The sequence below is a fragment of the Carassius auratus genome, chromosome 27 (genome assembly GCF_003368295.1).
Source record: "Carassius auratus strain Wakin chromosome 27, ASM336829v1, whole genome shotgun sequence".
In the NCBI taxonomy this organism is placed as follows: Eukaryota; Metazoa; Chordata; class Actinopteri; order Cypriniformes; family Cyprinidae; genus Carassius; species Carassius auratus.
Window position 1 is genome coordinate 12,261,605 of NC_039269.1, and position 132,667 is coordinate 12,394,271.

General features: G+C 36.2%; 8 protein-coding genes and 2 pseudogenes across 16 annotated transcripts in view; 3 read left to right on the forward strand and 7 right to left on the reverse strand.

Annotated features, from left to right (window-relative positions):
• The window catches only part of LOC113045517 (M-protein, striated muscle-like), a 23,029-nt gene extending 15,365 nt beyond the window's left edge, over positions 1-7,664 (reverse strand). The window contains exons 1-12 of one of the 2 annotated variants that reach the window (XM_026205925.1): positions 7,505-7,664; positions 6,606-6,804; positions 4,004-4,126; positions 3,698-3,875; positions 3,347-3,504; positions 3,170-3,262; positions 2,873-2,961; positions 2,291-2,326; positions 1,950-2,111; positions 1,639-1,800; positions 308-449; positions 35-234 (exon numbers count right to left, since the gene is read on the reverse strand). In XM_026205925.1, coding sequence (XP_026061710.1) covers positions 35-234; positions 308-449; positions 1,639-1,800; positions 1,950-2,111; positions 2,291-2,326; positions 2,873-2,961; positions 3,170-3,262; positions 3,347-3,504; positions 3,698-3,875; positions 4,004-4,126; positions 6,606-6,751 — 1,489 coding nt within the window. In that variant the 5' untranslated portion in view covers positions 6,752-6,804; positions 7,505-7,664. The remainder of the gene's footprint in view (positions 1-34; positions 235-307; positions 450-1,638; positions 1,801-1,949; positions 2,112-2,290; positions 2,327-2,872; positions 2,962-3,169; positions 3,263-3,346; positions 3,505-3,697; positions 3,876-4,003; positions 4,127-6,605; positions 6,805-7,504) is intronic. The other variant, XM_026205926.1, reaches the window with a different exon arrangement.
• Positions 7,665-8,427: 763 nt separating this feature from the next.
• LOC113045521 (myosin regulatory light chain 2, smooth muscle minor isoform-like) lies at positions 8,428-10,727 on the forward strand. Its single transcript, XM_026205928.1, has 4 exons — positions 8,428-8,561; positions 9,153-9,360; positions 9,942-10,103; positions 10,228-10,727. Exons 2-4 carry the CDS (start codon positions 9,177-9,179, stop codon positions 10,398-10,400), a joined length of 519 nt encoding a protein of 172 aa, XP_026061713.1. The 5' UTR covers positions 8,428-8,561; positions 9,153-9,176; the 3' UTR covers positions 10,401-10,727.
• A 196-nt stretch (positions 10,728-10,923) lies between these two features.
• Positions 10,924-13,935, reverse strand: LOC113045519 (BAG family molecular chaperone regulator 1-like). The gene is made up of 7 exons (XM_026205927.1): positions 13,812-13,935; positions 13,355-13,480; positions 13,036-13,118; positions 12,843-12,956; positions 12,630-12,737; positions 12,383-12,445; positions 10,924-11,584 (listed from the first exon to the last, which is right to left on the reverse strand). The coding sequence occupies exons 1-7, from the start codon at positions 13,846-13,848 to the stop codon at positions 11,495-11,497; spliced, it is 621 nt and encodes a 206-aa protein (XP_026061712.1). The 5' UTR covers positions 13,849-13,935; the 3' UTR covers positions 10,924-11,494.
• A 1,035-nt stretch (positions 13,936-14,970) lies between these two features.
• LOC113045522 (charged multivesicular body protein 5-like) lies at positions 14,971-19,721 on the reverse strand. Its single transcript, XM_026205929.1, has 8 exons — positions 19,563-19,721; positions 19,339-19,443; positions 17,923-17,969; positions 17,718-17,811; positions 16,381-16,452; positions 16,166-16,274; positions 15,966-16,081; positions 14,971-15,854 (listed from the first exon to the last, which is right to left on the reverse strand). Exons 1-8 carry the CDS (start codon positions 19,626-19,628, stop codon positions 15,804-15,806), a joined length of 660 nt encoding a protein of 219 aa, XP_026061714.1. The 5' UTR covers positions 19,629-19,721; the 3' UTR covers positions 14,971-15,803.
• Positions 19,722-23,091: 3,370 nt separating this feature from the next.
• Positions 23,092-28,121, reverse strand: LOC113045523 (kappa-type opioid receptor-like; annotated as a pseudogene).
• A 10,513-nt stretch (positions 28,122-38,634) lies between these two features.
• LOC113045524 (V-type proton ATPase subunit H-like) lies at positions 38,635-83,994 on the reverse strand. 3 transcript variants are annotated; one of them, XM_026205932.1, is made up of 14 exons: positions 83,847-83,994; positions 81,725-81,858; positions 74,540-74,639; positions 74,259-74,348; positions 73,303-73,416; positions 68,798-68,902; positions 62,896-62,949; positions 61,786-61,883; positions 60,307-60,499; positions 49,468-49,646; positions 49,256-49,381; positions 46,914-47,015; positions 45,263-45,376; positions 38,635-39,674 (listed from the first exon to the last, which is right to left on the reverse strand). In XM_026205932.1, exons 2-14 carry the CDS (start codon positions 81,826-81,828, stop codon positions 39,608-39,610), a joined length of 1,446 nt encoding a protein of 481 aa, XP_026061717.1. In that variant the 5' UTR covers positions 81,829-81,858; positions 83,847-83,994; the 3' UTR covers positions 38,635-39,607. The 3 variants fall into 3 exon arrangements, with proteins under 3 accessions (XP_026061717.1, XP_026061716.1, XP_026061718.1); XM_026205931.1 differs by lacking the exon at positions 83,847-83,994 and adding an exon at positions 82,437-82,534; XM_026205933.1 differs by lacking the exons at positions 62,896-62,949; positions 83,847-83,994 and adding an exon at positions 82,437-82,534.
• A 709-nt stretch (positions 83,995-84,703) lies between these two features.
• Positions 84,704-93,699, forward strand: LOC113045525 (regulator of G-protein signaling 20-like). Of its 4 annotated transcripts, none has more exons than XM_026205937.1 (5): positions 84,704-85,091; positions 90,827-90,990; positions 91,399-91,488; positions 92,662-92,896; positions 92,992-93,699. In XM_026205937.1, exons 1-5 carry the CDS (start codon positions 84,885-84,887, stop codon positions 93,178-93,180), a joined length of 885 nt encoding a protein of 294 aa, XP_026061722.1. In that variant the 5' UTR covers positions 84,704-84,884; the 3' UTR covers positions 93,181-93,699. The 4 variants fall into 4 exon arrangements, with proteins under 4 accessions (XP_026061722.1, XP_026061721.1, XP_026061719.1 ...); XM_026205936.1 differs by lacking the exon at positions 84,704-85,091 and adding an exon at positions 89,212-89,360; XM_026205934.1 differs by lacking the exon at positions 84,704-85,091 and adding an exon at positions 89,279-89,360 and having other exon boundaries at positions 90,787-90,990.
• Positions 93,700-96,926: 3,227 nt separating this feature from the next.
• Positions 96,927-101,528, reverse strand: LOC113045526 (transcription elongation factor A protein 1-like). Its single transcript, XM_026205938.1, has 10 exons — positions 101,328-101,528; positions 100,742-100,804; positions 100,544-100,649; positions 98,667-98,766; positions 98,379-98,524; positions 98,060-98,116; positions 97,791-97,945; positions 97,565-97,711; positions 97,411-97,482; positions 96,927-97,310 (listed from the first exon to the last, which is right to left on the reverse strand). Exons 1-10 carry the CDS (start codon positions 101,400-101,402, stop codon positions 97,302-97,304), a joined length of 930 nt encoding a protein of 309 aa, XP_026061723.1. The 5' UTR covers positions 101,403-101,528; the 3' UTR covers positions 96,927-97,301.
• A 1,558-nt stretch (positions 101,529-103,086) lies between these two features.
• LOC113045527 (oxygen-regulated protein 1-like) lies at positions 103,087-112,741 on the forward strand (annotated as a pseudogene).
• A 1,868-nt stretch (positions 112,742-114,609) lies between these two features.
• LOC113045529 (retinol dehydrogenase 12) lies at positions 114,610-121,152 on the reverse strand. 3 transcript variants are annotated; one of them, XM_026205940.1, is made up of 9 exons: positions 120,353-121,152; positions 118,805-118,948; positions 117,203-117,289; positions 116,700-116,815; positions 116,386-116,541; positions 116,143-116,247; positions 115,735-115,944; positions 115,450-115,642; positions 114,610-115,333 (listed from the first exon to the last, which is right to left on the reverse strand). In XM_026205940.1, the coding sequence occupies exons 3-9, from the start codon at positions 117,223-117,225 to the stop codon at positions 115,231-115,233; spliced, it is 906 nt and encodes a 301-aa protein (XP_026061725.1). In that variant the 5' UTR covers positions 117,226-117,289; positions 118,805-118,948; positions 120,353-121,152; the 3' UTR covers positions 114,610-115,230. The 3 variants fall into 3 exon arrangements, with proteins under 3 accessions (XP_026061725.1, XP_026061724.1, XP_026061726.1); XM_026205939.1 differs by having other exon boundaries at positions 117,203-117,294; XM_026205941.1 differs by lacking the exons at positions 118,805-118,948; positions 120,353-121,152 and having other exon boundaries at positions 116,386-116,552; positions 117,203-117,220.
• Positions 121,153-132,667: the final 11,515 nt, after the last annotated feature.

The following is a 132,667-nucleotide window of genomic DNA, read 5'->3' on the forward strand; positions in this document are numbered from 1 at the left end:
TTTGTTCTTTAGTCTTTACTCATATATCCTTCACCTCTAAGGCGGGCACGGTCCGATGGATCCATGGCAACTACAGGGTCAGATGCCCGGGACGGGCGGCTCACACCAGAGTTGTTGAGGGCTCGGACCCTAAAGGTGTAGGAGCGGCCCTCATTAAGCCCAGTGACAGGAAAACGGGCATACTTCACTGGAGTGTCATTACACTGGGTCCAATGATGAGTGCCCACCTCCAACCTGTACAGAAATATTTAAACGATGAGCACTGATGCGAGCTCTATGGTCTCATTGCTGATGGCATATGACTCACCTGTCAATGAAGTAGCCAATGATGGAACTGCTGCCCTCCACTGCTGGCTGCTTCCAGGTAACAACCACATAGTCTTTATTAGCATCATGACAACGCACATCAAGAGGAGCTACAGGAACCCCCTCCTCCTCCACATCAGCATCTGATACACACAAATCAGCTCGATTTGCACCCTGCTGTCACATCTAATTATGGCAAAGTAAGATACACGACAACGTCTCCGCTCTGGGAACGCAGCTAGCTAATTTCAGCTCTCTTAACATAGAAAGTGTTTTAACGAACTCATCATGTAAGCCTCAAGGGTTTATAAGATGATGTCAAAAAGAAATACTTTCTAAAACCATTTATTTTGTACCATTCACGATTCCTACAACAAGCCAAAAATCTAATAAAATGAATCAAAGTTGATTTCAATAAACTTAGACTAAATCCAGAAGAACCGTGGCAACGTCTCCAAGATGTTTCAAGGAACCTCCATGCAAAGCTACAGTACTGTTAAAAGTTTCAGGTACTTGTGTATAAAAGCTGTAAAATTAGGATGCTGTCAAAAATAATGTCATAAATAGATTTTATTTATCAATGAACTTCTATTAATATCATCCTTTGCGTTTAAAGCAGTTTTCCCAGGTAGCTTTGCACTGTATAAATAAATAAAACTCTGAAATATTAACATCTTATTAAAATGTAGACAATGAAATTGTAGACTTTTGGGGTCAGTACAATTTGTACTGTTTGAAAAAAAAGTTGCTAAAAATTATGCTAATTTATTGCATTTATTTGATGAAAAATACAATAAAACAATAATATTATGAAATATTATTAAATACAATTATATATTACTTCCTTTTTTTATATTCCTGTGATAGCAAAGCTGAATTTTCAGCACTCACTACTTCAGTCTTTTAGTGTCACATGGTCCTTCAGTAATCATTATAATAATGCTGATTTGATTTCATCTTAATATTGTTTTTGTGGAAACCAGGATACTTTTTCCATATATAAAGCACAAAAACAGCAATTATTTGAAATAGAAATCTTTTAAATTGTCTTTAATGTCACTTTTGATCAATCTGATGCAACCCTGCTGAATAAATGTATTAATTTCTTTCAAAAAAAGTTCCTGACCCCAAACTTTTAAATGGTAGTGTAACTTGTACTTCACGCTTGCTGTCTTTAGTGCCGTCAACCAAAGATAGAAGCAGCATTCCCAGAGAGAAACCTAATACATGTGGTAACTCTTAAAGATACAGCACACACAGCTTGTGCAAGGACAATATGACATTTTCCTTCGAATTATAAGTACTCAGTAGAAGCATACAGACAGGTCTCACCTCTGACAAACACATAGGCAGAGTGGGTGTCGAAGCCTGACTTGGTGTTGACACGCAGAGTGTAGAGACCCTCATCTTCTTTGTTCAGATGCACAAGAGTTAAAGTGGCTCGCTCACCACTCCAGTGCATTTGCACCCACTTAGAAGGTGACAAGGCGACACCTGATAAAAAAAGGGATCATTATAGACTGTAAACTGTGCTTTAATTAATAGCTCCTGCATATTAAGAGCACATAGGAGGACAATGGTTAGGAGATGGTGACTTCTAATTGCAAGTAACATTTTAAAATGCACTTAGCATTCATACATACCATTTCTGTACCACACTATCTCTGGCTGGTAGCGCTTCACAGTGGGGTAGACAATGACTGTACAGCCCAAACTCATGGTCTCTCCCTCACGGCCAAAAGAAACGTCAAACTTGTCAATGATGGTAGTGTTGAAGGTCACACCATATTCAGGGCTGAAACCATCTGAGCAAATATGAATAGAAACAACTTAAAGGTCAAATTATTTATATTACACACATTCAAATGATTATAAATGAGGTGTAGAATCTAAAGACCAAAACATTTCATTTGTACTTATATAAACAGTTTATAGGAGTGCAGATTTTATCATAAAAGAAAATTATATGGTATAGAAAACTTACGGGGCCTTTCAGTCACTTCTTCACCTTCTTTGAATCCTTCAGAGTGAAAATGCAAAGTAATTCTTTAGTGCACTTTGAGTGAAAAATGTATAATGAAACTATATAACTGCATGGTGCAATGCCAACAGAACCAACGGCTTCTCTTGAAATATTCTGGTTGACCTTGATGTATGTGATTGATACAGCAAACAACATTAAATAATAAAGACCCAGTCAAGACATAGCATTAGCCAGTGGAAAGATGCTCTAGAATAACACAGGGCAAACTGAAGTGCTGTAAGAGCCTTAAAATAGAACGTCAAGAGGACAGCAGCTGAAAACCAGAGCAGAGTGACTTACACTCAAGCATAAGCACAGGGTCTACATTCAGAGGAATACGAGTACAACTTGTGCCTGTGCTGCAGATGACTTCATTAACTAAAAATATATAGTATTCAGGTTAATAAAATGTGTTCAATCCAATCTTCATGATTTGCTTTTTATTTCTGAAGGCCAGATCTGAGCCATCATCAATACACAGTTTGATTTTGAGCACATGTAAAACATTATTCAAAAATCCATTGAAATAAGTGAAATACTCACTTTTAATAATGACAGGGGCAAACGCAGAACTTTCTCCCTTCACGTTAAGTGCAGAGATTCGGTACTCAGCAGTGTCGCTAAAACTACAACTGCAACCAACAAGAATTATTTAAATATCATTTCAATATAATATAATATATAATTCTAAGAGAATCAAAAATAACAGTTATGCCATTAATGTTGATCTTTTTCATGCGTCTGATATTACTATGAAATGAAATCATCCCATGCATTAAGTGCAATATAATAAAGAATCACTTGCGCAAAAATGATTAAACAAATAAAAATGTTTTTTACTTCTTGATTTCCAGAGAATGCATGTTGTATTGGCTTTCTGTGACGTATTTCTCAGGGTGAGACTTAGCATCAATCAAAACATTGTTTTTGTACCTGAAAAGTTAGGGAAACAGAATATAGTTAATGGGTTTAATGGTTATTTCTATCCAGTTCTGCTGGAATTGGAGTGTTTCTGACCAGGCCACGCGGGGTTTGGGCCATCCAGCCACCGTGCAGTGCAGGGTCACACTCTTCCCCTCCCACACAGTCTGGCCTCGTGGTTTCACGACGAACTCCGGGGGGTGAGTCAAACTGTCCGGATTCATCTTCTTTTGGAATTCTTCTTTCTCATGCATCTTGTTTAAAAAAAAACAACATAAATTAGGACCCCAAGATAAAATAATCATACAAATACGGACACTGCTGGAATAGTTAGTCTGACTAACTTCTACAGTAAGCCTCAAGATACAGTTTTAGGATACAAAAAGTCTTTTAACAGTTAAAAAGACACAATGTTTTATATAAGCATCTTGTCATTTTAGGTCAAACCTTCCTGCTCAGAGCCAGGCGTTCAGCAGACTCTCTCAAACTGGTCTCTCTGGACTTCTTCACAGTTCTCATCTTGAAGTCGGTCTCCCTGGAGAACAGGTTCCTCATGACGACATACCCCACACCCTCCTCCTTCACCTCCTCCTGAGTCTCCATCAGATCCTGGGTAGCCAAATGACTAATGGAAAAGATTAATTAAAGTAAATGAACAGCCTGACCCAATATTGACTAATACTGTTTGACATATGAGATCCATGTTAGCCCAGACGTACAGTTTTACAAAAAACTTGCAAACCATGCAATCACCTGCTTCTGAAGACTGGCACAACGTATCCTATGACCTCTTCTTCTTTGTCCACAGCCAGGTACGAGCGCTTTTCTTTCTTAGAGAGAGTGCTCAGTTTCTTCTCCTTCTTTGAGATCTTGTGTCTAAACGACAGTGAACATCGACAACACCAACAAACACAAAGCTGGATTAGGCAAAATGCATCAAAGATTTTGTACATGACTGAAAATACTTTATTCCATCATAAAATGTCAGTTGCATTTATTATTATTTTTTCCCATAAATCCTCCTAATGCTAATGGAACAAAAGGTTCTAGATTTCAGTGGGGTTAATGGAATAGGATGTAACGGAGTCACTTGAAAGTCAGTCTTAGTGTGTTAGTGGAAAGTAATATTAGCAGAGGCATCCACTATATTAAGCATTTATTAAAAAAAATAAATGAAAAAGCCTCAAATAAGCAGCACTTTAGAAAAAGCAATTAAATCAATATCCACTACTCCAGGATATTATTACTGTGAGCGCGCACATCATCCTTGTTACAATGTTCCTCATTAGCACACCAAAAAATATTCAACTAATAGTATTACATATTTTTTTTCTTTTAATGCACATTTAGCTAATTGCGATCAAGAAAGATCATGACCAGCTGGAAACAAACATTACTTGAAATGCCAGAGATAAACCATTTAGTATGCATACGATCCTGACAGTCACTCACAACCGCCACCGGCATTATGGGCTTTGGAATGATTTATAGATAAAACATAGAGCTCTGTCTGCTGTTTGAGAGGCTGATCCTTTTATCTCTGACACTGTTACAAAATATTTTAGGATTACAGCAGCTTCCAAGCCATCTGTGAATTGTTTCATAAGAAATACAATAATACAAAGTGTAAATTTTGCAATTTGTTCTCTTGAACAACTACAGGCTATAACAGATTATAATAATTAATGCCAGAAATATTTAAATACTTTCAGAAGCATTAAAAATTGCTGTCAGGAACCTATTTTACAACTATAAAAATTTAAATGGACCATTTAAGTGTTTGGTTTGCTATATTCAAAGCATGCATGTGGCAATTTCTGCATAAATAACAACTATTTGAAACACTAATAAACTGTCATGAATGGCAAATAATTTGACTTTTTTTCTGATTCTTCTGAGAGCTCAAATACTGTTCTACTTTAAAAAAAATCTGTCATTAATTCCTCACCCTCATGTTGTTCCAGACCCATAAGACCTTCATTCATCTTCAGAACACAAATGAAAACATTTCAGTGGAAATCCAAGAGCTTTCTTACGTCGTTAAAGTAGTTAATATGTCATCATTGGTTCAAGCTGAATTTTATGAAGCTACGAGAATATTTTGTGTGTGCAAAGAAAATTTTTTATTTTTTATTTTCCATGTCCGCCTTGAACAGGCATGCATGTGGGGCTGCTGACACAGCCGGCATTCTAAAGTGTTCTGACTATTTTAACAATGTCCTTACTTTGTGGGCCTTGAAAGTTTAAGTTGAGTTGCTGTATAGATAGAGTTAAAAAGCTCCCGGATTTCATCAAAAATTAATTTGGTGTTCCAAAGATGAACTAAGGTCTTAGTAACAACATGAAGGGGAGTTATAATGATAGAATTTTCATTTTTGGGTGAACTAACCCTTTAAACAAATAGCTTAAAAAAAAAATGGTTTCATCATTTTGCATTATCATTAAAATCCTGTATAACTTACTTTCTTCTGTGAAACACAAAAGAAAACATTTTAAAGATGGTTGGGAACCAAACTCAAAATGTCTTCTTTTATGCCACAAAAAAAAGAAAAATCATACAGGCTTGTAACGAAACAAGGGTGAGTAAATGACAGAATTTTCCTTTTTGCATGAATTATCCCATTAAGCCACCTCAAGCAGCAAAGTTATATACAGTTCATGTACAGTTACAGCCCAGCTCAACTGCTGTGATTTCAAGTTTCAGTGACCATAAATAATCTCTAAGACCATTAATAACTTTGGCTCACTCCCACAGAGGCTCAAATTCTTCCAGCCACAGGGTAGTGGCATCATGGAATCCTCAACAGCACATATGTTCCTCTATAACAAAAGATTCTGAGCTATACATTTATAAATATAGTTCCAATGACTATGAGCATCAAGAAAGCACAACAGCCACAGCACACTCAGCTGGATTATAATTTTTTTTTTCAAGTATTTGTTTCCATGCATGTTCTCCATGAGGATTAAAAAAAAAAAAAAGTGATAAGCTGTGAACCAAACCGACTAGCGAAGAGATAAAATCACATTATTACAAACTATTTATAGTGTAAACAAAATGAGCTGAGAGTGTAGGGAAAATCTATATAGCTGCATGTAATTTCCAACACAAGAACGACAGATTTTTAGAGGTATGTTGCTGGTTTGTTTCAAAGCAAACAAACATTGTAAGGTTATAATGAAAGGGTTATGATGTAGGCACTTCATATGATGCACACATTTTCAAGTAAGCAGCATGGAATGTGTTATAAAAGCACTGGGAGCTAAAAAGCAGTGCTTGTGAGGGAGTTGCTGTACAGGGGCCATTCTTCAGGGCAGCATGAGCACAGGGAGAATGTCCCCTATGTCCTCTTACCCATGGCTGCTGCTGCTGCTGCTCACATATGCAGCATAAGACTGGCGGTTAACAGATGATAGGGAGCCTTGGTGGTAGCTGCTCTCATAGCGTGTCTCAAGGTCCCGTTGCTGCTGTTCCTTTTGTAGTTTTAAGGATTTTGACATCCTGAGGTGCTTTTTAGATCGGCCCAAGGACCCTTTCGCTCTCTGCTTGCAGTCTCAAGTACAATTCCCAATGAATGTTAATTCAAATGCACAAAAAAAAAAAAAAACACCTGACTCCAAACACAATTTTACTCATCAATCACTGTCAGACAAAAAAAGCCTTAGAGGGTATAGCAGCTTGTCACTGCATGGGGCAGTAACCTTAAAGGGAGATCTTTGTACCTTAGTTTAGTAATACCCTTAAGGTACTACTCTGCATCTTTAGTGGTAAAAAGGTATATTGATGTTCCTTTAAGGGTACTGTCCCAACCAAAAGATGTACACCTAAATAGCTACATACTTTGTATGAACAAGTTTTTTTTTTTTTTTTTTTTTTTTTGAGATAGTTAAATCCACTATTATTTTTCAGAAACACTGTATGGGCCAACACACATAAGCTATCCAAGACATTTGTCTATGTCTCTTTGTTTACAGTTCCAAAAATAGCAGCAGACACATTCTTGTTCAAATTAAAATCGACTTAATATCAAAAAAGCAAAAATAAAAAAAGTCCTACAAAAACGTTCCTAGTATTTCAAGTATAATGTCAGACACCATACAATCATATGACCAACTATTTTTGTCTGTTGTGGTGATAACTAATTCATAAATTTAGATTAAGTTGTTACAGACGATTGGATGACTTTAACACATTAGCCTACTTCCTATATTTGGGCCAGGCCTATGGACAATTAGAAAACCAAATTCACTTACCAAGTCAAAGTTGCTTTTGCAAAAAGAAGAAGGGGCAAACTCCAAAAAACGAGAAGCCAGTGAAAATCCAGGCACAGCGGCGGGTATGGGGCAGCCGACAGGACGGGACTTCACTGAACAAAAATAATGCTGCCACTCTGCAGATTGTAGCGTCAAGCCACGACCTTGTATGGCCACTAGGTCTGTTAAATATAGACCCTGACTAGGGGGCAGGGAGTTTTAACATGTTAACTCTGGGAACGCGCGTAATTCAATTTATAAACACAATTAGACCAGGAAAGCAAAGTAACATTTACCACAAGACTGCTTTTATAGGCCTCGCGTCGCAAGTAGTCATTAAATCTAGTAGAACATAAGTGATTGAGTATGATATAGTTTTTTTTTTATCTTAAACATTTTATCAAACAATTTTAATTTGCTGTTTTACCACAATATCATATTTTCCCAGCAAACGAAAGTCCCAAAATAATCACAATTAAAATTACAGGCTCGAAACTAAAGTTAACTGTCGTATAATTTATAACAACTATATTGATATCTAAGATATATATGGTATTGATTATGACACGTTTTCAAACTGTTTGCTGTCCCTTTCGGTGTTTCTTACTTGAACGTTCTGCTTTCCTAATAAAAGCATAGCCTATGAATATTTTATTTAACGCATGTATTATATTAGCCTAATATAAAATCTATTTTAGAAAACTTAAATTCTTCTTAATTTTATCTTAAATCTTCTTAAAATATTCAACAAACATATTTTCAAATGAGCTTTATGTAATAAAAAATCCATTATTTTAATGACATCGACACGTTACCTTTTTGTAACAATTGACTAATTTAACTGTCATTCGGGCATTCTTCCTAATTTTGATCATTTGAACCTGCCCCTGCAGTATAAGACATGGGCTATTCCAGTCGTTGATGTAATGATCTGTAGACGGGACTTTACCATTGCACTAATCTACAGAGGGGTGCGGTGAGTCGTCAGTAACCAGCGTGGCAGTCGTTGTTTAGGTGTCCTCCTGTCTTTTTCTGTTTTGTTTTATTACCGGAATAGGTATGTGACATTTTACTCGATTTACTTCATCAGGGTCTAAATCTAGATAGAGATATTTTTATTTGATGTTAGAGTTTTAGAATGTGTATTACAAACGACAGACTGAAGTCAAACAGCTCCGTTGCTAGCTAAGTTATCTTATTTGTAATTATGTGTTATGCCGCGTCCTGTCAGCACAACAAGCTTTATCATTGACCACAAGTACTCTTGTGACTATATTAAGACTATATTTGAATGTGGACGAAGGAACTAAAATAACCTATCAAAATAAACATAACGTCAGCTATAAAAATTTTAAGTAACGTGACGTTACTCCGTTGTTGTTGATAGTTAGCTTGTGGGCTGCTCAGCTAATGTTAACACAGTTAGCAAAACAAACTCATAACCACAGTTTTATATACACAGTAATTTGTTTGTCTTAAAAGTAAGTTGATAAAAAAAATAAACCAAAAGTCACTGTAGTTTATATTGACATGGGTGCGGAATGACTTCTCGTCCTTCTTTTTTGATAACTCATACATTCGTATAATGTTTGCTGAACGTTTTTCACTCAGGGAGAAGCCTAACAAGCATACGTCTCTTCTATTTCAGTTTTCATATTACAGATTTGGCAAAATGTCTAGCAAAAGGGCTAAGGGAAAAACCACCAAAAAGCGCCCCCAGCGGGCCACGTCGAACGTGTTTGCCATGTTCGACCAGTCCCAGATCCAGGAGTTCAAAGAAGCCTTCAACATGATCGACCAGAACCGCGATGGCTTCATTGATAAGGAGGATCTGCATGACATGCTGGCTTCATTAGGTGAGGACCCAATAGAGTTGGCGAGGCAGAAAGGTTAAATCTTTTATCCTTGGCCCTTAATGACCCAGCTTCTTTCTAATGGACTACACTTTTTCTTCACCTTCTTTACATAAATGCTATAAAAAATTAGCATAAACTGAGCTCTTAATAAACAAATTTTATATATATATATATATATATATATATATATATATATATATATATATATATATATATATATACACTAATAAGGTAGAAACTATCTTTAGAAAATCAATATATTGCAAGTCATTTAGAGTTTTATTTGCATTCCTTTTTTTCACCTCTATGAGTGTGTCACCTCTAGGAGTGTGTTTGTGTATATACACATAAAATATACACCGTACACACATTATGTAAACAAACTCTTTTATTTTGAATGCGATTAATCGTTTGACAGCACTAAAATATTTAGTTAACAACATTCTTCAAAATGTCTTCTTTTGTGCTCAGCAGAATAAAGAATTTTATTCTGGAATTTATTTCGGGGTGAAATATCACTTTAAAAGATACATTTAATCAAATACAAACTGCTTTTGACTGATAAGTTATTTCGTTGTTAGGTAAGAACCCCACAGACGAATACCTGGAGGCAATGATGAATGAAGCCCCTGGTCCCATTAACTTCACCATGTTCCTCACAATGTTTGGAGAGAAGCTTAATGGCACAGATCCTGAAGATGTTATCAAAAACGCATTTGGTTGTTTTGATGAGGAGGGGACGGGTAAGCATGAACAGTAACACTGGCGATATGTATTAGTCTGAAGTATCAAAATTAAAGGATTATATGCTGTATTTGATAAACATTTGTTAGGTTATTATTAAATGGGTTGCCTCCTTTTTCCTAGGTTTTATTCAGGAGGACTACCTGAGGGAGCTCTTGACCACTATGGGAGACAGGTTCACAGACGAAGAAGTGGACGAGCTGTTTAGAGAGGCCCCTATTGACAAGAAAGGAAACTTCAACTACGTAGAATTTACGCGCATCCTGAAACACGGTGCTAAAGATAAGGATGATTAGGAAAAGGGCAAACACTACTGAAACTAATGAAAATTACACTGTAACACTATTACATGTATAATGGTCTTCTTTCCCCCCACATTCATGGGCTAGTGCAAAGGGGATATATTCATCAGCAAGGCAAAATCATTGGACTCTACTGGACCTTCTCATAAACAGTAGACTTGTACATATCTATGAAATAAACAGACATGTAATCTGTGGTAAACCTCAAAATGAATGAATGCTGTTCTGGTATGTAAATGTTGAGAAATAAATTCTGGAATTATTCCTTGTAGCCTGGAGTTGCTGGATATTTACACCTTTGTAATAAACAATTTGAAATAAGTCAACTCATCAGATTTTCATTAAAGAATGTGGGGTATTTTATGAAAAAAATAGTTTAAAGTTTCTCCCAACATTTTTTTTACCATTAAAAAATGGTATTTTAACATTTTAATTCATAATATAATTAAAACCTAGTAGAGATAGGATTTTACAGAACAGGACAAATTGAAAAAAATGTACAGAGATGACACAAAAGTTGTCTTCAAATGTTTAATTTCTCTCAATAACTACACAACAGCATTTTAGACAGAAATTGATGGGGAAAACCACCAGTGGTTTGAAGCACCCTGAGATTTAATCATGATAAAAACAAAACAAGGACTATCCATTCTGAAACATTTTGCTTAGTATATTTTTTTTATCCAAAAGTTTTACTGCATGAAACATATTGAATTCGATCATTTATTTATTTTAGATCCTTTAAAAGGATATTCTTCCAGCACCAGTTGTTTCTCTTTGATCAAAATAAGATTATAAATCCAACATCTGTCAGGCTAGATAACAGAGTTTCAAGAGAGAACAGTGTAGTCCAGATGTTCAAAACTCCTTAAACCTAGCCAGAAGTATTTCCAAATATTAACATGAAAAATCTTAACTCATAAGAAATGATATCAAATAGTTTCGAATGCTGCCTGTTCTTCTCTGCGTGACAGGTGCGTGTGTAGGTTGTGGGCGAACTGCAGGACCACCTCCAGTGCCAAAGCTTTCAGTGAGGTTCTTCATTTACAGCACCAGTAACTACTGATGTCTGGAGTCTTTCTTCATGATCATTCTGCTAAGGCTAAGTTTTTTGTCTGAATCTTAGCCAAGTGATCTGATATTCCAGCTTCAATTTTGTCACACTGAGCTAAGAACCCCTGAGCACGAGGAAAATAAAGAAAACAATATTTAAGAAATTATATCAAATAATGGTCATGGGTATGGTAAAGTCTAACGTGCTTAATTAAAATGCAATATTAAAGGAATAGTTCACCCATTAATATTTATATCCAATAACATAAATGGGTTTGTTTCTTCATCGGCACAGATTTGGAGAAATTTAGCATTACATCACATGCTCGCCAATAGATCCTATGTAGTGTATGGGTGCCGTCAGGATGGGAGTGCAAACATCTGATAAAAACATCACAATCATTCACACAACTCCAGTCCATCAATTAGCATTTTTTAACATTTTCAACTTCATACCGTTGCTTTCTGCTAACATTCTCCAGTGGAAAAATTAATCTAGTCTTAATCAGAAAAGAAATATTCACAGATCAAGCATTGCATACAAGTGAAAACGGTTATAAACAAATATGCTGGTTGATTTTGATATGAGAGGACAAATGGGGATGGACTTTTTTACTGGATGGATTATGGACTGGTATTTTGTCCAAAGTGTCAGTTGAAAGTTAAAACATCTGAAGGACTGATTTGTTTCTTACAGACATACACCTTAACACTTAACAAGATATCAATTGATGGACTGGAGTCGTGTGGATTACTTGTGGATTTTTGTGATGTTTTTATCAGCTGTTTGGATGCACATTCAATGCAGATGATCTGTTGCAAGTGAACAAACTCATCTCCATCTCAAATGGCCTTAGGGTCAGTACATTTTGAGCAAATTTAAATTGTGTGTGAACTATTCCTTTAATAAGTTATAATCGTACCTGAACAGTTTTCACGAGTCCTTTTTTCTTCATCCTGCAATCACTAAAACTCTCAGGAAAGCTCTGTAAATAATCAATATAAAGAGGCACAAATTAGTTTTCCTGATCAATGGAAGCAATCAAATATTTTCTTCCTTGTTGTGTCATACATCCAAGTGTAATAAAATGCATTTACAAAATAGGTAAGGAGAATTTTCCTTTCATGCCTACTTTAAAAAACAATATAACAACAACAAAAAACAATTACCATTCCATCGATTTCCTCTAGGATTTTCATGAACTGCTCAGAGGCAACTTTCACCCTGTGGTCCAGTTTGTTAAGAGCCTCAGCTTGCAATTCTTTTGCAAGGAAACCCTGTAAATAATCCATTAAATTATGAAATTACCATATTGCCAAATATATAACAAGTACAGTGTTCGATAAGAGGAATAAATGGATTTTTGTCCATGTCACACATACATTCTTCAGTCCCGTGAGTTCACCATCCACCTTCTCAAGTTTCTTGGCGGTTTGTTCCACTGACTTTTCAATGTCTTTGAGCTTTTTAAGTTCAGTTTCCTCCTCTGGGCTGTTCTGTAAAAATAAAGCAGCTTGTCAGATTCAGAAATAATTACAGCTCTATCTGTATGATTTGACGAATGGCACATTTTACCCTCTTTCCAATCATCATCAGTTTACAACCCTGCTTTATTCCAAAGCTGGACAGCGGCTCCTCCATCTCTTTCAGTGATTTCCCTACAACCGGAACAACATAATGTTACAATTCCTGTCATCCAGATTTTATTGCATTCAACAACACAATGTCACTGTTGCACTGGCACAGACTAACCATGCTTTTATTTCAAACACTGCATCATTCTGTTGAGTTCAACAAATGATCATTTCCGTAGTTTATACCCAAAACACAGGTGGCCATTTGCAGTTGAGTAAATGTAACGCATGAAGCACATGAAGAGTGTATACTGTGTTACCTTTAAATATGACTTTCTGGGATGGTACTGGCACTCCCGTGGCTTCTGTCAGCGCTTCACACAGATCCTTTAACAGAGGTTCATGTCCATCCTGTGCTGTTAAAGTGATGTTGTGTTTGGTTGTGACTGAGACAAGGAGAACAAGAAGACAGGTTTGATACTCAAAATGATTCAGAGAGCTAACTGGCACCGTTATCTGCAAATACAGCATTGACATTTAAACAATAGCTAAACGAAATTCGATTACAATTAACCTGGAGATTCAAAATATACATTTCTAGCCTCAAAATGCAACTAATATTGGAATAAACGTCTGTGGTTTAGAGGGATGTACAAATACTGGTAGCTAGCTTCAACACTGTCGTACCGTATAAAGCCTCTATATAAATATCGACTACATTTATTTTCGATATATCTTAATGTTTTAAAATATAAAAAGGTAGTCAGGTATCTTTACCATAAGCAACTGTCACTGTCATAGTGTTCTCCGCCATATCGGCACACTATTAGCTAACGAGTCACAACTTTACAATGTATACACATGCAACCGGAAGTGACGCATGTGTGTACGTCACGCCCGCTTTCTGAGCCTGATCCATCTGTCCTTCTGTAGGGAAATTTTTTAATAGATAAGAATAATTGGAAGAAAACATGGCTCTTACCTTATAAATTCTGTGTCCCCAAAAAAGGAAAATAACTACATTTAAAGTCCATAATTTATACCCCACTAAAGAGATTACATCCACATTTGGTAATGCTCATTTGAATTGTAATGTCTGTAATTTCTTTTACTGTCTATGGTAATTTCAGTATTGAGTCTATTGATCATCTTTTTTTTGCTCCCTTGTTAAGGAAATTTGGTCTGACGTGTCAAAATAATTTTATTCTAAATTATTAGTTTTGTATTGTAAACATAGCATAGATATATAGGAAATGTTTTTGTTTTTTATTTAATTGGGAAAATATTATATTCATAAATGTACATTTCCTTCAACATTCCCAAAACGACATAATTATTTTCTTGCCGACTATGCAGAATTAACTAATTATAACACTAGAAAATATTAATGCTAAAACAAAATTGTCACATTTCTGAAACTGTATAAACTGTACAATAATTTTGATTTACTACCTCTGCATTTGAGTCATCCAATGTTGTATTTATTTGTTAAAGTTAATGGTTTATATTTGCAATAAAATAAAATAAAAAACAAGATGAACAAGACACCACTGATTCTTAAAGTACAATTTATTTTCTTACACAGGTAATTATTTTACTTTGAAATGGGCTAAAGCTAATAGATAACTGAGCTGTTTTTTTTTTGTTTTTTTTTTTGTTTTTTGAGAATGTCATTTTAGAATGTAAAAAAAAACAATACATTATGCAATTATTATTCAATTAGGAAAATACCATATACGCAGGAAAAGTTTTTTTTTGGTAAATCAAACTACACAAACATTTTGATCAAACTTTTGTAAATGCAAAAAAATATTTTTGTAATTAATGTGACTGTAATACCTCTTGTTCAGTCTATCCTCTTGTTCTGTTTGTTTTTCTTCTAAAATGTGTTATTGCTGCATTAATAGCCTAACTAATAGCCACAAAAATGCTCAGCTGTGTTCAAATACCACCATTTATTGCATCTCTTACAGACTCCAGTGATGCATTTCACATTTCAAAATATTTCAGATCTTGATGCATAACTAACAATGAAGTTTGTTATTAATAAAACCAGGTCATTTTAATAATCCAAGCAATATTTCGAATAGCTGATGGCTGCTCCGTGCAGATTCTTCATTCATGCTTCCCAGAACTGTGAACTTGAAATACTTGATCAGTGTCAACAATTCAAGCTTCAGAGTCTAGCGTGAAGCAAGACACACTCCATCTTAACAAGAGCATACAGACAATAATATTAATTGGAAAATGTGAAATTACTATTAAGAATAATATTTTTATATGTAATTAATATAATTAATAAGTTAATATGTAATGAGTTATTTTAATGTAATGTTTTTGGAGAAAAAAAAAATCTCCATGCTCTAAAAATATATTTCTTCAATAACTTGACTATCCCCAAACTGTTTGTATCTAATTTTCGTTTGGACATGCATTACTATAAAGGTATGTTTAGATAATGGAAAATTAATAATCCAACACTCTGATTAATGAATGGATATTCCAGGAGTTTTACTTGGATATCTACTGTAAAAACTGTAATCTCATCAGAATTCACTGGGTTATGAAAATCAGTTGTTAACATGACCAAATTCTAAATAAACCTGGAAAACCACACTTCATGTGATCATGTTAAACATTAAACTGAAGTAACAATACTATGTGCTAGACTGGGCAATGAATAAAACATGTTCAATACCACCAGCACAAGAAAAACTTCCTCCTCCAGCTGTAAACAACAAAAAAAAACACTTTTCAGAGAACAGATTCTTATGTGGCAGGGATCTGTGGTAGACCAAACTCATCCACCAGAACGCCATCCTGAGAGATACAAATACATATATGCACTGAGTAAATCACAAAGACAAATAATGACGAATTATAATGAATATGAAGATTTTGTCATTGAAAATGTATTAATTCAATCTATACCTTATTGGTTTTAGTGTCGCTAGGCATTCCCTCAGGAATGGAGGGTGCAGACGAGGCTTCATCTAAGTAAGAGCTGTCATCATCCAGCAGTAACTCATCTCCCAGAGCATCCAGCTCTGTAGAGGAGAAAAAAGTGAAGCTCTAAGCTCCACACACACACACACACACACACACACACACACAGAGACAGACAGAAGTACCTGCTTCTAGTTCATCCTCATCGATCTCTGGTGTGCCATAGCTGCGACTGAGAGCTTCCTGCACCTCGTTGGCCTCTTCCATCATGTCTTCCAGTTGATCCTGCAGGTCCTATCAGTCATAAAGAAGAGTAATGAAAGTGTACTTTATTACCACTGATCATCAATCAAAAACACTGCTTTAAAACAGCCAATATCAAAATGATTAGTGTATATACTTCAATCTGATCCATTTTCACTTGTTTATATGCTTTCTTCATTTCTTTTGCTCCAATCTTCATTGCCTCCACCTACAAAACAATAAAACATATGTAGAATCTAACAGTTAAAATGAATAAGGATGAATGAATAAATTAAATAAAAAATTAAATAATAATAATTTCATATTTTAGTACTGATAATATGGACACAAAATGAATTAGCAAAATAGAAAAGTTCAAGTTCTTTAAAGTATGTTCATTTCTGCACTCAAAACTTGGTCGGGGCTCCTTTAGCACAAGCTCCAGCATCAGTGAGGTGTGGCATGGAAGTGATCAGACTGTGGACTGCTGAGGCACTATTGAGCCTTCAGATTGTCTGTATTGTTGGAGAGATTGTTTCTCATCTTTCTCATGAAAATAGATTCCATATGGGGTTCAGGTCAGGTGAGTTTGCAGGCCAATCAAACACAGTAATATCATGATCAGCAAACTACTTGGAAGTGTTTTGGCACTGTGGACAGGTGCTAAGTCCTGCTGGAAAAAGGAAATCAGCATCTCCATAAAGCTTGTCAGCAAATTAACACATTAAACACAATAAACCATCACAAGCAGATGTCACAGCATCCCAAATCATCACTGGCTTTGGAAATTTCACACTCGACTTCAATTAGCTTGGTTTCTGTGCCTCTCCAGTCTTCCTCCAGCCTCCAAACCTTGATATTTTATTTATTTATTTTATCTGAAAAGAGGACTTTGGACAACTGAGCAACATTCCAATTATTTTTCTTCTTAGGTAAGATTCTTCTGATGTGCTGGCTTGGTAGCCTTTTTCCTGAAGACATCTGAGCGTGGAGACTCTTGATGTACTGACCGCAGCTTCAGTCCACTCCTTGGGAATCTCTCTCAAGTGTTTGAATCGGCTTTGATTGATAGTATTCTCAAGCTTGTGGTCATCCCTGTTGCTTTTGCACCTTTTCCTACCCAAATTCAACTTTGCATTTAATATGCTTTGATGCAGCACTCTGTGAACAGCCAGCCCTTTCAGTAATGACATTCTGTGACTTACTATCTTTGTGGAAGGTGTCAATAATTGTCTTCTGGACAACCATTATTGTGGTTTCAAAGAACAAAAAATACCCAGAATTTATAATGAAGGGATGATAATTTAATGAAACGCAAATGTAAATATTCTAATATTTTGAGATACTGGATTTTTGACTTTCATGAGCTGTTCTCATGAATATATTAGGAAAATACCACATTAGAAAAAATTGGATCTTAAATAATAAATAAACAAACAAAAATTTTATGCATTAACATTGCTTGGAATAATTTGGATAATAATACAAATTTACTGTTGTTTTTGTGTCCCTTAAAGACTGGATTGTATAGTTGGCTTGTTCCATATTAAATGACTGCTGGGAAAGCTGATCTCTTTGACCCTCATACCTGCATAAGATAGTGAAAATAATTTAACATTATTATTATAAAACATAAACTTAGATACTGAAATAGACATTTCACAATTACAAATGAATATTAGTACAGGGAAAAACTCACATTCTCTTTTGTTTCAGCACTCTCATTGCCTTCTGTTTCACTGTATTCTGTAAAGAGATTATTAATTTCAGAACTCTGAATGTTTTATAGTGGGGTCCAAATATCTGAGACCACATATAATAAAGTAAATTTGTGAACTTGAAAACTTCTAAAGATAATATAATGTATAATAGTAGTAATGTATTATACGTTACTTCAATAACAAAGTAAAATTAAAAAAGAAAAAGACAAAAACTCAACAAAATGACTTAAGCCTTAAAGGGATAGTTCACCCAAAAATGAAAATGTGATGTTTATCTGCTTACCCCTATGGCATCCAAGATGTAGGGGACTTTGTTTCTTTAGTATAACACAAACCAAGTTTTTTCACTCAAACCGTTGTAGTCTTATTATGTAAGTGGATGGGAATAACAGCTTAAACATACAATAAAACGAATAAAAACATACACAAACAGAACCAAATGAAACCCTGCGGTTCATGATACACTGCTGTATTAAGAGAAAAATGATCGGTCTGTGCAAGAAACTGAACAATATTTATATTGATTTTTAACTCTGATTCATTACCGCCACCTATCTCTCAAGTGGACCATTGACACTCCTAATTGAGATTGTGGATAGAGTGTCAATGGTCCACTTGAGAGATAGGTGCCGGTAATGCACTTATTTGTCTGCGATCCACCATAAAACAAGAAGAAAAAGAAGACACCTCACACGCCTGCTTCTCAGAACGCGCATAGGAGAACGCACTCTAGTGATGGGAAGTCTGGTTCTTTTCCATGAACCGGTTCTTTGGTCTGTTCGTTTTAATGAACTGTTGATCAACTGTAATGAACTGTTTCAAAAATAATTGGTTCTTTTACGCCCTGACATAATGACATCATTCGCAATGACGTAATGATATCAAGTTTATTGTCCCAAGCCGGGATAAAAAAAATACATATTCAAATATATAAAGTCAGTTATCATAACTTATCATAACTCAAGCTCTCAAACCGGTCATGTCCGAAAGAAATGGTGAACCGAAAAAAACGATGCAACAGGTTCTTGACTCGAGAAACAAAGTCATCTACATCTTGGATGCCCTGGGGGTAAGCAGATAGACATTACATTTTCATTTTTGGGTGAACTATCCCTTTAAATAAAAAAAAAGTAAAAAAAAAAAAACGAATTCAAAATATGAATAAAAATTATTAAAGTATCTCAATGATAGAAAATTTATAATGGCTCGAGTTCTGCTATCATAGCAGGACATACAAAACTAAGACATTCATTATTATTTTTCAATTAAAAATTTCAATTAATTAATAGGTTGTTTTGTTGATAATAACGTATTGAAAAATTGGATCTCAACTGCATGTATACTGTTGTTAGAATAGGTGCATCATTGCATGAACTCGAGTTTTTGATGCTTACTTTTGAGGGTCCATCCCTCATCTTTTTCATCTGGTCCTTATACTTCATTAGCTCTGCGTCGATTCTCGCTATTTTCTTATCGATCGACTCGATCCTAGTATCCACCTATAATGGGAACAGCACACAGCATCCACAGTAACGTTACATCCATGTCTGACATGCAAACACCAATCAGGATGCTGCACTCGTGTTCTGGGAGACAGTCACAGCAATACACTACTTACATTGCCTATGGAGTCAGAAAGGTTAGGAATAGGCGTTTGTTTGCTCCGTCCGAAAATTCGGTTCATTTTAACGGGACTGACACTTATTTACTTTGTTAACGTATCTGAATGCTGATCACAGCGGGCTTGTTCCGGTTGGTCGTAGAATACAGTACACACCATAATAAAAGTCACGGTTGAAGATTATCATCCGCTGTTTTTCTGTTGGTTCCCAATGGTAAAGCTTTAGAAATTCCCTAAATTCAGGTCTTCTTAGGTTATTGAAGTATATGTTTCTCTTTCGTCTCATTTTCCCCTTGAAATTGTATCGTCACATATCTTTTTAAACCAGCCAATATAAGGAGACGAACGAATAAATAAATGGTTAACTTACCTCATTAAACATTGCAACCATTGGTTTATTATTATCAGGTTGATAGCCTATATTTCATAACTGATTTGATAAGATCATCACTTATAATTGAATTGGGCTATTATTATAATTTGTAAATAATAGGCCTAATAATAATTATTTTTGTTTTTATGCGTAATTAAACTTTGAACATCAAATATATTGAGTTTTTAATTTCAGTTATCTATAAATTAATGAATTTGATTAATTACATTAGACAATCTGAGACATGTGACTCCTGCATTAAAAAAAAAACATTTTTTTAATGTTATTTTTTAGCAACATTCAGGTACATATTACCTATCATGTTTATTTAACCACCATGATCTGATGATGTAAATTCACTCCATTCCAGTCAGGAAACATAGACTAGCATTTCAATTGAAAAAAAAAAAAAAAAACATTATGGAGGGTGTAAGTACAGATAAGTAATTTTCTCTCACAATATATTTGTAATTACACACAGATTCTATGGAAATGAATTGTAGGCTACATGTTCGTTCTCTGGGGCTGTTCTGATAAACAGATGTTTCACAGTTTCACAGCGTGACCTTGAAGCGCTATGTTTATCCATTAATGTCTACCATGGCAACGTTAACACTTCATCAGACTTACCAAGAACTAGATTTAACTGGGTACTGACAGAACCGTCTCTGAAAACTGTTAATGTGCACATAATCTGACAAGGTTCTGGACAACTCTGTAAATAGAACCCCTCATTTTCTGTTCCTTGAAGCCTTCCATCATTTTAACTTTCAAAGCATGTTGTATGAAAAAATATTTAATGCATGTTTACAAGGACTGTAAATTCTGTAAGTTTACATTCCAAAAAGAGTGAGAAATTTAGCAGAATGGTTCGTATCCACTTGTATTTGGACTATTAAATATCTCCTTTGATGTTCACTGAAAGAAAGAAAGTCACAGTATCTTTTGATAAACTGAACATTTATGTAATCTTAACCAGATGTTTTATATTAATTCCATAATATTTCATAAAAAATATCACCAGTTTACAGAGAGTAAATCTTCTTCCTTTTTTTTTTCTGAATTAAGGCTATAGACAGTGTCCATTGATTATCATGTCTTCCTTTTTGACATATCTGAGATGTTCTCATAATGCTGACAAGCATCAAAGGTGTGGAAAAAAGAATGTGTCTCTTGCTGTTTGAAATAGACTATAAGATGCACAATAAGTTGCCATGGGGATACTGGCTTTGTTACGTGGTTGCGCCTCTTTCATCTGGCTTTGTTGTCTTAAATGATTTTTCGGATGCATCATTCAGTCGTGATGGATGACAACCCCATGACTGACATCTCTGAACAGCACATGACTGATCTCAACACTGATTCTTACAGTTCAATTTATTGACAATATAGTTTTCAAATACAGGTAATATTATACAAGCAAGGTACAACTGATGGCATAGCAAAGTTCATCTCATTTCAAATTATTATTTTTTTCTTCAAAAATTGCACATATTGAAACACCAGCTGAGAAACAAAACTTGCTAACACATTTAAAATCTGCTGTGATATAATAGTGCACATTAATGAAAGTACAGTGGAACTAACAGAAACTTCTCTCGTTCTGCACTTCATTGTCTTACAACACCATAAAGCATCTTAGATGACCAAATATTAGCAAAAATGTCATATATATTGATTTATGAAAAACCAAAGGCACAAAGGGCATTACATTTTTCAAAAGAATTGAGCAATTCCTATACTGTTGTGGCAAGAGCACTGATGATGTCACAATAAAGGAACAGAACTACAGTAAAAGATTGCATTTTTACAAATGTCAAGGCGTATTGCCTTTACAACCTAAAGGTTACATTACAAATACTTACAAAAATCAACTGTTACATCAATAATGTCAAAAACAATGTACATTTGAACTGTTTTCTACCACGGAACTGATTTTGTATTTCCTTTTCATCATAAATTGCATTTACATAAACATTACTCAGAAATCACTACATTTTCATTGTCAAACATGCAATTGAGATGTACATCTTTTTTGTAGGTCTATAGAAAAGATAATACATTGTATTAAGCATGAACAAGAAGTAGATTCAGTCCTTTTGTTGGTTGTTTTAAAGCCCTATTCCCTAAAAACAACAACATATAAATCTGTAGACTCCCTCTAAGGCAACTTAGATCTACTTAAAATACATAATCCTTCATACATAATCATTCATAATCCTTTTCAGATATAATCCTTCAATCTAAATCAAATACGGATAATATAAAGCACTTGTCAAACAGTAAGCAGTTCTGAAAACACTACATTCACTTTACTTAAACTGCTGTAGACTAAATCGTTTTACCCTTACCATTACAGATATATAGTTTCCTGAGTGATAATTATGTGACACTGTTGATTAATATACATTGATTTATACATTGAGATACATACATACAGTGCCCTCCACTATTTGGCACCCTTGTTAAATATGAGCAAAGGTGGCTGTAAAAATAAATCTCCATTGTTTATCCTTTTGATCTTTCATTCACACAATTAACATATCTTTGAAGTAAAACAATTGAAAGTGGGGCGAAAATCTAAAGATGAAATAATTGTAGTTCTCCAATGCATGTTGGCCACAATTATTGGCACCCCTATAAATTATTTTGAGTAAAAAAATCTCTGTAATATATTAACATTGATATTTACATGTTTTAGCACACCAGGGTGACTATAAGCATGAAATGGTCCAACCATGGTTTCCTGTTCCACAGGATTATAAATATGAGGACACAAAGGCCAAATCCAATAAGATTGTTGAGCTTCACAAAATAGAAAGAGGCAGTAAGAAAAAAACTAAAGCAATGAAAATCCCCATTTTATCATCAGGGAAGAGGACGTCTATATCATCCTAAAGCACGGTGAGAAGGAGATTTTCATTGGTCAAACACTCTTTAAAGATCACAGCTGGAGAATTGCAGAGATAAGTTAAGACTTGGGGTCTGAAAGCCTAAACAATCAAAGAGCCCCTACATCACCACATGTTGTGTGGGAGGGTTTCAAGAAAAATTATCCTCGCTCTTCCAGAAACAAACTCCAGCTTATTCAATTGTCAGACACGACTGGAACTGCAAATGAAACTGGATTCTATGGTCAGACAAAAAAAAAAAAAAAAAAAAGAGCTTTTGAGCAGCAAACCCACCAGATGGGTTTAGTTCAAACAGGGATAAAAAGTCCCCCATGTCCAGGGTTAAATATACTGCTGGATCTTTAATGTTGTGGGCCTGTTTTACTGCCAGAGGTCCTGGACGTCTTGTTCAGATGCATGGCATAATGTATTCAATCAGATACAAAAAGATAAAAAAAAATGAAACCTGACTATCTCCGTTAGAAACCTTATAATGGGCTGTGGTTGGATCTTCCAACAGGACAATGATCCAAAAACAAACATCAAAATTAACCTCAAAAATGGGTCACTGAGCACAAAATGAAGCTTCTGTCATGGCCGTCCCAATCTTCTGACCTGAACCCTGTAGAAAATGAGTGGGGTGAACTGAAGAGAAGTAGCACCAACATGGAGCTGTGAATCTGAAGGATCTGGAGAGATTCTGCATGAAGGAGTGGTCTCTGATCTTTATCAGGTGTTCTCAAAACTCTTCGGGCATTATAGAAGAAAACTTAGAGCTGTTATCTTGGGAAATGGACTCTAGTTGTTTTATTTCAATAATAGGTAAGCATTATGCTAATTTTTTTGAATGAAAGATCAAAAGAATAAACAATGCAGATTTATTTTCACAGCAGCATTTTCTCATATATTTGCCCAATATTAGTGGAGGGCACTGTGTAAATGTATGTATTTACAGATCAAAAACAGACACATACATACAGTTTGCAGTTTTTGGCTACACAATTTTTTTTTAATATCTACTCAAGTGAAACTAAAAGTTAGAATTGAAATATAGTGCCTAATATATCCCAAAGGACATATTACGCAAAAGGATCTTTGAGCATGAGGTTTGATTGTGAGGGACCAGATTTTAATCACATACTTGGTCAATGGACATTCAAAAAAAAAACCAATAAACTAGATCTGAATGAGGTGATACACTATAAAACATTATCATATTTTAACGGGAAAAGACCTGGTGATTTCTTAAGGGTAATTCCCTTACTATATATCAGGAGCAATTAATAATGGGACAGTTGATAAATTTACAGTTTGCGGAAGTAAAAAAAATAAAACACAAATGATCCTATCATTAACAGTTAAAAAAAAGTAAATTGACATTCCCGTGTGATACTTCACATTTGATGGCTTAGTTCTTTTCTTATAAGTTATGTACATTAGGGTTTTATGTCAGTAAAACAATGTTTACTGCATTATTTTAGAGTCATGTAAGTCTTCTGTATATTCATATTAATATTAACCCCTTGTGGAAAAGCTGTGATAAGCTTTGATTCATCATGTGGTATTCTAATTACCATCTTGTGCTTTTGGTGGTTGTCAGCATATTATAAAAGCATAAAACATATTTTAAAATTTCAGTAGGTTGGTGTTTTCACATTATATCATTTTCCAGTAAAGCACCATTCACACATTGGTTTCAAATTCCAAAACTGGAAATTAATGGCAAAATTAAATGTAAATGTGCCTCCCGGTGTTGTGTTTGTAAACATGGAGGGGAAAACGAGAAAATGTTTTAATTTTTGTGTCAAACGTTCACATTCATGCAGCTTCGTTTGGCCCAGAGACATCATATTAGACGACTTCAAACTGAAATACACAGTATGGACTAAATGCGCCATCTGTGTCAGAATATTATGACTGATCTTACATCCATTAAAGTTTGAATTTAATCGGCTCTGGATTGGCCAGGAGTAGACGTCTCTCTCTAACTCGTTTTCATTCTGCGTTCACACACAGCATCATTCCGGCAATTTACTGGTAATGTTACAACTTCTCATACCAGTAAATTGCTGGAACGATTTTTTTTTTAAAGGGTCTGCGCACACATGATCTCTTTACAGCAATTTGCCGGTAATTTTCCAGTCAAGTCTGTATGCCTGAAAGGGGTAAATGATTTTGATAAAAGATCCCTTTTTCCTCTAGAAATAGTTAGCCCATTTCTTCTAAAGACAAAGGGCAGAATCTCTTCCTCAGATGGCGGTGGTGATCTGTGTCAGTCCCAGGTCATTTGAGTCCTCTTGACCATGAAATGACGACAGCTCCACGGCTAGTCATACGGGCCGACCTTTGCCTCTGTCCCCTTTGGCCTCTGCTGGGCACGTGTGCTCACGAAGAGTGCTTCTGACCCGACTGACGCCGTGCCCATCCCCTGTGGTCCGACCTGGGCAGCAGAAGTCCCTGAAGCAGCGTTTGAAGTTCTCATCAAGGAAAGCATACAGGATGGGGTTCAGGCTGCTGTTGGTGTATCCCAGCGCCACACAGAAGAAATATGCCCCCATGACCGCAGTGGTCTCCGGCACTCCAGGCGAAAGAGCTTTGACTAGAATGAAGATGTGTATGGGCGTCCAGCACACCACAAACACAGCCACCACAACCAGCACTAGACGAGTGATGCGTCTCAGGTTGCGGTCTTTCTTCCGGGAGCCAGACAGCAGACGTACGCTCTTGAGACGCAGGACCATGAGCGTGTAGCACACCGTGATGATGAGGAGAGGAGCCACAAAACCAAAGATGAAAACGCAGATCTTCATCAATGTGTCCCAGTAGAGATACGGGTCTGGAAACTGCAGAGCACATTCTGTAGTGCCTGCAGAAGAAATATAACAACGGCGGTTAATTATTAATCAGAAGTGAGGACAGCTTGATCATCTGTGCCGTAATGAAGCCTGTGGGAAGGAACAATAAATATATTAGGATGGAGTAGAGAACTCACAGTGCCATCATTTACCGTAAGATATTTTGGATTTCTTCCTAAATGATAATTAGATGCCACTACTGATTATAACACACTGATTTATAGATAGACAGTCAGACATACAGATAAACAGATAGAAAGACAGATAGACAGCTAGATAGATAGTGTTTTTACACACCCAATAAACATATTAAAATGATTTCTGAAGGACCGTGTGAAACTGTAGACTGGAGTAATGACTGCTGAAAATTTAGATGTGCCAACACAGGAATGAATAACATTTTAAAAGACAGTAAAATAGAAACAGTTATTTATAACTGAGCATAAGATATTTCTTTAAAAAAATCGTTTTAAAAAGCTTACCAATGCCACATTTTTGAATTGTAGTGTATACAGTATATATCATTCATCCCTACCATTATTTGTTTGAGTGCTGCCAAGAACCATTGCAGGGATCCCAGCAGCCGAGGACAGCACCCAGATGAGGATGTTGATGAGCTTAGCTTTCATCGGTGTCCGGAAATCAAGGGCCTTGACAGGGTGGCAGACGGCCACATAACGGTCCACACTCATCATGGTCAAGGTCAAAATACTAGTAAACATGTTATAGTAGTCGATGGAGATGAACACCTTACACACCACCTCTCCAAATGGCCAGGAGTTCATCAGATAATCTGTGCTTTGAAAGGGCATTGTGGTGGTTACCAAGGCATCTGCAGCAGCCAAGTTAAAGATGTAGATGTTTGTGGCGGTTTTCATTTTAGTGTATCTGTTGGGAAAAATCGAGTGAGCCACAGAGTGGCAAAATAATTGAAAAACAACCCATCAGTGCGATTTGCAGCATGACAGCTTGTGCTGAGATACATTATTTAACAAGCACAAACTTTTTTATCCCAAATGTTTTAAAATACAAATAATACCACCTTTACACAGCACATAAATTGTGCGATATTAAAGTGCCATATACATGACTGCCCTGTTTTAGAATGATTTTTATTCGTCTATACACAGAATGTGAGCAGATACAGTCTTTGCTCAAAGCAGTAAGCTGTATGTCAAGGTAATTTTGACTGCATTGTGCCTTCATATTTCAATCCACTGAGGGGAGCCAAACTGCCAATGAGGACTTGACTAAATGTTTTTCGTAAAACAGGTATTTCGTCGAACTATCCCATCAAAAACGTCTCATATGACTGTTTATAAACGAATAAGTCTATTAAAAAGTGAGATACATATTTTCTAAATTATATTTAAAGTCACTTGTATAATCAATGCAGGGCAGTATATTTTAGTACAATGCTGTTTCTTACCTGATAATGACATACATCACCAGACAGTTTCCCACTAGTGCTACAACAAACACCACGGAATACACGGCAGTGATGATCGGAATAATAGGAGACATAGTTTCCTGCTCGTTCGTCCAGCTTTCATTCAGTGAATAGTTATAAATGTCCGAGACAGCAGACTGCCATGTGAAGTTGGGTAAACAATTCTCGAGGTGCGATGAGGGGCATTTGTCCTCCTTAAAAATCTGCACCACGTTGCTGTCCATCGTCTGTTTATTTGCAAAATGAGAGCAAATGTCTAACCAAGTCATTGGAAAAGTTCAGTCGCTTTAGAATACAGATTGCATAAAAATGGTAAAATAATCATAAAAAAAATACATAGCTAAACGAAGGGAATATATACTGACAGTTTAACCAACATAATTATTCAGTATGCATCTGTTTTAAAAAAAAAAAAATAGATACAGTGCATATATGCTGATATCTGATTCTGTATTGCACTTTTCTCCAAAACATTTATGTTTACACAGTTGGTAAAACATAAAATATAAAAGACTTACCTTATTATAAACTGCAAACTCCAAATTTAAATTGAAAATCCCAAGGTTTTTAAACAACAATGATGTCTGTGCGCAATGCGTTGATTTCTTTGGCCCGCTCCAATTCAACTGATGACTGACTGACTGCCACCTCACGAGAGCAGCTGCCTCCGCCGCGCGAGCGTCCCGTATGACATCAGATCTCATGTGACGGTCTCCATCTGAAACGGTCCGTTAAGCACCTGTAGTGTCTTACTGAGACTCTTCGCCTATATCGGCGGCAATGAAGTTGTCTTCTAAATTTGATAAATGTCTTGAAAACATACGCCACTTCTGTCGGTTAAATAGTTTTAATGTTTCATAAGATAGCGCGCCAAACTTCATCTCTGGAGACATTTCACGCGCGCACGGTCGCGAGAGAACTTCAAATAAAGATAGCAGTTTCAATAAAGATAGCAGCAGGTGAAGTTCTTCAGAGTGAGTCGTCTTTATGTTTTCTTCAAAGAGACGAAGAGGGCAAAATCGCATTAGTACTATTGTAAGAAAAGGATGTGCGTAATTCTATGGGCAAGTGACGTATTAGGGTAAAGGATTGACAAGAAGAGGCAAAGTCCATCTCGTAGTAGCCATAAGTATAAATTCATGCTCATGTTCCATTTGACGTTCAAACGGTTTCTGGGAAGGGGAACAGCAATTAATAATTATAAAAACTATATTTGGCTATATATATATATATATATATATATATATATATATATATATATATATATATATATATATATATATATATATATAGGCTAACTCTTATTTTATATGTACTTCATGTATTAACACTAAGTGGTGTTCAGCTATTAGGCCTATTATGAAAAATCAACTTATTTCCTGATAGCCTAATTAAATTCCTCAACTGCCTAATTAAGGCAGCAGGTGTTGTAGTTCAGTAATATTCAAATATCCAAATTCTCATACTGAATATGGCTAAGTGGGGCCTACTTCTTTTGAATATTTACAAACTGTGAATTTGGACTTACTACTCTTTCACATTCACTCTTTCAAGTCAGGTCACCTTTATTAAGCCTATATAGCACTTTTAACAATACAGATTGTGTCAAAGCAACTGTACCGCAATATATAGGAATATAGTGTGTAAATAATGCAAAATGACAATAGTAAACACTCAATTTTCAGTTAAAGGGAGTTAATCATTGAATTCAGTTTGTATGACACCATCCAGCTCAGTTCAGTTTAAATAGTATCTGTCCAATCAAGTCGAAGATATCGCTGGAAATTAAGCGTCCCCAACTAAGGAAGCCAGAGGTTACAGCAGCAAGGAACTGTTGTTTGAACTATTGCTTACAGTATATAGTAGCGATGCAGATGCAGTCTTGATGTTTGAGTGGGTGTATTAGTTGATTTTCATTATTTTCATTAATTTCAGTGTGAACCTGTTATGGACATCATCTGCGCCAAACAGCATGTTCAGCCAATCACAGTTTCTTGGAGGCACCACCTCCTCTCATGTGAGTTTTTTTCACCTCCCTTTACTCCCCCTCACATTCACAGAGAAGAGGCAAGAGAGATGCTGCCTACCTTGTTACTACTGAACAGTGTCACTTTACAGCAGTAGGTACTTTATAGACTATGTGATCTCATGCTTCATAATATTAGTTTTAAAAGGGGGCAAAAAAATCCATAAAATGGTGGTCAGCTTATCAAGTTAAGTACAGTAGTAGCCTACTTTTTAATTTTCCAAAATATGCCACTTTATTAACGCTATAAAATGCTCTTTAAGTAAGGTTGAGAAGCAGAAGACTAATGCAGGCTTAATATGCGATTTCACCTTATTATTCTGTTGCTAATAAATAGTTGCCCATTCTAGATTGCAATATTAGAAACGTAAATGGAATGAAAAAAGTAGGTTCAGCAAAACCGAAATGTGTTCCTTCATGAAAGCACTAATGCTAGTTTTTCCTCCTGACAACTTTGAAAACAAAATACATGACTAAGGGTCGACCACAGCAAGAGCTCTAATGGCCCTCTTTAATGTTACTATTTACTATTCTGTATTGATTTTACTCATCTAAACACGGTCTTGTCATGCCAGTAATGGACACAATAAACATCTAGTTCATCAGCATGACATTCTGTGAATGCAGATTCTTGTTCATTTCATTCTTTCTAGGCAAAAGTAGGAGTACTTCACATGTTGCTAAGAGACATAGGTAGATGTTGTTTGTGTGGAATGCTTTTCCCCCAGTACTTGTGCATCGTAACCTCAGGAAAAGGGGGCTTATAGGGGTAGATAATTACAGCTCCATCAGACATCACAAAATCCCACTCAAGGACACAGCTGTGTGGAGGGAAAATGGATTTTAATCAGTTATTTCATTTAGTCTTTGTATTTCTCTCATGCAAGTTTTTTTTTTTCTACATAGACATATACAGTACATATTACACAGCAGAGTATAAGTTGATTGGATGTATTCCACATATTCTGTCACATTCTGCATACTGTTTTTAGTATTCTGCCTACATTAATTACTAATATATCATAAATTATAAAATTATTAACCTATAAAACCACATATAAGACAAATTAAATGGTTAGTTTACCTAACTATGACTATTCTGCTGTTTTTTTGTTTGTTTGTTTTTTTTTACAAAATATTATACGTATATTATACAATATTAATTTAACCACATCATTAATTGATGACTTTTGGCAATAAAAAAATAAAAAACTGAAGATAAAAAAAAAAAATCACTACATGTAAACACAGTAAACAAAGTCACAAAACAGTAAGATTTTAAGAATCGTTAAAACCAAAATACAACAGTTGTGACCATAAGCCGTCAAGACAAAAAAAAAAAAAAAAAAAAAAAAAAACACTTCCTGAAAGCTGTCATTAACTCCGCATTCCACATCTTCTGAAGTCATAATGACATATGTGAGGTATAGAGCAAAATATGAGTCATAATCTTCCTCTCTGCTGCAGCTCTCAGGTCAGAATATGGCATGATGGGAGATTCATAGATGTGTATTTAGAGCCACATTCGACTGCTCCGGATACACCAATGTGTCCGCCATCTTGGAACAGTCAATGTAAGAATCAGTTCCTCTTCTGAGATTTAAATTCTTTAAATACTTTAATCTTTCAGAGGTGAGAATGCATCAGTTTTTTGTTTTGTTTTTATGTGTTAATTCAATATTACAGATTTTGTAAGTATGGTAACAAGTTTTAAGTTTGTTTTTTTTAAGTAAGCTAACACCTTTATCTTGTTGTATTGTGTTAGTTTATCGAACTCATCAGCTAAAGACTATTGCAGATATACTTATATTCATATGTGCATATAACTATGATTGCAAACACAGTCAGTTTGCTCTTAGGTATTCACAGTCCGTCCCGGATGGGGTTACATATAAACGCTCATGGAAATAGCCACTGGTGAGGCATCTATGTATATTTATACAGTACAGACCAAAATTTTAGACTCACCTTCTCATTCAAAGAGTTTTCTTTATTTTCATGACTATGAAAATTGTAGAGTCACACTGAAGGCATCAAGGGCTATTTGACCAAGAAGGAGAGTGATGGGGTGCTTCGCCAGATGACCTGTCCTCCACAGTCACCGGACCTGAACCCAATCGAGATGGTTTAGGGGTGAGCTGGACCACAACAGAAGGCAAAAGGGCCAACAAGTATTTAAAAAATATTAAATCATATCTATAAATATTTTCAGTTGTTTCACACTTTTTTGTTATGTATATCACCCTGCCACACCTGCACCTCATTCATCAGCCAATTTCCTTGCCACACCTGCACCTCATTTACACAAACATAAAAGCAGCACACTCACTCTCACTCACTGCAAAGTCTTGTTTAGTCTGTCTAACATTTCCGAGCGTTTCTCCCTGTGTTTGTCATTCCTGTGTTTGATCTTTGGACTGATAACTCCGACTCTGATTCTCTGCTTCCTGCCCCGATCTCTGCTTGTTTCTGGTTTCGACTCTGGTTATCCCTGACACACCTGATGCCATTCCTGATTTCTGCCTGTTTGACCATTCTTTAATAAAGCGCTGCATTTGGATCCGAACGTCTCTGGCTCATCATTGCAATATATATATATATATATATATATATATATATATATATATATATATATATATATATATACACACACACACACATACATAGATGCCTCACCAGTATGAAAGGTCATCATGACTTTTTACAAGACTGAAAAACCAATGGCAGTGTCCAACCTGCCCTGTGTGCAGGTTTGTACATGATGACATAATTACTATTTAACAGACACACAAATTCCATTTAGACAAATTTTCCAATGATAAAAAAGCACAAATCGTTCAGAAATGAAAAGGGTAGAGAATAATTCTGAAATCCCATTATTTGTGTGTTTTTTTAAATGCTAATGTACAAACAAAACTAGCACATTACAATTTTTTACATAAAATATAAAAAGAATATTTTGAACATTTACCAATGATGAATTCAAGCACAGATGGAAGAGTAAACTATTATTTGTTATAAAGAACCAAAAGGGAAAAATGTAACTGTAAGCAATTCTTTCTCAAGGTAAATCAAGTCAAGGACAAGATGAAAAAAAAAAAAAACACTTTATGAGACTCTATTTCATGATATGGTCTTTTAAATCCAAGTTTAGCAGTTGAACAGGACTGTCGAAGAGGAAACTGTACAATCTGTTCAAATCTAAATAAATATATTAACATGCCAATATGTGCCCAAATTGTAAGTCGCTTTGGATAATTGCGTCTGCTAAATGAATTAATGTAAGTGTAAATATGCTGTGCTTTACACTTATAAGGTATCATTTCTTAAATGTGTGACATTTGTAGCTTAAGTGGAGCGAGAAATAACCTGTTGAAATTGACCAAAAATAAAAAGCATGGAAAGGACGGTTTATGGATATGTTGGGGTTTTTTCTCTTTTGCATTTGAAGAAGAGAGAAAGCATGAGAGAGGTAGAAAGAGAGAAATAGTGGGATTATTCTTTCTATTTTTCAGTGCCCTTGAAGAATGAAATGAGTTTACTCCGTGAAGGCATCAGTTTGTTTAGAAACAGTTTCCATGGGAACCAAAGTTTCTTTTTTATATATATTCACCAAGGTGCAACAGTTCTGAGTGTGCATGATTTCATGCCAAACATCAGACCTTCCAGCCATGAAATGATTATTTGTGCCCTCACAAATACAAATGAAGTGTTACAATGACGACTCAAGAATGCTGGCTGCAAGGAAATCAGAGACAGTCCTTAAGCAAGCTGAATACCACTGTACCATCGAAAAATAATAAGAAACAACATCAACAGCCAATCATGTAAGCTACTATAACAGACAGGTTATCAGCACTTCCTCTCACAGTTACATAAAGGGATGCTTCTAAGAAGAACAATATATTTAATGGCAGTCCTTATAGATCTGTCAGGTAGTTATAAACCAAGTCAAGTGGTTATTAGACATGCAGATATAGCCCAAAATTTACAACAAAATAGTCATTCTGTCCTTTATCAAATGTCACAATGATAAGTGAGTCAGAATGGAAGTAATCTATGGGAAAGAATGACATTTTTCCAAGATTAATTGTTTCCATATACAGTAGTATACTCAGTAATGTTGACGTTCACATCACTTTATACTGCTGCATATGGACTGCACACAGGATGAAAACATTTCCGCTGTATGTGCACTTATGTATGTGCATTTATTGTTGTGAATCCCAAACACATTGACCATGTTTGTTTGGAAATGGGCGATTGTTTATCATGCACACAAGGATAAAAAGGAATACAAACTTCAGATTTTGTTCCATTCCAGCCCGCCTGGACATTGTAAAAAGGCTCTCCAAATAAAGGCTAGCCACAGATGGTTCAGCTGATGGTGCCTAAGCTTGATCAAAGTCCGTGTCATCCTAGCACAGGCCTGAAGATTGAGCACTCTTAAACAGCCATTAGTGCTGATGGTGGAATATTGGAGGAGAAATTTATGGTGGAGCTCTATTCTCTGCGGTTCTGCATTTTACGATTTCAACCAGTAATAAATAGCAACCTGCCTAAAAGCAAGTAAAAGTCAGTTTTAAGACTGCTGGCTTTAGACATTCACTGAGCCACATCATTTTATTGATGATTATCTGTAATTACTGTAAGTCCAATAAAAAAAAAATAAATAAAAAAACACAAAAAAACCTAAATCAACGTTACAAAAAAAATAAAAAAAATAAATAATAATAAATTAAAATAAACAAAACAAAAACATTGGGAAAAAATGGCAGCATACACAGAAACAAAATACAAAACACAAAAGTAAAAAAAAAAAAAAAACACAATAAAAAAACAACAAATTAACTACAAAAAAAATATTGAAATACAAAAACCAAACAAAAAAATAAACAGGATTAAAACAAAAATAAAATACAAAAAACAAGAAAATAGATAATTAAAAGAAAAAAGCTAATAAAAAAACATAAGAAAAAATAAAATAAGTAAAATACACAAATTAAGAGGGAAAAAAGACAAAGCATTTACACAAATTACAAAGAAAAAAAAACGAACAAAAACCACAAAACAAACCCCCCCCCCCCCCCCAAAAAAAATAAATAAATTGAAACAAACAGCACAGGATGAAACCAAATAAAAATAAAACAAAGAAAAGAAAAATAAATTGAAACCCAAACCAAACAAAATAGGATAAAATAGCAAAAGGAACAGTCAACATATTAAATCATAGCATACCAGATACATGCAAGTCCATTTATAGTATACTAACAATCAATGAATGTCTAGACAAAATCATCCTAGTAGTCCTTGTGACTTCTAAAGAAATATCAATATATTAAATCAATATCTTTAAGCCATTTACTGATCCCCATGATTATCTTCTCAGTTCGAGATATTTTTGAGACATCAGAAGATGACTAATTGCACACTGTCTACAGTCAATAACAAATATCAGAGAAATGTGTCCTGCATGTGTCTGATTTCCATAACAGCATGATTCAATGAATGAGCTTATTGGCTGATGCTGCAGGGTTAAAGGCAGTTTCACTACCGACATGCCATGAAATGGCCCTGATCTCAGCAATCAGGAGCTGAATAGGAACTCCTGTTGTTAGTGAAAGGTTCATCGGAGAAGGAGAGGCTATGGCTGCAAAATGTCAAATGGACTCAATCGCAGACTGACTGTAACAAAGCATCTAAATGTGATCCAATATCCAAAGACAGTGCAGCCCATATGTGTGAAATAAGATTGTACACAAAAATGATTAAGCATAATGAAAGTACTTCATTGATATTTCCATCACAGTGATTGGATTAGATTTTTGACACACACAAAAGGTAGATCTGCCAACTTTAAAACAACAAATACCACAATAAATCTTTGTGTCAGAGTCAGAGTCCATCAGCTATCAGGATGAGAGGGGAAATCACTCTTAACTGCTGTTGCTACTGTTTTAATTGTAACCATGGGAACAGGCAATCTGTGACCCATGTCAACAAGAGCGGACAAATCTGGTCAATATGACTAGTCGATAATATTCCACCTGTATTACAAAGCCACATCTTCAACAGACAGCCTCAGTGAGTGGCTCGGTAAGCCAATGCTGCCAACATGCAGCTGAACGCAAGCACTGGGGATTGTTGTTGAAACAACAATTTGCTGTCAGTCGATTAACATTTTTAATCCAATTGATTAAATGGTGCAGCAATTAATTTAATTAATTGCTAATTAAATGTGGCTGTGAAAATACCCACAAAAGATTATTTAGCAATTATTGTGTTAACTGAGAAAGTATCAAGTAGGCATTACAATTAGTAGCTTAAGAAAGAAATATTTTATTTGATACATTTATTATACATAAACGTTACGTTTACAATGGCCTAACATAAACTATGGAACATAAAAGATAATTTGAGAAACATACCAGTATTTTTTGTTCATGCAATGAAAGTCACTGGTAACCAGAACAACTTTTTTTTTTTTTTTACCAATACCGTATTTTGTGTTACACAAAAGCAAACAATTCATTCAGATTTGAAACAACATGAGGGTGAGTAATTAATACTTTTTTTTTTTTGGTGAGCTATACTTGTAAATGTTTGACATGAACAGCACTTGTGTGATATTGCTTTTGCTGCTGGTGTGATAGAACTTATCATGCGATATATATATGAGATAAAAACTAATACAGGGCATTTTTGCCATAGTTGAAACATATGTAGTCTAAGCGAAATCTGAGCCACTTCACAAAAAATTGCCCTCCTTTGTTACTGCTGCTGCTATCATCCCTTCCTTACTAGTAATAACTTAAAATAAACACGAAGGAACGTATCTTGCTAATACACACCATTTTTCAAGTTTAACTCCACTAAAATTAGTCTAATCTAAACCTGTCAGATTCATTTGTCAGACAAAACTGGCAGATGCAGAGTTGTGATTGGTCAGATCGCCTAACAATAAAACTCCCTGCGAAGGGTCAATTAGAAGTTTTTTTTTTTTGTCCTAGCTAAATTAATGTCCCTAAAAGAGGCCGTTTATAAAAACAGCCCTTAAGAATGCAGCATGAAAAAGACTTCACAAAAGCCATCAGCAAAGAGTTCTCAAAAGCGACATGCCTCCGAGAGCCCTTACACAAATTCATCATTGATTATGGCAAAAGGATGTTTGCGTCGCACATTACATAAAGCAGCCACTCAGTGTGGGAAGTGTCACTCAAGCACTGGCATGCCATACAGCGCCGCTGAGATGTGGGAACGTAGACGTGAGTCAATTCATTCTTGACACAAAAGCAGCATCTGAATAGGACGGAGGTGTGAAAGAAAAAAACAAGTTTCCCAATAAGGTCGAATAAGACATCTGATAATGCCACTAACAACCTTGTTTCACGAGGCCTAAGATGACCCTATTAGAATTCGAATGAGCCCTTACACATCCGAACTAGTTGATAACCACATATGATGTGGATCTGTCAGATAGTGTGGTGGTAATAGGTTTTGAAGGTTATCTCTATCTGGACATCCACAAAGCACACAGAGTACCGGACTATTTGCTAACTGATAGTACTACAGCTATAGCTTGTTTTCCATTTAGACAGAGAGAGAGAGAAGAGAGGGCGACTGAACACAAATTACCCAGTGGCTGCATCTGCTCTCGTCTGATGCTCTGCCCAGTCGTGTATGGAAAAGGTTTTGGGAGGTTATTTAAAAAATGGGATGCACAAGGAATGCAGCAAATTGGCAAATGGGTTTGTGTTTACAAATGACACAGGTGTGTCACCTTATCATAAAAGGTGTAAAAAAGGCCCACAGTGACATGAAATAAAATGCATGAATCTGATCGGAAATATTTGAGAAGCTCACAACATGAGGAATTAAAATTTCTGTAATGTTTCGGGCCATTCACGCAAATATGTTTTTGCCTTTAAAATGAAAGAAGCAGGGCAGTGGAATGGAAGAAGAAGAAAAAACACCTACATATTTACCTTGAACAGTTTTAGAACTGTGCGTAATGTAAGAGACCCTGAAAAACACAGGAGAACTTTTGAAAAACTTTCACAAAAAAAAAAAAAATTCTGTACATCGAGCATAACGGTTATCCATAAAGAAAATATGTATGGTGGAGACTTGGTTCTGTGCAATGGTTGTTGACTGGATCTTGATTGTGGGCATTGCACTTAAAAATGGAGGCAGATCAATATAAGCAGTCATAAGAAGTCTGGCATACGTCACCAGAAAGAGGATGGGAAATACGAAAAATGCGAAGTTCTTTAACATTAAATTATTAAATCATATTTTTTCCGATTTGAGGCTCACAGTGTTGATACAAGACTCTTCAGATTCTTGTTTATGAAGACACATTCATCATTTCAAAAGAGCAAAGCTCTCCTAAAGGTTAATAACATATTCCCTTAGAGCAAAGTATATGATCTATAAAAATCAATATCCGCCCCCAGTATATGCCGGCAGATTTAACCAGACCACTTGCATTATGTATAAAATGTATTAAAAATGGAGAATTTCTTGAATTTTCAAAAAAAAAGGCAAATTTTAGGGTAAAAAATTTAGTGTAATAAAATCACCAAAACAAGTCTTCATGCTGAGAATAGTGAATAGTGCACAAACACAGTAAAACATTGTAAAATGTTATTTAAAAATAAAGTGTTCATTAATTATTTTATGATAAACATATTACTCTTATGTGCCCTCATTTATAAAAGAATAATAATAATAATTATTATTATTATTGTTGTCGTTGTTACTACTGCTGCTACTACTATTATTATCAGGCTACCATTGTTATTATTACATTTACATATGCATTTAGAAAAATATTTTAACCAAAATGACTTTAAAAACAGTAACAAAAGAGTGAAAATCAGTCGTAATACACAATTTGTGGCTATAGTTTATTAATCTGTACACGCAATTTATTAAACAGAGGGGACAGTTTGAGAATTTGTGAGTACGGTTTATAAACTGAGCGGTTGAATTGCAAAACCGTTGCCATGGATTAATTTATTTTATTTCCTACAGAGACTTCCCAGGCTCTTTCAAAATCAAAACGTTGTGAAACAGTAAAATAAAATTATGACCTGAAGGTGGTTGTACACTGAAAGGAATGATATGGTCCAAGGACTTCTGATATTGAAGGATTATCATATGAATCTGATATTTGAGCAAGATCACAGAAAATCAATCTGTGTTTCTATAAGCTCCTGGGGTGAAGTGCAAATAGCGTAACTTCAGATGATTTTTCAATCTATTCTGAGAAAAACTAATTTGAGATAATCAGACATATGATTCTGTCTGCCAGTCAGTTTATCTATCAGAAAGAACCACACAGATTGGTTCGATCTATGTACTGTATCTACAGACAGACTTAACCACAAAGACTTGAGATTTCAATTGAAAAAAATTTTATGTAAAACATAAGATATAAAACAAACAAACAAACAAACTTCAATGGAAACATTTGTTATGGTAGAATTTATTTAATGCATACTCATATTGTTTTACATCAAAGACATAAATAACATATTATAAAACAGTTCTGGTCCTTGACTCTGATTGGTTGAGCTGTTGTAAATAACATCTCTGAAACACCTCTTGGGCATCAAAGTGCAACTCCTATCTCATTGAATGGGGAAACATCAAATTCTCCAAAATTGTTCACTAAGCTTACGATTAAATGTCATATTTAAATCAAAAAAGAAATCTGACAACAACTGTCATAAATGTTGTTACTTTTCCTCAAATAGCGTTATAAAAAACTTATTTCTCAAGGTAGATCAGTATGTGCGCATGCGCAGTCCAAAGAGCATCAGAGTGCTTACAGTTTCTATAGCAACCAGGACTTCTAACGGCAGCTGCAGTGATGCGCTGACTTTACTGATCAGCGATTGGCTCTTTCATTCAGAAGGCGGGGCTTCCTGCAATTAAGCGGCAATATTCCCCTTCAAAACTATACGAGTGACATGTCTTGGGTATTCTATAGTCTTTTCCACAGCTGTTTCTGAAGAACTACATCGTTTGGTGGACGAATACTGTTTTTATTTATACGGTTACATTTTATTTGCCGTTTTATTCCGTGCAACCTTACTACATATATGGAATAACTGTTTTATCAAAGCAATAAGCCTGGTGAAGCAGTGGTTTTAAGGCTAACAACGCCCCTTAGCTGTTATAAATTCACTGTAAACCACGGCTTCTTGGTGCTTATTGCTTTATAATATAACTCTGTGAACTGTTCCAATCTCTTAATGTGATTTTTTTGTAATGACGCACAACTTTACACAAAGACATAGAGCACAACAAAGAAGTATTAAATCATAAATTTATGGTTCAGTACATCAACTCCTCTTTTGATTCTCTATAGCACAGATTTACATTCAGACCAAGAACACAGGATCAGACAGACTGGCTCACACACAAGCACAGGAGCAGTTCAGCTTCGGGCAGCTACAGCTGGAGTCGACTGCTCGCTGGACTGCAACTGCTTCCCCAGATACTCCCTGCAAAACAAAACATAAAGAGCACAGAATGATTATGCCTGTTTATCTTTATGATATGCACCTCTTTGTATTTCCGGATATTCCTAAAGCCTTTATGGAAGTAAAATAGCAGGTTTTTAAGCCGCCACTTTAAGCTCGGTGAGAGAAAAAAAGAAATAAAATGTCACACGTGCAGAAGGAGAGAAGGTTTGTTCAGAGCATTTTCCTACAGCTCCACCACAGCTCTTTCTCCAATCTAACTATATTCAATTGCACCTGCCTTCCTGAATAATCTTCACAAGATTCGATTCCTTCTTCTTTGATGACTGAAAATGCCATTTCACCAGAGAGAGTTCATTCTGAATGGCACCTGTGGTTTCTCAGCTGTTGGGAAATGCTATCTGTCATTTAAATCCTTTCAAAGTGTCCACCATCTTGATGTCGAGCCAAAGCCGTCAGCGTTTCCTGTCTCTATGTCAAACCTCATAACTGTTTCTCCTTAACTGTGACCTTTTTTAAACGTTGTGCTTTCCTTCAGGCCTCAGGTGCTTCAGAAAAGATTGCAGAGCTTTTTAAGGGGTATACAATTCAGATACGAGACACAATAGATGCCTCATATCTCGCATCATTCATGCCAGAATAAACAGCATCCAAGAAAGCAATTACCAGATCTGCTGAAAATCTAACATGTATGATGCACGGAGGGTCGAGAAGTTCATCTAGCAGGCTCAGAAGTCATCCGAGTTCAGAGACAACTATGGGAGTTGGGGTCTTCTTTTTCTTTATGGGCAAATTGACTACATTAGCGCACACCTGTCATTCAATTATTGTCATTTCTGGCAGCTTGTCAAACAGCTACTGGGAAATAAAGCAGATAAGTGACGTGTTATTGTACTTCAGCGGCAAGATGGAGTGAGAGAATCACAGAGGGCTGATTCATTGGAGATCCAGCAGAGGAGATATAAAACGCATTCAATATGAGGATTAATAACAGCTTGACTGCCAATTAGTATATTAATTGAGCTGATATGTTCACAGCTAGCTTGCAAAAACAAGATTGCTATGGAGATATGGAGTATTAAGTAACTGCAGAGCAGGGTTTCCCAAGTGGAACTGCAGGGGGTTTGTGAGTTGATGAAATGCTAAAAATAAATAATTAAGCCATAAAATTTAAAAATTTAAATAAATAAATAGGGTTGCATAATTAATTAAAAATGAAACTGAAATTTCAAAAGTCTGATGCACTGCTGCTTCATATAAACTCCATCTCTGCAGGTTGCTTCTAATACATTTGGGAACACAGCACTCAGCACTTTATTTTTCACCGTACACATATTTCTAATATTTTTGTGGCTCTACATTTTCAGCATTGTATCAGATGGGTACAATAATTCTCACTATTAACTCGCATGCTTATTATTAACATAGTGGCTGTTTATTAGTAATTATAAAGCACATATTCTGCATGACCATATTCAACATCTCTTAACCTATCCAATACCTTACTGACTACTAATAAGCATTCATTCGACCATTAACTGGCATAAAAGAACCATAAGAATGAATGCTAGTTAAATTATCAAAATTAAATTTAGAATCTCAGGGGTACTTCAAAAACATTTTGGCTGATAAAAAGAAAAGTGCCTGAAAACTGATTGTACTTAATGTTGAATATAGGCACTTTAAGTTCATAAAATGCTATGGACAGAAGACGAGCTAATAGTTTACACACCATAAGGTCTGTCTGTGGAACATAGTTAATTGAATATTAATGTCAGATTAGTTGCACTGCTTTGTGCTAATTGAAGTAAAGCTTCAAGCTAATATAAAGATCAGCAGTAGATGACATTCATATATTAAAAATGCCCTATGAAAACTTTTATAAAGGTCTTCATTTTAAAGGGTAAAATGGCCCCTCACCTTTTGAATAAAAAATAAAATAAAAATGTAGAAGTTTTAGTGCAGTCTAAAACGGTTATGCAGAAAAACACATTACCTCACAAATGACTCATTATACTGAAATCTTTTTTCATTTCCTACCAAAAAGCACTACGAGGCATAATTTAGTTAAGTTCTACCAGATTTAAAATAGACTTTGTATCTTACATTTTCATTATGGTCGCAGACATTTAGACTGAATGGCATCGAACAAAAATCACACAAAGACGGTCCTCCAGAACAAACAGGAAGCAGACAACAATCAGACTGAAGCGAAGTCTCCACTGGGCTCAATCAGCTGCACTTTGCATTCAATTTTCTGCCAAACCTGCAATCGACCCAAACCCCAAGAAGTATGTGAGGGTCATGGTGTCAGCGTGATGTCTTCAAGAGACTCAACTTTTTCTTCACTGACACCTTGAACTGATTCCTTCATTTTTTCAATGTCAAGGTCTTACAACGAACAGCAAAAAAAGTTATCAAACCTGCCAAAGGCAAGTTTTTTGATCCTCATTCATCCCGAATATACAGCAACAGCCAGTAGACTCATAGACGGAGTGTGGCCTTACTCATTCAACCTGTGGTAAATACGACTATGACCCATGGCGCCCTTGTGTTGGAAGAGCTGCGGCTGATTTTGAAATCTGAAACGAAAGAGACGACTCGGCTTTTCTACCAGACATCAACAACACTGCATTTTTACTAAATAAAATACATAACTGAAGAAGCGATTAACAATCTACCTGCGTCCTCAGGTGTCTGAGACTTTAATGACTAAGAGGATTCAAATGAATGCTCTATTACTCTGTGGACTGAAGCTTTTTATAATTATTCAATTGAAGAGTTCCTGAGTTCAAGAAACGGTTATACTGAATTCTCAAGGCAAGGCACCACCATCTCATGCTGAAAATGAAAGAATATTATAAAGCCTTTAGAAACATAACATGGAGTTATAGGGCCACATTATTAAACATTGCTGTAAATGTGCCAGTTTAATTATTATTACAGCAAATTTGCTAATGTACTCTGTATTAAGTTTTCAGATTTTAACAGAATTTTTCAATCATGATTTTAAGGTTACACTAAACATTTAAATTTTTCTCTCATGCACCTTTGTTATACTGACTGTACAAATTATGGACAAGATGCCTGAGCCCAGCTGGATAAACAATATGTAAAGTATATTTAATAGAAATAATAATAAAGTGTTGATGCCTGTGTATTCTTGAGGCTTTAAAATATAACATAAATTATAAAGCAATTGGTATAATTAAATATTCTATATTCATTTATTTTACCATTCTAACTTTTTTTTAAAGAAATTAAAACATGTTTTCAGCATGTATGGATTAATTGATAAAAAGTAACAGTAAAGACATGTATCTAAATAGATAGATAGTATGCGTTATAAATATTATAATGTCTTAAACCTGGATGTCTATGCAGTTTTTCTTAAATTTTTCCACATTCACTGTATAAATTATTTCTAAATGATAAAGATATGAAGCACATAACATAGCAAAGGTGTAATGATCTTTGATCTTGTCTTGCAGTGAACTCTTGCTTAATCATTTTTCTGTTATTCTGATCAGGACTTTCATTTCCGAATAAAATTAAGTTTCATAACAGCGAAGCACCTCTGAGAGATGTCATGCTAAGCTGCATCAGACAGACTGCAGATGAAGTCCTTAAGTGCGCAAAGGCTTGAGCAAAACAAACAAGAAAAAAAAATATTGATTAAACACTGTGTCATCCAACATCTCAAGACTGCGGAGCCGCTGGCTGAATTTCTACACACGCACAGCGGCACAACTCCAGGGGTTAGCCCAGATGGTACAGATACAATAAGCTAACAGCGTGCAAAGTCGGCCATCTAGAACTGTGCCAACTAAAACATCTTCTCCTCCGGCTGTTGCCATGACACCAAACAGTCTCTATGGAGTGCGAATGGGAAAAAGCGACAGCCATAGTGTGGTGGCAGCACCACATCTCTCAAGGGGAAAATAAACTGGACGCACACATGCTAAGTAAAAAAAAAAGCTCTAAATCTAAAACAACAACAGCAACCACAGAGGAAAATAACCTTTTAGTATCTTTACTAGAACATCTAAACTGGATGTTCCTCTATGGAGGAACATCTCAAAACCATGCTAGATAACAGAAGACATCCCTCACCAATAGAAAACTCTCTTGAGAAGAGTACAGCAAAAGGAAATGGCAGTCGTGAATGCAACTGGATTGCAAAGACGGCATTTGAAGAGAGGCTGTGAAAGGCCAATCTTGTATGGCTCTTCTTAAGAGCACCTTGGAAACCACGTTCACCAAATCTTAACTCAATCATCCAGTTATTACATCCCCTGTAATTTCCTCCTCCAATTAAGAATACAAATAAGAGTTGGCCTTCCCTCCCTTCAGATTTTCATATAATGCATGCACTCTCTGCCTCTTCAGCCCAATTGCCATTTTTAATAGTTCCCTTTTAACTCTAGGTCTGTATCTGAGAGCCTTGAACCGAGATCCAACCATTACATTATTCCCGAGGACAATCAAAACTTACTGCACCTCTTGCTTTTTATCCTTCTTTTTGGTGGTGACATGCTAAGCCTTACGTCAAACCGCTTCAAATTTATGCACAATTAATCCTGAAAATTGCATGTGAGCCATTTAGCTAATGGCTAATAATTGCCATGATCCACTGAGTCAGAGTTAGCAGACGGAAGAGTTTCTAAGCAAGGAAATTAAAGAGCTGTTGAAATGGTCTCGTATGAGTATATATACATAAATAGCCACATAAAACCCTCTGTCTGGGGTCACATGTAAATACCAAACATATAAATTCTTCCCTGAGCATCTTCCTCCATAAATTTCTATCTCCTGCAGTACAGCCGATGATAAAGATGAATTATTCGGAGATACTTTATGGAGCACATTCTCCCTTTGCAGGTGTGATCTATAACACTCAGGCGGCATTTAAAGTGACTTGTATTCTGCTCGATTTGGCGCTAAACTTTCAATTTGAAGGCTGATTTAAAGCCACTGTAATGAAACGCTGACAGCGGACAATTACTGTTCATGACGCCACTGAATGTACACCAGTAGATGTCTATTGTGCTCTAAATACACATGCTGTGTGTCGGGTCTTTGAGGTTTATCATCCTGAAGCTCCTGAGGATGAAAGCAGACACAATAATGAGCTACTAGTGTTAGGCTGGGTTTGTTATTCCTGAACCTGAGCCAGTGCCTCGTCAGTCTTGATTCAACAGTTTGTCGCTCTGACAAACACATCGAACACGCTTGGAGAAGTTAATCATGTTTTTTTCTGCTTATTCTGTGCCCTGGGTTTTAATCAAAGATCAAATAACGCTGAAAAGACACAGTGGTCCACTGAATAATTCAATATATTATGCAATACTGAAGTAAGAAAGATTACTTCTGTGTGGCAAAGAGAGATTAGGATAAAGCTCTATTCCAGGTCACTATTGAGGGCAGTGTTGCATCAGGCACAAACACTGGAGCTGTTTCGCTTGAGGAATAAATACAATAATCAGAACTGCTGTGAAGATGTTAGGATAAAGAGATCACAATTTTGTGCAAATATCCTGTAAATAAATAAAGAAATAATGGCAACATGTAATAAATAAATTCATGAATGCATACGCAGTTAAACGTACCAGTTATGCACCATGAGCTTCTGAACAGCCAGCAGGGCATTATAGCGGACAAGCTGGTCTTCATGATGCATGTGGTTCATCACTAGTTGTTTACCACCCAGCTGTTCGATCACCCTAAAGGACAGAGAAGCAGAGAGATGCAGTTCCAGATTATTATGTTCTGCAAGATGGGAAATAACACAGGGCCTCTATGCCTTTCAATTGAACTCTGGGAATGACAGAGAACAACAGTGGCATTATTTTTGGCAATTCCAATCATTCAAATGAAAAGGCATTTCAGTGCAAGACCAACAAAATCACAAAACTCAAAAAGCAGTCATCAGCTCAAACAGTCCTTATCTCTAAATAAGTAATTTTCCAAAGAAAATGTGACAAAAATGTGAATGTGGCATTTTCAAAAAAAAAGAAAGAAAAGAAAATGAAAACATCTTGCAAAACTTGCCACTACCATGCTAGAATGTCATTTTAATAAAGTCTTATGCATGTACATAAATACATACATAACAATTAACAATTCATAAATTAATATTTTCGGCCACTTTATATTTGATAAAATGTCATTTGAAAAAAAAAGAAACGTTAAAATCATATTTGTTACACCACAATGTGTTCAATTTTACACAGTCAATTTCGACTTGATTCGTTGATGCAGCTAGAAATATTCAGAGGGAAAGTGTCAACAAATTAATCCTTTTAAAATAAAACAAAATTATTAGAGCTGTTATTAAAGCATCCACAAATACCGAGCTGCATAATCAGGCTCTTGTTGATGCTTTATGAAAGATTCCAAAAGAGAAGCTTATCTAACACTGTGCTTTCTAAGAACTGCTAGATGGCACTTACAATTTTCCATTTGTCGTTTCCAAGTCATTTTGAACTTGATCTGAAATGCTCATGGTAGAAAAATGCTACCTTCTGTAAGAAATATTATTGACAAAACCATTATGCTCCCACTTGAGGACTGTCTTTGGGATGTGTACTACAGATACAGACAGACAGATAAAATTATAGAATGAAGAATGGATATCTCGGTACTTGTCGGAACTGAATGTAATTCTTTTGCTCACCTGCAGAAGCTAATTTGTTCTGGAGTGGTCTAATTACAGGGTTAGCAGGGTTGATGAAACCAATGAGTCCCTATAGATTCAGCGCGGTTTCTTTGAACGATGGGGGCGTTTTGAAGAGGAAAGCGAGAGTGTGCGTTGTGAGTGGCTGACCTCAGGGGGAGGACGGTCTGGTTTAGAGAGGATATTAGCCACTCACAGCGGAGCTGGACACGATTGGCAGATCTCTCTACTTTTAGAGGAAAACTATATATAGCGTTCTTAATTTTAAAATTGATTGGCTGATCATGAATGCTACGTGCCGACAATATAAATGACAAGCTTATGCAATATCTTGCAATAGGTCAGCCTGGACGAGTTCGTATGCTGCTCTCTTTGAAGTGATGTAAGTGTAAATTGATAACTGACATCATCGCATGCAAGCAGTTGCCACAGATGCTAATAATTCTAACCTGGGCGATTTTCAGCACTGTAATCGTACAGAGCTACAGGATATTTGGGTACTGGGAAACATGTCATAAAACTGCAGAGCCGCAGAGTCGGAGAAACGGTCACTTATGGGTGAAGGATGAAGGACACTCGCTCACCTCTTGCCGCGAGGGTAATGTCTCACGTATTCCCCCACATCGTGAGCTGCAACGGCAATAACCTGAGGGTCGTCAGACACTTCCAACAACCTGGTCAGTATCCTGGCAGGAAGCACAAACACACAATCAGTTCAGGTCCCCAAAAGCAATCAGTAACACCTCCAGGGCAACACTAAACCCACGCTGAGCAAATATATCCCAGGGTCCTGTACAGCTGGAGATGTGGTGTCTACCAACAGTCCAGGAAAACATTAGAGGTTCTGTTAGCTCAGTAAGAAACATTATGGGGAAACTGCAAAACAAGTTTCCTTTAAACAGTGTTTCTGTCCTTTTCTTCCAATAAAAAGATCTAAACATCATCCAGATACATTTAATAGAAAAGAATAATGAAAAAAAAAAAAGTCTGATTTTTTATTGTTTTCGAAAGAAGTGAATTGATCAGTAAAAACATAATATTTTGAAAAATTACAATTTTAAATATCGGTTTTCTTTTTTAATATATTTTAAAATGTAATTTATTCCTGTGATGCACAGCTGAATTTAGAGCAGATATATTTCAGTCTTTAGTGTCAGAAATAATTCTTCATGGATATATTAGTAGCAATAGCCAAATATAGCAGTAGATTTTTTTTCTAATGCCAAAAATCATTAGGATATTAGGTAAAGATCATGTTCCTGAAGATATTTTGTAAATTTCCTACCATAAATATATAAAAACTTAATTTTTGATTAGTAATACGCGTTGCAAGGACTTCATTTGGAGAACTTTAAACAATACAAACCATCAAAGGAAAGCTCATTTATTCATCTTTCAGATTATGTACAAATCTCAATTTCAGAAAATTAACCCTTATGACTGGTTTTGTTGTCCAGGGTCACATATGCTTATTCTAATGAATCCTTGCTGAATAGAAATATACATTCTGTGAGATTTACGCTTTGTAATTCATCATATATTATTGAAAATACATCTTATGAAGTATTTTTTATGGATGATTTTTTTATTGAGATATTTTCAACAAAAACACTGCTTAAGAAAATTATTTTTTAGAGAGACGAGAGACTTGCTCTGGGGAATATAGTTTCAATCTATTTCTGCTCAAAAACAATGTCAAGTATGAGACGTTGCATGAAAGCGTGAAATTATAATAATGGTGCAGAACTGAGAGAGGGGGTTTCAACACTACAAATCACCTGCACACTGAGAGCAAGAGAGGGAAGGAAAAGAAGAGAGACGATCTAAAGTGAAACAAATAGCTGAGGGCTGAAATGGAGCCTGTGCTGATTGTGGAGAGGGTGGTGATGAGAGGAATGAGATGAGTAGATTAGGATTTAAACGGAGCTGTCAAAAGGGTCGAGCTGACGCTTGATTAAACTACTGAGAGACAATGAATATGAGAGTTTCAACTGATACTCGGCTTCGGTTTCCACTTGTGCAACCTTCACCAGAGGGGAAGGAGAGGAACACGCACAATGTGATTCAGACAGTAAAAACAACTTATTTAAAAACAGTACAGTAGGTTCAAAACAGTAATTGAACCATTTGCTCAATATTGCAAAAATAATTTCAGTCCCTCTCTGAACACTTGACCCCTGCTAACATCTTTTTATACTAAAAGCAGGGAGAACTGAAAACACTCATTATGACTGTTCACACGTGTGAACAATATCAATTCACATAGCATGTATGTTTCAAAGCAGCCACTTTCACATTACAGTATTCTTAATCATCTTTATTTTTTATGGCCTTTGTTGCTGTTTTTAAAGAGGAGAGTAAAGAGAACATTAGAAATAATGGGGGGAACAGAGAGGGAAATAGAGAAAACACAAGCAATCATATTTTTTTTTTTTGCAGCCACAGTATGTTGAATTAAGTTTTCTTCTCTAAATTGGCAAACAGATTTTTCTGTCAACCATAAATTCACAACATTTTTGAAAACAAGACTTAATATCTTATACAAGTTTTTGCTTCAATTCAACATGCTTCTTTATTTTACAAGACCTCTAAAAAAAAAAAAAAACTATCAGCAAATGATTGGCCACAATCTTCACACAACCGGTAAATAACTATCAGCTCGAGTGGAAGTCAAGGACAAAAAATATTTATTTTTGATCAAATTTCAGCTTCAATCTCAAATTCTGTTCAGACAATAAATCTGATTTTCTATGACATTCTAAGATTAAGCGTGACAGAACTCTATAGATGCCAAATGGCAAGTGATCTTTCCCTCTTTATAACTAGTTATAGCGCATTTGAGAATAATATTGCATCTTAAATGCCAGTGGTTGACACTGCAGAAAGTTATACAACACCCCTACTCCTAACACCAGATGCTTCTTACTTCAGCAGCTCGTAGTTCTTCTCATTCAGACGAACTGCGTTTTCCCTCCAGAACTTCTCTGATTTGTGCACTGGACTCCACTCCAGACGGCCAGACTTCAGCTCAGAGCTGTACTCATCAAAAGAACTGCAAGAGGAAGAAGGTAAAAGCAGTATAAACATGAGGAAAAATCAACCTGTTGAAAACATCTTGAGAGAGCATGTAGGCTCTACCTGAGGTCCTGAACGCTCTCTCCCAGTCTTTCCAGGAGGAACTTAATGTCATCAGTGATGTCCTCATCATCATATTTCTGCTGGTCCAGGTTCTCCAGCTGTTTGAGCACTTTGCACTGGATCATGGCAAGAGCGTACTCCTGACGGGTCTCTCTCTCAGCGGACTTCTCCAGCAGATTCTTCAGCAATGACCAAACATCAAACATGTTAATGGTGTTACTGGAGAAAACTTCAGGTGGATAACAAGTACTAAGATTACTGAAATCAATCCAAGCAAATTTAATCGGATGCCTATAATGAAATCAATCATATTTAAACATTCCTTCATTTCAAATAAACTTTGATGAGTGCAGTAATTCAGAAATGGATATGTCACAATATTTAAATTATAACCACCATTTTCTTTTATCAGATTTCATTTGAAGGTGGATACCATGTCACCATGGAGTTAAGTAATAAAGATGATATATTTTCCAATATATCTTTGAAGAACTTTTTAATTTTAGATCCACAGTGGTTGAATAGCTAACTTGAATCTTAAAGAAATTCAGTAAATTCAAGACTATTTCCTAGCAAGAAAGATACTTCACAGCATTGGGGAAAAAAATTACTATTTGAATTGTTCAGACTCTTGTAAAGAGAAAGTCAGTGCTCTAAATTTTAAATATGCATTCACCATTTCTTTTCAAACTTCTACTCTTATGGAAAGCTTTGTGCGTAGTGTGAGGAAAGATGTTTTACCTGCACCCATTTGACACGGCCCTTTCAACAACCAAAAAATGAATGCCTTCACTGAACACTTGATGAGAAAATTAACATGCCATATCTGAATAAGAGTGCTTTTATTTCTCAGAATTCATTACAGTCTAAATGGACATGGCTCATTTGACAGAAAATGCTAAAATAAAATTTGACTTCATTTTTAAACCTTTTGGTCTTAGCCATACTAAATTAGGTGTTGTTCTTTGAAAACTGTCCTACAGAGCCTTGAAAACATGCCCCTTCTGGCCTTACTTGAAAAATTCCTCTTAAGTTGTTCTTCCAGATGCTACCGGTAGTCATCAAGTTAAATTGCTTAGATCAAATTGGGTGAAATATCAAATCAACTCATGCTGCTACTCTAACAAATATCATCAGTTAATGGACATGATGACGAATTATTAAAATCTCAGAAGTATTAAAAAAGAAAAGAAAAGGAAATTAATAAATGAATCATATTTTCCGTTAATGTCTGCTGGTTTAGTAAAGTCTAGCTTTAGGTTTTATGATAGACTCAAGGTGGTACATATAAATTTCATTCCACTCAAGCAGCCTAAGACGACGACCTCTCAAACAGGTGAAGTATTGATTACTGATGAAACAGAAGAACCAGATTTCATTTCGAATGGGCCTGAATCACATTTAATGAGACAATTTCAATTTGAAGCTAGTGAGGTAGAAACCAAGTAATAATTAGGCATCTGATTGCCTTCAAGCAGCTTTTAATCACCAGAATTGTGACATTATTATACAATAAAGCCCCTGGCGAAATTGAACAATTAGAGTGAGTGAACACTCAGCTGTCCAGCAGGAAGGATGTCATGCTGTTGAATATATGACGGACAGCAAAGATGTAAAAGATGAGTAGGTAAGCTTGCAAAGGAAGGGTTTATATTAAGTGGCAGTGACAGACTCCTAATAGAGTGATAGCTGCAGTGTTGAATTACAATAGTAATGCATTCTAAAGAGGCGATGAACAGTGCTGGCATTTTAATTTGCAGCAGCCTAACGTTTTGTTTCATTGCGGACTGCTCTAAGGCAGTCTGACAGGTCTTGGTATTGGTAGTCCTGCAGCAAGCTAACATTCATTTTTTATGCAGGCCGGACACTCCAAACAAAAGCTTCATAGCTATTGTCATTCTCTTTCTCATTACAATGTTCAGCAAGTCACATCCTTAATCAAATCCAATTCCAGATGCACCCAATACCATGTGACTTTTCTTTGACACAAAAGAGGAAGTCTCCTTCATACATCTGTAACACAATTTCTCTCCTTTTAATGCTAGTTTTGCAACACATAATAAATCATGGTGAACAGGTCAGAAATCTGATTAGCCCAATGTACAGCTGCGGTAAACAAGATGATGAATTGTTAGCACAGTGTTGTCCTACACCTTCCTCTGTGACATTCTGCATCTATGAATGCTTACACACTGCCACTTCTATGGAAATAAGACATTGATGAATGAGCAGTAAGTGAGGTTCGTTGGCATGAGAGTAAATTAACTTGTTAAAAAAGACACTCACATTGAGAATTGGAAAATGATAGAGCGTTAGATTGTTAGATACTGTAGATAGAACGACAGACAGCAAAATAGAATGCTAGATAGAATGTCAGATAGAATGACAAAGACAGAAAAATAGATGGACAGAGAGATAGATTGATACATAGAGAAGACAGTCAGAGAGACACTAGGACAGACGGATGGACAGACAGACAGATAGAGACAGACCAACGGACCGATAGATAGATAGATGGACGGACAGACAGACAGAGAGAGTGAGAGAGACGGATGGAGAGACAGACAGCCATATAGAGACAGACCGACAGACAGACAGACAGACAGACAGACGGATGGATGGATGGACGGACGGACAGACAAAGAGAGAAGGACAGACAGATAGATATAGAGAGGGATAGACAGACCGATAGATAGATGGATGGATGGACAGACAGACAAAGAGAGAAGGACAGACAGACAGACAGGGAGATGGACGGACAGACAGAGAGAGAGAGAGAGAGAGAGAGAGAGAGAGATGGATGCACAGACAGACAGATACATAGATAGAGATGGACAGACAGATAGATAGATAGAGACGAAAGGACAGACGGATGGATGGACGGACGACAGATACAGACAGACAGATAGATAGAGAGAGACCGACAGATGGATGGATGGACGGACGGACAGATAGATAGATAGATAGATAGATAGACAGACAGACAGACAGACAGACAGACAGACAGACAGACAGACAGACAGAGAGAGAGAGAGAGAGAGAGAGAGAGAGAGAGAGAGAGGAGGGGGGTGGACAAACAGACATATAGACAGATAGATAGATAGATATACAGATGGAGATGGACAGACAAACCGATAGATAGATAGATAGATAGATAGATAGATAGATAGATAGATAGATAGATAGATAGATAGATAGATAGATAGATAGTAGGGATGTCAAATTTCGATTATTTCCATGATCGATCGGCGTTTAAATTAACGATCAATTAATCGATTAATCGTTAACCATAATACTGCAAAATGCGTCTATTGCAGGCACGCAGTCAGCGGTATGACAGGATGTGCAAAAGCCACACACACACACAAAACGCTTTCTCACTTGAATTAAAGAGGTTTTAGTCTGAATAAAATGCTAGTAGCAGGATTATAAAATGAATAGATGCGATTATGATCATTTGATAAAATGAAGAGAGCGCGCCATACTTTTGAGGTCATTTTACTTTGTTGACAGTTTCCAATCCCGCACGGAGAACGCTGAACGCGCATCTTTAAATGGTTTTGTGGTGCTCGTTGTTGTATTTTAAAGCACAATTGCAATGTTTTCAACTGACATTATTGTATAAAATTATCCGAAATGTGGAGCGCGTGTGACTGCGCTGCACATTAAGTGAACTACATCGGCGCTGCTGCACCAAAACACAGTTGCTCACATTAATTTGATCCTGCTGGAGTGGATTCTGTCCTAGAAAATGTCAGATTTTTAAAAATCCGGCATACAGCGCATTAGATCGTGACAGTGCATGCCTGCAGACGAGGATGAGCGAGCGCGGCTTTGGCTAGATTTATTTGGAGGTTATTGCTCATGTCTCATTCGGCACAAATCGAAATGTTTCCATATTCGCAATGTATTTGAATGTTAAACTATTATTTATAATGTAAACTAGGCTTGTACTTAACACGCATTCGCATATAGACGGAAAAGATGAACCTCTTCATATGAGCAAAAACGTCCTTGGCATAACAGCAGAGTGGACCGGTATACTACGGTCTATTTAAACTGACCAGTGTAACCTTTTAATGTTTAGTTGACATTTTATTTTGATAATGAACAGACTGCGATGTAAGTTTGAATCGCTAGAATATACGTGTGCAGCAGGCTCCGGCACGATCGAAACAGCTGAGACATTAAAAAAATATATATTTTCCGCAAAAGTGTTTACTTTCATTTGTGCACACTCACAATAAAAACAGAAGATTTGTGCTCTTGTAAAATAAAGCAAACAAACAGAATGCGTTGTCATCCTTTTTTTTTTTTTTGTGAACTTATGGAGCGCCCACACTTCTGTTTTAAATCCGTTAATCTTAATTAGCCTATTTAAGTCGGATATATTTCGCATAGCCTATTTAAAAAAAAAAAAAAAAAAAACATGAAAACAAATTGTTATTTTTATGTTGGGCCTATTACTTAGTAGGCTATAAATTTTCCTTAAAGCATCCCATTTTGTCCCAGGGCTTAGAACCTGTGCCCTAGTCAGGTCCATGCAGAAACTTGTGAACGATGCTCGGCGTCATCGTTTAGTGACAGCAGTGATAGCTCCAGGAATGTGTCGGTCACAGCGCCTATTAATCGCTGTTTTGAATCCAGCAATTATTTATTTAGAAATGATAAGATCTGATTATGACAAGTGTGGTATAAAAGCTTTGTTTATTAGAGGAATAATAGGTTAACTGGAAAATGTTAGATCGCGACCATGCTTTTGGACCCCATAGTCTTCATTTACGCAGCTTTGTTCTGGTTTGCCGGTTGGTCACGAATTTCCACAAATTCAGTATATTTAGGCATTGTTTCTTTTCCTAAATCTTCATAGTCTAACCCTCTAATTTCCCAGGTTTATTTTATTATCTTTCGCTTTTAATAACTGTTTTCGCATCTCTTACTGTGGTCAGGGATGTACTGGGACTGAAATTCAGCCCGGGACTTTAAGACGGAGAGGCCTTTTACGCGAGTGCCCTTGGAGCACGAGCAGGATTTTTTGCAGTTATTTTCATTCTAATAGTGTTTTTATGGTATAAAGACAATCAGATTACGCTGAAGACCTTCAAGAAACTTTAGGATAACACCTGCCTCCTCAGGTTGTATAAGCAAGTCCACTGCACTGAACACAACCAGGTCAGCAAAACCTAATCTCAGACACATAAGTCACACAGTATACTGCGAACTACCAGCATGTCATGTGTACAGTCAGTCGGAGTGATAAAATAGTTACAAATACTCACACCCAATCATACTCAAAAACTACAATGCAGTCCCATACAATAGAGATTGTGTGTGTGTGTGTGTGTGTGTGTGTGTACTCACTTTCAACTCTCCCTGCCTCAGCTTCCCCTGTGCTGGACCCTGTCTCTGCTTACTGACTGTACAGCTACATAACATATGCATGAGAAGAATATGAGTAATAAATATGACAAAGAATAATACATTTTCTAATTCAATCTGTGCTTCAGTCAGGTTATTATCTAGTATGTGGAACTATTGGCATTTTATCCTTTATGTAAATATGTAACATTGTGCTGTATTTTTCTATTTTTGTGTGCGTGTTCTTAATAAAGCTTTGATTGATTGATTGATTGATTGATATGCCTAATATGATTGCCTACCCAGCCCTGCACACTGCCCCTCTACCTGTCTGTTTCCTGCTCTTCTCCTCCTGCTGCTCCTTCTCCTCCTCTCTCCTGCTTCTATTCCTCTCTTCTCCTCCTCCTCTCTCTTCCTGCTGCTGCTGCTCCTCCTCGGGGTATAAGTCTTTGTCCTTTATTTAAGTCTGGGGCTTTATTGTGTCATGCATCCCTGACTATTTATGTATTTTTAATGTATGACAAGCGTGTTGGAAGCGTTTCCAGCCAAAATAGAATAGGAAAAGATGTTTATGTCATTTTGACACGAATAAATATTAATAAATTACATTTTGATATTTAAGAGTCTCTAGGTTTTGACATAAATGAAGATATAAATGTAATTTAAACAAATGTATCACCAGAGGCTTATTTTTATTTAATTTTTTTTACCAGAGTCTTGTCTTATATTATGTCACCTAGGAGCAGCGCTGCGTCAGACACGTTTCTGGTGTGCAAAGACCAGGCAAAGACATGGAAAACGCTACGCAAACACCACGCAGCTTACACTCAACAGAAACGCCACGCTCACGCACAGTCAGCCAGCCAGTGTGTCGCCGCCGCTCGCCGGCTTAATCGTGCACCTGTCCTATCCATGCTGCTGGGTCCTTCCTCATCTGCACTTCCTGCCACAGCACCCTTTTCAGTGCGGAAAAGGTCCGTTAATTTGGCACATTTAGCTGCCTCTTGTGCCAACATTTTTTTCTTTTTCATTCTTATTTTTTCGGCCCCACCCATTTCTTTCTCTTCTTTCCTTCGTTTCACCATTTTTACCTTCTGTCTCTGTTGCATTCACACAAACTCAAACCTAACCAAGTAAACTCCTTTGATCGGCGCCTTTGAGCCAATCGGATGTCAGGAAATACGAGGATCAGTCCAAGTTGGGAGGGGCCGCTCGTATCCCCCTTAAGATTGGAAGTATTGGTTTGGCCCAGTTTGAAACACACACACACACACACACACACACACACACACACACACACACACACACAGACAGACACACAGCTGCGTTCCGCTGCAGCTGAGCGGCCGGCCACAGGCCGGTACGGTAGCGTATCATATAAAATAAATAATAATAATAAAAAATAATAATAAAAAATTTGACCACCGGCCGATTCGGCCTTAAATGGACCGGCCGTTCGGGATTGTTCCCGGTATTCCCGATTGCCAATCCGTCCCTGACTGTGGTAAACATGGGAAGGGAAATTAAAGATTTCATGAATTAATAATTCGTTCGATTTATTAATTTGTTCCCTTATTTCACTTAAATCATGGGTTATTTAGGGAACAAAATTAATGAAACATGGACAATTGCCACATTAATAATTCGTAGGAATGAATTAACAAGTTGTAGGAATGAATAGACTACCTGTCCTGTCACTGTGTCCCGCAGCCCTGCAAAGCGCACGATATAAAACAGTTATCTGATGAAATGATTAGTAACTACATTTCTATTGCATTTAATGTTGAAGAACTTTTATGTTGTTTCTATTTTAATGTACTTTAAAGTTTAAATCACATTAAAAGCTTAATTTGTACATTGTGAATGAATGATGATGCTTTTATATATCGTCACCGTCACTCACAGCCGCTCGCACGTGTTGAGTGCGCATGAGCCGCACGCAGCCCAACATTGAATCGGTTAACCGACCATCGATAGCCTTAATCGATTGCATCTCTTATCGACAATTAATCGATCATCGATTATTTGTTGACATCCCTAATAGATAGATAGATAGATAGATAGATAGATAGACAGACAGACAGACAAAGAGAGAAGGACAGATAGATAGATATATAGATGGATGGACAGACCAATAGATAGATGGACAGACAAAGAGAGAAGGACAGACAGACAGATAGATGGACGGACAGACAGACAGATAGATAGATGGGCGGACAGACAGAGAGAGAGAGAGACGGATGGACAGACCGATAGATAGATAGATAGATAGATAGATAGATAGATAGATAGATAGATAGATAGATAGATAGATAGATAGATAGATAGATAGATAGATAGATAGATAGATAGATAGATAGATAGAGGGACAGACAGACAAAGAAAGATGGATGGATGGATGGACGAAAAGATAGATAGATAGATAGATAGATAGATAGATAGATAGATAGATAGATAGATAGATAGATAGATAGATAGATAGATAGACAGACAGACAGAGAGAGAGAGGGATGGACAAACAGACGTATAGATAGATAGATAGATAGATAGATAGATAGATAGATAGATAGAGATGGATAGACAAACCGATAGACTGATACAAAGAGAGAAGGACAGACAGACAGGTAGATAGATATAGAGACGGATGGACAGACTGATAGATAGATGGATGGACGGACGAACAGACAGACAGATAGATAGATAGACAGAGACAGACAGACATATATATATAGAGAGAGAGAGAGAGAGAGAGAGAGACAGACAGATGGATGGATGGACGGTTGGAAGGACAGACAGAGAGAGAGAGAGAGAGGGGGATGGACAAACAGACGTATAGACAAGTAGGAAGGACGGACGGACGGACGGACAGACAGACAGACAGACAGATAGAGACAGACAGACATATATATATAGAGAGAGAGAGAGAGAGAGAGACAGATGGATGGATGGATGGATGGACGGACAGATAGATAGATAGAAGAACTGACACAGACCAAGTGACTTCATTCCTGTACATCTCTATTCCATGAACAGAAAGACAGAGCTGTGCAGCTGATTACATAATAAGAATATAGAATATTTTCTGTATAAGAATAAAAAGAGACCTATGATCAGCTACAATAAAGAATCACAACAAGGCTAAAATACAGACCAATATCTTCAATCCTGAGTGTTTCAAGTATTGCTTTAGGTAATACTATATATAACGGTGGGGAAGAGTGTACAAATGTGGAACATAAATAATGGCAAAAGTGCAGAGGCAGATCCATTGATAGCTGCAAAATGGAAGCCATGTAATCATGGACAGACACAGAGAGAGAATACCTGGTCAGGACAACTTAATAAGCTCTTCAGCAGGTGAGATGAATGAAGCGCTGCACTCTAATTCAATACTGTCAGCGACATGGACAATGAATTCATTACACAACTCCAATGACAACAACAGAGCCCAGCTTTCAGGGCTAATTTGAACATTAAATGTAGCCAGCACTATGAACGACATGTGCAGGAAAATGAAATGCAGAATAAGAGTAACAAGCAGCCTGTTTTTGTGCCTCGGCTATGTATTAAACAAATATGTGCCAGCAGTGGAAAAGTAATAAGCCTGACAGAAGATAAAATGCCTTGGGACCACATTTGGTCTAGCACTATATCCTAATTCAAATGATCAACACTAGCAGGAAGGGCAATGTGGGGGTGACGAGTTTTTTTTTATTTTATTTTTGTTCCATTTATAGTCTCTAAGAACCAAGCACTGAATAGGCGATGACGCTAGAGTGTGGAAGAGATTAAAACGAGCGCTTTTGTCAATCTGCAACCTTAATAAGGTAATAATGGGGTTCTTAGTACATTCTGGGCAAATTAAATCCTTTCAGAATAAAAGAGTGAGTGATCCGCTAATGGACTTTGAAGAGGACACCTTCTGCTGAGCAATGCCCTGATCTAAAAAAAAGTGAGAAAACAGAAACACCCATCCATCTGTAATGGATTCAGCACACACACTTTTTCATTCATTATTTGTGCACCAAAAAACAACAACAACAGTCAGTTAAACAGTCTGGCATCAGACTTAATGATCACTCATTAAGTACTTTTAGAGATATGTTTACATGGTCCCTTTACTTATCTTCATTTAACAGATGCTTTGCAATCCATTTCCTTAAAAGACTCTAATTGCAGCAATGGTGCCTTGTACTGTACATGATTGGGGTTAAGTGTCTTTCAAGTGTATTAATATGTTGTGGCTCTGATAATGTTTCTCTTTTTAAGTGCCTGAGGTCATAATGGTTCAAATTATACTCTAATGACCAGTTTTTAAAAATAAACCAATTAAAACTGCATTGTTCATTGGTAGATGTTCAGTGGGGTTGACAAGTCTGAGAGCACACTGAAAAATATGGAATTCAAAATCTACTTTCGACCTGTACATAAATAAAGAATTTGGATACATTTAGAAAAAAGATAATAATAATTGAAAGTGTAATTTAAAAAAAGGCCTTTCTAGGTCACCAATTAAATAAGCAAATGTGGGGAAAACAAAATGAAATGCTAAGAAATGAAAACAACAAAATGCTAAGAAAACAAACCAGTATATTAAAGGAATAGTTCACCCCAAAATATACTCGCCCTCAGGCCATCCAAGATGCAGATGAGTTTGTTTCTTCAACAGAATAGATTAGGAGAAATTTTGGATGCCATCAAAAATCCACATGCCAGTCCTTGAATTAATGTCTTGTGAAGTGAAAAGCTGTGTGTTTGTTAAAAAAAACCTGAAACAAATCTTGATATCTGCATATTTTTCTCTTGATTTAGCAGAGATGACTTTTTTTCAGTGAAGTGATATTATGGATAGAGGAATCATATTTTAGTTGGAAAAAAAGGTTTAAAAATGTCTTGATGTATTTCTTAAAAATATGTAGCTTGTGGGTTTCTTACAGTACATTACTTGTGGACTTTTGTGATATTTTTATTAGCCATTTAAATTCCCGATCTGACAGCACCCATTCACTTGCAGAGGATCCATTAGGTGAACTATTCCTTTAAGAATGTATTACAAAAGAATAAATGTGTATTCATTTAAAAAATGCATAATGTAAGCATTTCAGCTGGTGTTCTCAGATTTTTGGAACTAGTAACAGTGGCATATTTGATTGCAAATTATTCTGTGATTACACTGTAATAGAAAGCATCCGGCTGAGTGATGGAGTAGGAGTGTGTATCTGAAAGGATTCAGGGGTGGCTTCAGTATGAAATTACCTATTAGTTTACTGCAGCTGAGTCAATCACAGATTTTTAGGGGGGCTGAAATAAAAGCCCTACTAAAGAGGGTCCTACAATTGCTTAATGCTTTGTTTTTTGGAAATAGAACAGGCATGAGGCTGATTTTAAAAAGAACATTTGACACTACTGCATTCACAAAGTCAGGAAAGGAGACTGGATGGCTAATGATTGCGGCTTGAAGAAGCATTTCATGACACGTACCCTGAAAGCAGCCAGGATTATGCGAGTGACCTTCTCTTTGACAGACTCTTGGAGGATGTCGGAGAGTGCCGGTACCACGTTATAGCGCCGCAGCTGTTCGCAGAGTTGCGGACTGAATGCCAGAAGCCACACGCAGAAGATCATCTGATACTGCAGCTGGAAGCCACACTTATTGCTCAACACTGCTGTGATGCTAAGAGATGGACAGACAGAACAGTCGAAGTTAGTAAACAGTAGGGCATCTCGCCCCTAATGGTGTGCTGAGAGGATGCTCTTCATAAACTTAGCCCTGATGGTTTGATGAGGGGGAAAATGAAAGCCCACATTTTTGTGATGTATAATGAGACCATTACATGAAAGAAATTTTACTTGAGAGGCAAGAAAAAGAAAATTATCTTCAGAGAAGCCTCATTATCCTGTCTTTTACGCTGTCTGTACTCTAGAAAACAAAAGAACTTTTATGATCACAGGGCTAAAACCTGCTAGGACAATGAGAGATGCTTTCTTGTTCTACAAGATTTGTTTCTTCGATACGGCAGGGGATGGGCAGCATGAAAGGGGCGTGAGTAGAGCACACTGTTAACTGCGTGCTGCAACCTTAAAAATAGAAAAATAAATGTGTCACAGGGTTTGACCAATCAATTTTCATGCCTAGTCTATGACTCTTCCAGACTACTGGTTACAGATTTTAAAAACAGTCCAAGCCAACCAAATATTTTAATGAATATTTAATTAAATAATTAAATGATAAATAAAAACTAATTAAAAAAAATATATATATTTATAATTTACATATCATTTACACTTGATTTATAATACATAATTTACATATATATCTCAATAAGATTTTTTTTTTAAGATATCAATACGTTTATTAGCACGGATGCGTTAAATTCATCAAAAGTGGCAGTGAAGACATTTATAATATTTTAAAAGATTTATTTTCAAATAAATGCGGTTCTTTTGAATGCTTTTAACATTGATAATAAAAATATTTTTTTCTTAAGGACCAAATCAGCATATTATATTTTTATGATTTTTTAAGGACCATGTGACACTGAAGAAATTCAGCTTTGCCAGCACAGGAATAAATTACATTTTAAAATGTATTACAATAGAAATGTATTACAATAGATGTATTACAATAGATGTATTACAATAGAGTTATTTTAAAATTGAAAAAATATTTTACCATATTACGGTTTTTACTGTATTTTTAATCAAACAAATACAGCCTCGGTGAACTAAGAAACTTCTTTCAAAAACATAAAAAAAACTCTTACTCCAAACTGAAACTAAAGCTTTACATTTAATATTAAATATTATTTAATACAATTTTGTTACAAATACGATTAATTCCAGGTCGGTCCAGGTAATACTTACTAGATAACCATAACACAATAAGAGCTTAGGCATTGTTTACTATGTGCAATATTACCCAAAACATGACCTAAATATTAGTGCGGAAGTGAGAATTACCAGTTCACTCCGTCGGCCTCCACCCAGGCGAATCTGTATTCATTCACTTTCAGCATGAGCTGCAGGCAACCAGCGACGCACTGAACGTACTGGGAGCTCTGTGAGGGTCAGAAGGAAAAATACACGTACACGACACACACACACACACACACACAAATTAACATGCACACAAACACAAAAGGACAACACCATCAGAACACGGAGAACGGAACAGTTCAGATAAGCAGGGAAATGGATGCATGAAATAAGCCCGTCCTTTTCAGGAACTAGCAAAGGAACACAATGAAACTAGGCTGCTCAAGCAGCATTTACACTCTCTGTAATTCTGCATTCACTTATGCACGTGCAGGACGCTCTGACTTTTAAAAAACGCCTTTTGGGTAACATGCTGGATCAAAGAGACAATCCCACAATGCAGCAGAGAGAAAGCAGCAGACTTGAAACCAGGACAGAGTGAGTGAATCATAGAGAGATGTTAGAGGATATGCGGCTGAGAGAAGAGAACAGACTCAGTCATTAACTGGGAAAGATGATACTGTAGATCAGCACTATATGCATAAAAGCAGAGTGGTCCAGAGAATAGAAGAGACAGGGAGACAGGTCATGAAGAATAGCAAAGTGGAGGGAGACATCATAAGAGCCATGAGAGAAAATTGAATGAAAATTTGTGGCTGCTTGCTATGCGCCAGCAGATTTTGACTCACGACATATGATAAAAAAACAACAACTTTCTTTTCAAATGAACTCTAAAAAGCGCAAAAAGAAATGAAAGAGGAAGATTGCTATAGTGCAAGACAAAAGCCTTCTGGTGATCCTTTCAATCTATCAAGTCTAGTATCTTTAAAAAACAGCAGAAATATTGGATTATGAGCACAGCCACTGGAAAGAGAGGAAAGAATCTTTATAAGAATGCTTACAGGCGAAAAAGGTGTTGCATTAGAGAAGTGCAGCTGTAGGAAAAAGTGAAAAGATTCACAGTGGATATGAATGTGGGGGGGGGGCATTGGACAAGAAACAGCGTGTGCCGAATCCCGAAAAAGAGAGGGGTGAAGATCTCGTCCTCTGAAAGGTGAGGCACACCCCCACCTCCTTCATCTGTGACATACTCACTTCACTGGGGGAGATGGTCCCTGTTCCAGGTTCAGCACCTGTACCATGTAGTTTCTACCAAAAAAAAAAAAAAAAAGATAGAAAGAAAAAAATCTGTGATTTAGGGCCTCTTGTTGCAGCGAACTAGAGCGGTATTCTTGGACAATGACAGGAGGCATGACTCCTGTGTGAGTGAGATGGCTTGTTCATGACAGGCAATCGTCTAAAATTCTGTGGGAGAGTGGCCCTGAATTTATTTCAGTCTCAGCTGCACTGCAAAATGAAATGTTTAAGCCTGGTACAAGAGCTAAATCACAATTTGGATGTTAAAGACACTTTTGCATCAGTATTTAAAAAATACCCCCAACATAATCAAACTGGTATTTATATTCATTTCCAGCACAGAATAACAGACGGGATTTTTTCCAGATTCATTGAAAACATTTATTCACAGCCAGCACAGCTTAGCTACAATGAAACAAATTTATGGAGTGCACTCTGAGAGGTCTAATAAACATGAAATGCTTTGAGAGGTTTTCTATTTATGATTTTCAACGTTCATTAATTCAGAGGTCCCTAGGGCTAAAATATGCAATTGCATGCAAAATCCAACATTCTATTACTATAAGGTGATTTGTAGGGGAAGTGAAAATGAATACATACATATGTAGTGTTCTCATTTAGCAGAGGACCAAAACACTGCTTCTATCTGATAGCCATAATAAAAGAACTAGTATGAAATAGAAACTTAATAAATAATAAATTGAATAGTTTTTGTAAAACATCAAGCGTTCTTTCATTCATTTTGACGGCATTTCATTAGATGCCATTCATTCATTATTAATTTATTTCACAAGCTCAAAAGAAGAATATAATTTTACTGTTTTTCATCTAATAAAAAATGAAATGTAAACAATGGTATCTATCAAATGTATTGGAGAATAACAGACTATTTATAGAGTATTTTTAATACAAAACTTTTTTTTTTTTTTTTATCCATACAAAGTGTACCCAGTTATGCTTTTATTCACTCCTTTCATGTCACCATTAAATAAACCCATCGAATGCAGTACTCTATCTCAAGGTTATATGTTAGTGTATCACTGGGTCTTTCCATTAAGCTCAAGAATGTTCTCTAAAGCCTTTCTCTAATGAAAGCAATTGGAAAACGAATGTGTTAGTACACAAAAGAGGGATGTTTTCAGTAATTAATGGGATACTCCACTCCAAAATGAAGATTTTAGCATTAATCACTTACCCCATGTCATTCTGACCCTTAAAAGTTTTGTTGTCTTTGGAACACAATTTAAGATATTTTGGATGAAAACCAGGAGGCTTGTGACTGTCCCATTGACTGACAAGTAAATCGCACCGTCAGTTTGCATTCTGTGGATGTTCTACAAATGATGCCACGGTGATGCAGAGAGACACAGAGGAGATGAATTATTGAATAAAGTCGTTACTTTAGATTTCTTCATGTACAAAAACTATTCTCGTCGCTTCATAAAATTCAGATCGAACCACTAATGGCAGATGGACTATTCTGACGATGTCTTTCATACTTTTCTGGACCTTGACAGTGCAATTTATTTGGCAGTCAATGGGACAGTCACACAAGCCTCCTGGTTTTCATGCAACATATCTTAAATTGTGTTCTTAAGACGAACAAAGCTTTTACAGATTTGGAACAACATGGGGTAAGTGATTAATGACAAAATGTTCATTTTGGGGTGGAGTAACCCTTTAAATTACAAATATGGCTTTGATTTCTTGTGAACCCCCCAGAAATTCACTGTATACACACTTTATTTTGTTAAACCCAAATGACATCTGTACTTTAGTTAATCTTTATTATTGTTCAAAAGTTTGGGGTCATTGAGACTTTAAAACACTTTAACTGATCACACGCCATGTCGTAATTCCCACAATTCTGAGTGTGACATTCTACTTGGAGTTACCAATCTTTTTAAAGCCTTCCTTTTTATCATGTAGAATTATTTATAGTGATGATCCAATCAAGATTTGTAGACATTTATTCAGGGCCTGAATTTCATTTTTGTATTTTATTTGTTTCATTTGAGGGGTGGAGTGGGCCATTAAAATAAACAAACAAACTGTAATTTGTCTCTGCTATGCTGCAATAAACATCTTCATCAAGATCTTCAACGTCCTCATCACTTTTTCTTACAAGGCTGAATAATTAACTGAATAATTCTTAATTGAATACCTATCTGTGTCATTAATGTTGACCAACAAAAGAAGTTAAATAAATGTAAACTTGAGAACATTAAAATGAGTTTAATTTGTATCTCTACCAAAAAATTTAAATTGCCATAATTTATTCCAGTTTTTCCAAATTCAATCCTTTATTCAAATTTCTAATTTGCTTAATTGATTTGGCCTAAAGAGAGAAGAATGGCTATTTTTGTTTGAGAAATACATATAAGATAGCTGATATAAATGCATTTTGGTTCAGGCTTGTGAAACGACACAAAATATGTTTGAAGGTCATCTAAAATGATTACGATTAAGAATACATTCAAATCCAACAAAATACACAAAAACTCATACTGTGTTCTAAGGTGTGACAAAACGAAAAGCAATATTTCTGTCCAGTAGGTTCTCTAAACACACTACTGTTATGTGACACAACCACAGCCAATTATTAGATATTTGAGGTTTAATGTACAGCTGTTAAGAGCAGAATTTTAGACCAGTTAGATTTCACTGTAGGATCCATTATTGTAAATACAGGAACTTAGCAACTGACAAAACATCCTGCCCTTTGCTGCGACTGATTAGGACAAAACTCAGATACACATGGAAAACAGCTTTTATCTTTTGCTACTTTATAACTTCCTGCCTAGTACACAGACAGGCTTGGCTTGACATAAATATATGTACATATCTACACCAAAAACGTTTTGTTGGGCATGAAACAAAAACGTAATTCAAGGTGCTTTTTCACCAGTTCTGTCAAGCAGGTAAACACAAACCAAACTTTTAGAAATCCATGCTGAACTGGCACATCACTTTTTTTCTTTTTAAAGCAAAAAAGTCAGTACCACCACAAGTAAGGTCGACCCCTGGTTCCCATGTGCTGGTGGTAAATGACTCAACCCAGTGCACTTAGCACCAGTACGCCCTGAGTGAATCTCTTAATCTGTATCTGTGACTGGACTGCTGCAGCCGAGCTCACAGCTCACAGCTCATTCTGAGTCAGGAGGATCCAGGATCAAATCGTGCTCTAGGCACTTCTCGGTTTATTCTTCTTGTTGTGCACTTTATATAAAGCACTCTGCTGCAGTAGTGGCCTGACACGGCTGCCTCTGCAGATCTTGACCCCCTACTGTGTACGTGTAGGATACGAGGAGTGGCACAGTACATACAAATTCACTCGTTCCTGTGCAGGTGCTGCAAAGTGTTTGACACACAAGCTGGGCTCAGAAAGTCTGATGCTGTCTTCCTGTTTTGTAAGCTATTTACCATGACATTTCAATGACCTTTCCTATTTTGTTTTATATATGATATTATACAATCACTCAAATCAGTTTGGTTATGAATCATCCAGAAAGAAATCTGTGAATTAATTCAAATGAAGTAAAAAAATAAAATAATAATAAATAATAAATAATAATAATAATAATCGACACAAAAGATTCTTGGGTTGCAATTTTGATATTACTATGGCTTTCAAGAATATGTACTCTAAACAAATCTAATAATTGGGTGATATTTTATTGTAAAACAAAGTATATAAATTATATAAATATTCACCACTTCATCAAGCCTTTGATATGTCCAGATTTTACATTCAACCAATTAAAAAAAAGTGTTCAATCAAAAATTGGTTTATTTATTTGATGTTAGTTTCTGTGCTCTACATTTGCCAAATAAATCTTTGTTTCAGATATAAATTAGACTTTGAATCTTAAATTTTCAAAGTGGACTCAGCAATATAACAAACATTACTTTAACTGCTCTTGATAGTAACTAAAGTAAAAAACTGACACAAATAACCTCCTTCGATATGAAGGCTACCTATTTAAATCCCCAAAAACCTAAAGGCAATTTTTTTAAAGGAACACAGCGCATGGCCAGTGCTTTGGCACATCACAAATTCTTTTATGTCTGAGCTTGCCTTTCACACTCCAGTGAAAGGAGGAGGATTGAAAACAAGAAGAAAGCGATGGCATCTTTTGAAGTTTCATTGTATAGAAAAATTTACATCATAAGGCACAGAGGCAACACTGAACCAGACACAGTAGGTTATGTTCTGTGACTGACACGAAGAAGCAGATGTGTTTTAGACATGGTGAAGAGCTTTTCAAGAAATAAAAGCCTGCTGAGAAATGAGAGTTTCAGTGCAGCATGAGCTTTTTTGTTTTGTTTTGTTTTTATAGATTTTTCTCTTTAAATCTCATGTATAAAATATAACTGAATAGGCCAAATACAAGTCTTCATGATCTCTCTCTAACACACACACACACACACACACACACGTTTACTGTACATGCAGAAAATGTTACTGTTTGCATTTCTAATAAAACCCTCTTTCCTTAGCTCAAGCACGCAAATATCTTAACCACATGCACTGTAATCTGTATTACACTGAAAGTTAAATTTCCAAATGAAAATGGCGATGATGCGTTCATATGTGCTTAATTTTCACTCGAGGAAACAGCTGTGGTGTGACGAGAGTTGAACGCAGCGTAAACTTAGTCTAAAGTAGATGGGAAACCAAATGCTCCCGTGATATTTTGTAAACTGTATTTATGAAGAATAAAAGAACTGCACAGATGCAGATATTATAACAATCTATCGATAAACACACACCTTGTCCCCTGTTTCTTGCTCTGCGGATTGAATAACACGCTGATAGATGGGGAAGAGCTGACCGAAGTGTGCTGCTGTTTTCATATGAAAAATATGGCGTAACGAAACCCATGGTGGTGGTCAAAATTATTAAAACACCAGAATTTTCACCAGCTAATAAATGGTTTTAAGTCAGTTATTTTTCTATCTTTAGCTATAGTGTGTCAGTAGGAAATATCGGTTTACATTTCCAAACATTCAAGCTGTGCAAATCCAAGCTGATAATGAACGTGGATTTGCGCAGCTTGTCAATTAATAACAGTTCCATTTAGCAACAGCTGCTCTATGTGAAATCACGCACCTGATGGAATTTACCGCTGATTAGATATCTGGCTTTACTGACGAGATGCGCATTAATCATCGGCCAATATATATTGTGCACCCCTAAAATAAAGTGCTCTTGCTTTCACCTAGATACACACAGCATCTCTCAGACATTGCTGCTTCAACGCTAAATGTGGTTACTGAAACCATGCCTTCTTTCTTTGTTTGAACATTTGGGTGGCATAACACAAATATTTCCACATAATGACATAGACATGTGGGGTGTGTTTGAATGAGCTGTTTTAGGGGGGCGTGGCAGAGTTTTAACTTTGAAAAAGAATATCTCCTTTGGATTTGCAACTGTACACATCTTTTTTATGCACCAAGAGCTTGTAACACTCCAAAGAGAAAGGAAACATTTAAAATTGCATCATATGACCCCTTTAAATTTTTTTTTTTAGTTGTTGAAATTACTAGTGTTCTTAAAACTTCGGCCACCACCGTATATACTGTATATTTTTCCTTCCGTAAAAAGAAAAAGTTAGATAGTAAGCAAAACAGCATCAGCAGTTTCCATTCAGTTTCATTGTATGAAACGGATGCAGTGAAACAGACAGTGAGACTCAGTCATTAATATTCTTTTAAACAGCATCTCCTTTTGCGTTTCAACAACAAACAAAAAATGTGTCGTTCAGGTCTGGAATTACATGATTTTAATCATGACATTTTAATCGGTTAGAGTGAAGGTCTGCTGATTTTTGGATCGAATCTCTTTGTTTTCTACCTGAGAGCTGAGCTGGGTCTTAATCCAGTTGAAGTAGTAGTTCAGGTCACTGCCCTCCATCAGGTCACGTCCCCAGGCAGCCAGCTTGGCTATGATGCGTCCAGCCTGAGGCAAAGAAGAGAAATGTCGCATCAGTGATTGGAAAATGCATTTCTGTTACACGTGGCTTTCATACAGATGCTTGAAAATGGGAATATATAAAATGTCTTGATGGGGCTGTGGCCTAGTGCACCTTGTTTGGGCTCAATAAGCTGGAATAAAGTTTGTATAGAGCTCATAGATATTCCCAGTCCTGCTCTCAGTCTCTCTCGAAATAATTTCCTGTCCTCTCTCTGTTTTCCTCTGAATAAAAGTGGCAAAAGGCCAAAGGATAATTAACACCATTAATTGAGATAAGTAATGGCAACTGTTGCGCTGCATCCATCTGAAACATTCAACCTAAAATTAAACATCCTAAATTAACATTTCAGACTAATGAATATGCAACCACTGCAGAATAGGCTTGAATTATTGGTCAGATGAAGTGATTCACTGAGAGCTGTATCACTCCCAGTATCTGTGTGTGCTATGGTAATGAAGGCATTGAGAGCTATTCTGATGTTTCCAGAAGACATGACATTTACGCTGCTTGCCATGCAAAAGAGAAACTTCAGAGTGTTTCATTAAGAGCTGAGGTGAGGATGGCAAGGGGAATCAATACAATCCTCATGCAGTTCAGCACCCTGCGCCCGCCGGCTGGCTGAAGGGTAATTAAACTGTGACGACTGACTTCACGCTGTGCTGTGTGTGAAGTATGTATCCCTAAAATGTAAGTATCCTGAGAAAAAAATTTTCTTTTGAGTGAATGTTCGAAACTAAGCATGGATATCTCTTTGATGGATTATTGATAGACCCCATACTAACTATGGGCACTCAAACAAAAGGTTTAGAACTAGCTCTGAAAGTAAACTTAATAATCTAGCTCGGTTGAATAAAAAAAATTATTTATTACTTTTAAGAACAAAACACAATGCTCTTTTATATTAAGCAGAATAGTGTGTGGAAGAATGTGGACAACTCCGGAAACTTGCAATATTTCTGTTTAGGAACTGACATCATTCCAAAGTAATTATAGAGAGAGGGGAGGAAAAGCTAACTTTGTTCAGTAATTACTTGGAAACATTTTTCATACAGGAGAAAAGGGTTGTGAGATATTGGTCCATATTTCACGCTGACTGTGTTTTGTAAATGCAGCTGAACCATCAGTAAACACCACCTGCACACTCCTGAAATTTAATTGCGAAATTTAAGCTTTTATGCGTGTAGCTGAAATTACTTTTCTTTAGAAAAGAAAATAGGTCAAATGAGCCTCTTAAAAACATGAAATTAAATTCACTGCTATAACAAATAATTTAGGGAATATTGTGATCATTTAGCTCATAATTGTAATAAACCACTTTCTGCCTACTATGGCTGTTGTCAGTTTAGTATGAAAATATGTAATATTATATTATTACAATTGAAACCAACTGTTTCCTATTTGACCCTCTGGGGTTGAATTCAACATTAGTGTGGTTGGTCTCACAACAAAGGGTATACTTTTATCTATGTATAGTCATAATAACAACAAAACAACGTTCTTTTGTAAAATAACTAAAATAAACAGGGGGTTTTCTTTTTCGTCTCGGTCTCTGTCACCTCTCTTCACAGACACGAAAATAAAACAACCTGAATCTCAGCGAATACTTGCCTCAAAGACAAATATACAAACTGTATATATATATATATATATATATATATATATATATATATATATATATATATATATAGAAAGCTTGAAATGTCTACTCTTAAATTAAAGGGGGAGTGAAATGCTCATTTTCACTCAATATCCTGTTAATCTTGAGTACCTATAGAGTAGTACTGCATCCTTCATAACTCCAAAAAGTCTTTAGTTTTATTATATTTATAAGAGAAAAATATTCTGTGCCGATTTTTTCCAGAAAAACACGACCATCTGGAGGCGTGACGTGTGGGCGGAGGTAAAGAATCACCAGTAGCACCAGTAGGCTTTTGCGTTGAGAGCGTTTGGAAGTTGTGTCATTACCGTGAGGAAAAAAAAAAACATCATCCAAAACAAACCATGGCTAACAGTCAGATTCAACCGTTTATTTATGATCCAGAATCAGATCCCGAGGCTGAAACTGAACGAGAGCAGCAGCAGCAATGACTACAGCAGGACGTCTCTATGTGGTATGTACTGAAACTGTATATATTTGCTTAGCGGTTTTGGAAAATGACTAAGTTCCACTTTATGTCATCTTTTGTGCAGTTTGATGACAACATCGCATGTTGTTTACTTGATGTGCTTACGCGCCGATAGCTAAGTTAACAACACAGAGATATTTGGAGCAGTTTTACTCACCGCCTGCGGTTCCAACACACGATCGTGACCCTTTTTCGTTGGGACTGCATTATCCTTAAGAAATAAACGATGTGCAAATCCGGCATCAAACTGGGCCTTGTTTGTAAAACAGGCATCTTCGAAATGCAGGGAACAAACACAAACACTTGCACAACTCCGTTGATGCTCTGTAAAAATAAACTCCATCCACTGGTCCCTTAATGTTTTAAGCTTTTTTTTGGTAATCTGTGCAGGGTTGTCTTGCCCTCGTAACCAAAAACACACTTCTTTTGTGACATTTCGCGACGCTCTCTCTCTGATCAGTGAAGTCTGTTGTGCTCTCTCTCAGTGCTCTGCTATACGGGAGCGCGCGCTCTTCCGGCAGACGTGCCCTTAGGACCCATATAAGGAAATTCCGCTCCATTTAACGTCACACAAAGCTATACTCGAAAAAAACTTTCCGAAACTTGTGACAAACCGGAAGGAGTATATTTGGAACAAAAATAGTCCTTCAAACGTACAACTTAATTTTTGAAACTTTGTCCATGTTTAGCATGGGAATCCAACTCTTTAACAGTGTAAAAAACTCAGTATTCATGAAATAGCATTTCACCCCCCCTTTAAGTTCAAAACAAATATTCTCTGTTATTCTCAGTAATTTGTAGGGTTGGGAAAATAAATCGATGTATCATGAATAGAGAAATGATTCAGCATCGATTCTGGTATTTTCCAAATACATCGCGATTCTTTCTTGAATTTAGTTTTGAACAGCAGATGGTACTGCATGCTTTAGAAACACCCGTATTCTGCTCGTTTCCAAATCATTACAGACACTTGAAACTAAAATAATCATTCAAAAAATTTGAAAAGGTTGAAGTGAATTACAAAGGCGTTCACAGTGGGCTGTGTTTACATTAATCTTGCATCATAAAAGCATTCTAAGATGCTCTAAGAAATGAAATTATATGACTCAGCCGAACGCACAAGCGCTCTTTAGCACTCTTCTTCATGAGCAGTTGAGTGTGCAGATAAAAACTAGATTAGAGCGCCAGCTGCTGTTAAAATCTAACCTCAGAATCGATTCCAGAGGAATCGTGATGCATTCTGAAAATCTAAGAATCAATCCACAAAATCGATTCTTCATCGATTTATTGTCCCAGCCCTAGTAATTTGTATGAAACCAACGTGAGCTCCACAAATGCCCACTTCATCAGTAAACAAATGTGAAGAGTTCATCCTGGCTACTTTTTGTTTATTGGCGGAAGACACGCTGAAAGGAAAAACCCAGAATTTACCTCCTCTTTCAAAGAAGAACACAACGCGATGAGTCGCGCAGCTAGATCAAGTGGACGATAGCTAGAATGAAATTTTGTCCATCTTCTTCTCACCCTCGAAGTATCATAGGAAGCTTAGAGGGTGAGTAGAAGATAGGCGAATTTACATTCTTGGGTGAAATAACCCTTTAAGATTACTCGCATCTGTTGTTATTGTGTTATTGTGATATAACTTGTACACATTTTACTAGTTAGACTTTTCCCAAACTATAACTCCTGACTCCAAATATGCAATCAAGTGAAAGATTTTGAAATATGTGTCGTTTCATTGTCTAAATGTCTCACAACTCCAGGATGTTTGAGAGCCACAAGGTATAAAAGTAGTGTGAGTGTTAACACTATGAATAAATGTTTGGCACAAAGGTGTGTTGCTGTTCAAATCTCAGTGTTCAGATCAGTATATTCAATAATGTTTCCTTGACCTTCACTGTGTATATTTTTTATTATACTATATTGCAAATAAAATAATAAAAAAGCCCACATTATTTTACTCTCCTCACACTCTCTTATCTGCCTCAGTCACATTCATGGCCCATTATGGGAGGCCCTCTGTCTCTCAGGTGTGAATCACTAAATATTCATGGTAACTCCTTCGCACAAGGGCATTCTATCACAAAACATTTTTCACAAATGTTAAAATCACTATATTGTTTTTTTGTGAACATGATCCTTTTAACATCATTTTATAGGATTACTGCGGAATAAAATTATACATTTCTTTAAAAAACTTTTGAACAGTAGTGTATATTATAAAAAGTGTATTTATTTTTTGCCTGATAGCAACTTACCATATGAACAGTAAAGAGGTCTTGACGGTTCAGCATTGGGAGGAAATAAGACCAGGCTGAATTCTTAGTCTTCTTGGCATAATCAAAGAAGATATTCACTCTCTGGTGATTTTCCTGCATAGTAGAGCAGAAGACCCATTTATTGCAACATAAAATAGACTGATCTCAGACACATTTTCTGATATATAGTTAAAAGCTTTCCACAAATGGACATTAAAAAAGTCAGTGACTACATCTGCAGGGGTGAAGTACTTCCATTTCACCGCCACAACAAAATGAGCTATACTTAGTAGCATTGTTGTGTCCTTGAAAAATACTTAATACACCCTACATCATGCACATGATACTCCCCCAGAGACACATTTATAAAATGAATTGATTTTTAAAATTGAAAGATGAACCTGTTTTATCTTTGTTTTAGAATAATACCCACTTTGCATATGAAAAGAAGATCAAATCATAGATGCACAGACTAAATGAGCTGTGGGGGACAAGTCACTGAATGAATACAGAAATACTCAGTATAGACTCTGTAACCACAGACTCCATAAAAGCAATTGAAAGTGGGTTTTATGAAGGCCATCTATCAGCACAAGTTAAAAGATAACATTGACAAAATATACAACGAAACAGCAAAGCTAGAGCATCAATCTGCATCTAGGCAATTGACAGAGTGACAGCATGAATCAAGATCAGTCTGAGGACGTTACATTTTTCTGTTTTGAACATTGGCAAGACCAAGGCTGTGAAGAGACAAAAAGCAAATGTCATAGCAATATTCATGTAACTGTCTGCATTTTTCATTTCAATGCACTATACACCATTCAAACAAAGATAATACAGGGTCAGTTTATGTCTTATAAATGAACACTCTGAAGCGTTTAAGTGCGACTGACAATGAAAAAACAGACAACAGAGTTGGACTTTTAATTTCTCCAAAATATTGTGTTTTTTACCTGCAGTGTGTCATCAATTAGGGTCAGGATGTACTGAACTGTTTGCTCTTTAGATATATGAGCCATAAGGTTGAGGAAGGTTTTTGCACACTACAAAAGAAATATGTTAGAAGAATTAGTTAAATGTACAGACTTCAATAGAAATACAACATGTAAGCCTAAAAACAAAGGTAATGATCTAGCTCTGTTATGTTTAAATGAATGTGGTACATTTCTTCTTTTAAACTAATTATTTAAAAGACTGGTAGGGGCAAGACTAATTTTAGAAGAGTCCTATTCACCTGATGTCCATCTTTTGTCAGAATTGCTTGCTTGTCCTCAGACCCGGCAATCTCAAACTTCTTGATGAACTCGCAGTCCTCAGCTGAGATCATTTGGCCCCTGAAAACCATTAAACTCACCAATGACTAAAGAGAGTTAGGCACAAAAAAGGCAATCCAGCAAAGTGCATCAATTGTTCACATTCTTTTTATTAAACGTATTTACTCTCACTTGCTTTTTTACTGTTTTAATCTGTCAAAGATCCAGTATATCCATTCTCAAGAGCAAACACAAGTAAATCATATATCTCTCATCTGTGGAGAGATTGCAGGACTCAATAATAAGGATGGGATGATGGGTTGGGCCCACTGATAAAACTGTTACTTGTCCTATTGATCCCAAACAAAAGTCTACACCTTAAAAATCAATATGTACTCAGTATTTTTTTTTTTTTTTTTCTGACTATTATTACTCACGAAAAATACAATTTTCTAATTAGATCTAATATGATAATTGTGTTTACTGAAGGATCTAAGGATAGTCAAATGCAAACTGTGTGTTTTGCCATCACAACAATAAAACAAGGAATTTAAAACTTTCCAAACAATTTAAAATTAATTTAAAATTAATTTAAAACCATTAAAGATGATTAACAGAAAAATTATATATATATATATATGCCCGTTGCAGGACTCTATCATCAGCATAGCTGTGGTAGGCAATTTGGTGCTTTCTCATTATTTGACATAGTGGGTGCATATACAGGCTAAAAAAAGCGGTGTAAGAATTGAGCCTTGTGGGACTCCCCATGTCATGGACGTCCACTTCGACTTATGCTCTCCTATATTCAAGTAATAACCTCTGCCTTCTAAGTATGACCTGAACCATTTGAGTACCATCCCAGAAAGTCTGACCCAGTTTTCCAGTCTCTCTAGAAGTATGTTATGAGCAACAGTGTCAAACGGAGCACTTAAATCTATTAGTACCAGCACTGATATTTTGCCAGAATCAGAATTAAAGTGAATATTATTCATAATCTTAATGAGTGCCATCTCTGTGCTGTGATGCGGCTGGAAACAAGATTGAAAATTGTCCAGGTGTCCATTTGAGTTTAAGTAGTTTTTCAGTTGTTTAAAAATTTCCTTTTCAATAAAATTGCTCTTTCTCAGAAGGGGCTTCACAACTGCAGTTTTTATTGAGTTTTAGCAGGGTGGGTTTCATTGAGGACTGTTACACTGCAGATGTCTTCTAGCCATGTTTCACTTAGAAACATAAAATCAGGTTGTTTGTGTTAAACTTACGGTTTAAGAAGGCCCTAGACTTTCTATCATGTGATAAATCAGAAATATAGAAAGCTACAGGCACACTGGGTTCCCGCTTGTCCCGCATGTGTCCACCACATGATGACTTAGAAGCTGATATGATGGTCTGTCATCACGTATACTTTGTCCAGGTGTGTGTGTGCCATTCAGGTTAAATGGATTGGCATATAATACTGAAGGATGACAGAGGGAGAAATAAATATTGTCTTTTAGCACTCTTGCAACAAGTTTGTTTGGGTTGAGGCCATTCAGTATAAAAAATTGTCTATGGCCCCAGAAAAGATTGAAACTGTCGATGAAGTCGACTCTTATACATGTTTTCAGCCCAAGCAACCATGAAAACACATTAGTTCCCCTTGCTGGGAGTGGTCCACTGATGAATGACTGAACTTCAAGCCTTTGAAGTGTTTCAAAGAGTTCACTGAAATCCTTCTTAAAGGGGGGGTGAAATGCTATTTCATGCATACTGAGTTTTTTACACAGTTAAAGAGTTGGATTCCCATGCTAAACATGGACAAAGTTTCAAAAATTAAGTTTTACGTTTGAAGGAGTATTTCTGTTCCAAAAATTCTCCTTCCGGTTTGTCACAAGTTTCGGAAAGTTTTTTTCGAGTATGGCTCTGTGTGACGTTAGATGGAGCGGAATTTCCTTATATGGGCCCTAAGGGCACGTCTGCCGGAAGAGCACGCGCTCCCGTAGAGCAAAGCACTGAGAGAGAGCACAACAGACGTTCACTGATCAGAGCGAGAGCGTCGCGAAATGTCACAAAAGAAGTGTGTTTTTGGTTGCCAGGTCAAGACAACCCTGCACAGATTACCAAAAGAGAAACAGCATTAAGGGACCAGTGGATGGAGTTTATTTTTACAGAGCATCAACGGAGTTGTGCAAGTGTTTTTGTTTGTTCCCTACATTTCGAAGATGCTTGTTTTACAAACAAGGCCCAGTTTGACGCCGGATTTGCACATTGTTTATTTCTTAAGGATAATGCAGTCCCAACGAAAAAGGGACACGATTGTGTGTTGGAACCGCAGGCGGTGAGTAAAACTGCTTCAAATATCTCTGTGTTGTTAACTTAGCTATCGGTGTGTAAGCACATCAAGTAAACAACATGCGACGTTGTCATCAAACTGCACTTTCCACATGTACAGCTTAAAAAAAAAAAAAAAAAAGATGACAAAGTGGAACTTAGTCATTTTCCAAAACCGCTAAGCAAATATATACAGTTTCAGTACATACCACATAGAGACGTTGTTGCTGATGCTGCTCTTGTTAAATTTCAGCCTCTGGATCTGATTCTGGATCATAAATATACGCTGAATCTGACTGTTAGCCATGGTTTGTTTTGGTTGGTTTTGTCCTCACGTAATGTCACAGCTTCCAAACGCTCTCAACGCAAAAGCCTACTGGCGCTTGTGATTCTTTAGCTCTGCCCACACGTCACGCCTCCAGTTGGTCGTGTTTTTCCGGGAAAAATCGGTACAGACTATCTTTCTCTTATGAATATAATAAAACTAAAGACTTTTTGGAGTTATGAAGGATGCAGTACTACTCTATGGGTACTCAAGATTAACAGGATATTGAGTGAAAACGAGCATTTCACCCCCCCTTTAAGGAGTTCTGACTGCTCTTTCTGAATATCATACTTCCCCACATGGATGATGATTTGATTTGCAGTCTTGTGCTTCATTAGAAAAGTTTAGAAGTTCCTTGTTCACATCAGAGACAGTTGCTTGAGGAAAGCAGCATGTAGTTGTAGTCCTGCTACTGATGTTTCTGATAATGGAGTCACCCACTATACGGGTCCTGGGCACAACTGCGCTGCTGTCTGTAATGCCTGTTAGTAGCAAGGTTAGCTGCTACCTGAGACAATCCATGTTCAATCCCATTTAGGGATTCCTTACCCACATTCATTAATGCTTCAAATCTATTCTCAAAATGTATAGGGGGTGATAGAATACCAATAAAGGAGTTCCATGATGACCGTTTGCTGTGTGTTCCACCTGTTTTGGAAGTCTGGCAAGTAACTTTGTTTCAAGAATCACAATCCTTTGTAGAAGTATGTGGCAGTTAATGCAGCAAGTAGTTTCCACAAGATGCATTTTCTTTCTTGTCAGTTTGAATGTAGGCAGCTGTGTTTTCCCGTCTCCGTAATGTAAGCTGCTGCCAGTGGGAGGCAAAGTGTTCTTTTTCATAGTATTATTCCTGTCCCGGAAAGCTTTTAGTTTAGTGTCTGTGCCCAAAATGTGTTGTTTGAGCACTGTGCTGATCTGCTGATGTTAAAATCTTAGAGAAATCTGAAAAAGGTACGTAAAAAGGGAGCAAAGAGCAGAGCAGTAAGCAAGAGTGTCCGAATAGTAGTGAAGCCGGAAGCAAAGAAAGCAACCATACATTTCTTTCTTTCTTTCTCTTTCTTTCTTTCTTTCTTTCTTGTATATTCATTTTTTCTTAATGTGTTCATTAATTCCTTTATAATAATTTATTATTTAATCATTTTATTAATCAATTTAATTATATAATCATTTAAAATAAAATAAAATGAAAAAATAAAACAATTTAAAATGTATTGATTATTAATTTATATTATGTTGTTTTTATATATATTATTTTCCCATTGTTGTTTAGACTTATGATTGTGTGGTTTCAAGGGATGTTTGCTCAGTCAACTTATTGGCTGATAGAAGACTGTTAACAGTTTTGAAACTTCCTGAACTGTAATTTCACCTGCCACATGCCCTCTGCATTAATATGCATCTGATTTAAACTACAAATATAGACTAATTATCATACTTCATTATGCAGTCTTTAATATACTTTGTTAAGCAATTTATTCTAACTGAAATTTGATTGTCTTCATATTTATTTAACTATCCCATTGCCTGGTTTATAGCAGTATAAAAATAACAACTATAATGCAACACAAATTTAACAACAACCCTACCATTTAAGTCTGAATGGTCTGAGGTCAGTAGGATTTTTTGAAAGAAGCACCTAATGCCAAAGTCCTTTTAAGACATGTCATGTCACTCGGAAGCCATCATTGAAATGCCTCTCTAGCATGCAAGTGCAACTCCTATCTTTTTGAATGGGGAAACATCAAATTCTCAAAACTGTTCACTAAGCTTACAAATACATTTCATATTTGAAATCACCAAAGAAATCTGACAACAACTGTGTCATAAATTATGTTACTTTTGCTCATTATTTTTCAGGCTATTCGGTTGTTAAGTGATGACGTAAGAAGCACTGTTTCCGGGTCCAAGCCTCAACTCGCTTCACTTGAGAATACAACCTCAGCAGCCCTTTATGAGCACTGTTTATACATATTAATAATTTAAACTCAACGCTTTCAAACTTACCGTATACACTACAGTCTCCGTGCTCACAGCGTACCAAACACAAATAATTTTTATATATATATATTTTTTTTTTTGATTTTCATTGTCTGCCTGGGACTTTGGTATGGAGTTAAAGGTTAAGATTATAACTTTTTCGCTAGTATTCTAACACATTATGAATTTATATTAGCACCTTTTGTTGTTTTCTCGTGATAACTGATAGAGCATTTGGACATGGAAGCGTTGCTATGTGACGTCAGACTTAACAAGCGAATATCAGCCAGTGTCGAGCACATCTCAGAACGTTGACTGTTTCTATAGCAACCAGGACTTCTAACGGCAGCTGCAGTGATGCGCTGACTTTACCGATCAGCGACTGGCTCTTTCATTCAGAAGACGGTGCTTCCTGAGATGGAGAGGCCATATTGACCGTTGCATGTGACATGTCTTGGTTATTCTATAGTCTTTGATTATGCTCACCAAGGCTGATTTGTTTGATCAAAAATATAGCAAAAACAAACTATTACAACTTCAAATGCTGTGATGCCAAGCTGAATTTTTTTTAGCAGCTATTACTCCAGTCTTTGATGTTACACAATCCTTCAGAAATGTGGTGCTCAGGAAACATTTCCTATCACTATCAATGTTCAAAACGATTGTCCTGCTTAATAATTTTATGGGAACCCTAATTAACTTTTTCAGGATTATGTGATAAATATCTGAAACAGGTTATTTTGTAAAAAAAAAATAATAATAATAATATATATATATAACCCAATTATTGCTCCAGGTGCTACATAAAATTATTATTTTCCTAATTTCTTTCTAAAACTGACCCTAACACCTTAGAAAAGTAAGAGTGATTAACACACACATTTGACAGAAGAAGAAAAAAACAGAAGACAGGGATTTTGTAATTCAAAAAAGAAATAAACTCAGTGTCTTTTCATTGGACAACATGTAAAAGTCAACTTGTCTCACATGCATAAGCCAATAATATAAAGACCCTGACATCACTGAAAAGCTTTCTGTGTTTTATAACAGGGGAGAGTTACTAACTATACTACTATGTAAACAGTAAATATCACATACGGGTTAGAAAATATAACTATAAATCACCTAGATTCTGTTCAAGCCTAATTTACTACCTTTAGAAGCATCGTTTAAAAATAGAAGTAGTGTTGACTTGGTTGGTAAATAACATTAACCCTAAAACCCTATTCTGGACAAATGTGGGCAAAATAATTTTGATTTATTTATAAAAAATACTTCCCTTGATCTGAGTGGTACAAGACTTGGTTACTTTTCCTAAGTTTGCCTCCTGAACACACACACATTTTTTGACTCAATTCTACAATGTTAAGTGGGTGAAAAGAAAAAAAACTCCTTAATCTTGTATTTGGGTCAAAAATGGGCACCCATAGAAATGAATGGGAAAAACTGTAATTTAGAGCATTCTTGTTTGTTTGTAAAAATAAATTAATAGATCCAATACAATGCATATCTAACATACACACAAATGAAGGGCTGATCCTGTACAACATTCTCATCATGGCAAAAACTCACACTCATACACACACACACACACACACAAACAATGCATTCACTGAGCCTATGACACAGCTGGGCTAATGTCTGACCATGTTTTTTGGTATGATCCAATCATCCACCTGGCTCATCACACTCTCTCTCTCACACACTCACACTCTCACACACACACACACACACACACACACACACACACACACACTCACTCATACAAACTCACACACACACACTCACACACACACACACACACAGAGAGACACACACACACACAATGATCTACATTAGAGCATAATTTACATAGAAAATATGGTACTTTTTGAGGTAAATAAATTCAAAAATAAATTTCTTTTTAAAAAAGCACCATAAATGGATAGACAAAACTTTATCGAAGACAGTGATATAACATTTATAATAAATAAAAAATAGGATCACACCTGAGTCCTCTGTGCCCACATTTGTCCACAATTACAGGATTAAGGGCTATAAAGTGAATACGGTTTGAGGGTTAAGGGAGGACTAACGTTATGCATACAACACAGAAACAGACACAGCAACACACACACACACACACACACACACACACACACTACCTAAATCATAACTGTCACAAGACAGTGACACAAAGAAGTCAGTTTCCTTAAAAAGTCTAGAACTTCTTCCTGTTTTAGAGAAGCATTACACCAGGGAAATTAAGTTAAGTTAATTTAACTTAAGTTATTTGATCTGTAACAAAGAACGAAACCAAGATCCAAATTCTCAAGAAATACAATTCTGAAGACAGACAAATGGTTTTGTTCTTGTTTTGTATTCAGTGACCTCTTCAAACTAGTGAGCTGCCCACAAATACAGCATTTTAGGCATCATATGGTCCAAAAAATCTGTCTCTTGTGACACAGTATGCAGAATAAGAACCAAAAATGCTTCCAGATTTCAGATGTTTTTGTTCCATTGGATCTAGGAGATGAATATTAAAGCAGAAGTGGTATTGAGATGTACTCACTGGAGGTAGGACTGCCAGTTGACCTTGTTTGCTCGGACCTCTGCGGCCTTGGCAGCGATGATATTGGTGGGGACGGCAGCGTCAACTGCCCCTCGGATATCCATCTTGAGATCTTGTATATTAGGACCTTAAAACTGAACACAATATCAAATCGTGATGTGCTGTCCCTGAAAAGGCCACTATGACAAATGCTGCAGCATCTGTAACATACTCATTCCAGCTAACACATCACCTCGAAAAGTGGTTAGAATCGGTAACACAATGGAAAAAAAAAATGTTTAACAAAGATTAACCTTACACAAGATTTCTGTGAAAAATCTACGGTGTGTTACTAATAAACACTATTAAAATGATTTAGTGTAACGTTAGCAAGGTTAATGTATCAGCTAACGTTAGCTAAGGGTGAAAGAGGGAAAAAAATGCGAATTCATTTAAAATATAGATGAGATTAACTAAACGTTTCAGTAGGTCTGGACACATCTTTTCAAAATAATTGGATACAATTCGTTAAACGTCTTCAAAACACACAAACAAAAATACTGATGGATAGAGCCACTGACAACTGCTAATGCAGAACAGCGGGGTGGAAATGTACCGCCTAGACTTTGCGTTTAGTCAGACGTTACTATACAGTTATCTGGTAATTATCTGTGAACCCGATAAGCAATAATTCTAGTAAAAATGTTATAAATATATTTGATTTCTCGCTTACCTACTGCCTCTGCTGTCAAATTTGCAACAAGACGTCACGGGATCTATGTCACGTGATGCTGTCATGTGAGTGGACCAGCGAATTAACCCTTTAAAGAGCACAATCTTTGCAATGGTGAGGATTTTGATTCAGCTCAGTTCGAATCATTTAAATCTGTTAAAATCCGTTCACTGTTCAGTTTATTTGTAACTGCCCTCTATGAAATGAACACCATATGCAACGTCAAACACAAAATAAATTGGAGTCGTGCTTTATAGAGCAATTTCTGACATAATATAGGCCTACTTTTGTAAATAAATGTCCATAGTTTCATTTAATATACATCTGTATATAATACAGTCATATGTATGTATATCAGTAGTTTTTGAATAGCACCCCTATTGTAGCTACACAACAATATTCTAAGCCTGCAGCAACCAGTGACCAGATTAACATAATTAACTACAATAATTATGATTGAAATAATTTAAATTAAATAACACATTTAAAAGTTAATAACTGAATTAAAAATTATAATAAAAAAATTATTGTAATTAAGTAATTCTAATATATTAATTATTGATTTAAAATTCCAGAAGTTTTAAGAGATGAATATTTTTCAAAGATCCCACTTTTTTTACCAATGAATTTACATGGCTTTTTCAGTCATTCATGGTTTACCGGATAATAATAATAATAATAATAATAATAATAATAATAATAATAATAATAATAATATATATAAATATATATATATATATATATATATAGGTTGGGGGTTCGATTCCCCGGGAACACATGATATGTAAAATTGATAGCCTGAATGCACTTTAAGTCGCTTTGGATAAAAGTGTCTGCTAAATGAATAAATTTAATCTAATATATATATATATATATATATATATATATATATATATATATATATATATATATATATATATATATATATATTTGACATACAATTTCTTCCTGATAAAATAGCTTGGCATTAGTATAAAATTTATGTTTTTAATATTTATTTATAACATTATCAAAAACATTAATTAACATGACTTTATAGGTACAGAAACCATAGAAGTTAATGAAAGAGTAACAATTTGTCAAGTTGAAGGTACAGGTTGTAGCAACTGCCACAAGAGGACGCACTACCAAAACAATAACAATCGCGTGGTTTGATGACGCTAAGAATGAGTGTGGAATGATGAGATTTGTTGTCTTCTACCCAAACGCTGAAGGCCATCAATCAGATAGAAAGATAAATCATGGATTTAACGGATGCAAAGATGTGATCAGACTATAGATCAGACGCGTCCTCGCGCGGGTTTAGAGATGCGATGCCCCACGGTTGGTGTGTATGCCCCATAATACCAATCTTGTTTAAAGTTATAATAGCATACGTTTTCTGTAAAGATACGAATAAAAACAACTCACCTGTTGAGTAAAACATGAGCAAGATCAGCATCTCTTTCTAGTTGAAGTTTGTCACGAAGTTCTCTCCATCTGGCAAATGCAACACTGATATTTATCCTCGCTCTTTCTCTCCTCTTGTCCCAAACTCTTCTTGGGTCGTTTGGTTGGCAAGTTGGCTTACGTTTATGGGAGCTGTCCTTGTCGACAGAACCAGCGGCAGACGGTAAACAGTAATTATGTTCCATAAATAAGTAACACAACCCACCATTAAACATGCAAGAAGAAGTAAATAAGGAACTGCTTGAAAACAAGCTATTGGTTTGCTGGACGCTAGAAACTACTTCCGCATTTGTCCACGACACGGTTGTCATGTGGTTTCTACGTCAGTAAAGGCGGTAAACAAAGGCTAACTAACGTCATTGACAGGCAACTGCACTGCCCCGTGTCACTGTTTAGAATGGGAATTTTCTCATGATCTACAAGTAGTTAGAGATATAATTTTATATATATATATATATATATATATATATATATATATATATATATATATATATATATATATATATATATATATATATATATATATATCGATATATTGTTAGTAATCAGCTGGACAAAATATATAACACTGGCCTAGTGGTTTTTGGATATTTTGCTGCAAATATATTACAAATTGAACCTTTAACCACATTTGACTTGTGATGTTCTTTTTTATTGTACTCTATAAATGCATCCACTTTATTCAAAATGTCGCTCACGCCACACACTCATGGCTGTGAACGACAGGCGCACACATCCTGTGTTTAATCTGTCCTAAGCCTTTGAAGTGCACTAAACCACTGAGGGATCAGACTCGATGGGACATGCACAAGTGTAATCCCTTTTCTGTCCTGTTCACCAAGTGCTGCTCTCATTTGTTGTCTTCTGTTTAAGTTCCTTTTGTTAAGATACCTGCTGACCAGAGATGTGAAACTGCAGTGGATCATGAGAAACCTCATGGCTTTGGGTCTTTGGGAACGTGTAAGTTCTTTAACAACACTGAAAGGCTATTGATGAGCTATGCCATGTAACAGAATCATCTTAAGGTGGGAGGTCCAGCCCTCTTCTGTGGTACAGAGCGTTCATCTTTCTCTGATGTGGGGGCAGCTACGGCATCTTCTCTTGGCCTGTCAGCATGATGAGGGTTACTTTGCGAGAGGAAGTTATGAAAATGAGGATGAGAATGATAATACAGAGGACAGATCAAAGGATCCCATATCCTTTCAGGTAAGTCAGAGTATGCTCCAACCTGAATCATGTCAGCACTATTAATTATTTAAAGATAGCCATGCATGAGAGCCACAAGAGCTTTAAAAAAGAGCATCTTGTCATTCTTGACAGCTATATTTACTATGATGAGGAAGTACAAATTTTCACAGTAACAAATGCTTTCCATTTCCATAGAGTTATACCAATGGTTTCAGGGTGTTATTTATTGTCTGTGGAGGCAGCTCTCTTTGATGTGATCAGGTTATTTCTAGAAGCCTTCCTGTCTGAAAACGGATTAAGAGTATTTGACTAAATGATTGCATAATCAAGTAGGTGCAACACAATTTACGCAACACATTTTGTTTAAAACTAATAGCTTCACACCAACACGATTGAACACATAAGATCTACACTTTGAGTTTTTGATGAAATCTTATTTTTAAACACTCAGACATCACGACAAACATCAAAAATACTTTGGCAGTTCAACTTCGGAATTAGAAGAGTGATTATATAATATTGTGCAACACGGAAGTAAGCTATTTTCTGTGAAGCAAGACTTCAAATTCATTAACCGCTATAGGTAAACGATGACGAAGTGCAGTAAACCATAAAACTATTTGAGCTATAATCCAGTGTGTTTATTAGTCAGGCAATAAATTAAAATATTACAATAAGACATGCCAGTATGCAGTAACAAGGAGCATAACAAGCGGTTTTGTAAAAATAACTGGAAACTGATGATAACGAAAGTCTCAGATATTCAAGTTAAATGGGGGCACCCACTCTTATGCTAAAATACAGAAAAATTTATTTAACAGCTTATTTAAAAAAAATATGTCAGTGTTTATAATAACTTTATTTGTTAAAGTCCACATTTAAAGCTGGGTGACAGGGTAGGCTGCAGATTAATGAATTTATAACATTTAAGTGGGATTTATAATAGTTGTCAATTGAAGTTAACAAACTTTTTTGAGGTGATATTGAGGATTAGTAATTGTATGGTTTGAGTTTAAATACAAATTTGGTGTAGTGAGTGTGTCTTTGCTATATTTAAACTGACGCATATCATGGTTTAAGTTTATGTGCATATCACCTTACTAAAAAAACTTGAGAGACACCAGGGTGCACCAGGGGGCCAATCCTCCTTGGGCTATACAGTTAAAGTATAATTTCCATAGCTTTATTGTTGATTATAGGAACATGGAATTCTGAAATCTCACTATATCTTTAGTATGTACAAATTTGCACTACAGTCATGCTTTTTCTTTTATAGTGATTGTTCACCTAAAAATGAATAAGATTTACTCAACCTCATGTTACTTAAATTCTTCTGTGGAACACAAACAGATCAATTTGTATAAGGTTTCAGTTTGTCTATAAAGTTAGTGATGCCCAAAACAAGAATGGACCCGAAAGAGTTTATTGTATAGACAATTTTTTTTTTGAAACGACATAAGAGTGTAATTTCCATTCGAGATTAACTATCCCTTAATTAGACACAATAGGTACTACTGATATGCAAAATGTATGTTTTTAAACTTGTTTTGTTTTTAGGCACTTGGTGGCAGATTACACAGAATATAAAAAAAAATATAAATTAAAAAAAAAGGATCAGGAGATACATATTTTTCTGAATTGGCTATAATGATTAAAGTATGACCCATCACACTCATCATTGTGAAACATCTGAGTAAATGTGACAGGTTTTTCTAGACTGAGCCCTACATAGTTGCCCTTTGACATCTTGACATCTTGACATCTTGACATCAGCATGTTGGATAGAAATTAGACAGTCTCTTTTAGTTATTAAATTATGTCAGAGGGAAAATGACAGTTTCGGATTCAGAGCTTGTTCTCATTGAAAGGAACACTTTCAAAGGAACTAATATCAAGATTAAAAAGCTCTTTGTTAGATGATGTCACAGTCAGTTTAATATAAAACACCTGACTGGCCTTGAAACTTACAGCGGTGGACATCTGGTGTATTTTTAATGAATGTCTTAAATTCATAAAAGAGAAACTCTAATGACCTTCATAGAGATCAATTCGAAAATGGCACGAACCTCAAGACCAGCTTCTGCTCTCCTCGAGAGTTCTCAGTTTATGTTTTTCCTGACCTTTCTTTTTCAAAGGTCAGAAAGAACAGTTTGGCACCGCTATTGGCATTAAGGAATTGGTCTCGATACAAAATAATTTCAGAACAGACCTTTCACTTTTTGTAAGAATATGTATCGGGGTTACAGAAATCCTGCACTTTGTCACAAAATGCTGGTCCAATAAACAGTCACATAGCAAAAAACATTAAAAATAATTACATGTAGTCATAATTAAGTCATAACTCTGAAGAAACTGTGGCTGTGGCCATATGTCAGCTTATAGATTATAGACTTTTAGCTTTACTGATGCCAATCTAAATGAGCAATTTACTGTATTCTCTTGACTATATATTTTGATTTCCATCTGGAAGGCTACTGTTTGCATAAAAAATAAGCACACTAAGAAGAATGATTTCAGATATCTAATGTTTGCATTAAAACTTGTCATCTGTCTTGGATAGAGCAGCTTAAGCCAGTGTGTGCATTTTTAGAAGGTGCTGGAACACACAAGCTAATGTTCTTGGTGCTTGTTTGAGCTCCATTTCTGAATGTGACACCGGGTGATATTTTATATTTAGTCTAAGACTGATTAGAACATTCAATTTCACTACTTGTTTTACAACATTCGTTCAAAACAGGCCACAACCTAAAATCAACAAACTTTAAAGCACACTAAAAGGATTATCAGAACTGATATATAGTGATGCAAATGAATCTAAAATATGCAGCCCTAGTCATTAAACACTGGAGTTATTTGGGAAAAGGGTATAGGCCTATACAAACGGTCAAACAGTACCACCTAGTGTTTGCAAAGAGCTGTGCCTCTCCCACTCTCTTTTCCTACACAGTGGTCGGATGTAATGGCTCTATCTCCACATACACTACATCTAGATCTATAGTTTCACGTTATTCAAGTATTTCAGATGGATAGGATATTATTTTCATCGCACATTATCACCTTTAAATACGGCATTTATGATATGCACAGCAGATTCATCTTTGATGTCTTACTAACATTTGTTTTACCAGCAATTCTGCTCAGAGCTCCAGCAGATGTCACTAATGCCCTTAGATTTCCCAATGAAAGGCCGTAGACCAGTAAAGATGATAATCACGACTGAATGCGACTGCTAATTATGTCACCAAATGAACACGTCATGTGGTTGAGTTGAAGTATGCGTTTTCATATCAGTCTATAACCGTTATCATGCTTACAATATAATGAGTTACAGCAGTGTCATTGAACGACGAGTTTTTATATGCTTTTGATTGCTACTGTTGATGTTGATGAGAATTCAGGACCATGGACAGAGTCCGTTGTGCTGCGATCCGCTTCTATTCTCTCACCAAGATTTGATCCAACCATCTCAATCTATGAACCATATTAGAGAATAAATAAGTGAGTATGTTTTAGGCAAAAGGGGGAAGAGGCTTGTAATTTGAGAACTTCGAATTTGAATATTCCATGTAAAAATAAGAAAACATTCCAGCCATATCAGAGACTGGGTAATTTCGGACCAAGTTCCTGAGAGAATTTGGTGAATGTTTATTACATTGTACAATGCACAAATTTGATCCAAGAGTAGGCTACAACAGAAACTATTATGTCACCAGAGACTCTAAAAGAAAGCCCTGGTTCCTGGCGAGAAAGGGAACCTCCTTATGATGTTACTGTGCTTAGGGCGAGGGTCTTCCTCACATTTTAAGTCCATGGTCCACCATAACCCTGTCAGCCACACTCAATAACACGTTACTGACACCTTATGTGAGGCTCACAGGGACACAATCGGTCTGCATAAGCACTCATTTCATTGGCGACAGTGTTAAACCTAGACATCCTACTCCATTAAACACACGAAGCAATAAAAAACGTTTTAGGCTACTAGCTGACGTTCGCGATTCGCGATTGACAAACCGCATGCGGATGCATGGCGTTGTGTGTGCAAATAATTTGAAAGTAAAAACCGCAGGAATGCAGGAAAACATTTAAATATGTCGTATTTCACCGTTAGATATAAGTGCATCGTGAATCAGTGACATCCAGAGGATTTACGCTAGCACCGCCACAGCTCGCGAGAGACACGCATGCGCATTGTCTAAAAACAGCCGGTCTTTAAAAAATCCTTATGCCAACGGATGTAATCAAGGCAAAGAATATCTCTTATCTCTGGGCATACATGGTGAAATTGTAAGTATGGGGATCCTAAGATGTTTTTTTTTTAAGTAGGCCTATACAGGGTATCTGTGGAGAAAACGATCTTTAATTTTGATTGTTGAAGATGACATGTCATGTTTGACAGAAACGTCTTTTCGATGGTTGTCCTGGGCGATAAAGAGATATTGTAGCTGGAATTCATGGTAGCACTTTGCAATGCGAGGATATGCGATGCAAATGCTGTTAGTTGTTTCTGAGCAGAATGCGCTGTCTTTTGATTTTTCCCAGTGCGCCCCATCTTTAAGGATGCGGTTCACATTTAAAGCTATAATTTTCGTGCGTTCTGCTTCTGTAAAATCTAGCAGAACATATCAGGCTTATCTGTGAGCCAGTGCTATCATCATCGTTTGCTAGTCGTGAAATCATGCAGAGAAAAAAATCCGCAAAATACCAAATTATTATTCTTTCTTTTTTTAAATCGTGTTTATTACTATCAATCACGGCTCGAGCATTTCTTATGCACAGAGGCTGTGATCAGTGCTGAAGGGATCCTACTCTAGCTAGATGCGTGCTGCGTTCCCTCCTACCCCCAAATATTCCAACATCTTTCAGCTCAAGCGAGGAATTTGTTTCCCCGATTCTTTGGAGTTACCACAGCAAGAACAAAACGATTGATCAGGAGCTGTGTAGCCTAACAATTATAACTTGTATCTATGCATTCCTTCGCAAATAACCTTCGGGTTTTATCCAATGCACGGTTTGTTTGAACCCTAAAGCCAGGTTGTTTAAATCGATGCAGACACCAAAGCTTGAAGAAACAGAGAGAAACCCACCCACATGGCAACAAGTCTAAATTTATTGTGCTGTAGGCCTAAGCAGGTTTGTAGAATGTTAAGCACTGTATCACTGAATGTGATAATTATCTTATGATAATAAGCTATTTCATCAACATGCTTATGATTCAGATATGGTAGAAACTGTAATCTATCAGTTATTAGTTTTAAAAATGACTTTTTCCACACGAAACCTAAAAAGCCTTTACAAAAAAAAAAAAGAAAAGAAAAGACAAGTCTTTATGTATGGGTTGTATCCATTTATTCAAAGCAGCTATGGAGAGATGCTTGAATTAAGTATGACAACATGTTAGGTCATGTTAGTGTTTGTGATATGCTAGGACATTTGGGTTTCTGGTCAAGTTAAAACATGTCCCCTTCTGCTAATTTCTATGTGAATACGGCATCTTGTGGGGGTTGCCATCCATTATTTTATTTTCTAACACGGTCAGTTAATGGAAGCCACTTTCGTGCATATGTGTTGTTTCGTTAAGATATTTTTTTTTTCTCCATTGGAAACCACAAAATGTTTAAATGGACTTGAGGAAAATAACTTCCTCCAATATTTAAACCCTACATTTGTTTGTTGTGCCATTAATTCATCCCGTTGATCTCTGTGGCTGCAGTTGTATTGGCTCCGTCTCAGTTGCATCCTGTTTCCTGCAGCCCATGGGATCAGAGCGGATGGAGATGCGAAAGAGGCAGATGTCGGTGCAGCAGGAATTGGTGCCGGGCACCACAGCACCGGGACAGAACGAGCAGCCCAGCCAGGGGAACCGTGGCTCCAATGCCTGCTGCTTCTGTTGGTGCTGTTGCTGCAGCTGCTCCTGGTAGGAGTTTTTCTTTCGTTACGCTGCTAATGTGAGATCTTATCTAACAAGGTTTGTTTCAGGCCAAACTAATGGCCAGGAAATCACTGTATTATAAGAAAATAATTGCATTTGACAAGATTGTTACTTATCTACACTACAGTAAATATACCTGGATTGTTGCTTAGATGTGATTTTAATACTGTTTTTGCTCATTCTGCAAGTATGATGTCATTTTTACTGAAGTGTCTGAGATCCCAAGACATCTGCTTTGAAAAACACCCGAGCTCTTGATATTCTGGCTGTGAGCTTATAATGAGCACCAGTTACAGATATAAACTGAACACTGAGCTGGTGAAAGATAGTCCAAGGCTTCCTAATGCCTACTGTTAGGTGTCTTGGGATCATGATGTGTTTACTACCTTGCAGTCTCACTGTTAGGAATGAAGACAGAGATGAGAGGAACCGGAGAGCCTCATATGATTTTAAAGCAGAGGGGAATGCAGACTTGGAGGAAAGGTCAGTCATTCTAGCCTTTTATTTGGAAGAGGTTTAGTAAAATACACACACACACACACACACACAAAGTAACTTGCAGGTCATTTAAAAAAAACGTAAAATATTGGCTAGCTATAATAGCTATAATGTTATATTAATTAGGTATTATTGGATGTTTATATGTAAAAATAAATAAATAAAAGCATTTTCTGTAAAATATTGAAACCCAAAAAGGCTTTTATAACTTCATAATCAAATTTTTTGTATTTTGTATTAGTTTTGTTTTATAAAAAAAAAATATATATATATATATATATATATATATATATATTTTTTTTTTAATAGAAATATTCTTTATTTCTATTTAAATTAATTACTGTAGTTTTGTGAGATGAAAGGTTCTGATACATTACATATCACACACACACACACACACACACACACACACACACACACATATATATATATATATATATATATATATATATATATATATATATATATATATATATATATATATATGATGTGTAATTTATATAAATTACAATTTTTTCTGTAGAATGCAACTTTCTGACAAATTATCCCACAATATTCTGTATTGTTATTTAAATTAATTGCTGTAGTTTTGTGAGATGCAACGTTCTGAGAAATTACTCATAATTGTTTTTTTGTAAATACATTTTGTTTTATGAGTTGCTATTTTTCTGTTGGATGCAACTTACAAATTACCCCAAAACATTATTATTTTTTCTCTAGGATGCAACATTCCGACAAATTATCCCAAAATATTCTGTATTTTTATTTAAATTAATTGCTGTAGTTTTGTGAGATGCAATGTTCAGAGAAATTAAACATAAAATATATATATTTTTTTTTATTATTTAACTGCATTACAATTTTTCTGTAGGATGCAACTTTCTGACAAATTACCTCAAAATATTCTTTATTTTTATTTAAACTAATGATTATTTTTCTGTAGTAAGCAACTTTATTACAAATTACCCCCAAAAATTATTTGTTTTAATTTAAATGAATTATTATAGTTCTGCAACATTAACATTTCTGACAAATTACACCTAAAATATTTTTTGCTTTAACAGTATTTCATGAAAAAATAGACGTGAAGAACAGAAGAAAACTGTTAGTGATGTGTTTGTTGCCACAGTTGACTAAGACCCCTCTGTTTTTTGGCAGTCTGAAACCGACTGCGGAGGAGGTCTGCTTGTGGGGGCAATCTTTTGACAAACTGATGCACTGCCCCGCTGGAAGAAGTGCCTTCCGGCAGTTTCTGCGCACAGAATTCAGTGAAGAAAACATGCTCTTCTGGTTGGCCTGCGAGGAATTCAGTAAGGAAACCAATAAGAGCGTCATAGAGGAGAAGGCGCGGATAATATATGAAGACTACATCTCTATCCTCTCACCCAAAGAGGTGAGAGAACACATCAGCACATCTAGAAACAACCTAATCACATTTCCTGTATAATCAGGGTGGTTAATATTCTGGTTTTTTGGGCTTTTTTTCAGGTGAGCCTCGACTCTAGAGTTCGAGAGGTTATAAACAGGAACATGCTGGAGCCAACATCCCACACGTTTGACGATGCCCAGCTCCAGATATTCACACTAATGCAAAGAGACTCGTATCCTCGATTCATGAACTCGTCAGCATACAAAAACCTGCTTAAGACGGTCTCTGAGCAGTCGGTGGAATCTTAGATCTCTGTGATCCCGGTCGAATGCCCCCTCCCTAGCTTTTGTTCGTTACTTATTCTTGTGTAGAATATGTTTAAAAGGACCCCAGCATGGGTCCTCCCAGGGATTTTAACGCTATAGCGATCTGTACCTGAAAAAAAGACTCTCAGGTCTCCAGGTCACTGGATTTTTAAAAAAAATGTCTCAAATTTCCTGAGGGCTCAACACCACAAGTACTGCTACAGATCAGCATAGCAAAAGATGCTCCAAAGGATTATCAGTGCGTTTCGATGTTTTTAAGAAAATAATCGATTTTCTTTGTGTTGGAATTCTTTTTTTTGTTTTTGTATTAATGTTCGAAGGAAGATGTGATACCAATCGTGGGCTATATACAGTATATACAGTAGATATATTTATGAATTTGTATTACAGTTCTTCAACATTTTTTTTTCTTGTGTTACAATATTTAAAGAAAAGGGAATTATGGGTAACAAGTATTGCCCGTTTATGAAAAATGCGTATGAGAATCAAAGCTCAAGTCAAGGCAACACTTCGATGCCATGTTGTGAACAGTATTGTTTCATCCACTTTATCAAAAAAATCCCTATCACAATGACTTGGCATCTCCAATGAGAAATCATCATTATCAGAAATAAAGAGAAAAACTAAAAATTATAATTGAAGGGGGGAACATGTATTATTACAGGTATATAAAATCAAATTTCATATCTCAGCTTAGTACAGTTATTTCCCCTGCCTTTTGTACTGCTAGAAAATATCAAAAATGTATTTACATAAGTATCATCTATCCATAAGTGTTTTTCTATATCATAGCATTCATTGATTCAACTAAGATTTGGTTGGACATGGCAACTATTCCTTGCATGTACTCAACCCAAAGACACTATGAAGACGGAAAGCTTCATTAGTGTACAGTATGTAGAGGTATTAATATTTATACGAATAACCTCGGATAGAAGTGATTTAACATGCAGGTATTGTATTACAGTATCAAATGCGTTTTAGAGCTAAACATGAGCCCTGAATGGAAAGGTGCAGGTTTTATTGCTAGGACCCTCATAAGTAGATGACACCAAAGTAGCCAAGTCCAGTAAAACTGTGCGATTAGCTTTCTCTCCAATACAACGGACTAGAATTGGAGCTGCCAAGTTCTTAATATATTTTTAGTTCTGTGAATTTCTTTGTTGCCTGACTTTCATGTCGCTCAAAGACAAGATCCTCACTCGGGGAAGTGCCTTGACATTCAATTTTGTGACATCTCTTTTTTGGCAATAGTTGATTTAAACTCTTGCCACACTGAGTACGTAGACTCTGGGCTTTTGATCATTCATGAGATGGCTTGTCCTGCATGGTGGTGACTTCTGAATTGAGCTATTGCCTCCAGCTTTTGGAGTGAAAAACACCATTGGTTTTGTCAAGTGTTGAAGTGGGTGTGTTACAATTCATTAAGATTGTTGATCTGAGTCCAGATGTACATCAGCATGTATTTCATGGTGGTGCTTCTACTTGTCTTAGATTAGCTTAATATGAAATGTGCAATTGATATGTGCAATTTGAGCTGAGGGATTCACCACATAGATCAGCATTTCCAAATCCCAGTCCTCGCGCCTTCACCAGATATTCCGTCAGGATTCCAGTTCGAAAGACATTAATTTAAATTCTATTTATTTAGAGGTATATGATGTGACACTCATCTGTGTGGAGGCACTGCAGGCAGCGGTGCATTGTAAATCCATGAATTAATGTTCCGAATATAGAAAACTTAAATGGCGCGAGGACTGGGATTGGGAACCGCTGACATAGATCGACCTCAATCATCACAGTCTAAGCCAGGGATCCTCAAATCTGGCCGACTAGATCCACTTTCCTGCAGGGTTTAGCTCTGATCCTAATCAAACACACCTGAGCATGCTAATCAATGTCTTCAGGATCTTTAAAAAAAATACAGGTAGGTGAGATTGATCAGGGTCGGAGCTGAACTCTGCAGTGCATTGGCCCTCCAGGGTAAGATCTGAGGAATCCTGCTAAGCCAATGGTTTGGAGTTATACTGCCTATAAATCTTTTTTTCTTTATCTCTTTTTTGTTGTTGTTCTGTAAAGTATACAAAAAAAGTGTTATTTTCCAATCAGTTTACATAAAAAGTCGAATAATTTTTTTTATTAATAATATGTGAATGTTTACAGTAATCAGATTAGTTTTTTTTTTGTTTTCATGAATTGAGAAAAATAATAATTTGTGGGCATTTGGAATCTTTAAGATACAATAAAGCACAATAATTTGAAAATGTGTGATTGTTGTCAAAACTGCAGAATGTGGATTGACGTATGAGTTTGTGGGATCATGGGAACTTCGAGGTGTAGTTTCTCACCAATACATTGCTGTCTAATTTACTCATTCTACTGTTCTATAAGTTGGGAAATTACTGAATAATATAGAAATGCAGTGCCCTCATTTATAAAATAAATGTATAGTACATATACAATACATTAAGTTGCCAATTAATAAGAAATATTTATAAAAATACACTGATATAATCTACAGGTCTAAAATATTTTTTTCTTTAAAAAATTACCAGTTCCAAAAATTATTTGATCTATATTTAACATTTGACACATACAGTAAATAATGAATCCAAATGTTCAGAATAACCACAGGGGTTTCTGCTTGGTCTTCATTTACGGTGCTGCCCACTCACTCTCCTGGAGAGGATGCACCTGGGAACCTCACAAAAGAACCTTGAAACAAGTGTGCTTCCCATTTAACAGTTCCTAAGGACTAAAGTTAGTGTATATATATATATATATATATATATATATATATATAAAGAGCATTCATAATGTTAACATTTTCTTATTAAAAATGGATGAGCTGCTCTCCTTATCTTAAACTACTGTAAATGATGAGCAAAGATGCAGCGGTTTTTGGATGATATAAACCTCCTGTTTTCCATATGCACAAAAGGATGTCAAGAACAACCACCAAAGGGTTGTTTGGTATTCAGATGAGATATTGCTAATGCAAGGGGCTTGTTAGGACATCAAGGTGGTAGTGGGTACTACAGCTAAATCATTTGAGAAGAAAGCGATAGATATTCACTAAACTGAGCAACATGTCATCTGGCCGCAAAAGGAAAGTACTATCCACTTTGTATTGACTGCTGATGTCAAAAATAACATTGCCAAAACATGTGTTTTCTTTACAACACATTATCTCGTCATCATAAATCTATTTTACGGGGAATGCTGTTTTTTGCTTGTTAAATGATGTCCCTTTTTGGAGAAATCGACTTAACAGAAAAAAAAAGCAATTCAGATCCCTACCATGCTCAAAAAGTTATTATAAAAAGCTGTTCTATATTATACTTGCACTCATAAGAGGCCTGCATTTCTGATATAAGCATTAAAGAGTTTCCAATATTTAAAAAAAAAAAGATAAGAACCTAGAAACCTTAATCTATAAGACTATTAATTTTCTTGTAAATAACTTAAAAACAGCAAAAAAAAAGATAATTGATAAGAAAAATCAACCATCTCAGATGTTTTATGTAGCATCTTAAGATGACTTATAAAATCACAATCACCATCAATCTTTAAATCATTTTACTCCTGAAAGTAAAAGCCATGTACACAGTAAAAATTTGTAGATCATGCATATAAATATGTATAATTCAGAGTGACAAAGAGACTCAAAGTAGCTTCCAAATGAACAAGGTTTTCAAAAAATCTTGAGTCGTCACCAAAAGCAAACATACGCTAAAAGCATTTTATTTTAAAATGGGCAAGTTTGTCTAGGAAAATTAAAGCTTTGACTAGCTTTCTTTAGAGCAGAGCAAAACTATCTAAATATGAATGTTGTCAAAATTTTGAACTACGTATAAAAAGTGATGGTAAAAGAAAACAGAAATTCAACAACATTGATCATAGTCCAAAGGCCTATGGCCTAGCTAAACGTCAAGTTAAAACACAGGACATGAGTTTGTGGACCATTATAATAAAACAAGCGGTTGATGGGATCTATTGTGGCCCTTTGTACATCAGGTGCGCCATTAAATTGTTGTCCATGATACAGAAACGTGGTCCTGGAATTTAGCTACATCTCCAAACACCGAGAACAACCCCCAGCTTCAGCAGAACTGTGGAAACAGATTGAATAGAGACAGCGTTAATGAAATATTCATCGATTGAATTACTCAATGGATACAACAAAATAAAACAGCAAAAGGAATAACATACCTTCCACCTATTTCCACATTCAGTGCAGAAGACGAATGTTGTCATTGGTTCATCAGCACTTCGAGTTTGAACCTAAAGAAAGTTGTGCGTTTATAAAATGTACATGTATATATAAAACCTATACCAATATTCATAAAGCATTGTGTATGATTACCTGGGTGTAGGTACACTTCTTCTTTTTGCACTTCCCACAAGTGAACAGGTCAGTCTGGGTGCCTCCTGAAGTGGACACCTGGTGGTCCCTGATGGCTTCTTTGGTCAGAGTCTTCCTCATCTCCTTAAGCTCATCGCTTGCCATTTCCTGTTGGATTTAGATTTCCGTACCATCAGTATGAGAGAGAACATGTTCCTAGAATTACTAAATACTGGTTGTCACTCACCTCTGCTGTCATTTTTGCTATGCGCTCTGGACTCACATTCCCACACAGCACATTCCTTCTCAGGTTGGGGTTCTTTGCATCCTTAAGATTGGAGATTCGGCTTCGTACACGATTCTTGTATTTCATATCAGTGTTTTTGAACTCCAAAAAGATACGTACAAGCTGGTCAAGGAAATGCGTGTGAAATTCAGCATGCTGGCAACTAGTATTTTTTAGACTTTGCTCACATTTCAATAAAAAATTTTTTGGGATGAATATGAAAAGGATATATTCTTCAATCTGAGCTCCAAGTTCATCGCAGTCAGCACCAATCGCAATGTAGTCATCTAAAAGAAAAATAACACGACACAAACTACATTTTAAAACGTACTGATATATTATAGACCAATTATCAATAATTTCCTTATCCTCGTTACATAAGCATTAATTAAAGTTATTAATGTATTTTGCACCCTCACTGAAGTTTGAATGTTATGAATGATTTATAACAAAATAAGTAACAAGTCTAAATACACTTGGCAAGACACTGTATGGTAACTTAACAAGGAGAAGAATGTATGTGCGGAAACATTGCCTGCCATGACTTGCCTCCTGTTTGCAAAGCATTTGACAGCATCTCCCTGCACTTGATACGGACTGAGTCAGATGTGCCTGGTGCTCGTGGGAAAGTGGCTATCAATGTGTTGGGTGTAACATCCACAGACTCACTCTTACTGCTAGAATTACTGCTCGAGCTGAGAGAGAAATAACAAGATAGATGAAAAAGTTAAAGAGGGTGTGAAAGCTTGATGAAGCAGTATTCAGGGCCTAAGAACAATAACAATGTGATTATTAAATTTGATAATAATTTTATGACCATTAACATGGTCTAGGTACCTCTCCTCTCTGGGTTCTGGGCTGGCTTGAGACGGTGAAACCACTGGTGTTGTGCGTTCCTTCTTTTTCTCTTCCGAGTTCTTTTCCGCAGCAGGTTCATCTGGATGTCAAAACAAACTCGTTAAAAATGTCATCAGTGTAATACTAACAATGATCAGAAACTGGCCTATATATATCTCTGTGGTGACTCAGTAGGAAATCTGTTACAAAAGGAAACCTGAAGTTGCTACCACATACAGGCAATTAATGGTATGACAACAACACAAACCCATGGTGACTTACATTAAATGTTAGTCAAGTAAAACTCAAAAAGAAACTTGAAATTATATTAACAGCAACAGCTACAGTTTTTGGAATTATACAGTTTTATACATATTATGCACAAAGCCCCAGAAAGTATTTGACAAATAAGAAAAAATTTATTTATATAAAAAAAATTGTGTGCAGTGCAATGACTGGTTTAATCTTTGTTTTCAAACGGAATTGATACTTTAATGGCAGCTAGTGTATAAATTAGATATAAACATGCAGATTCAAGCATTTTACGACCTCTTAATAACCAAGAAACTACATATGAGGAATTCAACCAAACTGTAAAGATGGAAGGAAAACTTGTGTGAAATGCTTAAAATAAATTTTTTGCTTAAATATAGATTTAAATGAAAATGCCAGTGTTATTTCTTGATTAGGGATGTACCAATCCAATACTCAATATTGGTATCAGCTCTGATACTGGGCCGAGACCGATCCAAATCCGTTATTGTGCGTATATTAATCTGTTATTATTAAGCCGTACGAAAGGCACAAAAACATTATAAAGCAGCATAAAGTTTTTGTGCACTATATTCCAAGTGTTCTGAAGCCTTTCCATAGTTTAATGTGAAGTGCAGAGGAATATTTAAGTCAAGTTCATGTAAACTTTTCCCTCCACTGCGGCTGTATGTCATCCTCCATTAAGCATTCAAGCTGTGAGTCACATTTGGTTTTCAACAGTCAAGACAACGAAACTTTCTCCAAGAGCACACAGTAAATGAGATTTAAAACTGTTAAAAGAAAAGGATCAAACTATTGCACAGATTTAATAAACTACGCATTAATCTCATTTCACTTTTGACTTTGAACTTTTTTATGCTGAGCACTGTGACTCCATGTTGCCTCAAGTGCATTATTCTGCACACAGGATGTGCATAAGCACTTCGCTCTGTATTGAGCCTTCGTATTATATTACTTTTGTGCAATGAAAGATTATGAATAGCCACTCTTGTTCTGTCCTATCTATCATATGCCAATCATATACATTTAAAATAAAAGTATTTTAGTTTCTAGTGTGTGTGTATGTATATATATATATATATATATATATATATATATATATATATATATATATATATATATAGAGAGAGAGAGAGAGAGAGAGAGAGAGAGAGAGAGAGAGAGAGAGAGAGAGAGAGCTTTTCATTAATGTATTTTACATTAAAAAAAAGAAAAAAAAAGCAATGGAACATTTCACCAGATTTAGTCCTACATGTGTTCACTTAGATTAGTTCCCCACTAAATAATGTTTAGATTATCAAATTATTGTGCACTCATGATTTTTCTAGAATAACGTTTTGCTGCTAAACTAGTTTACAATAGTATTTTTGTCTGATTATGTATATTTTTTTCATTTATTATTTTTAAAATTAAGTTGTCTATATTTAGTAGATTATGTTTAAAGTAACGATCAAGTAAACAATGAGATGTAGAAATTCTATGTTGATTAAAAAATAAAAACAGAGGTGGTATCGGATCGGTCTCGGCTGATACTCAGAATCTTTGGTACTGGATCGGTTCTGTAAAAATGGTATGGGTGCATCCCTTTTCTTTATTACACTTACCCAGCAGTTTCTTCCAGGACTTGATCAAGGACTTGGCCAGTGAGGTCACTTCATCGTCTGTGCTCTGCTTGCGGATGGCATTGACTGACATCCCGATCCTCGTAGACTGTTCATAAGAAAAGCAGAAGAAATTTCTCTTTAAATTCTATTACTGAAGCATGAATGAATGAGCAGTGAACAACAGAGTATACAACATACCTGCAGAAGCTCCAGGGTCATGGGGATATTCTTTAGTTCCTTTAGTAAGTCCAGTGCACCAACCTAATAAAAAGTAAATGAACACTACTTAGTAAAATACATTGCACTACGATAAACTGATAGAAACAATAAACTTAAATCATACACAAGCATGAAACGTCAACAGAAGGAACTATGTAGCATAACATCTAATTATCATAACATCACTTTTACCGACACCATCTGTGTAAAATCTTGCTTTGTTATATATGCATAAGCATACTGAACGCCAGAATAATTTTTTTATTATCATTTTAGAAGAAATCAGTAGCATTACTGCCTCCCGCTGACTGACCCAATGCGTCTCCGCGCTAATAGCGAAGTTAACGTTAATGTTGCTAATTTGCCCGTTAAGCGTTGAGTTTCTTAAAAAACAAACTAAACCACTCTATATTTTTTACATTTAAGCATTAATCACTAAATCTATTTAAGAAAACAGCTCCCCAGTTTCGCTACAGATTATGAAATCAGTTCTTCTTCATGTATATAGCTGTTAGCTTGCTACGTTAGCCTCGTCTGGGAATTCATTCATGACAAAACACCTCACCCCGTTCTTCTTCTGTGCCATTTTATCCATCTTTTTTGCGATCCGAATTATCTCTTCCTCTTCTTTCTTACCCATTTCAGATGTTTAGAGGAAAATAAAAAAATTAAACTGAGTTTAAATGTAAAAAACGAAGAAGCACACGCGAACACACCACTAAACCGGCGGCGTACGCAACAGCTCTGGCAGGAAGGCGTTTCTATGAAAAGCCCAGACATCACTAATCAAACCGTTGACTAGCAGCGCCATTAATAAATCGACGTAAGCGCAGGCAAGACTAATCAAAGAAACGAACGCGCGTTCTGTTAATGTATTTAATATAGTGTATCCTTACAACCACTTGAAATTACAGACACAACTGTTTCAAATGTTGTGCACAAGAATGAAAATATATTGAGCTGTATGGTATGGGGCGATTTGGTAGTGATTTGTTCTGAAAGTACCGTGTGGTGAGATTCCTTTCTTTTACTGTCTATGTGAGATTCCAGTAGCCTCTGTTTTCAACACTAGATGGCGCTCGTGCTCGTTTTACTACGACGGCTGACACAACATAACAACAACAGGTTTTGTTGTTGGATAAGGTAGCCCTGGCAATGCATTTATAATGAGTTAATGGGAATATATTAATAAACCAGTTCTTTTGGTTAGCATTTTGAATTATATTGGTGTGTTGGTAAGATATAGGTTTGTTGTGTTGTGCGACTTTGGCCTTTTCCTGGGGTAGCTGAACATGCATACAATTCGTTTTACAAGTCATCCTTTCATATTAGCCTAAATTGTCTTCCTGATTAATCTAATCTTGTATCTAAATATTTATTTTGCTATCAATAATAAATTGGTAATGGTGTTTGTAACACTGGTTTAGATATAATTCATAATGTTCTGATATGTTTCATATGCACATTTAATGTTAAATATAATATATAGCCATACTCAGGGCTATATATACTCAGGCCTTATATGCTTGAATTAAAATGGATGTGTGAGAATGTTTAAGACTATATATATATATATATATATATATATATATATATATATATATATATATATATATATATATATATATATATATAGTCAGTAACTAAATGTAAAACCCTTTGCTCCTTATGTTATTGAAGTTAAATGCGCTGTCACTTTCTCTTTCCCAGTGCTTGCTTGTTATTAAATAAAATCCCATGTCTGTCTTACTCAGCATCTTGCATGTGTGCAAGCCTCTAATCCTTAGAGATCAAGACAACGTGATTCCACATCCGGTGAATTTGTTTCGCTCTTAAACCTACATAACCAACAAAATCAGTAATTATTATGGCACGTTTTGAGAATGACAGCTAGTTTGTTCTTTATACTGTTCTGAAACCCAACTACAATAGTTATAGAATAGAGTAAGAGCTTGATCAGTGAGCAAAACTGTTCGCGGAAACCGAACTGCTTGAAATTTCCTTAGAAACACTGCAAGGCTAATCTCCACCCCATGCTGATAAGGAAATCCTTTAAAACTATCTGAGACGTGACGGGGAGCCTTGAGATTACTAGACACTGCTGAATATAAATGAACAAACATTGCGCAATGTCTCATTATGAACAAAAATGTATAAAAGTTAAAGAATGAACAGATTCAGCAAGTAAAGTCCATATTTTTATTATATACATATTCATATATCTCACGCTGATTGATTCACGTGATACAAGATTACCATCTCCCCAGATGTAATGCATTTATAAATGGTGTTGCTCTGCTGTAAACCAATCACAATCACAATATTCCTGCTGCGCTTCCGTAGTCACAGTTATGCTCCCACTGAGAGACACATGCTTTACCAGCTGAGGCTTCCCTTTCCCTTATAGTCAGCTACAGCATAAAACCTCTCCACTTCACCCCACTCTAATCCCTATTAACAGAGGCATTAAATCTGCTTATAGCTCTGAGAGAAATTAGAAACACCTTCACCCATCTGCTGGATATCACACACAGCAGAACAAAATACTTCATGTCTCATTATGTTTAAGAGAAAGCTATTAAAACATTGTGTACAAGTGTAATTTGTTTAGTTAATTATACAGTCAGTTGAGACAAAGATGCAGGTATTATGCTATGTAAACAGTTGAGATCAGATGAAAGGTTTGCGTGGAGGTTGTCGCTCATGATATTTTATGTTTGTATATCATTCAGTATCACACTTACTGTTATTATGGTTATCAGTACTGTACTGTTTGAAACCTCATAGGCTAAATATGCAATTTAATTAAATGTTAGTGCAAATGCTTAGATTATACAAACAACAAGTTTAAAAAGGTTGTGTTTTTACATTTGTTTTAATATATGAAGGCTTAAAATGATAGTATTCTTGATGCTCTGTCTCTAAAATGCTGTTTAATCGTGACCAAAGATTACACAAATCGACTCTGATGCCTGCCGTCCCAAAATAGCCTTGAGCGTTGCTCATAATCTCTTCAGTTGATGGACAACAAACTCACCAACTCAACCCTCCTGAAAATGTGAAATAAGGTAGGATGAGTGGCTTCAAATCTTGGTGTGTTCATCTAAATAGTAACTTAGAAACTAGTAGCACATTCTGTATATTTTTTGATGCATGCTAATCATAAGGTATTATTCGTTTTGGTGTTTGCTCTAAGATACATTGTATAGATTGTTTTATGTAACTAGTTTGCAGCAGATTGGAAGGAAATTTTAGTTTGGGCTTTATATATGAGAGTGCTTTTGAATCATGGTTTCCAGAACATGTCTTGTGGCTGTTGTGCAATGGTTTACTGAACTGAAAAATTATTGAGGAGCATGTTTTGTCAATTGAATGAGACTGTCCATCCCAAATGACAAAGCAATCTGTAGAAAGAGGATGTTTTCTGATAACATTCATTACATTTAGGAATAGTGATCGGCTTCCATAATACCTTTTCTAGAGTTTTTTTTTAGGATTTAGGTTGTTTTATTGTGTGTGTGTGTACATACATTATTTGTTTGATCTCTTCTAGTTTGAGTTCAGTAAATATTAGCATTAGCATTTGTTCAGTGACTTCCATTCTTATACCTGATCATGTTAAGCAAACATTCCTGATCAAACTCTTCTAGTCCTTAAGAGAAGCCATTTCATTAATGACTAGGATGAAAAATTGAAAACAATACCTGAAAGACGAATGTAGCTGTTGCTGCTAATGAACTACAGATTGATTTTTCTAATGCATTTGTAGTTGTAAGAATTGCAAAGTATAGAACCTTCATTACAAAGAGCATATCACATCATTTAAAGGTTGTGTTTTGTTGTCATCAGCTGAAGGTCCCCCAGAGTACAATTATTTACAAAAACACTTGCTTTATGGGTGACACAAAGTGAATTTGGAAGCAATTTCAGTACGGTAGAATTAAACCTAATAGGAAACTGATAGTAAGAACAGAACAATGTTATGCCATGCAATTCATAATTTATATTTTTATTATGCACAATGAAAAAGAAAACTTTAAACTATTGTTTTTTTTTTTCAGTATCTCTTAACATGAGCACAACACACATTAATGATGCACCCCATCCTGACATATCTGTGGGGAGTGTGCAGACATTGGTCTCCAGATCACTAAACCCCCAACCAGACCCCACTACTACTAAAAGGGTATGTTTCTACAAGAGCGGGGACCCTCAGTTCACAGGGCACCGGATGGTCATCAACAGCCGTACTTTTAAAACCTTTGATGCCCTTCTAGATGCCCTCTCCAAGAAAGTGCCTCTGCCATTTGGGGTAAGGACCATAACGACACCCAGGGGAACACATGTTGTCCGCACCCTTGATGATGTGCAGGATGGGAGCTCTTATCTGTGCTCAGATCAGAAAAAGGTCAAGCCTTTTAACTTGGATGAGGTCCATAAGAGACAGGTCCCTTGGAACACTACCAGACCTGTCAGTGCGGGACGTCAAGCACGCAGGGAACTGGTCCGGCAGCAAGTAAAGAGAAATGAAGTGACCACAAGGGCAGGAAAAATGGCAGAAAACAGAGTAATGGTACGAACACCAAAGAGACTGACAGTGTACAAAAACAGGGATCCAAGTATGAAGCGAGTAGTTGTTCTTCATAGAAGAACAGCTCCAAGTTTTAATGCTCTTTTGGATTATCTTTCTCAAGTGATGCAGTTCCCAGTTGTGAAGCTTTACACAGAAGATGGCAGAAGAGTAAGTATATCGTATATATATAAATGTTTTACTAGTTAAAATTATAGCAAACATTGGTAACTGCAGCTAGTTAAGAATTCGAACTGCTAATACTATGAGTTACTGAAATCATTTTCTCTATTTCACACATCACTGTGGCCTTAAAAAATTATGAATTACTCTTTTTTTATCATAAATTTTTTCTAAAAATGAGTACATTTGATGCATTTTATGTAAACACAATTCTAATATCTTTGACTAACAGAAAATGATCTAAAATGCTGTGATATTACACTGTAATGCTTTGCTTTTGTACAAGATTTTAGAACTATTTAACGGCTCTTATTCAATACCTGTCTTTAAATATTTTTGAGACAGTTTTGCTTTGTCTTGTCATTGAATGCGTTGTCTAGGGATGTTTTCGTGCAGTATTTTGATCTTTTTGGCTTTTAAGATTCAAAGTATACTATGTCTTTGTTCGTTACCACTGTTGGGAACGTTACTTTAAAAAAGTAATTAGTTATAGTTACTCACTACTTGTTCCAAAAAGTAACTGAGTTAGTAACTGAATTACTCTATAATAAAAGTAACTAGTTACATGTAACTATTTGGGTAAAAAAAAAAAAAGTTTCTCTATGTCAAAGAATTTCAAATTTTTTTTTAGCAGTTTTCACAAGTCAGTTGAAATGAGTAGAACAGACAGGTGTTTCTACATAACTTTCGATATTTATTGCACGTCAACAGAATCCTGCACTTCCAAGTATTATCTTTGTAAGAAAAGTGTTTTTGGCCACTAGCTTTGTAGATGCGTGTGTCACACATTACATGTACAAATTACATGCACATTCTTGCCTTTGACCACAATGAATTTGAAGTAGTGCTTATATCTCCACCTTGAAAATGGCAACTTTTCATCGGATTGCTCCTGACGCGTGTGTGACGCGCATATGCTGGCATTGGTGTAAAAACACTGGCTCTGATTGGCTACCATGAAACACATGACTCTGCCTTAGCCAATCATAATCGCTTATCTCGTTATTAACCCACCTCCTCACTAGCTGTGTGAGCCAGGGGTGCGTTCGGATTACATAGTTTATTAAATCAATGCATAGTAATGTACCACATTTAACGTCCAGTAATGTTAACGGTGTTGTAACAACGGGGAAAGTAATTAGTTAGATTACCCCGTTACTGAAAAAATAACGTCGTTACCTAACGCCGTTCTTTTAAACTGCGTTATTCCAAACACTATTCGTTACAGTCATTCCGTCAGTCCTTGATGTACTAAGCCATGATGTTTCAATTCTTACCCCCAGCTGTGAGAGAGAGTATACTATAATAACTCATGTCCCAATGGTTTCTTGAGTAATGTCACACACATGATGGACTTCTAAACTCATGTTAGCTGTCAAACTTATGTCCTAAAGTTTCTGAAAAATGAATAATGTTATTTACTGTATGCACATAAGTTTATGTTCTGTTTATAGGTTGAAGGACTTCCTGCCCTCATCTTGTGCTCTGGGATTGTTGTTGCAGCTGGTAATGAACCCTTCAGAACAGGAATCTATGATCTCCAAGCTTCTACTAAAGTCCAGTCAAGGATATCTGAATCTTTTCATCCAACACAAACTGAGACACTACTACGTGAGCCAAATTTTTATTTTATTTTTAATAATTATTGTTTAGCACTTTGCTTTGCTTTTCAAGTTTAATTATGTTTTTTTTCCCCACTTGTCATTTTCCATCTTCTGTCTTCTAATAATATCGGATCATTCACCCATAAGAAGAAAAAAAGATTCCATCTGGGACTATTTCAAGATCAAGGAATTTCTCTTTATCTTCTGAGAGGTTCCTTGTAGAGCAGATCAATAAGTCACTAAATGGAAATCTGACAGAGCACAACAGGACAAATAATGAATCAATGGAAACCGAAGGCAGTCAGCCTTTGGGATCAGATGAGATGGAGACCTGTGACTGTACGAATGGTGTGGAGCAGAGGAATTGCCCCATTATGCCTACTGAAGACGACATTGAAAAATCTTTTCGGGTCAATGAAGATGGCAGCATGACAGTGGAGATGAAGGTGCATCTTACTATAAAACAAGAGGAAATGATCCACTGGACAACTACACTGAGTCGCATTTCCGTTAATAACCAGCAGAGGTGCAATTCCAAGCCACAATCAGGTGTAAACTCATTAGAAGTAACCAATGACTCAGGCAAAGAGTCGAATGGACCTCACAGCCTAGATTCTAAAGAAATCAATACACTCGCTAACAAATCTGTAGGATTCATCAATGAAGAAAAGGAACATTATGGCAGTGATACATCATCTGAAATGCCCAAGTCCATCTATAGAAGGCTACCCACTCCAGGTCCCAGACAAAAAAGAAAAGAGGCCTCAGTCGAAAACATCAAAACTGTTTCAGAGACTGAAGTTCAGGAGAGTACCGTAGGTGCATACTCATACATGGAGCGAACTGGACAAGGAGAGTTGACGGAGGGTTATTGTGTGGTCAGTCACAACAGTAGCAGCAGCACAAGAACTGTGTCAAAATCTGGGAAGAGTGAATTGGGGGAGGCTAAGCAGAAAAAGTCTGACACTTCCTTTAGATCATCAGGTGTTGCACAGATTCTTCAGCTACAAAACAATGGGACGATGGGAATAACAGAGACTGTGATGCACATATATGAATCACAGGGTACGTGTGACAATTACAATGCAAATACACAGGTGTATATGGACAACAAGGCTGGATATCACACAAAAGCTTTGCCTCAAATCAAGCCAGGCTCAACAGACTCAGGACCCCGTTCGTCAAGTAATGATTGCGATGTAGATCTCACTAGGCAGTCCACAAGTTCCAACTCCCAGGATGGTGCAAAATCCAATATGCTATCATTATCATCTGCCTGTTCAACACCTCCAAAAAAGACAAACAACAATCCATCCATCCTCACCGATGATGAAAAACAAACATTGGTTGAGGGTAGGTCTGAAAGGACTGAAAAGGAAATTATGCATCCAGCAGCAGCGATGGAACAAGTCTCTGAAGATAAAAGCATTGTTAGTATTAATAAAAATAATGCACCAAAGTCGAAAAAATCTAAGAAAAGTACTTCTTCTGAATCATCTGGATTTGTGAGAAAAATAAGGGGCAGTGCTCCGGGGTCTTCAAAAGACCTACAAATGACGTCAGACACACTAAGCCACACAGTATCAGAGAAAAAGACTAGCTCAGCAGAAAGTGACAGACGTGAACCCAAAGCTGTAAGAGACAAAAATAAGAAGACAAAAACATTTGAAAGTTCTCCAAAGATTAGAGACGTTAATCTCAGTACAAGGAATCAAAGTCGGTCAGATGAAGATCTCAAGTTAAAAGATAAAACTATTAAAGACATTTCCCACAAAGTGAAAACAAATGACCATGATTCTCATGGGCCTAAACTAAAGAGGAACAGTTTAGACATTCAGTCGCCAGCCCCAATAAAGAGGCTACCGAAACAAAGGTCAATGAATGGTGTCAGATCAAAAAAGTCCTCTAAACAAAAACAGGAGTTGAGTGAAAGTGTATCATTGCCTGTGCTACAATTATCCTCCTCCAGTGTAAATCAATACGTTGAAAGCTGGCTAAATAAAATTGAACCAGAATCTTTGCCCTACCATGATGAGACAAGCTATCCAGAGATTGTACCAAGAGCAGTTTTCCAGATAGGGAGTGACTCCACTGATGGCTCTGAGATTAAAAATAACCCTGAAATAGATCGCGTAGATGTTGAAGGCCCTTCTCTCGAAGATAATGCTGATGAGAGGCCAACTTCTCGCCCACCTGTACAAATAATGTGTGAGGGAGAGCCAACCGAACCACAGAGGCAGAGAGGATTTTGTAAATCGATGCCAATTTTGAGGTTACATTCTGAACAGGAAGGTCTTGTAAGAATGCACAAGTCATCTGAGAACTTGGCCCCTCCTGACACTTCTGGGACATCACAAAATACAGAGGTCAGAGTTACGTCAGGCATGAAACCAGTTTTGCAGCAGTTGTGTTTGTCTGTTCAGTCCATCAAGCAGGCGTTGAGTCCAACCCGCTTAACACCTCTGGAAAGGGAAAAGTCGAGTAGCCTCCCGGATTTTTCCTCTCAGGTGGCCTCTGCCTTTGGGTCTCCCTCAAGAGCTCTTCTGTCTTTCTTGTCACTGATGACTTTGAGAGATGGAATTTCAGTCCTCTACAAAAATGAATCACAAGCCAGCAACTCTAATTTCTGTCCAGAGGCCCTGCAGGTAATGCAGTCCTTGGAAAAAATATCCAGTATTAAAGATGAAGATGAGGTAAAGGCCAGCTTGACCAGTCTTCAAAGTTCTACTTCATCCAAACTAAAACAAAGCTGGAGAGATTTCCAGGGCCAAAATGTCTTTGAAGAGAGTCCGCCGCTGTCACCAAGATTCTCAGAGCAGGAGTTTGCCGTAGAAGTGGACTTAGAAGGAGAAACAGGAGATCAGGACAAACAGTGCAGTTTTAGTATAGAACAGTTACTGGATGAACTGAACATGCCTGAAGATATTCACAGAGAGATTTCATCTCTTGTTGAAGGAGAACGACAGTATTTTAATCAAGAAGACGTAATCAAACATGATGATACCATCAGTGAAATTTCAGGTAAAGAAAAGGAAACTGAAGATGGCTCGTTAAGTGGTAGTTTAGAGAAAGCTGCTGACATGGAAGAGGAAAAGGAGAATATTGACCAAGAAAATAACAAAACCAATGATCAAATGGAACAAGAATCTCAGGAATTGTGTTTAATCCAAGCTCATTCCCCTGACTCCGAAACAATAGATGAGGACATGGGTAATGAAGATTCTGGTATAGCAGTGCCCATTCAGTCACCTGAGGGTAATGGTAGTGATTCAAGTAAAGCAGAGGTTTTAGAAACATCTGATAACAACCAGATGAATACAGAGAACATGCAAGAAAGGGTAATGCATGAAGACTCTGAATCTGAAAACAAAGATGGTGATGGAAATCATTCTCCAACATCAGAACAAAAAATAACAGATGTAGATGTAGAAGACGTCTCTGAGCTCTCTGATCACCAAGACAATATTTGTGACAGAGAGGACAATGGAATGCCAGAGATCATAGAAGAACGAGACACTGATGTAGAGGAGGAGGACAGCATTCAGAACATCAGGATAAATAGCCAGCAATCAGATGCTTCAGAACCCGAAGACACAAATGCCAAATGCTCATGTCCAGCATCAGAAACTGAGTGTGTGCCATTTTCAGACAGAGAGGCAGCTGAGCTAAATGAGGACAGTCAGCACAATACAGTTGAGGACTGCGTCAGAGAGGAAGCTGAACTTTCTGATTTTGAGGAAACAATTAGTGATGGAGGACATGAACAAGAAAACAAGTCCATCTCATCAGAATGTATTTCCATTCACTCAGAGTCAACATCACCTCATTGTGATACAGAGGGTGAAAGTAGAGAGCGAACATTAGAGTCATCCAGCCAAGAAGATGATCACGTGATGTCTCCTGATGTTAAAGATGAAAATCAACAAGAAGATGTGCCAGAGAACTCAGAAGGTGAGGATCATGATCCACACTGCAACAGCAGTACTCAATATGGTAGTAATGATGAAAATAGTATGACTAATGAAGCTGAATACGTGAAAACACAACAGATTGAAAATGGGCTTGTGGAAGATCATGACATTAATGAAGTGGACCATGAAAACTCTGAAGTTTGTGAACGAGTAGATCCAGATGCTGAACCAGACTCTTGTACAATCTCTGATCCTGAGGTTGCGGATGAGGATGTCACAGAAACAAAGCCAAACACAAGTGATTCCGAACCCTGCAAAGTCCAGACATTAGAGAAAGGTAGTCTGACTAAAAAGGACAGTTCTGCTGAAGAGTGTGATGTAGAAGAAGAAGACTCGGTTTCGCTTGATTCTCATAATAGTGTGAATAGTGTTAGACACTCTTGTACTGATAATAAAGATTCTGTGGAAGGGGAGTCATATGGCAGTATGAGTACAAGTGAGCACCAGTTTGAGAAAGCCGAGAGTTTAGGTATGGAGCATGGCTATCATTATCTACTACATCCAACTGAGATCTCACAAGAGCTGCTAGACCTAATTAATTCGGCTTTGTTGTCTTCTACCCTGACTGTCAAATGTGATTCAAATGGCAACCTCAGAATAGAACCAGACAAAGACAAAATGAGGGATATGTTTATGGCTTGCCAAAAGATAGATAATGAGTATGGTCAAAAATGTCTCCCGAGCCCAAATACATCAGATTTGTCTGATTATAGGCCTGAGACATCCGACAATGGTGGGTACCAGTCGCAGGAGCTTTTTACAGAGAGTGGAGAAGAGGAGGCGGAGAGGTTACGTATCTTTCAAGAAATCATAAAACGAAGTTCAGAGAAGCCAAAAATAATAAACCATGTAAAAGAAAGTGGCTTGATGAAATCGTCCACATGGATGACATCAAAACCCACTCCCAGTCCAAGTTTAAAAAGCAGCAGTCTTGCTTCTTTTCAGGATACAAAAAGCGCAATCCAAGAGACAGTATCCCACAGTAGATCACCAAGCGATAAAAGTTCACTTGACGGAGACTATAAATCAGTACAGTGCATGGCTTTAAAAGACAATGTGGACTCTGGAGAGGGAGTGCTGATTGATAAAGGCAGGTGGCTTCTCAAGGAAAACCACCTCATCCGTAACTCTCCTCCTGCAAATATGGGGATGTATGGAAATGGAGACACAACATCAGCTGACACGGCACAGGACAACAAAGCGAGGATTCAGCCTACCCATATTGTGAGAACCAAGCATCGCCTCTGGCTGTAATATCCTCTTCTGAGCTGGAGGACATGGCTAAACCCCCTACACCAAAGTGTACATACTTCAATATGGCACATAGCAGTGACTCTGATCCTCTCTTAGATGCCCAAAGTGTCAATAATGGCAGCAGTGGAGGGAACGCTAGAAGAAACAAGGAACTTAAGGTATCTCCGATGGGTGAGTCCTCTAAAATGTGGGCAAAGAAAAATGGGAGTATGTCTTCATTTGCATCTGTTGAGTTCAAACTGCCTGATGGTAAAGTTCATCCTCAGGAGGGATCGGGATCTGGTACTAACAGATCTCAAAGTCAAGACAGTCGGAGAGTACAAGAGGAGGAGTCGAGGGAGGGTCTAAATCTCAGGTGTGGGCAACACTGCCCAATTCTATAGATCTAAAGGGAAAATAAACCAGCCACCAGCACTTCTATTTAAAGTATTGTCAGATTAATTTATTGGTAGTAGCTTATTTGCTTAAACTGTTTGAACAGCAAAATGTAAAGGCATACTGTCTTTAACCGCAGTGAAAAGACTTTAATTTTCTCACTTTGGTGCCTGCTGGTAATTAAGCTTTCGGTCATTAACATTTGCCTGTTTAAAACAGTTTGGGTTATTTCAGACATGTATTTTCATTTCACAAGGGCTATATTGCACATCTGTTTTACTTGAATCTATTGAACAACCTAAGTGGTATTTCTCATAAAGAAAAATAAATGAACTTCATTTTTGCATTTGCTTCCTAATGTGGACCTGTCTCTTATTGGGTAAAAAAAAAAAAAAAAACATAACGCATAGCCCTAAAATATGGTTGACAACCCCCCCCCCCCCCCAAACCCCACACACACATCTTGATTTTTTTCAAGAAGTGTTGCCTCACTCTTTGAGCAGTCCGTTGTTAACAAGTAACTATAAAAAAGTAATAGTACTACAGTACATCAACACTGAGCTTAAATACTACTAACTAATATGGAAGCAAGATTAACTGAGTGGGAACTAATAGCAAATTTAGGACAAATGTAGTTCCTTTGTAGATATTGAGTAATTACTAAATAAAAATATCCTCATTAAGAACTTGCTAACTATGACCAGTTAATAAAGTATTACCAATGAATTACTAAACAGAACAGTAACATTTTTAAACACTTATTAAATGACTTGTAGCATTGATATCAACTCCTCACTAATTGTCATACCTTGTCATACTCAACGCTTGAGTAAATAATGAGGGGTTGACATTGATTTCAAAAGTAATTAATTAAGTTATTTAATATATTTTATATCTGACACATACTGTACAGCCATACATTTCTGTGAGGCCCTAGTGATATTCTAACAGACACTGTAATCTGGAAGATGTTGTTTATATTCATATCCTAAAGAGAACTCTTTCCTAAGATACTGTCACCAAATGTAGGTGTTTTGGAGTCGGAGAAGTATTGAACTGACAGTGAATACAGCTCATAATAGTGAACTAATCCAATCATGGGCTTGTCATTTTCCCTTCATATTTTTTTTATCATTATCATTATTATTCTGTGTTTAAGTTTGATATAAACTACTCTTTGGTAAGTGTATAGTAGTGACAATCTCAACCTGCAAAGCCAACTTATTTGGGGGGATATAATAATCATAAATAAGTTGAATATAATAATGTCTAAATAATTGTCTTATACAAATCAATAGTTTACTTTTAGACACGTTACTGTTGTGGTTAATAATTAATTGGTTTCTTTATTAATTGATCACAGTTAAGAAGTAGTATTCAATGCGCATATTTTATTTAGTAACTACTGAATACCTAAGAAAGGAACTACTATTGTCCTAAATTTGCTATTACTAATGGCAGTGTTAATGTGGTACTACCTATTATTTATTTAATTTTGTGAGAATAGGACAAGAGTGAACAATGTGCTGTTTTCTGACATTTTTGTGCCATTGTTGGTCCTGTAGATTCATGTTTTAATTAGATCACATGAAACACTGACAAACAGTAGATCTATAAGCCCATTTAGCAGTGTGTTACGTGTTAAAATGAAAATATTTATTATTTGAATTTGGTTGATTATTTTGAGGGTATCTTTTACATTAAAAAAAAAATTATGCAAAATAATAATAATAATAATAATAATAATAGCACAATATCATTGAGGAAGAGCACAATGTAAAAATATGGTGTACAACAATGGATATGTGTATCGAAAGGCAGCTGTCATCATTATTACATTAAATGTGATTATTTTTATTGTGCTAATATCAAATAAAATTGCATCACCTCTACAAATGATCAAGTTTATTAAACTGTATAGATTAACTGTATACATTTATGATAGTGTTATATTATTATTTCCTACAGCACAAAAGATGTTGTGATATACATGCATACATGTTGTAACATTCATTATCCTCAATTGATTTGCATCATTAAACTTAACACAGATTGCATTTTACAAAAAAAAAAAAAAAAAAAAAATCTGGGAAATCACCAAAACATTAAAAAGAGATTAAACAAACGCTAAAGTATTTGTGTAATTGATTCTGTCAAAAATGTTTAGTTCTCAAAAAAACACTTTAACACTGTTGTTAAACAGTGTTGGGTTTAAGGAAATATTCCTTGTGGAAGGTCAAACAGCTAAAATTGACTTTAAGTGCAGTGTATAATTGTTACATGCTCGCCGTTTAATGTACTTATATCAAGAGTCTTTATCGTTTATGAATGGGGAAAAATCTATTTTTCTTATTCTAACTTTAAAATAAAACAACCTACTCAGAAATAAGCATTTGTTGGTTTGTGTCATGGCATTTTTTCTTGGGTGTTCATGTTGGAATTAATTGTAAATAACAATAATAATAGTAAATAAAAATGGATATACTGAATTGTGTACGGAAAACACTGCATTTAGTTCCAGACTATTCCCAGCATTTTGCAGCTGAGCTCCCAAAGTTTCTCAGCCATTTCATCATCTCTAGCAGCTCTGGTGCATCTCGAAGGTCTGCAGTTGCTGTAGAAAATGGGAAAGAAAAATACAAACAAAACAAAAATCCATTATGGGAACCAGTCAGTTTATATCAGTTGCCTCTGCCACTGTATTTAATTTAGTATGACACAATTCAATACCTGTAGTAACCACCACTCTCTTTGTCTAACTCTGGTTCCACTGCGCAGAAGATGGTAGTTTGTGCTCCCTGCACTGGGGTCTTTGTGAAAGGTCTGACAATCTTCCACATGATCAGAAGTCCGAGATTCATATGTCTTTTAAGTTTTGTTCGCACAATTCCTGGATGGACTGCATAAGCTGTAACACCTGTGTCTGAAATTACAATTCACGATAGATCAAAAAAGTACTCCCCGGCACAAGTACCCATGAATTTTCCCATTTATTTAATCTTCCAGATTACTTACCCTTGAGTTTTTTGGCCAAGGAACGAGTGAAAAGGATATTGGCCAATTTACTCTGACCATATGCCCTCCTACTGTGGTAATTCCTCTCACTATTGATATCATCAAGAGCTATTGTGCCCCAACCATGAGCCATGGAGGAAAGGATGATGATTCTTGAGGGGGCAGATCGCTTCAGGAGATCAATCAGCAGGAAGGTTAACAGAAAGTGACCTAATTGACATAAAAGTTTAAGCTATTGTTCAACAGCACACTTCATATACAATAAGTATGCACCATTAAACATGCAGCAAGTCAAAGGTAAAGATATGCAAAGGGATATTATTGGTAAGTTGTGCATTTTGTTAAGAGAGGCATTAACGAAGAGGTCTCTGACACATTGCCTTTGAATGAACAAGAAAAACACTTTACCTAAGTGGTTGACACCAAACTGCATCTCAAAACCATCCGCTGTCTTAGAGTAGGGACACATCATGATCCCAGCATTGTTAATGAGTACGTGAATAGCTCTTTCCTCTGAAAACAAGAGGGTTTTAGTAATTATTTTAGTTTACTGTTGGAGAGAGGTATTTTCTGAGGGAATTGCTATTATCAAGATTTGTTAGATCAAATACAGTCAGATTTTGGTGTAAAACTCTTATATTAATCACTTACCTTTGTTGATTGCCTCAGCAAATTCTCTAATTGACTTGGTGTCAGATAAATCTAGTTTCCTGATCACTATGTTTTGGTTCCCTGAATCATCCATGATCTCTTTCTGTGCTCCTTCTGCTTTGTCAAGGTCTCTGCAAGCCATTATTATCCTGGCCCCTGTGAAACAACTCCAAAAGCCATGACTTTTATAATTGGTATCCTAAATAGATTATGTAACATACATTTTATGTTTTTTTAGTTGTAGTTAGTTTCTAGAATCTGATATACATTACAAAGGCTCGTAACTGCACACAAGAATAAGATAAATGAGATACCGCGTCCTGCCAGGTCTCTTGCGGTTTCTTTTCCAATGCCAGTATTTGCTCCAGTTATAATGACTGTTTTGCCATCGAGTCGTGCGCTAGATGACCACTGGCCACCAAACATTTCTCTGTTCAATTGCATCATAAATGTAAGTTAAAGGAACAGTGCGCAAATGACAGAATTTACATTTTAATGGCGATCTTCCTTTGACAAGCAATTCTTAACAAAAGAGATACAACAAATGGGCCTTTGAGCTACTGGGTTATTCCATTATAAAGTGAGTCCATAGTGAGCAATAAAAAAAATCTAAACAAGAGAATGAATAAATAAATCAATGGGGGGAAACAGTGACAGATTTAAACTATCTGCATGCATGTACAATAATCATGATATAACATTTCTGAACTGAACTTAAACTAAAACATAAATTACTGTAGCAGCAATAAAGAAAAGTGAGAAATGTTGCTTATTTCAATTGTAAGTTTAAATCAAAAGACAGAAATTATAAACCTACCTCAGAGTGTATATGTTGGACATCTTGCTCAATGCATAGATTCACTACAGACAACACATGACTTCCCTCTGGAGTTGTTTGCAGATACTGCACTGAAAGACGTTGCATTGTTTAACATGAGCCACAGTGCATTGGTGTGGATTAGAAATTGAACAGACTAATCCACAGCTAATCGGTTTAAAGCACTGATCTACTGTTAACTCAGCGTGAATGCATTCCTTGTGGATTCTGGAAACTTGCTGCAGGTTTTTAACCTAAGTATATGCATAACCTAAATATAAACATAACCATATAAAACTGATAGGTGACAAATCAGTCCCTATATGAGTAGTACAATCTGTATGTATATGAGCAGTACAATGGAATACTAATTAATGTAGTAAATCATTTAGAAAAATTTAATTAGTGTGAGATTCTCTCCTCTAAAAAAAAACATGAAATATAAAGGTGACCACAAGTACTGTAATAAGATAGACAGAAAGACAGACACAGATAGATAGATAGATAGATAGATAGATAGATAGATAGATAGATAGATAGATAGATAGATAGATAGATAGATAGATAGATAGATATATAGATAGATAGATGGATAGATAGATAGATTACTGCAAAACATTAATTGGAGTGTAATACATTATTTTACTAGGATAGTAAAATGTGTGTGTGTGTGAGCAGTACAATGCCTACACACACACACACACACACAAACATTTGTTTTTGTGAAAAGTGGAGACATCCCATAGGCGTAATGGTTTTTATAATGTAGAAACTGTATATTCTATCGCCATTCACCAACCCTTCCCCTAAACCTAACCCTCACAGGAAACTTTGTGCATTTTTACTTTCTCAAAAAAAAAAAAAAAAAACTCATTCTGTATGATTTAAGCGTTTTGAAAAATGGGGACATGTGTTATGTCCTCATAAGTCACCCTCTGCTTGTAATACCTGTGTCATACCCATGTCATTATACAAAGTTGTGTCCTGATATGTCACAAACACACACACACACACATGTACATATCTAGAATTCAAATAAATTTAGTTTATTTGTATAGTGCTTTCCACAATACATATTTCAGTACAGATTTCCAGAAAATGCCTTCAAAAAAGTAATGCCTTTAAAAAAGTAATCCCGGATAATACAAATCATATAAGTAGATTATTACTATTTTTAAGCAGAAATCATTAATACCATTAAAGCAATCATTACAAGCATCTTACATAATAGATCATGAAATATTTTACTGTCTTATGCCACTGGAATCTTTTGTTTGTTAAGTTGTTATACAAAGCTCTTAGAATCAAAAAGTTTAAAGTACTGATTTAGATGCATAGACAATTATTGTACTGAACTATCTATTAAAACAATATTCATATTAAAACAATTGAATTACTACAAAAAAAATAATGCAAAGGATGTGGCACTGTGCATCTTTTATTTCCTTTTAATAATTGTTGCACAAAAAAAGCAAAATTACAATTTATTTAAACACTACCCCAAGTACACATCTCTACTTCTAGTGCTTCCTGTACATATTATTCACTAACCTTACAGGGTTAGTTCACCCAAAAATGAAAATTCTGTCATTAATTACTCACCTTCATGTCTTTCCAAACCCATAAGCCCTTCAGTCATTCATAAGATATTTTTTTATGAATTCTGAGACCTCTGTGATCCTCCCATAGACAGCAATGTAATTATATGATAAAGAACCAGAAACAGGGCAATCCTTTTCATTGTCTCTAAAAAAAAAAAAAAAAAAAAAAAAAAGCAATTAAATGTGAACACAAATGTTATTGCCTTATATATCCATGCATGCATAGCCTACCTACTGTAAACACACAAACACACATACTGTATTGTTAGCTAGTTGATTTTTTTTTTATACTGCCTGCTGTTCTGCAGAAAAATCCCTTAGGTCCCACTAATTCTGTGTGTGTGTGTTTTTTTTTTAGCATTTCTGTGTATTTTAACTCTTTCCAACAATGACTGTATGCTTTTGAGATCCATCTTTTCACACTGAGGACAACTGAGGGGCTCATATGCAATTATTATAGAAGGTTCAAACACTCAATGTTGCTCCAGAAGAAAACAATGCATTAAGGGGGAGAAAACTTTTTGAATTTGAAGATCAGTGTATATTGAACTTTTGTCTTGAAACATGCAAGTATCTTTTGCAGCTTCTGAAGGGCAGTACTAAATGAAAAAATATATTTAGGCAAAATAAGATAAATGTACACATCTTCATTCTGTTCAAAAGTTTAAACCTCCTTAATGCACAGTATTTGTTTCTGGAGCAACAGTGAGCGTTTTTCACTTCCAGTTCCAGTTCCAGTGATTATATAATTATAAGATATATGATTGTAAACAAAATTATTAGATTTATGTGGTTTGGAATTGGTAAAAGTGTTTAAAAATATGATCAGAATGTTGACTAGCCTAATAATTGCAATAATTGCAATAAATGCATGCAATGCATATGCTTTTCCACATCATAAATATTATTCATGGTAAGCATTTTTTATTTCCCTGTAATCAAGTAATTTTGTCCTGCATTGTGTGTAACGAAGATAATGTTCATTCTGCTTATTGCCCATAGGTGTGAAGTATAATAACTTATATGACAGAGAAGAAAAGCAAGGGGAAAGGTGCCACCTGTTGTATATAATAAAATATACACAACTAATTGCATATTACACAAATATGTTATGAATGTATTTGTTTAATTTAGTATTAGAAAGCAAGAAAGGCAATGTTTAAGCCTTACACATAAGAGTCTCAGTTTATTAACATGCTCTACTGTGGAAATTAGTACAAATAACATCGGTGTCACACACTTCCTTTAACCACCGACTTGAGATGAAAAATAGTTTGTGGCAAAATGACACACAGACTTGTTAAAGCATTGATATAGGACTATGACTAATAAAATTTATGTTTTTCAGGATTATTTTGAGCATTTCTCCAGAAAGCTGCAATCCACAATCGGCCCTAACAAACAGTATGTTTTGAACACCACTAGCTGTAACATTATCAGGCACTCAATATTTTGTCAATACTCAATTATACATTCTGGCATTCAAATAGCTTGAATAACTGAACCTCCAGAACACTAAAAAAAATAAAAAATCAAGGACTCTCCTTACTATTTGACAGTCCCGGCTCTCGGGTGGAACCTGAAATTTAAACAAGTTGTGTCAGAAGCAAGACCAGGATCCAACTGGGGTTGAATGAATAATAGATGTTTATTGACAAAAACTCAGAGGACTTAATCGGTTGGATCAAGAAATCCGAAATAGAGAGGCCTGTGAGAGGTTGTGTGTGGATTATTATTATTATTATTATTATTAGGCCTATTTCTACATTCAAACCCTAAAAACAGAAAGCACTTGGTTACACAAAACATTAAAATTCTACAAAAACGTGACAAAAAGGTGCCACCTGTTGTATATAATAAAATATACACAACTAATTGCATATTACACAAATATGTTATGAATGTATTTGTTTAATTTAGTATTAGAAAGCAAGGAAGGCAATGTTTAAGCCTTACACATAAGAGTCTCAGTTTATTAACATGGTCTACTGCTAAAATTAGTGCACATGACATCAGTGTCACACACTTCCTTTAACCACCGACTTGAGATGAAAAATAGTTTGTGGCGAAATGACACACAGACTTGTTAAAGCATTGCTATAGGACTATGACTCATAAAAGGTATATTTTTTAGGATGCTGAGTATGAAGTTATTTGAAGGAGTATTTTGAGCTTTTCTCCAGAAAGCTGCAATCCACAATCGGCCCTAACAAACAGTATGTTTTGAACAGCACTAGCTGTAACATTATCAGGCACTCAATATTATCAATATTCAATTATAGGCTACATTCTGGCATTCAAATATCTTGAATAACTGAACCTCCACTGAACACTAAAATTACTATTTGACAGTCCCGGCTCTCGGGTGGAACCTGAAATTTAAACAGATTGTTACATAGTGTTGATGGACAATTTCTCAATGAATTTACTCAATTAACATGGAGCATACTAGGGATGGGCATTCGATTAAATTTTCTTAGTCGATCGTCGGGAGAATTAACGATCGACTATCGATTAATCATTAATATTTTTATAATTATTTAATTTTTATAATAAAAAAATGCAATGAATACAAAAATACAGCGTGTTTTTCCTCGGTGAGACCTTTATTACAAGATCAACTTGTGGCAGACAGTTAAACTACGTTCAGGCAAACCGAACATATATCCGCGTGCATATGCAGTGCTCTAAAGCAGCGGAACCTGCAGCTGCTAGCAGGCGTTCTTAACCCTTTCGAGTCGATTAACGCATATATGCGTTTTGAGTCTGAATAAAGTGCTTCATTCTTTTTTCTGAGGAAATCCATTTCTCAAATCATCAACCACATCACATCTTTTTGGGGTGAATTATGTCTTAGTCCTCTCATCGCGAAGCAAACAGTAAAATAAAATAAAAACTTGAAGAACAGTCTCGCTGCCTTTTCTTCTGTGTGGGCGTATTCAAGCCGCGCGCTTCAGTTGAATCTGAATAGCGCGTTCAGCGCGGGGGCGTGGTCAGATTAAATATAATGAAGGAAGATATGAAAAACAGACATTGCGTTGTTTTCATATGGATTACTTTATCTCAGAATATTTGTTTTTCGGAAGCACTTGTTTAGTTTAAAAGTAGACATTCCAGGCTTTCTATAGATATCTCTCTCATGTCTCTTCGTTGAGTATTCACGGAGTTACGGTTCATTTTAATGAAATGTTTGTACATGACGACCAGCGGAGACAAAGACTGTAGACAGAGCCTCATGAAAATTTGCCGGGATGCACAGGTACATCATTTGAGCCGTGGCCGTGTTGTACTTAAACACGGTATCGCAATGTTTGCAGTTAACTAGTTCGCTTTTTAAATCAAAATGGTCCCACGCCACACTTCGCCGTGACATCTTCATGATTATTCTTTGAAATCAAAACGGAAGATCACAGATAACCGAGTAGGGTGTCAAATATTGCCCCATGGTGGTAAAATATTTAATTGCTGCCACACAGTGAAATTCATTTAATTGCTTGAAGACTCGCACTACGCAACGCAACCTGCATTAGATTAAAAAAAATGCTTTAGATTAATCGATAACAAATTAACATGATCGAGGAAAATCTTAACGATCAATTATCGATCGTCGATTAATCATGCCCATCCCTAGAGCATACCGTGAACAGAAATAATCTTTTGGCAAAGATTTTATATATATATTATACCATATATAAAAATACCAAACAATTTTTATTTGAATAAGAACCATTATTGATAACTGAGTACCAAAAAAAAATCCAGCATTAAATCTGCATGTTAGAATAATTTCATAAGGATCATGAATTGAAGACTGCCGTAATGATGCTGAAAATTTACAGGAATAAACTACATCTTAAAATATATTCAAATAGAAAATAGTTATTTAACATTGTAATAATATATAAAAAAATAATAAAAAATTAAAGCTGCAAGCAGCGATGAACGGGCCCTCGCACCCGGGCTCCCCGCCAACGAGTGGCATTAGTAAAAAGGTGAACGGTGAGAAATATGCATTTAAAGTCATAAATATAAGTGGAATATATCAAAGTATATTCCATATACACTGTTCCAATCTTCCTGTTGCCAGCAGGTGGCGCTATCATTATTATGGAATATTGGCCTTCAGATGTGTTCAGGCCAGGACTCTTATCGAACATGTGAAGTTTGGGGAAGATCAAATATTTTATGCCTGAGTTACAACAACTTCTCTTGCTGTGGCGAGACATCAAATTTTGTCATGCCGTCATGGACACGCTCTTTAACAAAAAATCAAGATTACCACAATTAAACATTGGACAGGCCTTTAGATTAGACTGACCACAATAAAAATACATTGATGTCAAAAAATCTCTAGGAGTAGTTTGTCTCAGCGTAAAATATGTCACTTCCTGTTGCCAGCAGGTGGCGCTATGGCTATAACTGAATATCGGCATGTAGATCTGTTAAGGGCAGGACTCTTATCTAACATGTGAAGTTTGGTGCAGATTGGACATTGTATGTCTGAGTTACAGCAACTTCCTTTTTCATGGCGAAACATCGAAATTTGTCAGGCCGCCATGGACACGCCCTTTAACGAAACCTCAAGATAGTCGCAATTTAACTTCGCAAAGGCCTTTAGATTACACTGACCAAGTGTGGTGTTGATCTGAATAAATCTCTAGGTGGAGTTCGTTAAAGTCCAACCCCTGAAAATGGCAAAAACAACACCAGTTTTGCAGAGAAAATTCTAAATAACTGACATCCTGTTGGGATTCGGATTTCGTACCAGGAGACTTTTTTGTAAATATTGGTGTGTTACATGTGTGTATCGATTTTTGTACATGTACGTAAAACATAGCTCCAGGCGCACTCCATTTAAAGTGTATACTCACGCCGTTGAAAGTGTATAGGTGGCGCTATCGAGCCTTTTTGACTCACCCAATGGAATATTGGCCTTCAGATCTGTTCAAGCCAGGACCCTTATCACACATGTGAAGTTTGGGCAAGATCGACATTTTATGCCTGAGTTATAACATCTTTTATGCACATGGCGAGACATCGAACTTCGTCATGGCGCCATGGACACGCCTTTTAACAAAAACTCAAGATCTTCACAACTAAACATCACACAGGTCTTTAGATTAGACTGACCACAAAACAGACATTGATGACATAAAATTTCTAGGAGTAGTTTGTCGCAGCGTAAAACATGTCACTTCCTGTTGCCAGCAGGTGGCGCTATGACTATAACTGAATATGGGCATGTAGATCTGTTAAGGGCAGAAGTCTTATTTAACATGTGAAGTTTGAGGCAGATTGGGCATTGTATGCCGGAGTTACAGCAACTTCCTTTTTCATGGCGAAACATCGAAATTTGTCAGGCCGCCATGGACACGCCCTTTAACGAAACCTCAAGATCTTCGCAATTTAACATCGCAAAGGCCTTTAGATTTAACTGACCAAGTTTGGTGTTGATCTGAATAAATCTCTAGGAGGAGTTCGTTAAAGTACAACCCCTGAAAATGGCAAAAACAACACCAATTTTGAAGGGAAAATTCAAAATAACCGACTTCCTGTTGGGATCCGGATTTCGTACCAAGAGACTTTTTTGTAGGTATTGGAGTGTTACATGTGTGTACCAATTTTTGTACATGTATGTGAAACATAGCGCGAGGCGCACTCCGTTGAAAGTGTATAGGTGGCGCTATAGAGCCATTCTGCCACACCCGGTGGAATATTGGCCTGCAGATCTGTTCAGGCCAGGACTCTTATCACACATGTGAAGTTTGGGGAAGATCGGACATTTTATGCCTGAGTTATAACATCTTTTATTCCCATGGCGAGACATCGAATTTCGTCGCGGCGCCATGAACAAGCCTTTCAACGAAAACTCAAGACCTTCACAACTGAACATCGCACAGGCCTTTAGATTAGACTGACCACAAAAAAGACATTGATGTCATAAAATTTCTAGGAGTAGTTCGTTGCAGCGTAAAATATGTCACTTCCTGTTGCCAATAGGTGGCGCTATGACTATAACTGAATATGTGCATGTCAATCTGTTCAGGTTCGGAGTCTCATCAAACATGTGAAGTTTGGGGCAGATTGGACATTGTATGTGTGAGTTATAGCAACTTCATTTTTCATGGCGAATCATCGAAATTCGCCAGGCCGCCACGGACACGCCCTTCAACGAAAACTCAAGATCTTCGCAATTTAACATCGCAAAGGCCTTTAGATTAGGCATACCAAATTTGGTGTTGATTTGAATAACTCTCTAGGAGGAGTTCGTTAAAATACAACACATGGAAATGACCAAAATTACACAAAATATGCTCATAATATTAAAAATAACCGACTTCCTGTTGGGTTTAGAATTTCGCTCCAAGAGTCTTTTTTGTAGGTATTGGTGTGTTACATATGTGTGCCAATTTTCGTGCATGTACGTGAAACATAGCTGGAAGGCTGTTGATTTTCTTGGTATAGGTGGCGCTGTCGAGCCATTTTGCCACACCCTCTTCTGAATCCTATATCAGACGAAAATTTTCACCGGGTTTGACGCCTGTGCAAAGTTTCATGACTTTTTGAGCATGTTAAAGCCCTCAAAAATGCGATTCATTCGGGAGAAGAAGAAGAAGAAGAAGAAGAATAATAATAATTAAAGCTGCAAGCAGCGATGAACGGGCCCTCGCACCCGGGCTCACCGCCATCGTGTGGCTTTAGTAAAAAGGTGAACGTTGAGAAATATGCATTTAAACTCATAAATATAAGTGCAATATATCAAAGTTTATTCCATATGTGTGCCAATCTTCCTGTTGCCAGCAGGTGGCGCTATCGTTATAATGGAATAATGGCCTTCAGATGTGTTCAAGCCAGGACCCTTATCACACATGTGAAGTTTGGGCAAGATCGGACATTTTATGCCTGAGTTATAACATCTTTTATTCCCATGGCGAGACATCGAACTTCGTCAGGGCGCCATGGACACGCCCTTTAACAAAAACTCAAGATTTCCACAAGTTAACATTGCACAGTCCTTCAGATTAGACTGACCACAAAAAAGACATTGATGTCATAAAATCTCTAGGAGTAGTTTGTCGCAGTGTAAAATATGTCACTTCCTGTTGCCAATAGGTGGCGCTATGACTATAACTGAATATGGGCATGTAGATCTGTTCAGGTCAAGAGTCTCATCCAACATGTGAAGTTTGGGGCAGATTGGACATTGTATGTCTGAGTTACAGCAACTTCCTTTTTCATGGCGAAACATCGAAATTTGTCAGGCCGCCATGGACACGCCCTTTAACGAAACCTCAAGTCCTTCGCAATTTAACATCGCAAATGGCTTTAGATTACACTGACCAAGTTTGGTGTTGATCTGAATAAATCTCTAGGAGGAGTTCGTTAAAGTACAACCCCTGAAAATGGCAAAAACAACACCAATTTTGTAGGGAAAATTCAAAATAACTGACTTCCTGTTGGGATTCGGATTTCGTACCAAGAGACTTTTTTGTAGGTATTGGAGTGTTACATGTGTGTACCAATTTTTGTACATGTACGTGAAACATAGCTCGAGGCGCACTCCGTTGAATGTGTATAGGTGGCGCTATAGAGCCATTCTGCCACACCCGCTGGAATATTGGCCTGCAGATCTGTTCAGGCCAGGACTCTTATCACACATGTGAAGTTTGGTGAAGATCGGACATTTTATGCCTGAGTTATAACATCTTTTATTCCCATGGCGAGACATCGAACTTCGTCGCGGCGCCATGAACAAGCCTTTTAACGAAAACTCAAGATCTTCACAACTGAACATCGCAAAGGCCTTTAGATTAGACTGACCACAAAAAAGACATTGATGTCATAAAATTTCTAGGAGTAGTTCGCCGCAGCGTAAAATATGTCACTTCCTGTTGCCAATAGGTGGCGCTATGACTATAACTGAATATGGGCATGTCAATCTGTTCAGGTTCGGAGTCTCATCAAACATGTGAAGTTTGGGGCAGATTGGACATTGTATGTGTGAGTTATAGCAACTTCATTTTTCATGGCGAATCATCGAAATTCGCCAGGCAGCCACGGACACGCCCTTCGACGAAAACTCAAGATCTTCGCAATTTAACATCGCAAAGGCCTTTAGATTAGGCATACCAAATTTGGTGTTGATTTGAAGAACTCTCTAGGAGGAGTTCGTTAAAATACAACACATGGAAATGACCAAAATTACACAAAATATGCTCATAATATTAAAAATAACCGACTTCCTGTTGGGTTTACAATTTCGCTCCAAGAGTCTTTTTTGTAGGTATTGGTGTGTTACATATGTGTGCCAATTTTCGTGCATGTACGTGAAACATAGCTGGAAGGCTGTTGATTTTCTTGGTATAGGTGGCGCTGTCGAGCCATTTTGCCACACCCTCTTCTGAATCCTATATCAGACGAAAATTTTCACCAGGTTTGACGCGTGTGCAAAGTATCATGACTTTTTGAGCATGTTAAAGCCCTCAAAAATGCGATTCATTCGGGAGAAGAAGAAGAAGAAGAATATAATAATAAAAAACAAAGCAGATACAAGAGGGTCCTCGCACCTCGGTGCTCGGGCCCTAAATATAGCTGCAAGCAGCGATGGCGGGCTCAAGCCACCAATGCCATCGCCACCCCCGGTGGCATCAGGTAAACTGTGCCCAGCGGGCACATGCATTCACAATATCCCTCTGGCAGTGAGGTTTTAAAGGGTATGGCGGTTAAAGGGTTAATCCGAATCATCTAGACTTTAAAATCACATTCACAGAACAATATATATATATATATATATATATATATATATATATATATATATATATATATATATATATATATATTTAGTAACACTTTACAATAAGATTTCATTTATAAACATTATGTTAACATGAACAATATTTATATAGCATTCATTCATGTCATTTAATATTCCAAACTTAAACATTAAAACATTGTTTTATTGTGATTTTTTTTCCAAGCACATTTTACCAATTCCAAGCCATATCAATCTTAATAACTACCATTATTTTTTATTTAATCATTTATGAGTGCTATACAATAGTCCAGGAAAGCTGGAAGAGAAAAACTCCTTATATTCATGTGCAGAATCATTAGGCATGTTTTCTTTTACAGATGAAATGCGCTAAAAAAGAGTTTTAACTCAAACGTTTTTAACTCAAAGTCGAAAATTATGAAATACCCATGAGAAATATCAAACACAAATGCAATACAGAAATGGATAAGTTAAGATTTGACCATTGTACAAAAAATGCTGACTGGGTCATGAGGTCAGAAAGAAGAAGAAAAAAAAAACAGGTCAAGAAGAACTGACAAAAATAATTGCAAAATAATTAGGAATTAATGTGAAGATTAATTTTTAGTAAATTCTGCAAGACAGACTTTCAGGAAAGGAGGTGGAATAAAAATGAGCTCCTAAATCTTAACCCCGGATTCAGGAAAATATATTCCTCAACCATCGGACAAGAGGAGGTGGTGCTGGTCCTTCACGAGTCACTCTAATATGTTCATAAAGCCTATATATAAAGTCTTAATATGTAGTATTTCACAATACTTCATGGTATTCTAATTAAATCATTTTTTGGAATCTTTGATTTCTCAGAACCTGACACATTGTAATTCTGAGACTCCAGGAAAGTGGCAGTTCTGTAAAATGTTGGCACTGGAGACTAAATGCTCCCTGATAGTTTCACAACTAATTCACTTAACACACACACACACACACACACACACACACACACACATACACATTACCCACAGTGAAAGAGGGACAGAGTGACATCAGATGTATGATAGTTTTTTAATTTTCTATCATCCATATAGTGTTGTATAGTCATGAAAGTATGCATATTTCCTCAGAATGACTTGTCTTCTATGTGTACATTTTTTTGAAGTGTTTAGAAGCTGCACTTAAAAAAATAAAAGACATTTTCAGGTTACTTTTTTACTGTTATTTCAAAAAATCACCATGACAAAAACCATTCAAGCCATTCAAAATTCATCCGCACCTGTACTGTAAGATACATTCTTTAAACAGTGGTAAAAGAGGATGTGGGGTTGAACCTTCAAGAGTCACTCAAAACGTATCTGTCCATAAAGCCTATAAAGAATTATTCTTAATATACAGTTCACAATACTTCAGCTTGTTATTCTAATAAAGTGAGGGTCATTTTATCAGTAAAATACATAAAATTCATATTATTTTTCTTTGAAAGATTTCTATAAATGATTTAAATCATACTTGTTTCTACAATAATTATTTAAAAGTGATCCTATAGCTCCATCTGGTGGCCATTATTGGTACTAAGAATTGCAAGCTTGATTTATATGTTATGATAGTTTTAATTTTATGCTGGCTCTTGAAAATGATAAAGCTATGAAACTTACTGTGCTTCCTTCAAATGATGACTTCTACGTATATAAAAAATTATGAAGAGTTTGGAATTAAAATTTTTAAAGATATAGTAAAATAACTATTGTATTTTTTTATGTTACTTGAATAAATCTCTATGGCCACACCATTTAAGGTATCCTAAACCCATTCGCAATTTAACATCTTCAGTATATGGCTTCATGTTAAAAAAGTTTGGTGTGAACTACTTGTGTCTTCTTGGAGGAGAATGAATTCATTTACAGGCTGATTTTATCATAAATCCACAATAACATTTCTGAGTTCTGTATCAATCTGTGTTGTTGTTTGTTTATTTTTATTATTTTTTTATTTTTCATAGGAAGATAACTGACCCTTTACTCTCCTTTTTAATAAATGACCTATTTATAGCTGTATTTATAAACTGCTTACTACTGACTATTAATATTGGGACAAGGCTTTATGAAGCATGAACTGACTATTTACTAATGAGTGCAGTTATTATAAAGTGTTTTCAATGCATTTGCTAATGTTAACAAATTAGACATTATTTTACAGTGTTATCAAATCCCTTAAATGATTTGTAAGTGTTTTGTAATGATTTTATTGACCTAAAAAGCATTTGTGAAAGTTCTGCTTGCATTAGAGCTTAGTCTTGATCTGTGAGCTGAACAGATTTACTGTTACATCCATGAGATTATGTAAATTCAAATAAATATCATGTCACAGGATGTCAGAGGTCAGTATCAAATTAGTTTTGAAATTATTATTTGCAGCACAAATAAGGTTTTTTAGGATTTTTAAAAATCCCTAAAACTGTCAGAAAAGGATAAGGCCTAAGATTTCTATGTGAGTGGCTAAAATTGTGTGTTTTATAACTATAATGCATAAACTATGAAACTATACAAAATGTATAAAAAAGTACAAGTTATTCTTTTCCAATGTTTTTTATTTATTTAAATTTGAAAAATTAGCCTACGGCGATCATTCTAAACATTTTGAATAAAACCTGTCAATATTTATTATAGACCACTATAACTGTGTATAATCTAACAAACGAGTTTATTATGAAAATAAAAGCGTGTACACCAGATAAATTGGACGATAAAGAAATTGCTAACAATAGTATAATAGAGCATGTTTTAGGTTTTTAGGCGTTTAGATGCAGAAATGGACAAATCAAATGTAAAATAAAATGTAATTGATTTAATTAAATATAGATTAAGTCTTGTTAGAGCAAAATAATAAATAAATACGTACACACATTAAAAAAGCAGCCAAGATGAATGAGTTTAATTTTTTATATAGATTAAAATTGGAAGACAGAAGCAGCTGGTATATGCGGTCACTTAATATTAAAAATCCAGTAGATCCACTTCAGATTTAATTCTCAACAGTTTATGTTCACGTGGCTGTTTTCGTTTATATTCGCCAAGCTATTATGTATTTGAAATAATCTTGTCCGTGATGTGTTCGTTCTTACGACGAAAGGCAGAATCCTGCAGCTCGAGAGATATATGTTATTCTGCCAGTCGCGCTTTCAAATAGTCTTGCACACTTAAACGGGTCACAAACACCTGCATTTAGCTCGTGTTGTGTTATAATGGATGTATTGTGTGCATTTATGTCAATAATTTATTTTAAAAGCTCTTAAACAAGAATAAATTCGTTAGTTTTGAACTTGTGACACTGTGCGCGCTGATCGGAGGCAGTGATTTCAGATAGGCAGCCGCAAATATTTCATTTTCACACAAACAGTTCAAAAACATCTTAATTTAGCTCTTGGTGTGCTCTAATTGGTGAATTGTGTGATATCGCTGCAATACTTTATTTTTAATAGCTATAAAACAAGAATAAACTCGTTTTTTCTGAGCTCATCATTCCACACGCTCCTGCTCAGAGCGGTGATTCATCTCTTCTGTTTCTCAACGTATCACTGACCACACATCCATTATTAATGAGCCCTGACCTGATAATAATCATATATGTTGGTTTAGCTTGTCAGTGTGAATTAAATCCAGTATTTATTTGTATTTTAACCGATTTAAAATCGAAAACCAAAAGACAGTCTCCTCCCTTTTTAGTTCAGGATATGCACCTGTAGGGGCACTATTTCTCTCAGACAATGGAAGTCTAAGCACACACACTCAAACAGATGGACAGAGTGATATGAGATGTCTGACAGTTTTTTAATTTCTGTTATCCATACAGTGTTGTTAGAGTCCATGAAACTATGCATATTTTACTCGAGAAATAACTTTTTTTTCTGTATGAAAAAGTTTGAAGTGTTTGGAATTTAAAAAATTGCAGGAAATTAATAATTCCCATCTTTATTGTCATTTTAAAAAAATCACCACGACAAAACCATCCAGCTATCCAAAACCCATTCACAATTTAAGTTCCTCAATGTTTTTTTCAACATGGTAGACCAAGTTGGTGTGTATAGTGTTACTCTCCTCTGAGCAGTATGCATTAATTCACAGCTAAATGTAAAAAACAATCCACATTCAAATCAAAATAGCCGACTTCCTGTTGGTCGTAGCTGATGACTGTGAATTAGAAAGTTGTCCGTCTTGATAAGAACAATTTTTGTACTGAGTTTGGTGTCTGTAGCTAAAACTAACCCCCCACTTTTGACAAAAGGTGGCGCTATAGAGTGCCTCTTCCACGCCCTCTTATGAACTTTTGCCAGTGTCTAGCTGTCACTAATACTGATATGTGTTCTGAGTTTGATGAAATTCTAAGCATGTTATATGCCTCAAAATCACCTGAGAAGTATTCCAGTTTGACATGTTGCCACGGCAACAATATTTTTAGATATCAATATCCCCAGCAGATTTATATCGGCTGTGTTTTAACATTATTCTGATGAAGTTTGAAGCAAAATCGAGTAAAAATAAGATGCTGAATTCAAAGCATTTTGAAAATGACACACTTCCTGCTGCCAGTTGGTGGCGCTATAACTTTGACTCCTAATAGTCACATATATGCGATCGACATCATACAATGAATAATCTGATGAAGTTTGATTAAAATTAGGAAATGTATGTGGATGGTATTAGACACTTCCTGTTTCTCATTTCTCGCCATAAATTTCAACGCCTCGCCACGAGCAAACCGTTGAGATATCAAAAATCCCCTGGCAATTTTTCATCCCCAATGTCTTGAGATCATGTTGACCGAGTTTGGTGGCAATCGAGTAAAAAACCTATGACAAGTATTTCAAATTCCAGAGCATGCGCTTTTTACATAACTCTAAATAGCTGACTTCCTGTTGGGCGGAGCCTATGACATGCAATACGAAAGTTGTTCGGCACGATGAGATCTATATGTGTACTGAGTTTCATATTAATACGTGCAAGTATGTGTGAGCTAACATCAACATTTATGACTGTGTTCCAGGGGGGCGCCGTAGAGCCCCTGTGCCACGCCCAGGTCCCAGCCTCTGCAGGCTCCTAAAGGCCACAGATTCAAAAG

Coding starts and splice junctions, on each gene's coding strand:
- LOC113045522 (XM_026205929.1), bottom strand. CDS start 19,628: ATGAACCGAATTTTCGGACGGAGCAAACAAACGCCTATTCCTAACCTT. Junction 19,444..19,562: donor TTTCTGACTCCATAGGCAAT/GTAAGTAGTGTA, acceptor TTCCCATTATAG/GTGGATACTAGGATCGAGTC. Junction 15,855..15,965: donor GCGACACTAAAACCAATAAG/GTATAGATTGAA, acceptor TGTATCTCTCAG/GATGGCGTTCTGGTGGATGA.
- LOC113045521 (XM_026205928.1), top strand. CDS start 9,177: ATGTCTAGCAAAAGGGCTAAGGGAAAAACCACCAAAAAGCGCCCCCAG. Junction 9,361..9,941: donor TGACATGCTGGCTTCATTAG/GTGAGGACCCAA, acceptor TTTCGTTGTTAG/GTAAGAACCCCACAGACGAA. Junction 10,104..10,227: donor TTTTGATGAGGAGGGGACGG/GTAAGCATGAAC, acceptor CCTTTTTCCTAG/GTTTTATTCAGGAGGACTAC.
- LOC113045526 (XM_026205938.1), bottom strand. CDS start 101,402: ATGGGTAAGAAAGAAGAGGAAGAGATAATTCGGATCGCAAAAAAGATG. Junction 100,650..100,741: donor TGACCCTGGAGCTTCTGCAG/GTATGTTGTATA, acceptor TCTTATGAACAG/TCTACGAGGATCGGGATGTC. Junction 98,767..100,543: donor GTCCTGGAAGAAACTGCTGG/GTAAGTGTAATA, acceptor TTTGACATCCAG/ATGAACCTGCTGCGGAAAAG.
- LOC113045525 (XM_026205937.1), top strand. CDS start 84,885: ATGCCATGTAACAGAATCATCTTAAGGTGGGAGGTCCAGCCCTCTTCT. Junction 85,092..90,826: donor AGGATCCCATATCCTTTCAG/GTAAGTCAGAGT, acceptor TGTTTCCTGCAG/CCCATGGGATCAGAGCGGAT. Junction 90,991..91,398: donor TGTTGCTGCAGCTGCTCCTG/GTAGGAGTTTTT, acceptor ACTACCTTGCAG/TCTCACTGTTAGGAATGAAG.
- LOC113045519 (XM_026205927.1), bottom strand. CDS start 13,848: ATGGCGGAGAACACTATGACAGTGACAGTTGCTTATG. Junction 12,957..13,035: donor TGATGATGATTGGAAAGAGG/GTAAAATGTGCC, acceptor TTATTTTTACAG/AACAGCCCAGAGGAGGAAAC. Junction 12,446..12,629: donor TAGAGGAAATCGATGGAATG/GTAATTGTTTTT, acceptor GATTATTTACAG/AGCTTTCCTGAGAGTTTTAG.
- LOC113045524 (XM_026205932.1), bottom strand. CDS start 81,828: ATGGATATCCGAGGGGCAGTTGACGCTGCCGTCCCCACCAATATCATC. Junction 74,640..81,724: donor AACTGGCAGTCCTACCTCCA/GTGAGTACATCT, acceptor AATGGTTTTCAG/GGGCCAAATGATCTCAGCTG. Junction 62,950..68,797: donor AGACCCAGCTCAGCTCTCAG/GTAGAAAACAAA, acceptor TTTTTTTGGTAG/AAACTACATGGTACAGGTGC.
- LOC113045529 (XM_026205940.1), bottom strand. CDS start 117,225: ATGTCCAACATATACACTCTGAG. Junction 116,248..116,385: donor TGCTGAGGCAATCAACAAAG/GTAAGTGATTAA, acceptor TCTTGTTTTCAG/AGGAAAGAGCTATTCACGTA. Junction 115,643..115,734: donor CTTGGCCAAAAAACTCAAGG/GTAAGTAATCTG, acceptor TTGTAATTTCAG/ACACAGGTGTTACAGCTTAT.